Below are 114,710 nucleotides of genomic sequence, written 5' to 3'. Positions count from 1 at the left end.
GCTTTCGGAGCCTTAAGCTCCTTCTTCAGGTGAGTGGGAATTCCTCACCTGAAAGGGGGAGAAAAGAAAGTGTTTTACTCACAGATGCTGGCCTCTTTTAAGGACTGTTTAACTGTGTCCATTGCACTACTGAACCCTTTAAAATCACAGAACGAGTTTAACAAAAGCAGTCCAACAGTTACTATCCCACAGGAGGAATGCTGAGGACAGGAGGGAGATTGAATCTGTCCACTCCCCAAAGGCCTGGGGCTGCGCATGTCCAAGGGAGAGGGGAAGCTGCGCATGTGCGGTGGGGACCTCTCCCCCCCCCCCCACCGCGAACATTCTAACGTGCTGACCAATGGGAACTCTGGAGGACCGGAAGTTCTCTGCTCCTCCAGCCAATCAGAGCTCCCCCATGGTCTGAATGCGGAAGTTGCACAATGAGCTTGTTCAGCTGCTCATTCCTGCCCAGCGAAGCTGCTTCTCTCTCTCTGAATGGAGATTGAGCTTCAGACAGACTCAACCTTCCTCCTGTCGGCACCATCTGTGAGAGTGTGGGTCAGTGGCGCAATGGATAACGCGTCTGACTACGGATCAGAAGATTCCAGGTTCGACTCCTGGCTGGCTCGATGTCAATTTGAAAAATAGTTTGTGAGCTCCTTTTGACCTAAAAGAGGCCAACATCTGTGAGTAAAACACTTTCTTTTCTCCCCTTTTGCGTTTCTTTTGCATTCTGGGGGAAATTGGGGACTTGTTGAATTTTTAACTTCCAGGTCACCACTCGCTGCCGAAATAAAAATCCTCCTCACATTCTTCATGTATCTGTAACCAGGTAATACAGTGCATTACACACAGCATCAGTCTGCTCATTTATGGCCAAATGTAAAACTTTAACGTGGCTGTCAGCTTGAAGATTAATCATGGATCATTTGCACTTCCACAACCCCCTGAGGCAGCGGCTTCCAGGTAATGACCTTTCTGCACCAAAATAAAATTCTTCCCCACATCCTTCTCCTTCTCCCAATCCAGTTATCCAGTCCCACATATGGCACAGATTTTAATTTCTAGCACGTAGGCCGGACGTTACACGTAGGTTTTCAGATCTCTGTGTCCAATATAGAAAGTGGTCAGCATGGATCCGTTAATCAGCCTGAATCAGCACCTTCAATAGACTTGGGAGGTTGTATACTCAGGAGAGCAGAGTGAGAATTGAGGGAGAGTGTGTGGGATGGAGATTGACAGCTTTTGGGGAATGAGAGAGGAAAGAATGTTCCATAGAAACTAGAATTGTCTGTTCTGAATTTCTATCTTGTACTGACAGTGATGTCTGTTGTAAATTCCTTTCATAGATATCAGGAGGTGAGAACTTACAGACAGAAATTTCAAACTAAACATCACATTAAGATTTGACAGAGTCATTCGATTTATTGGGACCTGAATATCATTGACCTTTGAATATAGAAAAGCAATGTTTGTCTGATCTGTTTGCTTCAGGAGATTTTAAACATCAGTGTGACTGGAACACACCCGAGTGAGAGTGTTCCAGTCCACTGATAGTGGGAAGAGCTTTTGCACCGTTTACAGTGAAGAGAGATCGTACACGTGTTCTGTGTGGACAAGGATTCAACTGATCATCAAACCTGGAGAGTCACAAGGACACCCGCATCATGGAGAAACTGTGGAAATGTGACGATTGTGGACAAGGATTCATGTTGCCCTGTGATTTGGAAATTCATCAACGCAGTCACACTCGGGAGAGACCCTTCACTTGCTCAGTCTGTGGGAAGGGATACATTAAGTTCTCCCACCTGCTGAGTCACAATCTCACTCACACCAATGAGAGACCCTTTAAATGCTCTGACTGTGGGAGCGGATTCAAAAGCTCTGGAGAACTGGGGTCCCACCAGCGCATTCACACTGAGGAGAGACCGTTCAGCTGCTCTCACTGCACAATGAAATTTAAATGGTCATCCACACTGCGGAGACATCAGCGGGTTCACACCGGGGAGAGACCGTTCAGCTGCTCCATGTGTGGGAAGGGATTCTCTCGGTCCTCCGAACTGCGGGCACACCAACGGATTCACACTGGGGAGAGACCGTTCACCTGCAATGTGTGTGGGAAGGGATTCTTTCGGTCATCCGCCCTGCTGACACACAAAGTCACTCACACCAATGAGAGACCCTTTAAATGCTCTGACTGTGAGAGTTGCTTCAAAAGTCCTCGGGATCTGATGTCCCACCAGCGCATTCACACTGAGGACAGACCGTTCAGCTGCTCTCTCTGCACAATGAGATTTAGATCATCATCAAACCTGCGGAACCACCAGCGAGTTCACTCCGGGGAGAGACCATTCACTTGCTCTGACTGTGGGAAGGGATTCACACAGTTATCCGCCCTGCTGACACACCAGCGAGTTCACACCGGAGAGAGGCCTTTCACCTGCTCTGTGTGTGGGAAGGGATTCACTAATTTACCCAACCTGCTGAGTCATAAAGTCACTCACACCAGTGAGAGGCCCTTTAAATGCTCGGACTGTGGGAGCGAATTCAAAATTTCTGGGGAACTGGTGTCCCACCAGCGCATTCACACTGAGGACAGACCGTTCAGCTGCTCTCTCTGCACAAAGAGGTTTAAGAGGTCATCCACACTGCAGAGACACCAGCGAGTTCACACCAGGGAGAGACCATTCATCTGCTCTGTGTGTGGGAAGGGATTCAGTCAGTCATTCACCCTGCTGACACACCAGCGTCTTCACACCGAGGAGAGACCATTTACCTGCACCGAGTGTGGGAAGGGATTCACTCAGTCATCCACCCTGCTGACTCACCAGCAAGTTCACAGCGGGGAGAGACCGTTCACCTGCTCCGAGTGTGGGAACAGATTCACTCGGTTATCCAGCCTGCAGAGACACAAAGTCACTCACTCCCAGGAAAGACCCTTTAAATGCTCCGACTGTGGGAGTGGCTTCAAAATTTCTGAGCATCTGATAGATCACCAGCGCATTCACACTGGGGAGAGACCGTTCAGCTGCTCTCACTGCACAAAGAGGTTTGGAAGGGCATGCACACTGAGGAGACACCAGCGGGTTCACACTGGGAGAGACCATTCACCTGCTCTGTGTGTGCGGAAGGATTCTCTCGATACCCCAGCTGCTGATGCACAATGTCCCTCACACCCAGGAGAGATCCTTTAACTGCTCTGACTGTGGGAGTGGTTTCAAAAGCTCTCAGGAACTGATGATCCACCAGTCCATTCACAGCTGCTGTGTGTGGGAAGAAATTCACCAGTTCATCCCTCCTGCTGAGACACCAGCGAGTTCACAAGTGATGACAGGGGTTGGGTTCTGCTGTTATTGCTGCTGTTAATCACATCCAGGACTGAACCATGTTCATTCTGACAGTTGGTGAAGTGGGAGGGTCGGAGGGTTTCTTTCTGCTGGACTGGCCGCTCTCACAATTTTGCTTCCAGTGGGTTGATGCTCTCTGAGCCTGGGAGAGCACATTTCCACTGAAATGACCCACACAAACCGACGAAGAACATTTATTTTATCCTGGATAGTAAATAATGTTTTTCCTCCCACTACAAGTAGATCTACAGTAAGTACATTTGTCTCTGTTCCATTGAGTCTACAGCACAGGGCCGGGCCAGTCGGCTCAATTGGTCTGTGTCAGTATTTATGCTCCACATGAACCTCCACCCACCCCTCTTCATCTCCCCCCATCAGCATATCCTTCTATTCCTTTCTCCCTCATGTGTGTATCTAGCTTCCCCTTCAATGTATTCATGCTGTTCACCTCAACCACTCACTTGCTGGGTAAAGAGGTTTCTCACTGAACTCCCTATTGGATTATTGAACCCCTTTATGATCGTATCAGGTCACCCTTCAGTCTTCTCTTTTCTCGAGAAAAGCAGCCCCAGCCTTTCCTGAAGGTTAAATGCTCTCAGTTCTGGGATTATTCTTGTGAATCTTTGTTGCTCCTTCTCCAGTGCCTCTATTTCCTTTTTCTAAATGGAGATCACAAATGTTGACAGTGCTCCCAGTGTAGCCGAACCTGGTTCTAAACAAGTTGAACAGAACCTCCCTGCTATTCAATTCTATCCCTCTAGAATGGAACCCTATACATGGGCCCCACACTTTAGGAAAGATGTGAAGTCCTTAGAGAGGGTGCAGAGGAGATTTACGAGAATGACTCCAGGGATGAGGGACTTCAGTGAGTTGGAGGGAGTGGAACAGCTGAAATTTCTCTCTTTAGATCAGACAGGCATTAGGATTGGGAATGGGGCCATTCAGCCCATTGAGTCCATGCTGGCTCTCTGTAGATCAAACTGTTGCCCTGTTCTCTCTCCGTGTCCCTGCGGATTTATTTCCCTGAAGTTCCCATCCAATTTCCTTTTGGAAACATTCCATTATCTCTGCTCGTAAGAAGTGAGTCCCAGATATTTACCACTTCAAATGCAAACGAGGAGCAGAGAGCACAAAAGGAGGCCGTGTGACCCATTGTGCCCCTGCTGCCTCTTCAAACATTCTCAGCAACAAGGTCAAGGAAGGCATGTTAAATTCTAACATGTGACTGGAGCTTTATTTTAAAAATGAATGTTGGATTCACCTGCATGCTTGTGGAAGATGCATTGCTGGCAGGAATTGTCTGAACTAAGAATTTCTTCTATTAATTTGATCAGTTGGAGGACATTATATTCTGTCAAATCTGGCTCAAGAGTAAGGTTGATTGCTCAGTTCAAGTAAGAAGGAAAGCTATTGGCTTGCAGCAAGTGTCTTTTCAAACCAGTATATCTTGTATTAACCTTATTCAGTTGTGGGACATGGACGTCGCTGGCTGGCCAACATTTATTGCTCATCCCTAGATGCCCTTGTTCAGAGGGCAGTTGAGAGTCAACCACATTGTATGAACCAAATGTGTTCATTAAATATTACTGTATTTAGAACAAAGAACAAAGAAAATTACAGCACAGGAACAGGCCCTTCGGCCCTCCAAGCCTGCACCGACCATGCTGCCTGACTTAACGAAAACCCCCTACCCTTCCGGGGACCATATCCCTCTATTCCCATCCTATTCATGTATTTGTCACGATGCCCCTTAAAAGTCACTACCGTATCGCTTCCACTACCTCCCCCAGCAACGCGTTCCAGGCACCCACTACTCTGTGTAAAAAATCTGCCTTGTACATCTCCTTTAAACCTTGCGCCTCGCACCTTAAACCTGTGCCCCCCAGTAATTGACTCTTCCACCCTGGGAAAAGGCTTCTGACTATCCACTCTGTCCATGCCTCTCATAATCTTGTAGACTTCTATCAGGCCGCCCCTCAATCTCCGTCGCTCCAGTGAGAACAAACCAAGTTTCTCCAACCTCTCCTCATAGCTAATGCCCTCCATACCAGGCAACATCCTGGTAAATCTTTTCTGTACCCTCTCCAAAGCCTCCACCTCTTTCTGGTAGCGTGGCGACCAGAATTGAACACTATGTTTCAAGTGCGGCCTAACTAAGGTTCTATAAAGCTGCAACATGACTTGCCAATTTTTAAACTCAGTGCACTGGCCGATAAAGGCAAGCATGCTGTATGCCTTCTTGACGACCTTCTCCACCTGCATTGCCACCTTCAGTGACCTGTGTACCTGTACACCCAGATCCCTTTGCCTATCAATACTCATAAGGGTTCTGCCATTTACTGTATATTTCCTATCTGTATGAGACCTTCCAAAATGCATTACCTCACATTTGTCTGGATTAAACTCCATCTGCCATCTCTCCGCCCAAGTCTCCAACCGATCTATATCCTGCTGTATCCTCTGCTGGTCCTCATCGCTATCCGCAAATCCTCCAACCTTTGTGTCGCCCGCAAACTTACTAATCAAACCAGTTACATTTTCCTCCAAATCATTTGTGCATATTACAAACAGCAAAGATCCCAGCACTGATCCCTGGGGAATGCCACTTGTCACAGCCCTCCATTCAGAAATGCATTCTTCCACTGATACCCTCTGTCTTCTTTGACCGAGCCAGTTTTGTATCCACCTTGCCAGCTCACCTCTGATCCCATGCGACTTCACCTTGTGCATCAGTCTGCCATGAAGGACCTTGTCAAAGGCCTTACTGAAGTCCATGTAGCCAACATCCACTGCCCTACCCTCATCAATCATCTTCGTCACTTCCTCGAAAAACTCGACCAAGTTCGTGAGACACGACCTCCCCTTCACAAAACCATGTTGCCTCTCACTAATACGTCCACTTATTTCCAAGTGGGAATAAATCCTGTCTCGAAGAATCCTCTCCAATAATTTCCCTATTACTGATGTAAGGCTCACCGGCCGGTAATTACCTGGATTATTCTTGCTACCCTTCTTAAACAAAGGAACAACATTGGCTATTCTCCAATCCTCTGGGACCTCCCCTGTCGCCAGTAAGGATACAAATATTTCTCTCAAGGCCCCAGCAATTTCCTCCCTTGCCTCTCTCAGTATTCTGGGGTATATCCCATCAGGCCCTCGGGACTTGTCTACCTTAATGTTTCTCACGAACCCCAATACCTCCTCCTTTTTGATCTCAACATGACTCAAACTATCTGCACATCCTTTCTCAGACTCATCATCCACCAAGTCCTTTTCTTTGGTGAATACTGACGCAAAGTACTCATTTAATACCTCGCCCATTTCCTCTGGCTCCGCGCATAGATTCCCTCCCTTGTCCTTGAGTGGGCCAACCCTCTCCCTGGCTACCCTCTTGCTCTTTATATATGTATAAAAAGCCTTGGGATTTTCCTTAATCCTGCTGGCCAATGCTTTTTCGTGACCCCTTTTAGCCCGCCTTACTCCTTGCTTAAGTTTCTTTCTACTTTCCTTGTATTCCACACTTGCTTCATGTGTTCCCAGCCTCCTAGCTTTGACAAATGTTTCGTTTTTCTCTTTGACGAGGCTCACAATATCTCTCATTATCCAAGGTTCCCAAAACTTGCCATACTTATCCTTCACCCTTACAGGAATGTGCTGGTCCTGAATCCCTATCAACTTACACTTGAAAGCCTCCCACACGCCAGATGTTGATTTGCCCTCAAACATCTGCCCCATCTGGTAGCTATTTATTAGCTACCAGTCATGAACAGATGAGAAATTAATGAGCCTTAATTGAGTTATAGTTAATCAATGAATCAGTCGTTATAGTAAAAGATTGAGTTTTATTTGCTGTAAGAGTTTAATTGCTGTGTATGTAAAGAATGTGCAATGAGGATAAATGTCCTGGCGAGAGAGATCTTCAAGCTCTGATTAGCCTCAACATTTGAAACTGTGTGAATAAGGGATTGTATAGAATCAGCTAAAGGGATAGTATGAACCAGTTCTATTGTATTCCTGTCTAAGATAATAAGAGGTGGTGGTGTTAGTAATTGAGGATCCAGTTAAATTAATCTAGTGGTCAAATTGACCAATTGTCATGATACAACAGGCCCAACTCTGACGTGAAGTAATCGTCACTTTGTGGATAAAAGTAGAGGTTCTGAACGTCTTCCTTGCGAGCCAAATACTGAAAACTCCCGAGGCTGAGTTCCAAGGAAATTACTGTCAGAGAAGGAACCAGACTCCCAAGGCTGAATTCCACAAGAATTCCTGTCAAAGAAGGAGCCAGAGAGGGTTACGTTTCTACGGACTGATCACCCGCATGAAGTTGTAAAAATCAATGTCTTAAAGTTTATTTATTAGTCTCTCTATTAGTGCGACGCTCATGGCAGTTTCCCAACTGGGGCGCAGGCCCCGTTATTCTCAGCTAATATTAGCTCTCAACTCCATCGCCTGGCTGTCATTGACACGAGCAATAGAGACAGAAAGGTGCCCAGGCTCAAATGGGAAGTTGAAATGTGTGCCTTTAAATGAACTGTTAGGATCTCTGATGATCAACAATTTAAAAAAAAATTCTAAACCCAGTGAGTAAATTAAAGAATGACATGACAAAACTTCAAGTTTATGGCGTTTACTCCAACAAACTGGAAGCAACAATGATTAAACACTTTTTTATAGGGAACATCGCCCTTAAACTGCAAAATTAAACTTTGCCCTTTTACTCTTAACACCATTAAATATCCACTCAATGGATATATTTTACCCTGCCTTGGAATGTTGACACTCTTTCTCCAAAAACCAGCCCAAAGTGATTCTTTACTCCTCAACAGTTTATTTCCATTGTTTTCCTTTTCCAGTCGGGCAACCTTTAATCCCAGAACTGTCCTTCACAGTGATGGTTCTCCTGGACATTTTCCCACGAACACAAGCAAGGCGAATCTTCCAGCCTTGGTTCAGAATTCTCAGAAATCTGTGACCAACATTCGACATCGGAGCAGAAATCGGCCATTTGGCCCTTTGAGTTTCCTCCACCGTTTATTTACATCATGGCTGATCTTTTTGTGTTGCGTTCTCGTGCTATACCCGATACTTTTGATGCCCTTATCCAACAAGAATTAGTATAAAGGCAAAATTCTGCTGTTGTTGGAATCTGAAACAAAAACAGAAAATGCTGGACAATCTCAGCAAGTCTGACAGCATCTGCAGAGAGAGAATAGAGGCAACATTTTGAGTCAGGATTACTCTTTGTCAGAGGTGAAGACAAGGAAAATCGGACAAAATTGGGAAGCAATCTATTAAACCTCCTCTGAACCACTTTCAATGCATTTGTATCATTTCTTAAATAGGAGACAAAGCTGCACCGAATGTTCAAGATGCAGTCTCAGCAACGCCCTGCATAACTGAAGCAGAACATCTTTACTCCGAGGTTCACTTTCTCTCGTAATAAAGGATAACATTCCATTTGTAAGAACTTTGATTTATTTGAACTAAGATTTATGGGGGTTCTCTTGTTTACAATAACATCCCTAATCGTAAATCACACCAGGTTCCAGTGTCTTGACCATATGGTAAGAAAGAACACATTAAATGGTGAATTCAGAAAGTTTATTTATCATTAAAAATGTAACAAGTCAGAAAGATAAAAACGGAGTGTCGATTAACAGTTAATAGAGAAAGTTTAACATTAACAATTGAACAGACTTCTCTCCATCCCTCTCAGACCAGGACATGAAGTGACCGCTCCAAAAACATGGATAACTTGTAAAACCAACAGCTCTCAACACCTCTCTGTAAACATCTCTCCCTCCACCTCTCTCTACCAAATTGCCTTCTCAAGACCACTTTTTTATACTTTAAAAATGCCGAAAGCCCATCTTAGCCAATTCCCATAAATCTTCAATTATAAACTAAAATAGACATGAGTTTTCAGATGATTTGAAAAGAAATGAACTGTCTGCTGAAAGGGTTAACTTTTCTACAGAACCTAAAGGGATGGGGAGTGAGCAGCAAACACTTGGCCCTCAATAATACCACTTTACACAAGTATAAAAATCAAAACAAACTCGATTGTAAACTTCATCTCTTAATTTTTTTGTTATATTCCAGAACCTAATTATTTTCATTTGATCAGTTTTTGTTAGGGATGGACAACTTCTGTTCTTTATAAACTGATTCACTCATTTTGTTTATTCTACATGGGCTCGGAGAATCAGAACCCAGACTTTATCATCCTTATCCTTTTTCTCCCTTTGCCACCACTCCCTCTGTTTTGCGGGAGGGTCGTGGGGATTCCAATCAGAACTAATCATTTTATCAGAAAAGTTAAATACTGCGGATGCTGGAATCTGAAACAACAACAGAAAATGCTGGAAAAGCTCAGCAGGTCTGGCAGCATCTGTGGAGACAGAGTGGAGCCAATGTTTCAAGTATGGATGACCCTTCATAAGAGCTGTTATGAAATGTCTTCCAGACTTGAAACGTTGGCTGTATTCTCCAATAATTTTATCGATAAGTTTCTTGTTCTTAGTTTCCAAACAGCAGGTAAGAGACCTGTCCAGTCCTCACTCAAGCTCTGATTTTTCACTGGCCATGCTTGGGTCAGTTTATAACCATTAGAATCTACTCTGAGGTCTGCTTTTCAGTCCAGTGCTACTTGGAGTATACCGTCACTTCACTGACTATCGGGTCACATGTCCCTCACAGTTCTTATCACAAATTTGGGATAAAATAATTTAAACAATGCCTGAGAACGCTTTTTAACTTCTTAACCAACTACCTACCACTGTTTGTTGATTGGTCAGACCCCCTTTTTACAGATTCGGGAATCTCAGCCGCTGAACACCAGCCGGTCCTGGAATAAGTTTAATTCTAACCCATTCTGAGTAAATATTCTCACCAGGTCCTCTGTCGGGGCCCTGCTAAGCAGCTTTAATGGTCCGTGATTGCAGAAACTGAGCAGTCACAGGAATGTGGTCAAGATAGTCCAGTCCCACAATGCCTCACATTCAATCTGCAGTCCTTCAATTATAACAGAATATGTGGCTGTATGTAGCTGCCTCGGCCACAATCAGCGCCAACACTGCCTTCCTGAACTGCTACAATGCCTGAGGTATAAGTACACCCACAGTGCTGTTAGGGAGGGATTTCCAGCTACACATTCCATACTTCCTCTAGACTGTAGGTGGATACCAGATTGATATATTCCATTCACCCACACCCAAGGTGAGTTATTCCAATTTCTTTATTGTCCAGGACAATATATTCACAATATCTTTCAAACAGAAATTAAAGAATATTTTGATGCAGTGCATGGTACTGACCTGGAACTCGCTGCCTATGAGGGTGGAGGAAGTGGAGACAGTAAACAATTACAAAGGAAATTGGATGGGCTTCTGGGGGCGTTTCAAACAGAAATGCTGACTAAATATCTCTGAACTTCCTAACACCCTGTCACTCTGTGATCCTTGTGAAATTTGAAACCAGGTATTCGCAACAAGACTCAAAGAGCATCAGCCCACTGGAGGCAAAGTTGTGAGACCGGCCAGTCCAGCAGAAAGAAACCCTCCGACCCTCCCCATTGACCAACTGTGAGAATGAACAGAATGCAGTCCTGGTGTAATTGAGAGCAGAAACAATAACAGCAGAATCCAACCCCTGTGAACTTGTTGGTGCCTCAGCAGCTGGGATGAAATTCTGAACCCTTTTTATACGCTGAGCAGGTGGACGGTTTCTCCCCAGTGTAACCTCACTGATGTCTCAGCAGGTGGGACAACTGAGTGAATTCCTTCCCACACTGAGAGCAGGTGAATGGCCTCTCCCCATGTGAACTCGCTGGTGTCTCTGCAGGTTTGATGAACGAGCGAAACCCTTCCCACACTGAGAGCAGGTAAACGGCCTCTCCCCAGTGTGAATGCGCTGATGTGTCTGCAGGACGGATGACTGAGCGAAACCCTTCCCACACTGAGAGCAGGTAAACGGCCTCTCCCCAGCGTGAATGCGCTGATGTGTCTGCAGGTGGGATAACTGAGTGAATCCCTTTCCACACTGAGAGCAGGTGAACGGCCTCTCCCCAGTGTGAATTCGCTGGTGTCTCTGCAAAGTGGATGACATGGTGAATCCCTTTCCACACTGAGAGCAGGTGTACGGCCTCTCCCCAGTATGAACGCGCTGATGTGTCTGCAGGTCGGATAACCGAGTGAATCCCTTTCCACACTGAGAGCAGGTGAATGGCCTCTCCCCAGTGTGAATTCGCTGGTGTGTCCACAGGTTGGATAACTGGTTGAACCCCTTCCCACATTGAGAGCAGGTGAATGGCCTCTCCCCAGTGTGAATTCGCTGGTGTCTCTGCAAAGTGGATGACACAGTGAATCCCTTTCCACACTGAGAGCAGGTGAACGGTCTCTCTCCAGTGTGAACTCGCTTGTGTGTCTGCAGGTGGGGGAACCGAATGAATCCCTCCCCACACTCAAAGCAGATGAATGGCCTCTCCCCAGTGTGGTTGCGCCGATGAGCATCCAGCAGAGAGGGGTATCTGTATCTCTTTCCACAGTCTGCACATTTCCATGGTTTCTCCATGGTGCAGGTGTCCTTGCCTCTCCCTTGGGTGGCCAATCAGTTGAAGCCTTGTCCACACACAGAACACGGGTACAGTCTCTCCCCGCTGTGAATGGTGTGATATTTATTCAGGCTGTGTAACTGGTTAAAGCTCTTCAGTCAGTGCACTGGAACACTCTCACTTGAATGTGGAAGTGTGTTGATGCTTTTCCAGTCACATTAATGTTTGAAATCTTTTCAAATCTTCCAGATTCAATGGCCGATGATATTCAGGTCCCAAGGAATATGACTCTGCCAGATCTAGATGTGACGTTTGAGATTTTAGCCTGTGATTCCTCTTTCAATATCCTGCAAAACAAGTTGACACAAGTCATCAGTGTCAGTACAGGATAGAAATTCAGAACAGACAATTCCAGTTTCTATGGAACATTCTTTCTCTCTCAATCCCCAAAAGCTGTGAATCTCCATCCCACACACTCTCCCTCCATTCTCACTCTGCTGTATCTAATATTTACCCTTCCAATTCTCCTGAAGGTGCTGATTGACAGATCCATGCTCACTCCTTCCTGTCCTTAACACAGAGAGCTGAAAATCTCCACGCAGGCTGCCAAACAGGTACATGTCTATCTGACCGGCCGAACAATGTGTGGAATATACCGACTGGATTCACTTCCTTACCATTCAGTTGCTGCAAGTCCCCAATTTCCTCCAGAATGAGAAAAGAAATGGAAAGGAGGAAACATTGATTTCCTCCCAGATGTTGTACAGAGGCGGAAGTTTCAATCATTGGCCAACTTCCGCATTGTGATGGCACAATATAACCGAGCCTGAATTAGCCAATAGGAATAAGTCTGTTCCCATGTGACGTCCTGTGGTTCCAGTGCGCAGGCCCGGGCGCGCGTCCACGGGAGCCCCGCCCCCACCCATTGTTCCCCTCCCTCTGCACCTCCTCGAGCCAAGGTTTCCAGGCAACCGGCTGGCGGCTCCGGCCAGAGCGAGAAGCCGCGCGGTGATCTCCCCCTCCCCCCTCTCTCTACGGCGGCTGCTCCAAAAAGAGATCGAGAGCGACCGCTGGCGGCAGCCGCACTGCGCCTGCTCCGGACAGCTCGGCTCAGCAGCACTCTCTGCGCCTGCTCCGGACAGCTCGGCTCAGCAGCGCTCTCTGCGGCTGCTCCGGACAGCTCGGCTCAGCAGCGCTCTCTGCGGCTGCTCCGGACAGCTCGGCTCAGCAGCGCTCTCTGCGGCTGCTCCGGACAGCTCGGCTCAGCAGCACTCTCTGCGCCTGCTCCGGACAGCTCGGCTCAGCAGCGCTCTCTGCGCCTGCTCCGGACAGCTCGGCTCAGCAGCGCTCTCTGCGCCTGCTCCGGACAGCTCGGCTCAGCAGCGCTCTCTGCGCCTGCTCCGGACAGCTCGGCTCAGCAGCGCTCTCTGCGCCTGCGTGCTGGGCTGCCAGCTGAGGGAGTGGGGGAGGGGACTTTGCAAAATCTCTTCCCATCATTTTCTTCCAAGTCCCGCAGTTTGATTTGAAACAGAACAGCTTCTGTTTGTAGCTTCACCACAGACTCCAACTTCACACACAGACTCGAACTTCACACACAGACTCGAACTTCACACACAGACTCCAACTTCACACACAGACTCCAACTTCACACACAGACTCCAACTTCACACACAGACTCAAACTTCACCACAGACTCAAACTTCACACACAGACTCAAACTTCACCACAGACTCAAACTTCACCACAGACTCAAACTTCACCAGACTCAAACTTCACCACAGAATCAAACTTCACCACAGACTCAAACTTCACCACAGACTCAAACTTCACACACAGACTCAAACTTCACACACAGACTCAAACTTCACCACAGACTCAAACTTCACACACAGACTCAAACTTCACCACAGACTCAAACTTCACCACAGACTCCAACTTCACACACAGACTCAAACTTCACACACAGACTCAAACTTCACCACAGACTCAAACTTCACCACAGACTCCAACTTCACCACAGACTCAAACTTCACACACAGACTCAAACTTCACACACAGACTCCAACTTCCTCCTCTGGACAACATCTGTGAGGAAAACACTTTCTTTCTCCCCCTGGGAAATACAGAGACAGAGAAATTCTCTGGAACTGGAATTAGAGCCAAATATACTGAGGGGGAAATGTTTGTGATTTTGTGGAACCTGTTTTTATTGTCCGAGCTTTTTAAAGTGTAATTTATCCTGTCTATTCAAATACTGTTTCTTAATGCATGATTCAGTGATGTTAATTTTAGATTAATTTTTAAAGTAAAATTTTTTTTTAAATGAAACATTGTCTTTTAGTTTATTCCATTGGGATTTGTGGGAATTTGTTTATTATAAGGTGACCATGAGGATCGTAACAACATTGATATGTCTGGTGTTGTTATATGGTGCATACGATGTGGAGATGTCGGTGTTGGACTGAGGTGGGCACAGTAAGAAGTCTCACAACACCTGGTTAAAGTCCAACGGGTTTATTTGGAATCACGAGCTTTCAGAGCGCTGCTCCTTCTCACCTGATGAAGGGGCAGCGTTGTGAAAGCTTGTGATTCCAAATAAACCTGTTGGACTTTAACCTGGTGTTGTGAGACTTCTTACTATATGGTGCATATTAGGTATATTATTTATGGATTTGTATTACAGTTGATGTTGTTTAATTCCAGAATAGTATTGTAACTACTCTGTATATTTTCCAGTCAAAGAGTCAGCAGAGCACAAGATAAATCAATTCAGCAGCTTGAGTCCGTGCCCAGTCTCTGTCGGGGAATCCACTCAGTGCCATTTTTCCTCCATATCCCTGTTCCCCAGTACGTTTAATTCCTTCAAGTGCCCGACAAATTTTATTTTGAAATCACTGGTCGTCTCCACTTCCACCACTCTCATCGTCAGTGAGTTCCAGAACATGATTGCTTGCTCCCTAAGTCAAGTTCTTCCGCATCCATCTGTCATAGAATCATAGAAACCCTACAGTACAGAAAGAGGCCATTCGGCCCATCGAGTCTGCACCGACCACAATCCCACCCAGGCTCTACCCCCATATCCCTACATATTTTACCCACTAATCCCTCTAATCTATGCATCCCAGGACACTAAGGGGCAATTTTAACATGGCCAATCAACCTAACCCGCACATCTTTGGACTTTAATCTCTAATCTCTAATCATGTATCTCTAATCATGTAATAGAGTTCTGAATATTGCTTACATTTTTAGTCCACTAAATATGCAAATTTTTTATATGCTTAGACACAAGCCTGTGTGAAGATTTCGGGAATATGTGTCCTGTACATGAAACAGTCAGCACGGATCTGTCGATTAGGATGAATCAGCACCCTCAGGACAATGTCTATTTCAGGTCCAGCAAAGTGAGAATGGAGGGATGAAGGTTTACAAATTTTCAAGAATGAGAGGAAAGAATGTTCCACAGAAACTAGAATTGTCTGTTCTGAGTTTTTATCCTGGACTGACAGCAATGATTTTTGTGAATTTCTTTCACAGGCTATTAGAAGGGGAGAATTTACAGACACAAATCTCAACAAACATGACGTTAGGATCTGACAGAGTCACCCAATTATTCAGGATCTGAATACCATCGGCATTTGAAACTAGAATGGGAAATGTTTGTCTGTCCCTTCAAACTGTTTAAACATCAGTGTGACTGGAAAATCACTGAGACACATTCACTCGAGTGAGAGTATTCCAGTGAACTGACTGTGGAAAGAGCTTTAACCAGTTACACAGCCTGGAAAAGATTGAAGGATTCACAGTGAGGAGAGGGACCATGTACGTGTTATCTGTGGGGTCAAACCTTCATCTGAACCTGGAGATGTACAAAGACACTCAGACCATGGAAATGTAGGGACTGTGGGAAGGGATTCAATTGTCCCTCGAAGCTGGAAACCCTTCGATGCAGCCACACTGTGGAGACACCGTTCACCTGCTCTGAGTTTGGAAGGGGATTTCGTGATTCATCCACCCTGAGGAATCACCAGCGACTTCACATCAGGGAGAGGCCATTCACCTGCTCTGAGTGTGGGAAGAAATTCAGCGATTCGTCTGCCCTGCTGACACACCAGCGGGTTCACAATGGGAAGAGACCATTCACCTGTTGTGTGTGTGGAAAGGGATTCACTCAGTCATCTACCCTGCAGAACCACCAGCGATTTCACACGGGTGAGGGACTGTTCCCCTGCTCAGAGCGTGGGAAGGGATTCACTCACTCATCGCTCCCGCTGACAAACCAACGCATTCACACTGGGCCGAGGCCATTCATCTGCTCCGAGTGTGGGAAGGGATTCACTCAATTATCTAGTCTGCTGAGACCCAAACGATTACATACTGGGGAAAGGCCATTCATCTGATGTGTGTGTGGGAAGTGACTCAGTGAATCATCCAGTCTGCTGGAATACTGAGGCTCCTCCCCCAATAAGGAACCTGTTCAATGCTCTGACTGTGGGAGCTGCTTTAAAACCTGAGCCTACCTGAGGGTCGACCAGCGCATTCACACTGAGGAGACCCCGTTCAGGCGCTCTCACTGTGCAAAGAGGTTTAGAACATCATCTGACCTACTGAAACATCAGGGAATTCACATTGAGGAGAGACCCTGATAATTCCCACTCACTTTCAGCGATTTCTCATGAAACCTACCAGGTTGGAAGCTTCTGCCTGAAATTTTATTTTCCCTCAGTTTCCAAACTGAGACCATTCACCTGCTCAGTGTGTGGGAAAGGATTCACTTGTTCATCCAAGCTGCTGAGACACCATGGCAGTCACACCTATTAGTGTTCTTTCGGATGCTCTGACTGTGGCTGTTAATTATATCAATAGAGGTTAAGTTTATTCAGATGGAGGGCACTGATTAGATAGTTATAATGAGCAGGTACAAAGTGGGACTCACTAATATAACTTGGAGTCAGAGTTGAACCTGTAATGTTTGATTCTGTGAACAAATCTAGACCAAATAAAGATTGACTCCGCCCCAAGGCTGTCAGGATTATAACATGGTAACAGAAAATGCTTGTCTTATGGTGAAGGTTGGAAACTAAAAGAAAGTATATTTCAGACGGAAGCTGACAATCCCAGCAGCTTTTGTGAGAAATGACTGAAAGGCAGTGGGAATTGTCAGGGTCTGATTACCTGCTGATGCTCTCGGAGTCTGAACCATACAACCAGTGGAAGAATGAATTGGCGATGTGGACACGGGTTACATCCAGATCAAGGAGGAAACAAGATCTGGCCTTGGCATTGTCACTTCCTAACACAAGGAAAATCAGCAACAAAGCATTTTCTGATCAGCCAAACTGCAAGTTGATACCTGCACTGGCACGGATGATTCATGTAAAGAATTCACTTCAGGTGGTTGGAGGGTAGAATCCCTGTCAATTGGTCTACGGGAGAAATCCCAAATTCCCCTCTGTGCCGGGCGATCGCCCTCCTGCCCCTGGACTCTTGATATCACACTTTTAAAACCTCCCATTTGCCAGTCATTCCTTTCCCTTCAAACAAACTCACCGAATCGACATCTGCTCGATCCTGCCTAATGCCCACAAAAGTGGCCCTGCTCCAGTTTAGGGCCTTGACCTGTGGACCTGTCCTATTTTTTTCCAGAACTATTTTGAAACTATTGGTGCTCCCAATAGTGCTCCCTGACTGACACTTCAGTCACTTGCTCCACCTCGTTTCTTAACTGTCTAATAGAAAGTGAGTCCAGGAATTGATGATGAAAAATAAGGGGCTGGGAGATGAATTGAACAAGTATTTTGCCTCGGTCTTCACAATAGAGGATACAGTTAAAACTCAGAAACAGCTGGAAATCAGAAAACAGAAGTGTGGGATGAACTCTGAAAAAGCACAATTCCCAGGGAAGTGGTCCTCAGCAAACTGTTGGAGCTGTGGGCTGATGGGTCCTCGGGTCCTGCTGGGCTTCATTCTCGGGTCCTGCTGGGCTCCATTCTCGGGTCCTGCTGGGCTTCATTCTCGGGTCCTGCTGGGCTTCATTCTCGGGTCCTGCTGGGCTTCATTCTCGGGTCCTGCTGGGCTTCATTCTCGGGTCCTGCTGGGCTCCATTCTCGGGTCCTGCTGGGCTTCATTCTCGGGTCTTAACAGAGGGAGATAGTTGGTGTTGTTCAATTTTCTTAACCGTCCGTCGCCATTACCCGCACTGCGCATGCTTCAGGTCCCGCCCCTCATTCACTCCGATTGGTTGGAGGACCAGCCGCTCCCGCTCGGTCATCCAGCCCCGCCCCCTCTTCCTATTGGCCCGGAGCTGCCGTCAATCAGTCCCGGGGCATTGTGATGTGGAGCATGCGCAGTGTCATTGCTGTCCTTGGCGCTTGTTTGTCCCGGAGAAGCGGAGTCAGCGTTAGGCGGTGGCTGGGAGGATTTGGAAACACTTTGTGGATCCGCAAACCCTTCAGAATCATTGTCAGCTCCCTGGTTTGCAGCTGCGGGGCTTCTCCCTCCCTCCCTCCCGGGAACAGGCCCAGGTTAACGGCCCCATCCTGGCTCAGCCACTGGAGGATGGTTCACATCAGAGGATGGGGGAGGGGGACAATAAATAAGAGGTTACACTTTGGCCTCAAATCAATGAGGACTCTGATCTCTGGGAAGGAAGGAAACCCTGGGAGGTGGGCGGGGAGGATTCACAAACACCCGCTGGAGGTCCCAACACCCCCAATAAGAAGCTGCAGCTCCCTGCAGTGACCAGGAGAGAAAATAATTGATTTTATTTTCACTCTGTACAAAAGAGAATTGAACCCAGCCAGAATAGAGGGTGGGAGAAAAGATTTGTGAAGATATTTCACACTGGGTTTGCCAGGCTGACCAACTCTCTGAGAAAATGAAAGGACATCCTTCATGAGTCTGTCGAAGCAGGTGAGCAGTATTGTGTGCGGTGCTGCTGGAACTGCGAGGGTGGACAGGGGCTGGTTGGCAGCCAGAACAGTTGGAAGAGGGTGCTGCACAGATCCATCTTATGGGTGAAACAGCGCCCATACGCCATGCAGCCTGGCACACTGGAGTCATGGGACAATCCATTGAAATATGAGCTGGTTGGTCAGTGTGGGAGTTGGTTGCAGGACAGGGAGGAGGGAAAGTGTTCAGGATGAGGATTTACTGCTGCACAGGAACAAGTGAGGAAACGATGTTCCACAGAACATAGTTTCAAATTCCAGCATCCGCAGTAATTTGCTTTGATTCCAAATAAACTTATTGGACTTTAACCTGGTGTTCTGAGACTTCTTACTGTGCAAACTCCACAGAGACAGTCACCCACCGCTGGAATCGAACCCAGACTCAGTGAGGCAGCAGTGCTAACCGCTGTGCCACAGTGAAGGGAGTTTGCCGCAAATTTCGGGTGATAACAATGGACTGGATGTTGCTCAGAATGTGGAGCACTGCAGCAAAGTACAGAGAGACAGAGCAGCAGACTGGACTGAGAAATGGAGTCTGCAGACTGGAACTGGCAGCATGAGGAGAGGTTATTTAGTCTAACACTCACAGCAATCTACAACCCACCCCCATTACCGAGACAGTGAGACAGAGATTACAAACACTCACCAACACAGCTCCAGTGAAACGTCCCAGGAAAAAGGGGGAATCTGTGGCAGTTCCTGTCCTGAAATAGCCCCAGGACTGTCACTCAAACCCCCAACCCGGCCCAGTTCACAGCTCAGCCTCTCAGCTTGCAGCTTCCTGCACCTTGAGCCAACCCTGCCCAGGGGTGGGAGGGATGTGGAACCACAGAGTGGGGGGAGGGGTGACCTCCTGCTGTGTCCCAAATAGTTTCTCCTTCCCCTCCCCCTTGGCGCTCTCAGCTCTCAATGTGGATGTGTTGATGGACATTGCAGAGCCTCACTGAGCTGCGCCTGTCCCTTATCCTGGGTCAACCCCTCCCCCTGGGTTCAGTGTGTTCAGTTCGCTGCTTCTTTCCCTGCTGAACCTTCAGTTAATCAAAAACAGAAAGTGCTGGAAAACCTCAGCAGTCTGATCGCATCTGTGATCATCCAGACTGGAAGCATTAACTCCATTCTCTCTCCACAGATGCTGTCAGACCTGCTTTGATTTTCCAGCATTTTCTGTTTAAGATTCCAGCATCCGCAGTATTTTTGCTTTTATCTTCATTTAAACAAACATTCTTTGATGGCCTTTACCCTCCGTGCTCCTTTCCAGAGCTTCCCACCTTCTGCTATTGTCCCTGACTCCCACATTATCTGTCATTCCTTCCCTTTATCCCGCTCACATCCCGCTCGAAACTCAGGCTCAGAGTTTTAGCGCCATCTCCCCCTCCCCCAGCCTCCACATCCCAACACCCGGAATCTCTAACCCAGCGGTTCCAGTTTGTCTGGTTTGAGTTCAGATTTGCCGCAGCACCGACAGGGTTTCACTTCAAACCAGCCGGAACTGACTGCTCACAAATCCCTAAATGTTTCTCCAGCAGCCCGGGCTTGTTAATGTTGTTTAAAGTCAGCGCCCAAATGCAGTTACTCTCCTCAGTTTAAAAAACTTCTCCGTTTAATCCAAAGTATTATTCGCACCAGACATAAACACAAAATTGTGAACGTTACCCACCGCCCCCCCCCCCGCCCCCAACTCCCCCCTCCCCCCCGCCCCCCGCAACGAGACCCGAGCTGGGGTGTCCTGAGTAAGAGACATCTGTTTCGGGTGTGACAATTCTTACACATTCTCTGGTTGACATAAAACGGAAAACGCTGGAAATTGCCCCCATTACCGAGACAGTGAGACAGAGATTACAAACACTCTTTTTTTAAATTTCAAAAATATACTTTATTCACAAAAAAAAACTCTCCAATAAAACATTGCAAAATGACAGATCCAAAAGTCATAAACAGTGCAAAAAAGAATCATTTTTACAGTACAATACAGTGCTTATTTACAAAAACATTACATTTCGTTACATTTCATTTCTTAAAACTATGTACATACGTCAGAGTTTACTGTGTGCCGTTATTTTTCAGGTTGGCACACAGTTACGCAGGCCGAGGGTATTCTGCAGTTACCCGGCCCTCGGTCTGCCTCGGTTGAGATGCTTTACACGGTGGCCTTTCCCCATTGTGCCTTGGCGGCGGCTGCCCCAAGCTTGAGCGCGTCCCTGAGCACGTAGTCCTGGACCTTGGAATGTGCCAGTCTGCAACACTCGGTCGAGGACAATTCTTTCAGCTGGAAGATCAGCAAGTTTCGGGCGGACCAAAGTGCGTCCTTCACCGAGTTGATGACCCTCCAGCAGCAGTTGATATTTGTCTCGGTGTGCGTCCCCGGAAACAGTCCGTAGAGCACAGAGTCCTGCGTCACCGAGCTGCCCGGGACGAACCGCGACAAATACCACTGCACCTCACTCCAGACCTTCTTTGCAAAGGCACATTCCACAAGGAGGTGTGCGACCGTCTCATCAGCCCCGCAGCCACTTCGAGGGCAGCGTGCGGTGAGGTTGAGACCCCGGGCGTGCATAAAGGATCTGACGGGGAGTGCCCTTCTCACCACCAGCCAAGCCAGGTCTTGGTGCTTGTTTGTGAGTTCTGGTGATGAGGCATTCTGCCAAATGACATTGACAGTCCGCTCAGGGAACCATCCGACAGGATCTGCCGTCTCCTTTTCTCTCAGGGCCTCAAGGACATTACGTGCTGACCACTGCTTGATAGCCATGTGGTCAAAGGTGTGTTTCCGGAAGAATTTCTCCACGAAGGACAGGTGCTGCGGTACGGTCCAACTACTTGGAGCGTTCCGCGGCAATGTGGCCAGACCCATCCTCCGCAACACTTGGGACAGGTAGAACCTCAAAAAATAGTGGCACTTGCTGTTACTGTACCGAGGATCTACACACAGCTTGATGCAGCCGCACACAAAGGTGGCCATCAGGATGAGGGCGGCGTTGGGAACGCTTTTCCCTCCGTTCTCTGGAGATTTGTGCATCGCCTCCCTGCGGACACGATCCATCTTTGATCTCCAGATGAACTTGAAGATGGCCCGGGTCACTGCTGCTGCGCAGGACTTGGGGAGAGGCCACACCTGCGCCACGTACAACAACACGGACAGAACCTCGCATCGGATCACAAGATTCTTCCCAGTGATGGAGAGGGAGCGTTGCTCCCACGATCCCAATTTTTGTCTGGCTTTGGCGATGCGCTCCTCCCAGTTTTTGGCGCATGCCCCTGCCGCTCCGAACCATATCCCCAGCACCTTGAGGTAGTCTGCCCTAATGGTGAAGGGGATAAAGGATGTGTCAGGCCAGTTCCCAAAGAACATGGCCTCACTCTTACCCTGGTTGACTTTGGCCCCCGAGGCCAGCTCGAACTGCTCACAGACTCGAAGAAGCCTGCGAACAGACGAGGGGTCCGAGCAGAAAACAGCCACGTCATCCATGTAGAGGGAGGCTTTGACTTGCGTCCCTCCGCTGCCTGGGATTGTAACCCCTTTGATGCCTGGGTCGCTTCTGAGGGCCTCGGCAAAGGGTTCAATGCAACACACAAAAAGGACGGAGGAGAGAGGGCAGCCCTGCCTGACTCCAGACCTGATTTGAAACGTATCTGATTCCCACCCATTGATTGAAACTGCGCTACTGATGTCTGTGTAGAGCAGTTGGATCCAATTGCAGATTCCCTCCCCAAAGCCCATTTTGGAGAGCACATCCATCATGTAGCTGTGCGATATTCTGTCAAACGCCTTCTCCTGGTCTAGACTGATGAGGCAGGTGTCCACCTGCCTGTCCTGCACGTAGGCGATCGTATCCCTGAGTAGCGCGAGGCTATCAGAGATCTTCCTGCCGGGTACAGCACAGGTTTGATCAGGATGGATCACTGACCCCAGAGCAGACTTGACCCGGTTGGCGATGACCTTGGCCAGAATCTTGTAATCCACATTCAATAGTGAAATAGGTCTCCAATTTCTAATTTCTTCCCTTTCCCCCTTCTGCTTGTAGATGAGGGTAATGATGCCTTTCCTCATGGATTCTGACATGCTGCCTTCCAGAAGCATACTCTCGTATACTTCCAGGAGGTCCGGGCCCGTCAAGTCCCACAACGCCGAGTAAAACTCAGCCGGTAAGCCGTCGCTACCGGGAGTTTTACCCTTCTGAAGGGACTCGACGGCCTTTGTCAGCTCATCCAGAGCTACCGGTCTGTCCAGGCTCTCCCGCTCGCCGTCGTCCATGACTTGCGTGATGGACGACAGGAAAGACTGGGAGGCCGTGCTGTCTGTTGGCTTCAGGTCATACAGTCCGGCATAGAAGGATTTGCAGATCCTCAGAATGTCAGACTGCGATGACCCTACAGAGCCATCTTCTTCCTTCAGGCTTGTGATCACAGAGGATTCTCTGTGCACCTTCTGGAAGAAGAAGCGCGAGCACGTTTCGTCCTGCTCCACGGAGCGGACCCTGGACCGGAAGATAACCTTGGAGGCCTCCGAGGCAAAGAGCGAGGCTTGCTGGCTCTTCACCTCCCGGAGGTCCTCCTTGACATCCACCCCCATCGACTGCAGTTGGAGTAGCTCCTGCATGCTTTTCTGGAGTCGGGACATTTCCCCCCGTCTCTCCCTGGCCTTCTGAACCCCTTTTCGGATGAAGAACCTCTTGATGTTGCCCTTGATGGTTTCCCACCAGAGCGATGGAGACTCAAAGAAGGGTTTCACGGTTCTCCAACCGTGGTAAACCCTCTTGAGTTCCTCGAGGTTCTCTGGGGTCAACAGTTCGACATTAAGCTTCCAGGACCCCCTGCCCACTTTCTGGTTTTCCTCCAGCTGACAGTCTGCCAGCAGGAGGCAGTGGTCAGAGAAGAACACCGGCTTGACGTCGGTGGACCTGACCGTGAGCGCGCGGGATGCAAACATGAAGTCGATCCTGGAGCGGACAGACCCGTCTGGCCGCGACCACGTGTATCTACGCTGCCCTCCGTCTGCTGGTTTGCTGAAGACGTCGAGCAGCTTGGCATCTTTGACTGTTTCCAGCAGGGCTCTGGATGTAGCGTCCAGTTTACTCTCGGCCCTGTTGGACCGGCCGGCCTTGTCAATGATGCAGTTAAAGTCCCCACCCAGTATGATTGGCCTGGAGGTGGTGAGTAGCAGTGGCAGCTGTTCGAAGAGTGCCAGCCGCTCGGTCTTGACGGCAGGGGCATACACATTGATCAGCCTGAGAGGGCAGTTTTTGTACGTGACATCTGCTACGAGGAGGCGTCCTCCCACCACGTCCTTAACTTCGGAGACGGTGAAGTTGCCCCCCCCGCAGCAGAATGCCTAGGCCGGATGAACGGCAGTCGTTCCCACCTGACCAGATGGACGGTCCGTGGGACCACACACTCGACCAGCGCCTGTAGTTGCTGAGGTGTGGTATTCCACACTCCTGCAGGAACAGCAGGTCGGCCTTGACCTTGGCCAGGTAGGACAAGCTGGCCGCACATCTCAGGCTGTCTTTAACACTGCAAACATTTAAGGATGCAAACTTTAAAGACATTTTAATGTTTAAGAGGTTTGTCAGTTCTTACGTGTCCTTCAGTCAGCCTCCTCCAGGTGCTGCATTCCTGTGGCGCTGACGAAATTCTGCAGGGCTGCAGGGCTGAGGTAGCAGTCCGACCCTGCGTCAGGGCCCCGACCACGACTGGGTGACATGGTCGGTGTCGTGTAGCCCTCGGTTGGTGCTGGGCTTGCGGCCTGGTCTCCGCCTTGGGCGTTGTCGGTGTCCTCGTTCCTGCTGTCCGGGGCTTCGGGGGCCTCGGCCGCACTGCTGCATCCGTCGGCTGGATGGTCCCCGGCTGCTTTGTGGTCGTTGGTCCGAGTCCATTGTGGTTCCCGTGCCGCTTTCCTAATGCGCCGTTTGAGGCTTTGTCGGTTGCCCGCTTTCTTTTCCTCGTCTGAGGAGACGTCGCCCCTGGAGACCCTGGCTGCGCAGGATTTCCTTTTCTGGGTTCTTTTCTTTTTCTTTACCACCTGCCAGGGGCCCTCGGGATCTCCGTTCTCCTGCTCCATGTCCTCTGCGCCCTCTGCTGGTGGTGGTGTGGATGTGTCATCGTCCTGCTGCACTCGGGGGTCCACCTTTGCTTCAGAAGCTTTCTCCGTGCCAGGATCTTTTGCGGTGGGCTTCTTGTTCCCTGAGGCGGCAGGAGCACTCGCCTTCCTCGCTCCGCCTCCGGTGATCTGGGCGTACGTGACCTTCCGCTTGGGGCAGACTCTGTAAACATGGCCAGTCTCCCCACACAGGTTGCAACATTTGCTGTCTTTGCACTCGTCGGTCGAGTGCCCCTCCTTCAGGCAGTTTCTGCATACCGTGACGGTGCAGCTCGCGGCAAAATGGCCGGTTTTGCCACAGTTGCGGCACAGTCGTGGCTGGCCCCTGTAGTACAGGAAGCCTCGATTCCCTCCGATGGTAAAATTGGAGGGCGGGTGCAGAAGGCCTCCCTTGGGGTCAGTCTTCAGGGTGACTCTCACTTGCCTATTACAGGTCCATATTCCATACTGGTCCATGACGTCCACGCTCTCTCCCTTCACCTCCATGTACCTGGAGAGGAACGTCAGCACATCAGCCGCAGGGACGAAGTGGTTATACATATGAAATGTGATAACCCGGTTCCGCTGGGACGGCATGGTGAACAGGGGCTCCGCCGTCAGGATAGAGAGGGGCCCCTCTTTGCCTTTCTCCTTCACCGCTGTCAGGAGCTTGAGGCATCCTGACATCCACGTGCGGCGGCTTGCTGTACTCAGCCACACCGTAGACGTCTGCTGCTTGGAATCCGCAGCACTCGAACAATACCTTCTTCACGAGGTAATCGCGGCCCACAGGCGAGCCTCCTCCCGAAGCCTTCACCCGGATGGTGTTGGGCTGCCTTTGGCCTGTAGCTTTCAGAGCAGCTGCAGCCATAGCTCGATAACACTGAGTCTTGCTGTACCGGCGTTAGGTCCAAGCCAGAGGCTTGAAACCAGCATAAAGATCCACCAGTAGCAGCAGAGCTCAAGTGTTGTAGACGGTCGTCTGCCGGTCGTCTGACGCCTGCTTCTTCAATCCACAATCCCCATCGAAACTCGATAGCTCCTTGCGAAATCCGAGCCCTTGGCACTTGATCTTAGCCAAAAGGCCGAGCAGCATGTGCATTCAATTTTGATTTGATTTATTGTCAAATGTATTGGGATCCACTGAAAAGTATTGTTTCTTGCACGCTATACAGACAAAGCATACCTTTCATGGAGTACATGGGGAGAAGGAAAGGATAGGGTGCAGGTACAGGTAGGGTGAAGAGAAAGATCAGCTTAATATATGATAGGACCATTCAAACATGACAGTAAGGAAGAAGTTGTTCTTGAGTCGTTTGGTACATGTTTTCAGACTTTTGCATAAATTTACTGAGAAGGTGGTGGTGAGCTGCCTTCCTTCAGTCCATGTGTTATAGGTACACCCATAGTGCTGTTAGGGAGGGAATTACAGGATTTTGATCCAGTGACAATGAAGGAACGGTGATGTATTTCCAAGTTAGGAAGGTGTGTGGCTAGGAGGGGAATTTCCAGCAGGTGGTGTTCCCATGTGTCTGCTGTCCTTGTCCTTCTAGATGATGGTGGTTGTGTGTGTGGGAAGAGATTGACTCAGTCTTTTATCAGCTTTGTTTGTGGGAATACATTTGTTGACAACGGATCCACTGCTTTTCGGTATTTTCCTAATCCACCACAATCCAGTTGCGTCCTCATAACTTCACGGTTACTTCTGTTAGGATTTAAGACTCCTGTTTCAGATTGAGTAACATTGTTTTCAAACTTAGTGTAAAATTCTATTATAAATTTATTATATATTTCGCTCTCAGCCAACCTCACTAAAAACAGATCACCTCTGATCAGCATCACATTTCTGTCTGCGCATCGAGGTACCCTGAGGTTGTGAAAGGCACTATATAAATGAAAATTCTTCCAACTGCAGCCCAGTTGCTGTGGTTATCAGCAACAGCATCAAGACTCCCCTGTTTTATAATGAACAAGGTTCACCCCCGAATCTGATTAACAGCAGTAATAGCTGCAGAATCAGAACAGTGCAGTTGCTTGTGAACCCGCTGGTGTCTCACAAGGTTGGATGATTGAGTGAATCCCTTCCCACACACTGAGCAGCTGAATGGCCTCTCCCCGGTGTGAACTTGCTGGTGTCGCAGCAGGATTGATGATTCAGCAAATCCCTTTCCACACACACAGCAGGGGAATGGTCTCTCCCCGGTGTGAACTCGCTTGTGTCTCAGCAGGGCCGATGACTCAGTGAATCTCTTTCCACACACCCAGCAGGTGAACGGTCTCTCTCCAGTGTGAACTCGCTGGTGTGTCAGCAGGTGGGATGACTGAGTGAATCCCTTTCCGCACTGGGAGCAGGTGAAAGGTTTCTCCCCGGTGTGAACCTGCTGGTGTCGCAACATGTTTGAAAATCGAGTGAATCGCTTTTCACACAAGGGGCAGGTGAATGGACTCATTCCAGTGTGACTGCATTGATGAATTTCCTGATCAGAGGGATAACAGAATCCCTTCCCGGTATCCCCACATTGTCCACATGGACTCTCCCCAGTGTGACCAAATCGATTAGTTTCCTGATCAGACGGATAATGGAATACATTCCCAGTATTCCCACATTGTCCACATGGACTCTCCCTGTTTTGGTTACACTTGTGCCTTCCCATATCAGTCGATTGGTTGAATCCAGATCCACATGTGGAACACGTGTACAGTTTGTCTTCGCTGTGACTGCTGCTCTCCCCTTCCATGATGCCAATGATATTCAGTCCTGATGAATCGAGCGACTCGGTGAGATTGATGTGATGTCTGGTCTGAGCTTCCTGTTCATTTAACTATTTATATTAGTAATTACTGTAAAGAAAAAAGGACCATTTCAGGGTGGACAGTTTTATAACTTTACATTATTTTTATTCTCCTGAATCCCACTCTCCCTCCTCTTTGTTGAAATGAGCCTCTCTCACAATACTTCTGTCCTGCTCAAATGACAACAGCACAGAGGGACAGTGTCCCTTTAAATATGCAGATCACCTGCCAGCACCACACATGCTCAGTTGGCTCAGGCCAATGGGACCAGCACAGTGCCTCCACAGTGGGCTGCTGGGTAAGGAGCCACAGCAGATGAGCTGGGGTGGGGTGGGGTGGGGTCAGGTGACGTTACGGGGATTGAAATATCTGGTATTAGTGATGGTGTGGATATGTGGTCAGAAACTCATCTTGGGGTCAAATCTGACATGGAGATTGTGAAGAGTGTGATTCAGCTTCAGACAGCTCCCAGGGAGAGGGATGGACTCGGTAGTTAGGGAACAGAATTTGTAGTGGTGACTGAAGACAATGACTTTGGTCTTCCCAATTTTTAATTGGAGGAAATTTCTGTTCATCCAGTACTGAATGTGGGATAAGCAGTTTGATAATTTAGTAACAGTGGAGGAATGGAGAGGGATGGGTAGAGCTGGGTGTTGTCAGTGTAGATGGGAAAACTAACACGGTGCTTTTGGATGATGTCATTCAGTGGCAGCATGTGGATGCGAAATAGGAGGGGCCAAGGATAGATCCTTGGGGCTCACCGAGTTCAGGGGGTTTGGAGAGGAAAGGGAGATTGGAGATGGGGCAATAGTTGGCAAAGACTGGGATTGAGTGTTTTTTTCAGGGTGGGTGATTTCAGAGGATTCAAAAGTGAGGGGGACAGTACCAGGGAAAAGAGAGAACCATTAACAATATCACCAAATGTGGGGAAGTTGGATGATCAGCAATTTAGTGAGAATAGGGTCGATGGAGCACGGGGTGGGTCTCATGGACAAGATAAACATGGAGCGGGCACGAGGGGAGATAGGAGAGAAACTGGAGAAAGATGTCTGTTCTGGGCTTGGTCAAGAGGGAACTTTAGACATGGTTTGTCCCAGTAGGCGAGTGGAAGGGAGGGATACAGCAGCAGCAGCTGATCGAATTATCTCAATCTTAGTAACAAAGAAGCTTCATGAACTCCTCACACTTGTTGAGGTGAGAATAGAGGAGATGGGCGAGAAAGAGACCTTCAGAAGGAACTAACTAATGTTTGAGGTGTTAAAGATTCAACATAATGTGCGAACACAATGTTGACTTATTTAACTTTAATCCAGAGTATTAGCCCATGTAACTGGGTTGAAGTTTACCAACTAAGCTTTGACAAAGGGTCATCTGGACTTCATAGAAATCATAGAAACCCTACAGTGCAGAAGGAGGCCATTCGGCCCATCGAGTCTGCACCGACCACTATCCCACCCAGGCCCTATCCCCACATATTTTACCTGCTAATCCCTCTAACCTACACATCCCAGGACTCTCAGGGGCAATTTTTTAACCTGGCCAATCAACCTAACCCGCACATCTTTGGACTGTGGGAGGAAACCGGAGCACCCGGAGGAAACCCACGCAGACACGAGGAGAATGTGCAAACTCCACACAGAAAGTGACCCGAGCCGGGAATCGAACCCAGGACCCTGGAGCTGTGAAGCAGCAGTGCTAACCACTGTGCTACCGTGCCGCCCGTGACTTGAAACGTCAGCTCTTTTCTCTCTTTAAAGATGCTGCCAGACCTGCTGAGATTTTCCAGCATTTTCTCTTTTGGTTTGAAGTTTACCAACATGAACAGAAACAGACCCCAATGAACATGGATCAGTCCTGATCTTATTAACAGTAAAATCTAATCACCTTAGTTACCTATGAACTCGCTGGTGTGTCAGCAGAGGGGATGACTGAGTGAATCCCTTCCCACACTGGGAGCAGGTGAATGGTTTCTCCCCAGTGTGAACCCGCTGATGTACAGTGAGGTCAGATGATGTCTTGAACCCAGCGTCACAGTGAGAGCACCTGAATGGTTTCTCGTCAGTGTGAACACGTTGATGGCGCATCAGTTCCCCAGAACTTTTAAAGCACTTCTCACAGTCTGGACATTTAAAAGGTCTCTCCTCAGTGTGAACTCGTTGATGGTGGAGCAGTTATCGGGAACTTTTGTAGCACTTCCTGCAGTCTGGACATTGAAATGGTCTCTTCTCATTGTGAACACTCTGGTGGTTCAGCAGAGTGGATAATTGAGTGAATCCCTTTCCACACTCAGAACAGGTGAAAGGTCTCTCCCCAGTGTGAATTCGCTGGTGTGTCCGCAGGTTAGATGACCAACTGAACCCATTCCCACACACAGAGCAGGTGAATGGCCTCTCCCCGGTGTGACTACACTGGTGTTCAATGAGTTGAGATGATTGTTTGAACCCAGTCCCACAGTGAGAGCATCTGAATGGCCTCTCATCACTGTGAGCACGTTGATTGAGTATCAGGTCCCGGGAACCTTTATACCACTTCCCAGTCTGGACATTTAAATGGTCTCTCGTCAGTGTGAACTCGCTGGTGCGCCATCAAGTCAGATGACCGAGCGAATCCTTTCTCACACTCTGAGCAAGTGAATGGTCTCTTCCCAGTGTGAACTCGCTGGTGTCTCAGCAGGTTGCCTGACTGAGCGAATCCCTTCCCACAGTTGGAACAATTGAAAGGTCTCTCTCCAGTGTGAACTCGCTGGTGTTGCAGCAGGCTGGATGAGCGAGAGAATCCTTCCCACACTTGGAGCAAATGAATGACCTCTCCCCGGTGTGTCTGGGCTGATGAGTTTCCAGTTCACATAGAGATCTGAATCCCTCCCCACATTCCCATCGTTTCTCAACACTGTGAACGACACTTTATCCTTCTATTTTCACGATTCACAAATATTCAGGTTACGATAAATTAGGTGACTTCATTTGAATCTGATGGGATGTTTGGTTTGAGTTTTCTGACTGCAAATCCTCCCCTTCTGATACCCCGTGGAATTGATCTCAGACAGTAAAATGGGAGCGAGAGAGAACTCACAAAAACAGGTTGTGAAATTGTGAATGAATTTGGTGTTATATGGGGCTGACAGGAGGGAAAGGTGACCATGAAAGCTGTTGGATCTTTTGTGAAAAGTGATCAGGTTCAATCAGCTCCTTCAGGGAAGGGAGCCTGCCACTCCGTCTGAGTCTACACATAGATCTGCACGAACACAAGCAATAGGAGCAGGAGTAGACCATTTGGCCTGTTGAGCCGGCTCCAGCCATTCAACATGATCATGGCTGGTGTTGGTCTTCAATTCCACTTTCCCGCCAGCTCCCCATATCTTTCAGCTCCACCTCCACCGCCCCCCCCTCTCCCCACCCCGCCCCACCCAAGAAACCAAAAATCTCTCCATCCCATCCTTAAACTTAACCAACGATGGAACATCTACCACCCTGGGCTAGAGAATTCAATGCGACAAGAGAGACAGAAAGAGTAAGAATGAGAGAAGTGGGTGGGAGAGACATGGGCAATGGAGAGGCATTTTATAGACCTAGAACAGAGCCACAATTTGATAGAATCTCCGAAACCCTCAACCTCCACCACCTGGATGGACCAGGGCAGCAGGAGTATGTGGACACCATCACCTGCAAGCTCCCCTCTGAGCCACGCACCATCCAAATTCGTCTGACATTAGACCATAAGACCATAAGACATAGGAGCGGAAGTAAGGCCATTCGGCCCATTGAGTCCACTCCACCATTCAATCATGGTTGATTTCAACTCCATTTACCCGCTCTCTCCCCATAGCCCTTAATTCCTCGAGAAGAGTGAACCCATTGCACTCAGTTCCTCGCCAGCAACTCTGTCCCTGTCCCTGCCAAATGAATGAGACTGAACCAGACTTTTTTTTTTAAAGGTTATGTGCTTACTCGTATCAAAGCTTGTTCGGCCATCACCGTAGAGCTTACCAGTCTACAAACACTTCCTTTTAAGAAGCACCAAATTTTTAAATTTCTCATTCCTGTTTACCTACATAGTTGCAATCATCCAAATTTATGTAATATTTCTCAGCCACACAGGCTCTTAAGGATTTCCGATTTTAATCACTCTCCCAGTAATGACCTTTTTCATTTGTCCAAGTCACAAGCTCTGGAATTTCCTCCTTAAGCCGCTCTGATTCTCTACCTCACTCTCCTTCGTTAAGACTACTCAAAACTGATGGCACAGTGGTTAGCACTGCTGTCTCATAGCACCAGGGACTCGGGTTCAATTCCAGCCTCTGTGCAGAGTTTGCACATTTCCCCGATGTCTGCATGAGTTTCCTCCGGGTGCCCCAGTTTCCTCTCTCACTCCAAAGATGTGCAGGTTGGGATGAATGGCTATGCTGCATTGCCCCTTCATGTCAGCAGGGTAAATACGTGGGGTTACAGGAATAGGGTCTGGGTAGGATTGTTGTTGATGCAGTCTCGATGGGCCCAATGGTTTGCACGACAGGGATTCTGTGATCTCGTCATTTGGCTCAGTGTCAATTGTTATTTTGTAACATTTCTCCGAATTGCCTTAAAACTTTTATTTTGTTGAAGACACAACATAAATAGAAATGATTGTCACTGCCCTGGCCATTTATCATTGTTCTGCCTCAATAATAAGAAACTGGAAGTGGAAGCGTGAAGCAGGTTGATTTCTCGTGGAAAAAATAATCAAAATTATTGCCCCCAACAAAGATGGCGGTTGCGCATGCGCTCTACCTGGTACCCGAATAAAACTGGCGGCTGCGCATGCGCTCTATCTACTGCGAGCCCGGATAAGGATGGCGGCCGCTAACCCAGCTCTGTGAGAAAAGCGGCCCCCTCTCCAGGGCGGGGGAACGGTCCCCGGGAACCGGTGGGTTATTCTTTCTCATTTGCAATCTATATAACATGCTTACGAAGCGTATCCAGTCACTGACCTGATCCATCGCTCCCGCCATTCCCTCCTGGACCGATTGCAGATCGGAAAAAAAATCTTCCCCATTGCCCTTAATCACACTGCGCATGCCTCACTCAGCCTCGCCTCTCATTCATTCCGATTGGTCCTCCAGCCCCGTCCCCTCCTTCTATTGGTTGGAGCTGCTGTCAATCAGTCCCCGGGCATTGTGAGGTGTCGGGTGAGAGGTCAGTGCCGGGGGGATTACAATGAACATTCTCCACTCTCACTATCCACCGCTTCCGTTTTCTCCCCACAAGCCACCTCCAATAAAGAGAGCAGGGGGGACACACACTGACCGAGTGGCAATGTCACTGCATTAGTAATCCAGAGAGACAGCACAATGTTCTGGGGACAGGGCTTCAAATCCATTCAATTAATACAATCTGCAATTTAAAGTTAGATTCAGTGATGGTAATCATAGGATCCCTGCAGTACAGAAGACTATTCGGCCCATTGAATCTGCACCGACCTCAATCCCACCCAGGCCCTATTCCCGTAACCCCACACATTTACCCTGCTAATCCCCCCTGACACTAGGGTCAATTTAGCATAGCCAATCAACCTAACCTGCATACCTTTGGACTGGGAGGAAACTGGAGTACCCGGAGGAAACCCATGCAAACATGGGGAGAAAATGCAAACTCCACACAGACAGTGATCCAAGCCGGGAATTGAACCCGGGTCCCTGATGCTGTGAGGCAAACCCATTGTAAACCCCTGGTGACTGAGGCTCCTCTGAGAAAATCTCCACACACACAGTTCTGGACGCAAGGTTAGAGTCATAGAGGTTTACGGCATGGAAACAGGCCCTTCGGCCCAACTTGTCCATGCCGCCCTTTTTGTTTAAACCCCTAAACTACTCCCAATCGCTTGCATTTGGTCCATATCCCTCTATACCTATCTTACCCATGTAACTGTTAACGTTAACGTCTGTTATTCTGTCTGGCCAGTCAGAGTGATTCAGATTCATGTTTGTCACAAGTAATGAATGAAATTATGCTCAATTTGTTATTTTTGTTAAAATTGTTTTTTTTTTGTTAAATTTGTTAAAAGGATCTCGAAAGAATGATCCAAAACTTAATTTGGATTTCCAGGGAGGAGGGAGAGTGTGTGGGATGGGGATATACAGATTTGAATTGTCTGTTGAGAATTTATATCCTGGACTGACATTGGTTACATTTGTAAATTCCATTGACAACATATTAGAAGCTGAGGATTTGTGGAGAAGATATTCAATTTAGGATCAATTCAGGACCAAATGAATTTGGGGGAATGAAAGTGGAAAATATTCCACCAAATGAGAACTGTCTGTTCAGAATTTCTATCTTGTACTGACAGTGATGACTTTTCAAACTCCTTTATCAGGTTATTAGAAGCAGAGGATTTGGAGGTGGGAAACGCAAACCAAACATCGCATCAATATCTGATACTCAATGAATCGGAGTGTGAGTATTATTGCCCTTTGAATATGGAGGGAAGATTGTTTTAACAGTTGCATAGTGTATAAAACATTGCAATTGAAGCAGAGAGAATCCGTACACGTGTACTGTGTACGAGGCTTGAGCTGATCATCCAACCTGGAGAGAAATAAGGACACCAGCATCACGGAGAAACTGTGTAAATGTGGAGATTGCGGAAAGGGATTCAAATACCCATCCTTGCTGGAAATTCAGTCACACTGGAGAGAAGCTGTTCACTTGTTCCGTATGTGGGAAGGGATTCACTCAGTCATCTGAGCTTCTGATACATCAGAGAGTTCATACTGGAGGAAAGCCATTCACCTGTTCTGTTTGTGGGAGGGGATTCATTCAGTTACCCCAGCTGCTGACACACCAGCGAGTTCACACTGGGGAGAGGCCATTCACCTGCTCTGTGTGTGAGAAGAGATTCACTAATTCATCAAACATTCTGACACACCAGCGAGTTCACACTGGTGAGAGACCATTCATTTGTTCCATGTGTGAGAAAGGATTCAAAACTTCATCAAACCTTCTGACACACCAGCGAGTTGACACCCGGGAGAGGCCATTCACCTGTTCGGTGTGTGAGAGGGGATTCAGTCAGCTAGCCCACCTGATGACACACCAGCAAGTTCACAAGTGACTAAAGGGTTTGGATTCCACTGATGTTGCTGGTGTTCATCATACCCAGGACTGAACCATGTTCATTCTGACAATTCAGGTTTGTTTCTCTGATGTTACCAACTATAGTACTGGCTGGAGTTTAATATTCTAGTTAATTGGCTGATTATGTTCTTGGACCTGCAGTCTCCCTTTAAGAATATGTGCCTGTGATCATTCCCCTGAATTCAGAGACTGAACTTGTGGCAATGTCACTGCGTTAGTAATCCAGAGAGACAGCACAATGTTCTGGGAACAGGGCTTCAAATCCATTCAATTCATACAAGCTGCAATTTAAAGTTAGTCCCAGTGGTGGTGACCAAGGCTCATCTGAAAATATCTCCACACACCCAGCTCTGAACACAAGATTCAGATCCATGTTTTTCACAAGGCATGAATGAAATTATGTTCTGTTTGTTATTTTTGTTAAAATTGGTTATTCTTTTGTTAAATTTGTTAAAAATTTGGGAGCTTTTGGAACACTGCTCCTTCATCAGGTGAACACACTCACCTAATGAAGGAGCAGTGCTCTGAAAGCTCGTGATACCAAATAAACCTGTTGGACTTTAACCTGGTGTTGTGAGACTTTGTACTTCTCCCTTATATACTCTACGAATGGTATGTTTTGTCTGTATAGGTTGCCAGAAACATTACTTTTCACATGTCACAATAAATCAAATCAATGTGTCATCATCCTGGGCTCGGAACCAGGAGGAGGGAATGTTGTGACTTTCTCTGAATTGTTACAGCACAGAAAGAGGCCATTTGGCCCATTGTGTCTGTGCTGGCTCTCAGAATAAGCAATTCACTGAGAGCTATTCCCCTGCCTTTTCCGTCTAACCCGGTTCATTCATCCCCTTCCGATAACCAAATTCAGAGTTTGTATCCTGGACTGACAGTGATGGATTTTGGAAACTCCTTTTCTAAGGGGTTAAAAGGGGAGGATTAACACACAGCAAACTCAAACCAAGAGAAATGTTTGTTCTGAATGTCATCCTGTCCTTACATTGACAGCTTTTCTAAACACTTTTTTCCGCAGGGAATTACAATCGGGAAACACTCGTCAATATCTGACATTCACTCGATTCATCAGGAGCTGAATATCATCAACCTCTGAATGTGGAAGGAGAAACGTTTGTCTGTTCTGTTTGTGGGAAAAGAATTTCAAACATCAGTGTGACTAGAAAAGCACCGAGACACACACATACCTGAGTGAGAGTGTTCCAGTGAACTGACTGTGGAAAGAGCTTGAACCAGTTACAAAGCCTGAAAAATCATCACACCATTCACAGCGAGGAGAAACTGTACACGTGTTCTGTGTGTGGACAAAGCTTCAACTGATCGTGCAACCTGGAGAGACACAAGGACACCAGCACCATGGAGAAACCATGGAAATGTGGGGACTGTGGGAAGGGATTCAGTTGTCCTTCCCATCTGGAGGCTCATCGACGCAGTCACACCGGGGAACGGCCATTCACCTGCTCTGTGTGTGGGAAAGGATTTACTCGGTTATCCTGTCTTCAGACACACCATCTTGTTCATTCTGATAACAAACCTTTCACTTGCTCTGACTGTGAGAAGAGCTTTAAAAGGAAACCGGATTTGCTGACTCACCAACGCATTCACACTGGGCAGAGACCGTTCACCTGCTCTCAGTGTGGGAAGGGATTCTCTCAGTCATCCAACCTGCAGACACACCAGCAAGTTCACACTGGGGAGAGACCATTCACCTGCTCCGAGTGTGGGAAGGGATTCATTCACTCATCAATTCTGCTAAAACACCAGCGAGTTCACACGCGGGAGAGACTGTTCACCTGCTCTGTGTGTGGGAAGGGATTTATTCAGTCATCCCACCTACTGAGACACAAACGAGTTCACACAGGGGAGAGGCCATTCACCTGCTCCCAGTGTGGGAAGAGATTCACTAATTCATCCCACCTACTGAGACACCAGCGGGTTCACAAGTGACAGCAGGGATTGGATTCTGCTGCTATTGCTGCTGTTAATCACATCCTGGACTGAACCATGTTCATTCTAACTTGTGGAGTTTGTTTCTGATGATAATCCCAAGAACTGGGATGGAGTTTAATATTCTGAATACATGTGAAATAAATCAGCTCAGTGTCAAACACCCTTTTGTTAAGTATTTGTTTTCTCCAGGATAAGAGGGGGCTAATTGAAATCCTGTTCTCGACTGTTCCATTTCTGGTCTTTTCTCATTTAAAAAAAGATTTATATTTCTGTCGAGCCTTTCATGACATCAGGTTGTCCCAAAGCTTTTTCAGCCAATGAATTTCTTTTGAAGTTCAGACGATGTTGAAAATGCAGCAGCTCATGTGCACAGCAAGATCCCATGAACAATACTCCAGATAATGTCATAGAAACCCTACAGTGCAGAATGAGGCCATTTGGCCCATCGAGTGTGCACCGACAACAATCCGCCCCCCAGGCCCTATTGTCACAATCCCACATATTTACCCCGCTATTCCCTCTAACCTACACATCCCGGGACACTATGGGCAACTTAGCATAGCCAATGCACATAACGCGCACATCTTTGGACTGTGGGAGGAAACCGGAGCACCCGGAGGAAACCCACGCAGACACGGGGTGAATGTGCAAACTCCACACAGACAGTGACCCAAACCAGGAATTGGACCCAGGTCGCTGGAGCTGTGAGGCAGCAGTGCTAACCACTGTGCGCTCGTGTATTTGAGTGATGTTGATTGAGGAATAAAGATTGACCAAGACTCTGGGGGGAAATCCCCAGCTCTTTGAAATAGCATCAATGGATCTCTTGCACCTGTCTGTTCAGTCTCACCTCAAACACGGGACCTCTGACAGTGCGGGGCTCCCTCAGTACTGCAATGGAGTGTCAGTTCGGAATTTCTGTTCAATTGTCTGGATCTGGATTTGAACCTGCAACCTCCTGACTCAGATATGAGAAAGCAACCACTGAGCCAAGACCTCATTACTTGGATTATTTCAGTTCTTAGCCCTCTGGTTACTCTCATGAACCCACTTCCCATCCCTTCCAAAGAGTCTCTCTTAGCCTTGGTATCCCTCCGAGGTATCGATAACACAGGCATGTACTTCCCTTCGGAGTGTTTGATGGGACAGTATGAACACAAATCCACAGGGACAGTGGGAGTCCCATTCAATGCTTAGCACTGCTGCCTCACAGCGCCAGGGACCTCGGTTCGATTCCCAGCTTAGGTCCCGTGTCTGCATAGGTTTCCTCTGGGTGCTCTGGTTTCCTCCCACAGTCAGAAAGGCATGCTGGTTAGGTGCAATGGACATGCTAAATTCTCCCTCATGTTTACCTGAACAGGCGCCGGGATATGGCGACTAGGGGATTTTCACAGTAACTTTATTAGAGTGGCAATGTGAGCCTACTTGTGACACCAATAAATAAACTTTAATTTAATTGTTGCCTGCTCAATATTTCATTCCTGGCTCTGAGACTTTTGTTGATGATTTGAATTTGATGTCCTTTAGTTCCTGACTCACCGACTGGGGGAACTAGTTTTTCCTCATTTACCTGATGAAATTTTAAACCTCTTCCTCAGATATTCAATCAGATTTTGTTCCAATTAAAAGAGCCTCAGTTTCTCTAATCTTTCCTGATAACTAAAGCCTCTGTTCCCTGTGACCATCTCAGTGAATCTCTTCTGCATCCTCATGATTTTGAATACTTCTATCAAACCTCCTCTTAGCCTTCTTTTCTCCAAGTGCAAGAGTCGCAGCTTCTCCAATCTATCTTCATATCTGAAGTTTCTCACCCCTGGAATCATTCTTCTCAACCCCATTTTCCAGCATTTGTTGTTTTTTATTCCCATTTGGAAAGAATTGCTACAAGAACAGAGGACGCCGGAAAAACTCAGCGGGTCGACCAGCATCTATTAGGAGAGAAAACAGAGCTAACATTTCAGGTCCTTTTGACTTTTCGTCACAATTGAAGAATTGCTGCCTGATTTCACTCCTGAATGTCTGAGCTCAAATCTTTCACACAATGCACCCTTGTTCTTGATTCCCTCACCAGAGGAAATAGTTTCTCTCTATCTACCTAATCGATACATCAGTTCACTTTAATCGAGATCGGCACAAATTTCCCTTTTACATTCCAGAACCAGCAGCTTTTCAGAAATGGTTTATAACAAAAAATTCACAATTTCCTGTCTATCCCATAAATTACAGCTGTTTCCTTTTCTTTAACACAGGAGGTGGATTGATTATTGTTGAATCTGTACATGTAAAGCCAGGTGAAATAATGTACCAACTGATGCAAGTACAGCTTCTTCCCTGCTGCCATCAGACCTTTGAATGGACCTACCATATATTAAGCTGATGCTTCTCACACCCTCGCTATAACTGTAACATTACATTCGGCACCCTCTCCTTTCCTTCTCCCCCATGTACTCTATGAATGGTATGCTTTGTTTGTATAGCATGCAAGAAATAATGTTTGTCACTGTATCCCAATATATATAAATAATTTCTCAAATCAGAGAATTGTAGCAATGATTAACCAGGGAGAATTGAGGTCACAGAGGATAAGACAAACTTTGAAAGATTGAATATCATACGAGGAGAGAGATATGGGAAAGAATCATTGATGACATGAAAATACAAGCTGGACTGCAGTGAATGAACCTGAGTGAAGTGGTTCTGATCATATTGAGGGTTTGTTGGAATGTTCACTGTCTCTGTTCAAACACGATGTGGAGATGCCGGCGTTGGACTGGGGGTAAACACAGTAAGAAGTCTCACAACACCAGGTTAAAGTCCAACAGGTTAATTTGGTAGCACAAGCCACCAGCTATCGGAGCGCTGCCCCTTCATCAGGTAAGTGGGAGTTCTGTTCACAAACAGGGCATATAAAGACACAAACTCAATTTACAAAATAATGATTGGAATGCGAGTCTTTACAGGTAATCAAGTCTTAAAGGTACAGACAATGTGAGTGGAGAGAGGGTTAAGCACAGGTTAAAGAGGTGTGTATTGTCTCCAGACAGGACAGTTAGTGGGATTTTGCAAGTCCAGACAAGTCGTGGGGGTTACAGATAGTGTGACATGAACCCAAGATCCCGGTTGAAGCCGTCCTCATGTGTGCGGAACTTGGCAATCAGTCTCTGCTCAGCGACTCTGCGTTGTTGTGTCGTGAAGGCCGCCTTGGAGAATGATTACCAAGCGTTGGAGAACGCTTGGTAAGTTTTGCTCCCTGGTTAATCCAGCCCATTGTTATCACCCAAAAATTGCAGCAAACTCCCTTCACTGTGGCACAGTGGTTCGCACTGCTGCCTCACTGCGCCAGGGTTCGATTCCAGCCGTGGGTGTGTGACTGTGTGGAGTTTGCACAGTATGAACTCTCACAATATCAGGTTAAAGTCAAATAAGTTTATTTGAAATCAATGCAAATTACTGCGGATGCTGGAATCTGAAACCAAAAGAGAAAATACTGGAAAATCTCAGCAGGTCTGGCAGCACCTGTAAGGAGAGAAAAGAGCTGACATTTTGAGTCCAGATGAACCTTTTTCAAAGCTACTCCTTCATCAGTGCTCCGAAAGCTCGTGGTTCCAAATAAACCTGTTGGTCTTTAACCTTGTATTTTGAGGCTTCTTACTGTGCTTACCCCAGTTCAGTGCTGGCATCTCCACCTCATGTGTGGAGTTTGCACATTCTCCCTCTGTCTGTGTGCATTTCCTCCAGGTGCTCCGGTTTCCTCTCACTGCCCAAAGACGTGCAGGTTAGGTGGATTGACCGTGCTAAATTTGTCCCTTGGTTTCCCAAGATATGTCTGGTCTAATTTGATTTATTGTCGCATGTTCTGGGATACAGTGAAAATTGTTACTTCTTGCGTGTTATAGAGAAAACAACATAAATTGATAATGTACATGGGGAAAGGAAATGAGTCGGGTCTCTTTTCCTTTCCCCCGTGTACTTTATCAAGTTATGTTTTTTTCTGTATATATTGTTGCAGTTACAGGCAGGGTGAAGAAAAAGGTCAGCAGGGGGATTAGCAGAATGGGGTTACAGGGATAGGGGTACGCCTGAGAAAGAGGCTCTGTCACAGGGTCAGTACACACTGGGTCAAATAGCCTCCTCCTGCACTGTAAGGATTCTATGATTAGTGAATAACATAAGAATTAGGAGCAGGAATAGGCCATCTGGCCCCTCGAGCCATGATTGATCATGGCTGATCTTTTTGTGGACTCAGCTCCATTTACCCGCCCGCTCACCATAACCCTTAATTCCTTTACTGTTCAAAAATCTATCTATCCTTGCCTTAAAAACATTCAGTGAGGTAGCCTCAACTGCTTCACAGGGCAGGGAATTCCACAGATTCACAACCCTTTGTGTGAAGAAGTTCCTCCTCAACTCAGTCCTAAATCTGCTTCCCCTTATTTTGAGGCTATGCCCCCTAGTTCTAGTTTCACCCACCAGTGGAAACAACCTCCCTGCTCCTTTCTTTATTGGACAAAGCTAATTTATTTGATTTTTATTCAGAATGTTAAACCGTATAACTGGCTGGAGTTCATTAACATCAGCAAAAAACAAACACAATGAACACTTTACAATCATGGATAGGATTAACAGCAGATTCCAATCACTGTGGTTACTTGTGAATTCTCCCCTCATTCTTCTGAAATCCAATGAGTATAGCCCCAGTCTACTCAGTCTCTCCTCATAAGCCAACCTTCTCAACTCCGGAATCAACCTAGTGAATCTCCTCTGCACCCCCTCCAGTGTCAGTATATCCTTTCTCAAGTAAGGATATCCTTTCTCAAGTAAGGTGAACAACTTTTGAATAGATGGGTTTCTGGGGCACAGAGCATTGTGGGAATTGTGACCGCCATTAGTCTGTGCCTGACTCTGAATATTTCATTGTAGACTGAGGGCAAGTCAGCAACCTGAGCCCTTAATTCTGTTTGTCACTCCACAGAGGCTGAATATCTCCAGTATTATTCTCTTTGTCCCAGATGCAGTGTCTACAGAGTTTTGTTTCTGTTTTATTGCTTTATAAGTTTGAGTTTAGAAACACAGTTCAGAGCCGGTTTGAATCAGGCTACGTGTTGGACGCAGAAATCAGTCCCTGGCCTCCTGTGTGAGCTTTTGTTTTATTGTTGCTTCAGTTTGAACTCTATTTATAACCTGTCTCTGGGTTCTCTTTCAATCCCCTTTTTTCTGTTTTAAATCAGTTTCACAGGGACTAGAAGGAGACGATTTGCAGTCCAGGACTGACAGTAAATATCATACCAGGATCTGCCAAAGTTGCCCAATTTGTCATAACTGAGTATCAGTGGACTTTGAACATGGAAGGAAAAAGCACTATTCACAGTGGAGAGAAAGTGTACATGGATTCTGGGTGTGGACAAGGCTTCAGCCGATCATCTGGTCTGGCAAAACATAAGTGTGGTCATTCCATGAAAAAACTGCAGAAATGTGTGGAATGTGGGAAGAAATTCAATTCCCCATCCCAGCTGGAAATGCATCGGCGCAGTCACACTGGGGAGAGACCGTTCACCTGCTCTGAGTGTGGGAAGGGATTCACTCAGTCATCCCACCTACTTACTCATCAGCGGGTTCACACTGGGGAGAGGCCATTCATCTGCTCTGAGTGCGGGAAGGAATTCACTCAGTCATCCAGCCTGGTGTCACACCAATGTGTTCACACTGACGAGAGACCTTTTAAATGCTCAGATTGTGGGAAATGCTTTAAAAGTTCTAATGAACTGATGTCCCATCAACGTGTTCACACTGATGAGAGACCGTTCAGATGCTCTCACTGTGGGATTGGGTTCAGGCGATCAGAAGACCTAATTCTACACCAGCGCACCCACACTGGGGAAAGGCCATTCATCTGCTCTGAATGTGGGAAGGGATTCATTCATTCACCCAACCTGCTTAGACACCAAAGAATTCACAAGTAACCACAGTGATTGGAATCTGCTGTTAATCCTATCCATGATTGTAAGGTGTTCATTGTGTTTGTTTTTTGTTGATGTTAATGAACTCCAGCCAGTTATACGGTTTAATATTCTGAATAAAAATCAAATAAATTAGCTTTGTGTTTAATACTGTGTTAGATCTTTTCAATATCATCAACACAACTGAATTTCTTTTGAAGTGTTCTCTCTTTTTCCCTCCTCCATCTTCACCTCCCCACAAGTGCTCATGGTGGAGAAACTCATGATCTTCTTTGTCACTAAGTTTGAGACAATCCAATCAGCTGCCTCTGCTGCTTCCCTCCCTTCCCCTAACCCACTGGACCCAAACCTCCTCGAACGCTCCCCTTTGAACTCTGAACTCATCTTTCTGCAGTTTCACTCCCGCCTCCCCCCGTGTCATTTTAGAGCTCATCTTGTCCATGAGACCCACTACCTGATCCCTCAATCCTATTCCACTGATCTATTGTAAGAAGTCTCACAACGCCATGTTAAAGTCCAACAGGTTTATTTGGAATCCTGAGCTTTTGGAGCACTGCTCCTTCATCAGGTGAATGGAGAGGTAGGTTCACAAACATGGCATATATTGACAGAGACACAATTGCAAGATAATGGTTGGAATGCGAGTGACCTGATGGAGTAGCACTCCGAAAGCTTGTGATTCCAAATAAACCTGTTGGACTTTAACCTGGCGTTGTGACTTTTTACTGTGCCCAACCCAGTCCAATGCTGGCATCTCCACATCATTGAACTACTGACATAACTTCTTCATATCAGCTGATATTGTTAATATCTCCCTTTCTCCTTCAAATCCGATGTCACCATCCACTTCTCAAACTAATCCATGACACATACCCTTTTAAACTACCATCCCATCTCCCTTTCCTCTCTAAAGTCCTTGAATGTTTTACCTTCCACATATGGTAATTTGTTTTACCTTTCTGACCTTGTATAGGAAAGTTTATTTTTATTCAGAATCTGTGGAATCTTGTGCCTTTATTCACTTGTTACGTATCTTGAATTTCCAACTTTATCTATTTTATACAAACTTACTCAGATCTAAAAGCAGTTTATTGGGGGAACAGAACAGAAGGTGGGTCTCCTGGACAAGAAGAGCTGTAAGAAGTTTAACAACACCAGGTTAAAGTCCAACAGGTTTATTTGGTAGCAAAAGCCACACAAGCTTTCGGAGCTGCAAGCCCCTTCTTCAGGTGAGTGGGAATTCTGTTCACAAACAGAGCTTATAAAGACACAAACTCAATTTACATGAATAATGGTTGGAATGCGAATACTTACAACTAATCAAGTCTTTAAGAAACAAAACAACGTTTTGATTTAAAGACTTGATTAGTTGTAAGTATTCGCATTCCAACCATTATTCATGTAAATTGAGTCTGTGTCTTTATAAGCTCTGTTTGTGAACAGAATTCCCACTCACCTGAAGAAGGGGCTTGGAGCTCCGAAAGCATGTGTGGCTTTTGCTACCAAATAAACCTACATAGAGAACATAGAACATAGAACATTACAGCGCAGAACAGGCCCTTCGGCCCACGATGTTGCACCGACCAGTTAAAAAAAAAACTGTGACCCTCCAACCTAAACCAATTTCTTTTCGTCCATGAACCTATCTACGGATCTCTTAAATGCCCCCAAACTAGGCGCATTTACTACTGATGCTGGCAGGGCATTCCAATCCCTCACCACCCTCTGGGTAAAGAACCTACCCCTGACATCGGTTCTATAACTACCCCCCCTCAATTTAAAGCCATGCCCCCTCGTGCTGGATTTCTCCATCAGAGGAAAAAGGCTATCACTATCCACCCTATCTAAACCTCTAATCATCTTATATGTTTCAATAAGATCCCCTCTTAGCCGCCGCCTTTCCAGCGAAAACAATCCCAAATCCCTCAGCCTCTCCTCATAGGATCTCCCCTCCATACCAGGCAACATCCTGGTAAACCTCCTCTGCACCCTCTCCAAAGCCTCCACATCCTTCCTGTAATGTGGGGACCAGAACTGCACACAGTACTCCAAGTGCGGCCGCACCAGAGTTGTGTACAGTTGCAACATAACGCTACGACTCCTAAATTCAATCCCCCTACCAATAAACGCCAAGACACCATATGCCTTCTTAACAACCTTATCTACTTGATTCCCAACTTTCAGGGATCTATGCACACATACACCTAGATCCCTCTGCTCCTCCACACTATTCAAAGTCCTCCCGTTAGCCCTATACTCAACACATCTGTTATTCCTACCAAAGTGAATTACCTCACACTTCTCCGCATTAAACTCCATCCGCCACCTCTCGGCCCAACTTTGCAACCTGTCTAAGTCTTCCTGCAAACTACGACACCCTTCCTCACTGTCTACCACACCACCGACTTTGGTGTCATCAGCAAATTTGCTAATCCACCCAACTATACCCTCATCCAGATCATTAATAAATATTACAAACAGCAGTGGCCCCAAAACAGATCCCTGAGGTACACCACTTGTAACCGCACTCCATGATGAATATTTACTATCAACCACCACCCTCTGTTTCCTATCCGCTAGCCAATTCCTGATCCAATTTCCTAGATCACCCCCAATCCCATACATCTGCATTTTCTGCAGAAGCCTACCATGGTGAACCTTATCAAACGCCTTACTAAAATCCATATATACCACGTCCACTGCCTTGCCCCCATCCACCTCCTTGGTCACTTTCTCAAAAAACTCAATAAGGTTAGTAAGGCACGACCTACCTGCCACAAAACCATGCTGACTATCACCTATCAATTCATTACTCTCCAAATAACTATAAATCCTATCCCTTATAATTTTTTCCAACATCTTGCCGACAACAGAAGTGAGACTCACCGGTCTATAATTCCCGGGGAAGTCTCTGTTCCCCTTCTTAAACAATGGGACAACATTCGCTAACCTCCAATCTTCTGGTACTATACCAGAGGCCAACGACGACCTGAAGATCAGAGCCAGAGGCTCTGCAATCACTTCTCTTGCCTCCCAGAGAATCCTTGGATAAATCCCATCCGGACCAGGGGATTTATCTATTTTCAGACCCTCCAGAATATCCTGCACATCCTCCTTATCAACTGTAATACTGTCTATTCTACTCCCTTGCAACCCAGTGTCCTCCTCAGCTATATTCATGTCCCCTTGCGTGAACACCGAAGAGAAATATTGGTTCAATGCTTCACCAATCTCCTCCGGTTCCACACATAACTTCCCTCTGCCATCTATAACTGGCCCTAAACTTGCCCTAACCAACCTTCTGTTCTTGACATACCTATAGAACGCCTTAGGATTCTCTTTAACCCTATCCGCCAAAGTCTTCTCATGTCCCCTTTTAGCCCTTCTAAGCTCGCTCTTCAACTCCCTCTTAGCCAATCTAAAGCTTTCTAGTGCACTACCCGAGTGCTCACGTCTCATCCGAACATAAGCCTCCTTTTTCTTTTTAACCTGTTGGACTTTAACCTGGTGTTGTTAAACTTCTTACTGTGTTTACCCCAGTCCAACGCCGGCATCTCCACATCAAGAAGAGCTGCTCAGAGGAAATGGAGAGTGTTACAATCCCAGCTAATGTTCCTACTGGACACGACAGTCCCAAAATGAAACCCTGGCTCAATTGATCGTAACTTTTGCCGTTTTGCTTTAGAAATGTGGATGAACAGAGTCACTGGATGGACAATTAGCTTTTAACAAAAACAACTTTTAAACATGAAAAGATTGACAGTAACACAAGGTTCCTTCATTCCACACATCTCCCGCTGCAGTGAACAATGAGAAGTCTCACAACACCAGGTTAAAGTCGAACAGGTTTATTTGGTAGCAAAAGCCACTAGCTTTCGGAGCGCTGCCCCTTCGTCAGGTGAGTGGGAGTTCTGATCACAAACGGCATATAAAGACACAAACTCAATTTACAAAATAATGGTTGGAATGTGAGTCTTTACAGGTAATCAAGTCTTAAAGGTACAGACAATGTGAGTGGAGAGAGCGTTAAGCACAGGTTAAAGAGGTGTGTATTGTCTCCAGACAGGACAGTTAGTGAGATTTTGCAAGCCCAGGCAAGTCGTGGGGGTTTCAGGTAGTGTGACATGAACCCATGTAAGCGTTCTGCAAGGCGGCCTTCACGACACACGACAACGCAGAGTCGCTGAGCAGAGACTGATAGCCAAGTTCCGCACACATGAGGACGGCCTCAACCGGGATCTTGGGTTCATGTCACACTATCTGTAATCCCCACGACTTGCCTGGGCTTGCAAAATCTCACGAACTATCCTGGCTGGAGACAATACACATCTCTTTAACCTGTGCTTAACCCTCTCTCCACTCACATTGTCTGTACCTTTAAGACTTGATTACCTGTAAAGACTCGCATTCCAACCATTAATTTGTAAATTGAGTTTGTGTCTTTATATGCCCTGTTTATGAATAGAACTCCCACTCACCTGACGAAGTGCTCCGAAAGCTAGTGGCTTTTGCTCCCAGATAAACCTGTTGGACCTTAACCTGGTGTTGTGAGACTTCTTACTGTGTTTACCCCAGTCCAACGCCAGCATCTCCACATCGTGAACACACAATCACAGCGAGAGAGCTCCGTCTAGTGGCGACGTGAGGTAAATGGCATCTGCCTGGGAAATCACAGAATCCAATAAGAAGTCTCACAACACCAGGTTAAAGTCCAATAGGTTTATTTGGTAGCACAAGCCACAAGCTTTCGGTAGCTTTTTTGTGCTACCAAATAAACCTGTTGGACTTTAACCTGGTGTTGTGAGACTTCTTACTGTGTTTACCCCAGTCCAACGCCGGCATCTCCACATAATCACTGAATCCTCAGGCGACTGAAGGATCTTATTCAAACATAGAAACGTTGGAGGATTGTGCTGCTGTATTTTTCTTGTTCCTATTATTTTTATGCTAATACAGACAAACCTATTCAGAGAATTGAAACCAACCTCAGAACAGCAAGAGGCGAACTCGCAGACAAACACATGAGGACGGCCTCAACCGGGATATTGGGTTCATGTCACGCTATTTGTAATCCCCACAACCTGCCTGGACCTGCAGAGTCTCACTGGCTGTCCTGTCTGGAGACAATACACATCTCTTTAGCCTGTCTTGATGCTCTCTCCACTCACATTGTTTGTATCTTAAAGACTTGATTCGTTGTAAGTATTCGCATTCCAACCATTGTTCATGTAAATTGAGTCTGTGTCTTTATAAGCTCTGTTTGTGAACAGAATTCCCACTCACCTGAAGAAGGGGCTTGGGGCTCCGAAAGCTTGTGTGGCTTTTGCTACCAAATAAACCTGTTTGACTTTAACCTGGTGTTGTTAAACTTCTTACTGTATAAATATATCCCCATAGCTCCCGGTGGGAGTGGAATTGATGATTTGTCTGCTGTCTGTAAACTGCCTGAACAAATATTAAATTGTAAAGATTATAAAGTTTGAATTGTAATATCTAATGGTGTAAAGTATCTGGGAGCAGAGTGGATGTGATAAAGGCTGGAATACACACTGGGGCCATGAGGGAGAAACTGCTGTGCAGAGAGAATGGTTCTGGTTGTAGGGAGGGATGGATGGGGGTGAATGTGAGAAGCTGAAGTTTATATTTGAAGAGGTTCCCAGAATCTCTGAGCAGCTGAACTGCAGAAGCCTTTGGGCAGAGACTGTGCTGCTGCCCCTCCAGTCCAGCAGGGCCCACGGTAACCCTCTCGGCTGCTGCTCCCCATGGTCTCTTGGCCGCTGTTCTTTGGTGGGACATCTGGGGCCCATAGAGAGATGGGACCGACCACCATATTGCCATGACATTTGCACGAGCCCCAGCAGGAACAGGCGACATGTTGGCACAGTGGTTAGCACTGCTGCCTCACAGTGTCAGGGACATGGGTTTGATTCCCGGCTTGGGTCATTGTGTTGAATTTGCACTTTCTCCCCGTGTCTGCGTGGGTTTCCTCCGGGGCGCTCCGGTTTTCTCCCACAGTCCAAAGATGTGCAGGTTAGATGGATTGGCCATGATGAATTGACCCTTAGTGTCAGGGGGACTAGCGAGGGTAAATGTAAGGTGTTATGGGGATAGGGCGGGTGGGATTGTGGTCGGTGCAGACTCCATGAGCCGAACGGCCTTCTTCTGCACTGTCGGGTTCTGTGATTGCCCCCAATAAAGATGGTGGCCGGCAAGCCCGGCCCGATACCGAGAGAACAACCAAATCTATCGGACTCCAAATGCGGGACCGTTAGATTTTTACTTGAACTTTGCGACTTGAATCTGGTGTTAATGAAACCTGCCCACGTACAGGCTCTGTTCCCCATCCACACTCGGTGTTTTATTTCACCTGTTGTGAAAGCGACAAGACCTCCTCACGCTTCCATCCGCAATGCACATGCTCCCAGAACAGCCGGACAGTGCGCCTGCACGTTCCCGCAGGAAATGCTGGGTAATTGTATGTCCCTTTGTGAACACAGATTGGAGCCACAGGGACAAGACCAGCAATTCACACACTGGTCATCTCTGCCATGTCCCTGGTTATGGGTGGCACAGTGGTTGGCACTGCTGCCTCACAGCACCAGTAACCCGGGTTCAGTTCCAGCCTCGGACTACTGTCCGTACAGAGTATGAATGTTCTCCCCATGTCTGTGTGGGTTTCCTCCAGGTGCTCTGGTTTCCTCCAACAGTCTAAAGATTTGCAAGTTAGGTGGATTGGCCATGGGAACTTGCCTCATTAGTGTCAGGAGGTAAATACATGAGGTTATGGGGATCGGGTGTCGGTGTAGGCCGGATGAACCAAATGGCCTCCTTCTGTAGTGATTCTATGAGTCAAATTTAGTGCTCTGAACGTTGCTATAATTAAAAAGCAATATATTTTGCCAACAGAAACCACTACCTTCGATTAATACTTTGGTACATTGTGAAACAACCCAACGTAACATGTAAAACACCTGGCTCAGTATGAGCCATGCCTTTGAAAACCTGCTGTTATATAACCTGAATAGTAATTGTTTGTGTATTGTTTCACACACATTTAATCCATTTCATTGTATTATGTCAGGGTGACAAACCTTTGTGGATGTAACTGGTGGTGCCAAACCTTAGGGAGGACATGAAGGCTTAGGGAAGACATGGAGAGGGAATTGATGAAATTTAGTGGAATGATTTAGGGTTGATGGATCACAGGTCTATAGATAGACTGGAGAAGCTGCTGTTGTTCTCCTTGTAACAAAGATGCCGAAGAGGAGGTTTGATCAATGGGTTGGAGAGGGCCTGACTGCGAAGATGAGCCCTCAAGGTACTTTGGGAGAGAAACTGGAGAAAGATGTGAGTTCAGGGCTCAGACGAGGAGGAAGTTTACAGGACTTGTGGCTCAATGGCTAGTGGAAAGGAGGGAATCTCGAACCATAGAATTCATAGGGTGCCATTCAGCCCGTCAAATATGTACCAACTCTTCAAAAGAGCATCCCACCCAGGCACTCACTTGTACCCAATCCCCATAACTCCGTGCAGTTTCCAATTGTCAATCCACCAACCTGCAAATCTTTGGGAGCAATTTCGCATGGCCAATCCACATAACCTTATCGGATTGTCTCAATCTTACTGACAAATAAGCTCCATGAGCTCCTCACACTTGTTGGAGGTGAGGATGGAGGAGACAGCGGAGATGGTCCTTCAAAGGAACTAACTTGTGTTTGCGATATTAAAAAGATTCAACACACAGAGTTTGACACAACGCTGATTTATTTTATCTCTATCCAGCATATTAACACCTCTAACTGGCCTGTAGCATATTACCACCAGCAGAAAACAGATCCCAAGGAACATGGTGTCTGGATGTGACTAACAGCAAAATCCAACTCCTGGAGTCACTTGTGAACTTGGTAGTGTCTCAGTAGGTTGGATGACTGAGTGAATTCCTTCCCACACATGATGCAAGTGGAGGGTCTCTCCCCAGTGTGAACTCGCTGGTTTGAAATGAGGTGGGATGTTCCCAGAAATTTTATGGCACTTCCTGTAGTCTGTGCATTTATTTTTTTCCTCACTGTGAACTCGCTGGTGTGTCAGCAGACTGGATGACTGAGTGAACCCCTTCCCACATTCAGTGCAGATGAATGGCCTCTCCCCAGTGTGAATCCTCTGGTGTTTAGAGAGTTGAGATGATTGCTTGAACCCAGTCCCGCAGTAAGAGCACCTGAACGGTCTCTCATCAGTGTGAACACGTTGATGGAGCATCAGTTCCCCAGAACTTTTATAGCATTTCCCACAGTCTGTACATTTAAAAGGTCTCTCTTCAGTGTGAACTAGCTGGTGTCTTAGCAAGGTTGATGACTGCGTGAATCCCTTACCACATTTAATGCAAATGAACGGTCTCTCCCCAGTGTGAATCCGCTGGTGTTCAGTGAGGCCTGATGATTTCCTGAACCCAGTCCCACAGTGAGAGCACCTGAATGGTCTCTCATCAGTGTGAACACGTTGATGGTGCATCAGTTCCCCAGAACTTTTATAGCATTTCCCACAGTCTGGACATTTAAAAGGTCTCTCATCAGTGTGAACACGTTGATGGGACATCAGTTCCCCAGAACCTTTATAGCACTTCCCACAGTCCAGGCACTTAAAAGGTTTCTCCTCAGTATGGACACGTTGGTGACGCATTAGTTCCCCAGAACTTTTATAGCACTTTACACAATCTGAGCATTTAAAAGGTCTCCCGTCAGTGTGAACACGTTGATGGGACATCAGATCGCCAAAACCTTTACAGCACTTCCCACAGTTTGAGCATTTAAAAGGTCTCTCGTCAGTGTGAACTCGCTGGTGTCTCAGCAGGTGGGATGACTGGGTGAATCCTTTCCTACACACAGAGCATGTGAATGGTCTCTCTCCGGTGTGACTGCGTCGATGAGTTTCCAGGTCAGATGGGTGATTGAATCCCTTCTCACAGTCTCCACATTTCCACGGTTTCTCCCTGTCGTGACTGCATTTATGTTTTAACAGGCCGGATGATTGGCTGAAGCCTTGTCCACACACAGAACATGTGTACAGTTTCTCCCCACTGTGAACAGTGCTTTTTCTTTCCATATTCAAAATTCTATGCTAGTCAGGTTGAGATGAAGTGGGAGAGGACATCAGATCCTAATGTGATCTTTGGTTTAAGTTTCTTGACCACAATCCTCCCCTTCTAATTTTAAATTTTGAGCAATATCTACAAGGGAATGGCAGGGCTGGTACGATGGCACAGTGGTTAGCACTGCTGCCTCACAGGGCCAGGGACGCAGGTTCAATTCCAGCCTCACGTCACTGTATGTGTGGAGTTTGCACATTCTCCCCGTGTCTGCGTGGGTTTCCTGTGGGTTCTCCGATTTCCTCCCACAGTCCGAAGATGTGCGGGTTAGCTGGATTGGCCATGCTAAATTGACCCTAGTGACAGGGGATTAGCAGGGTAAATATGTGGGGGTATGGGGATAGGGTCTGGGGTGAGATTGTGGTCGGTGCAAGCTCAATGGGCTGAATGGCCTCCTTCTGCACTGTAGGATTCTATGATTCTGGGAAGAAAGTTTACACAGTGAGTGGTTATGACATAGAGCTCAATGTTCACACTCAAAGATGATAATATCAAGCGACAATGTATGATTTTTATGTGATACTTGTTTCAAATCTTCTGCAAATCTTCTTCGAAGCTCCTGTGAAAGTTTTGCAAAAGTCAACAGTATTAGTCAAGGATAGAAATGAAGAGACAAACATTTCTCTTGTTTTAGTTTGCCGAATCCATCGGAAAATGGGGATGAGGAGCATATCAGCCATGATTGAATGGCGGAGCGGACTCGATGGGCCGAATGGCCTAATTCTGCTCCTATATCTTATGAACTCATGCTCCCTCCAGCACGGTGGCAGTTGTCATTGTCAGCAGCCCCACAATTCGAGGATGACGTTGACTCAGGGTTGTGAGTTTCTGCCAACTGAGTCGCATATCTTTGGACACATGGCACAAGAAGTCCCATGCGGTAGTGGGATCTGGAAAACAGGATTTATTTCCCTTTCTTTCCTTCTCTGCCACCGCTCTGCCTCATCAATAAGACATTGGGACTCAGAGGGTTGATGCAGTTTGATGGACAAGTTGTCTCCATTCTGAACAATGGGGAACAAGCTCCTCCCACTCATTGACAACATTGCCCCCTACAAACATGGCGGCCGTGCCTCCCTGTGACTGCACATTGCCCCCAATAAAGTGGACGGCCGTTAACACAAGCCGATCACGAGGAGCTGTTCTCGCTCTCGATGTGAATGGAAACAGATTGGGTTTGTTTTGGGGTTTGGCGGTGACACAATTTGTTTAAGAAGCCTCTCCACCTCCGGCCCGATCTCTCGCTCCCTCCATTCCGCCATCATCCGTCTTACCAATTCTGCAGCTGAAAATTAATCCGCTCTCCATCGCCATTACCCTCAGTGCGCATGCTTCAGTCACAGCCCGGCCCCGCCCCTCATTCACTCCGATTGGTTGGAGGACCCGCCGCTCCCGCTCGGTCCTCCAGCCCCGCCCCTCTTTCGATTGGTCCGGAGCTGCTGTCAATCAGTGCCCGGGCATTGTGATGTGGAGCATGCGCAGTGTCATTGCTGTCCTTGGCGCTTGTTTGTCCCGGAGAAGCGGAGTCAGCGTTAGGCGGTGGCTGGGAGGATTTGGAAACACTTTGTGGATCCGCAAACCCTTCAGAATCATTGTCAGCTCCCTGGTTTGCAGCTGCGGGGCTTCTCCCTCCCTCCCTCCCGGGAACAGGCCCAGGTTAACGGCCCCATCCTGGCTCAGCCACTGGAGGATGGTTCACATCAGAGGATGGGGGAGGGGGACAATAAATAACAGGTTACACTTTGGCCTCAAATCAATGAGGACTCTGATCTCTGGGAAGGAAGGAAACCCTGGGAGGTGGGCGGGGAGGATTCACAAACACCCGCTGGAGGCCCCAACACCCCCAATAAGACCCATTGGTTTTATTGTCAGTCTGCAGACAGGAGCTGGAGAACTGAACCCAGACAGAGGAGAGGGAGGGAGAAAACTGGGAGTGGAGGAAAGAGATGGTGAGATGGGTTTGGATTTCAGCCCAGGGAAGAGGGAGAGTGTGGGACAGGGATTTACAGATTTGGGGGAACGAGAGAGGAAGAAATGTTCCAGAAAAACAAGAATTGTCTGTTCAGAATTTCTATCTGGATTGACAGTGATGACTTTTGTAAATTCCTTTAAAGGTGAGGTGAGGAAACATCACATCAAAATCAGACAGTCTCGATTCATTAGGACCTGAATATCCTCAGACTTTGAACGTGGAAGGAGAAATGTTTGTCTGTTCTGCCTGGAGGAGAAGATTTCAAACATCAGTGTGACTGGAAAAGCCAAGACATACACACACGCACCCAAGTGAGAGTGTTCCAGTGAACTAACTGTGGAAAGAGCTTTAACCAGTTACGAAGCCTGAAAAAACATCACACCATTCACAGCGAGGAGAAACTATACGCGTGTTCTGTGTGTGGACGAGGCTTCAACTGATCATCCAACCTGGAGAGACACAAGGATGCCAGCACCATGGAGAAACCATGGAAATGTGGGGACTGTGGGAAAGGATTCAGTTACCCTTCCCTGCTGGAAAACCATTGGCGCAGTCACACTGGGGAGAGACCGTTCACCTGTTCTGTCTGTGGGGAGGGATTCATTCAGTCATCTGGCCTTTGGTCTCACCAGAGAATTCACACTGAGGAAAAGCCATTCATCTGCATCCCCTGTGGGAAGAGGTTCAGGCATTCTTCAGCACTCACTGTGCACCAACGCACTCACACCGGGGAGAGACCATTCATCTGCTCCGTGTGTGGGAAGGGATTCACTCAGTCATTCCACCTGCTGTCACTCCAGCGAGTTCATACTGGGGAGAGGCCATTCACCTGCTCCGACTGTGGAAAGGGATCCCATAGAACCATAGAAACCCTACAGTGCAGAAAGAGGCCATTTGGCCCATCGAGTCTGCACCGACCACAATCCCACCCAGGCCCTACCCCCATATCCCTACATATTTACCCACTAATCCCTCTAACCAACGCATCTCAGGACACTAAGGGCAATTTTAGCATAGCCAATCAACCTAACCTGCACATCTTTGGGCTGTGGGAGGAAACCGGAGCACCCGGAGGAAACTCACGCAGACACGAGGAGAATGTGCAAACTCCACACAGACAGTGACCCAAGCCGGGAATCAAACCCAGGTCCCTGGAGCTGTGAAGCAGCAGTGCGAACCACTACCGCTACCATGCCACCGTGATTCACGAGGTCATCGCACTTGCTGTCAGATCAGCGAGTTCACATTGAGGACAAACCAATCAGCTGCACTGACTGTGGACGGAGTTTCAGACAGGCATCCTCCCTCATTGCACACCAGCGAATTCACACTGGGGAGAGACCGTTTACTTGCTTTGTGTGTGGAAAGGGATTCACAGTTTTACCCACCCTGCTGAGACACCAGAAAATTCACACTGAAGAGAAGCCATTCAGCTGCACTGACTGTGGAAAGAATTTCAGGCAGTCATCCAACCTCACTGCTCACCGACGCACTCACACTGCAGAAAGACCATTCACATGCTCCGTGTGTGGGAAGGGATTGAATCGGTCATCCAAACTCTCTGCTCACCAGTGAGTTCACACAGTGGAGAGGCCATTCACTTGCTCCGTGTGTGGGAAGGGATTCACTCAGTCACAATGACTCCTGAGACATCAGCAAGTTCATAAGTGACTGCATGTGTTGGATTCTGCTGTTGCTGCTGTTCAGTATTGATAGTCTGACAATATTTTATTGCTGCTGATGTTAACAAACCCTGTAACTAGCTGGAATTTAATATTCTGGAGATGTCACCGATTTTCAGGGTTGCAATGTCACTTTTTAAAAGCACCACCAGTGATCTTCCCTCTTAACTGAAGAACTCTCAGCAGGAACCTGTTTGGAATAAAATTATGAACTTTTGCTTCAATTCTAAATTGATTCTTGGTTCAAAATCTACAATTCAGTATCTGAAAGATCCATCTGTAGGGTTCAAAGTATTTCTTTTCAATGCTTTTGTTGGGATTTTCTCGAGAGCTCCTCTTTGATTTTAAGGGCTATTTTTTGGTTTCCAGGGGACCCTTTTCCATTCTCAGTAACTCCTTCATTTAGTGATGTAGTCACATAGTAACATTACCTTCTGTGTGTGTGTTGAATATCTTTTGAGTTTGCTTCTTTAGATAAGATAGCACAAATACCGAAGACTGTGTGTATATTAAATCTTTTCAATTATAATCTATAAATAAGATTTTTTTGTTAATTTATTTTTAAAATAAATGAGATTTTGGAAATCGACTAGAGGACTATTTGACACAAGGTAACTGAATCGGGGCAGACTGTTTATTGGATCAGACCCTGGAGCAGGAAAAAACTCACCCGATTCTCATCTTCATTGTGTGTGGATTTACATTAATAACCCATCAATAACCTCACTACACCAGCTGAGATCAGCTCTGACCGGGGATTCTGTATGTTGTCTGTGAGCGGTAAACTGCAAATAAAAGCAGTTTACAATATGAACCTGGATGAATGTATCTCAATTTCTATGTGATGACCCAAGTGATTGGTAGGTGAGTTCCGAATACCTAGTTACTCAAATTCCTGAGCTGTACACCCCTCCTACTGAGATATATAAAAATAATGTTCAGCAAAATGGGGAAAGCTCTGCGTTGTCAATGGTTGGACCATTCCTTTTGAGGTTCACATTGATATGAAACTAGTTTTATAGCAGGAAGACACAACTCCTCCACACATCACAGACTGTCTGCTGGGTCAGCGAACCTCCTTTCTCAAAATACGTGGCAAAGCTGTTCCTCCAATTTGAGACTTTGTCTCTGCAGATGTAGTAACATCAGGAGAGACAGAATCTGTGATTGGAGGAGATGGTCCTCACAGTTTCTGTCTCTCCCATGTACAGGGTGATTTTTCTTCCAGTAGTTCCACCCATGACAGAATTTCCACGGCCCTTTTGAGGGTGAATTCACCCTCCACAGCCATGTATTTTGAATCCTGGTTCTGAAATATTCTCACTCTGGGCTTAAGGCTTCCTGGCATAATACACAGATTTAGATCTTACCACCGAACACCAATTCATATCCTCATCTGAGTCCCAGATTTAAATGTGGTTGTCCAAACCAGAAACCACATATAATTTGACTCTTTTTAAACCTGATTCACCACACCCTGCCACACTAACTACAAGAGATTGTGTTTGGAACCAGTTGTTCCATTGAAGTCTGTGTTGTTCTCAATGATGACAGTTTTAACCTTCTCCATAACCTGTCCGAACCCTTCTGCCCTCCAGGGGGCTCTGTTTTTCTGATGGTGACATTCCCTGTTTACCCAGTCAGCCCTTGAATTGTTTGTGAATCCAGTCACATGTCGGTTAGACTGGATCAGGGCGGCAGATTTCCTTCCTTAAAGGGCATTAGAGAACCAGATGTGTTTTTACAATAATTGATTCATGTTGCATCAATATTTTTACTGAAACGTGGTGGGATTCAAACCCAGGTCCCAAAATCATTATAATAAAAACAGAAAATACTGGATAAACTCAGCAGGCCTGTTTCATTCAGAATTCCAGCATTTGCAGGATTTTGCTTTATCCCAAAATCATTACCCTGGATTATCCTCCAGCTCTAATTCCAGTTCCAGAATCCCACAACTCTCTGTATTTCCCAGAAGGGGGTGGGGGGAGGGGGGAGGCGGGGGGGGGGGGGGGGTGGAGAAAGTGTTTTTCTCATAAATGTTGGCCAGAGGAGGAAGTTTGGGTCTGTGTGTGAAGCTAAAAACAAAAGCTGAGCTGTTTCAACTTAAACTGCAGGACTTGGAGGAAAATATTGGAATCTATCATTAAGGAAGTGATAACAATACAATTAGAAAATTAGAACATGATTGGACAAAGTCAACATTGGTTTATGAAAGAATTTGACAAATCTAGTAGAATTTGTTGAGGATGTAACTAACAGGTTCGATAAAGGGGAACCAGAGAATATTGCATTGATTGAATTTCTAAAAACCATTTGATAAGGTGCCATACACAAGGTTGTTGCACAGGATAAGGGCTCAGGTCACTGGGGGTGAAATATTAGCATTGGTAAAGGAGTTGTTAAAGGACAAAGAGAAGGGATTGATGTGTCCTTTTCAGGTCGGCAGTAAGAAGCAGGACAGGAGTTTATTAACAATCCATATTCATGACTTATTTCAAGAGACCAAGTCCAATGTGTTGAAGTTTCCCGATGGGAGACTGTCTCAGGACAAACAACATCAAGGTGGTCAATACAAATGACACACGGACCCCGTAAAATATATCCTCACAAACCTCTGCACTGCGGACCATCTCCCTGGGGAAAACATTGTGGTGACCGGCACATGTGGAGGCAGAACTGAAATTTGGTTCAGTTTAAAGGACCATCATCACCAAACTCTCAACATCCGAGTTATCGAGAGGAAGATCAGAAGTGGAGCGGTGGCAGAGCAAGACCAGAGGTGGAGCGGAGTCGCAGAGCTCCCCCCATCCCCCTTGGGCATTAACAGCAACATCATGAACTGCCAGTTCTGTGGATGTCCGTGTCGATCCCACATCGGACTCTCCTGTCAGGAGATGATCCACAGAAAACAACATTCTCCCTGTTCTCTGGATGGGGTAACTATACTCTGTCTATTATTGCAGTGCTATTAATACAATCAGTAAAAGACAATCTTTTGTTGGGAGTTTGATTAGCTGGTGTCTGAAACCACAAGATTCAATATTTAGAGTCAACAAGATGAACAAGGAAACACATCAGGGCCCAAACTCCAGCTGGATATTCACAGGAGAAAGTCTTATCTCACTCATCGAGTGGACAGAACAGAGAAAGATCCCAACTGTAAGAAATCCTCCAATCATTTATGAATATCTTTCAAATGCTGACAGGTTGCAACTCCCAGTTTCCATTATACTGAATCAATGGAAGGTGAGAGAGCGGTTATCCTGGAACTACTAAAAACACTAGCGAGATCAGAGCTAGAGTACTCAGCACCATTCTAGTTAGGGGGTGGTTAGCCAGAGAGTGTGGCTCAGAAGGTCCTAGTTCCTTAACAGAGATGTCAAGAACTAAGGGGCAGAGAGGTAAAGAAATTGGCAGAAGGATTAGAAAAACGTGGAGATGTTTTCACCCAGAGGGTGGTGGGGAATCAAACTGACTCTCTGAAAGGGTGGTGGAGACAGAAATGTTCATATGCAAGAGGTATTCAGGTATGGACTTGACATGCTGTGTCCTATAGGGCCATCAACCTACACCTGGAAAGTGGGACGAAACTGGACAGCTCATTTTCACCTGGCACAGGCATGATGGGCTGAATGGCATCCTGTGCTGTAAATTTCTCAGATTCTGTGATGATAAGTGACCCTCATGATTTTACCCAAGCCAGATCTCAGCCCAGTCATTTACTCCAAGTATTGATGTGATGGTTCAGTCACATTGTGCAAACGAGCTGCTGTGATACAGTAATAACTAGGGGATTTTCACAGTAACTTCACTGCATTGTTAATGTTAGCCTACTTGTGACTAATAAACTCTAACTTAACTTGTATTTATAGGAACAGAAGTAGGTAAATTTCAGCCCTCAGAGCCTGCTCCGCGATTCAATCAGATCATGGCTGATCTCTCCCTGGTCTCAAATCGATCCCCCCACTTGTTCCCCATATCTTTCATCCCTTTTTGTGTCAGAAATATATCTATCTCCTTCTTGAAACCATTCACCGATTCAGACTCCACCATGCTGTGGGGCAGCGAGTTCCACAAATTTACCACTCTTGGAAAACTTCCCCCTTACATCTCTTTTAAACTTTCCCCCTCTCACTTTCAACTGTGGATCTTTCATCGTGTGAGGTGAATGATAATCAGTACACTACAGACACACGTCACGGTCAGCATCTCAAAGGGACTGCAGAGTATTTCAAACTGTGTCGTCATGCTGTAGTTCGTGACCTTGATTTGCAGAGATAGAATTCGGACTGGATATTTTGGAATGTTGGAGAGACATTGATCTAACAATAGAATCGTGAAATAACAGCTCATGAGGAGACACATCATGTCTGTGTTAGCTTATTTTCAAACAGTTATACAATTAGTCCTAATATTTCATAAAAACGTACATTATTTCTCCTTTCAAACGATTGTTCAATTCTCTTTCTGAAAAATCTGAGTTAACAAACAACAACATCGGAAGAGTTGCAGAAGCCTCTGCAGTATTCATGGACATTTTAAAAATTAACAAAGTTTCCTTGAATCAATAGAGTCAGGTGGGAATTCTCATACAGTTTTGGAAATAAAACTATTTGCAGTAATGCAGTTGATTTCGTACCTTTTCAAGGATCATAGAATTCTACAGTGCAGAAGAAGGCCATTCAGCCCATCGAGTCTGGACCAACCACAATCCCACCCACGCCCTATCTCCATAATCCCATGCATTAACCCTAGCTAGACCCCCTGACAATTTTTAGTATGGCCAATCCACTTAACCCGCATATCTTTGAAGTGTGGGAGCAAACCAGAGCACCCAGATGAAACCCACGCAGACATGGGGAGAATGTGCAAACTCCACACAGACAGTGACCCAAGCTGGGAATAGAACCCAGGTCCCAGGCGCTGTGAGACAGCAGTGCTAACCACTTTGCTGTCCCTAAATGTTGGTCTTGGAAATAGGGCAGTGCTGACCCAGTCAGTTCTGGAATGTAAGTGGTCAGTTATCCTATTTACAGTAGCACAGCCACACCAGAAAGAGACCATTCAGATATGTTATGTGTGTAAATGGATTTATTCAGTTTCCCCTCTGTTAACATATTTAAAAGTTCAAAGGATTTGATCAACTATGAGTTCATTCTTATTGTCAAGTCCGTGTGTGTGTGTGTGTGTGTGTGGAGAGGGGGTGGATGGTAAATCAATCAGTTCGTTACACCAGCTGACATGCCAAGGAGTTCATCTTCAGGTGTGGACGTTTGTTCCGCTATTAATTAAACTCAGGACAGAGCTGTGGTGCCTGTTGACATTAGCTGCTGTATTAGTTATTTTCATTTTATACCTTGGTGCTTTGGCTTCAGTTGTAATTGAATCACAAAACATATTTTTTTTAATGCAATAACATACTTCAATGGTGGCTATCTTACCCAGCATTCACAGTGAATCAGAATATGATCTATCCTGACAGCAAACGTTGCGCATGCGTACTGTAGATCCAAAGTGCATGCGCAGTGGATGTTGCTGCCGCAGTAGCAGCAAGGCGGTTATATCGGCTCCGGGTTTCCAGGGAAACGGCTTATTCTGGAGGGTAATGGAGGCGGCGGGGTGGATGGGGAAGCTTCATAAGCATCCAGTGGAGACAGGAGAACCCGAATAATAACTGCTCAGTGCCGCGTTCCTACCATTCGGGGCCGCGACCGCAGATGCCTGAGTTGGAGGCCCCGAGTTAATGGAGGCCATCTTTCTCGGGGCGATGGGCAATAGTGCGCATGCGCGGTGCTCCCTGTCAGCAGGAGGAGAGAATGTTGTGAATTTCTCTCCTGGACTGACAGGGATGGACTTTGGAAACTCCTTTTACAGGGAGTTAGAAGGGGAGGATTTACACACAGAAAACTCAACCCAAGAGAAATGTTTCTCACTTAATTTCTATTCTTGACTGACAGTGATGATCTTTTTTACAGGAAATTTGATGACAAAATTTAAAGGGAAGCTCAAACGAGACATCAGATCACAACCTGACAGAGTCACTCCATTCATCAGAACCAGATTGTAAGTGTGTCTGTAGAAAAAGATTCAAACATCTGTGTGACTGGAAATAGGGAACGATAATGTCATGGAAGGATTTGCAAAAAAAAAATGCAATGTTTTAAATTGAGTTGTTTAACCAGGAGCCTGTGTGGGTCAGTGTTTTAAAGTTTATTTATTAGTGTCACAAGTAGACTTACATTCAGACTGCGATGAAGGTACTGTGAAAATCCCCTCATTGTTGCTTCCAGTTTGTTGGAATAAACGCCAGAAACTTGAAGTTTTGTCGTGTGATTCTTTAATTTACTCACTGGGCTTAGAATTCTTTTTTTTTAATTGTTGATCGTTACAGAGATCCTAACAGTTCATTTAAAGCCCCGAGTTTTGATTTCCCATTTGAGCCTGGGACACCTTTCTGTCTCTCTGTTGCTCGTGTCAATGACAGCCAGGTGACGGAGCTGAGGGCTGAATTTAGCTGAGAATAACGGGGCCTGTGCCCCAGTTGGGAAACTGCCCTGGGCGTGGCACTAATAGAGAGACAGGAAGGTGCTGGAGGACTGACTAGGAAATGGGCCTCCAACCAATTGTTATATCAGTCACTCAGAGCTAAAGAGAAACCTGTCTCTTTAAATACACATACAGGGAAGAGGCTGCACTGAAATCTGTCCCTTCTAACCTGCACAAAAGCCGGAGGCTGAGATTGACAGGCTGCAGGAGGAGTCCATTCAGCCCATCGTGCCCCTGCTATCTCTTTGAAAGGACTGTCTGATTCATCCTACCACTCTGATCTGTCCCCACAGCCCTGCAAATTCTTCCCTTTCAAGTCTTTACCCTTTGGAAAGATTCTATTTAATCTGTTTTCAGGCAGATCAGAACAACTCACTGTGTCAAAAAATAAAATAAAATCTCATCTCCCCCTCTGGCCCCTTTGCCAATTACCTTAGAGGGACTCACTTTCTGTTAAAGAGCCTGCCAACCCCTCTCACCCACTTTCCCGAAAGTGCATCAATCTCAGCAGGAAAAGTCCAGAAAAATCAAACACCTTTACTGATGAAAGTTTATTAATGAAACAGAACTTGGTTAAAAACAAACAGAAAATGACTTGAGGATCAAAGACAACCAGAGTAAAAGGATGTTCACAACGTTCTAGACCCAAATGGTTTCTCTTTAATTCATCTGTAGCCTGTTCCCTGCCCTCTTTGTGGTAAAGGCAGAATTCTCTGGATAGTAAATTTTAAAAGAAGTTTATTGAATGAAAAAGTTTTACTGAACAACTTTAAGATATTGACTTTTACAACTTTGTGTGGGTGATTGGTCCATAGAAGCGTAACCCTCTCTGGCTCCTTTCACAGGAATTATTGTGGAACTCGGGAGTCTGGCTCCTTCTCTGACAGTAATTTCCTTAGAACTCAGCCTCGGGAGTTTTCAGTATTTGGCTCGCAAGGAAGACCTTCAGAACCTCTACTTTTATCCACAAAGTGACCATTACCTCACGTCAGAGTTGGGCCTGTTGAATCATGACAATTGGTCAATTTGATCACAAGATTAATTTAACTGGATCCTCAATTACTGACACCACCTTCTCTTATTATCTTAGACAGGAATACAATAGAACTGGTTCATACTATCCCTTTATCTGATTCTATACAATCCCTTATTCTCACAGTTTCAAATGTTGAGGCTAATCAGAGCTTGAAGGTCTCTCTCGCCAGTACATTTATCCTCATTGCACATTCTTTACATACACAGCAATTAAACTCTTACAGCAAATAAAACTCAATCTTTTATTAGAACTACTGATTCATTATTCATTGATTAACTATAACCCAATTAAGGCTCATGACTTTCTCATCTGTTAATGACTGGTAGCTAATAAATAGCTACCAGATGGGGCAGATGTTTGAGGGCAAATCAACATCTGGCATGTGGGAGGCTTTCAAGTGTAAGCTGATAGGGATTCAGGACTGGCACATTCCTGTAAGGATGAAGGATAAGTATGGCAAGTTTTGGGAACCTTGGATAACGAGAGATATTGTGAGCCTCGTCAAAGAGAAAAACGAAACATTTGTCAAAGCTAGGAGGCTGGGAACACACAAAGCAAGTGTGGAATACAAGGAAAGTAGAAAGAAACTTCAGCAAGGAGTAAGGAGGGCTAAAAGGGGTCACGAAAAAGCATTGGCCAGCAGGATTAAGGAAAATCCCAAGGCTTTTTATACATATATAAAGAGCAAGAGGGTAGCCAGGGTGAGGGTTGGCCCACTCAAGGACAAGGGAGGGAATCTATGCGCGGAGCCAGAGGAAATGAGTGAGGTATTAAATGAGTACTTTGCGTCAGTATTCACCAAAGAGAAGGACTTGGTGGATGATGAGTCTGGGAAAGGATGTGTAGATAGTTTGAGTCATGTTGAGATCAAAAAGGAGGAGGTATTGGGGTTCTTGAGAAACATTAAGGTAGACAAGTCCCCAGGGCCTGATGGGATATACCCCAGAATACTGAGAGAGGCAAGTGAAGAAATTGCTGGGGTCTTGAGAGAAATCTTTCTATCCTTACTGGCGACAGGGGAGGCCCCAGAGGATTGGAGAATAGCCAATGTTGTTTCTTTGTTTAAGAAGGGGAGCAAGAATAATCCAGGTAATTACAGGCCGGTGAGCCATACATCAGCAATAGGGAAATTATTGGAGAGGATTCTTCGAGACAGGATTTATTCCCACTTGGAAATAAGTGGATGTATTCGTGAAAGGCAACATGGTTTTGTGAAGGGGAGGTCGTGTCTCACAAACTTGGTCGAGTTTTTGGGGAAGTGACGAAGATGATTGATGAGGGTAGGGCAGTGGATGTTGTCTACATGGACTTCAGTCAGGCCTTTGACAAGGTCCCTCATGGTAGACTGGTGCAGAAGAAGTCGCATGGGATCAGAGTTGAGCTGGCAAGGTGGATACAAAACTGACTCGGTCAAAGAAGACAGAGGGTGGTGCGTTTCTGAATGGAGGGCTGTGACAAGTGGCATTCCTCAGGGATCAGTGCTGGGACCTTTGCTGTTTATAATACATATAAATGATTTGGAGGAAAATGTAACTGGTTTGATTAGTAAGTTTGCAGACGACACAAAGGTTGGTGGATTTGGGGATAGCGATGAGGACCATCAGAGGATACAGCAGGATATAGATCAGTTGGAGACTTGGGTGGAGAAATGGCAGATGGAGTTTAATCCGGACAAATGTGAGGTAATGCATTTTGGAAGGTCTAATACAGATAGGAAATATACAGTAAATGGCAGAATGCTTAAGAGTATTGATAGACAAAGGGATCTGGGTGTACAAGTACACAGGTCACTGAAAGTTGCAATGCAGGTGGAGAAGGAGTCAAGAAGGCATACGGCATGCTTGCCTTCATCGGCCGGGGCATTGAGTTTAATAATTGGCAAGTCATGTTGCAGCGTTATAGAAGCTTAGTTAGGCCACACTTGGAATCGAGTGTTCAATTCTGGTCGCCACACTATCAGAAGGATGTGGAGGCTTTGGAGAGGGTACAGAAAAGATTTACCAGGATGTTGCCTGGTATGGAGGGCATTAGCTATGAGGAGAGGTTGGAGAAACTTTGTTTGTTCTCACTGGAACAACGGAGGTTGAGCGGCGACCTGATAGAAGTCTACAAGATTATGAGGGACATGGACAGAGTGGATAGTCAGAAGCCTTTTCCCAGGGTGGAAGAGTCAATTACTTGGGGGAACAGGTTTAAGGTGCGAAGGGCAACGTTTAAAGGAGATGTATGAGGCAGATTTTTTACAGAGAGTAGTGGGTGCCTGGGACTCGTTGCCGGGAGAGGTAGTGGAAGCGGATACAGTAGTGACTTTTAAGGGGCGTCTTGACAAATACATGAAGAGGATGGGAATAGAGGCATATGGTCCCTGGAAGGGTAGGGGGTTTTAATTTCATCCGGCAGTGCGGTCGGTGCAGGCTTGGAGGGCCAAAGGGCCTGTCCCTGTGCTGTAACTTTCTTTGTTCTAAATAAAGTAATATTTAATGAACACATTTGGTTCGTACAATGTGGTTGACTCTCAACTGCCCTCTGAACAAGGGCATCTAGGGATGGGCAATAAATGTTGGCCAGCCAGCGACGCCCATGACCCACAACTGAATAAGGTTAATACAAGATATACTGGTTCGAAAAGACACTTGCTGCAAGCCAATAACTTTCCTTCTTACACGAACTGAGCAATCAACCTTATTCTTGAGCCAGATGTGACAGAATATAATGCCCTCCAACTGATCAAATTCATAGAAGAAATTCTTAGTTCAGACAATTCCTGCTGGCTATTCAGCTTCCACAAGCATGTAGGTGAATCCAACATTAATTTTAAAAATAAAGCTCCAGTCACATGTTAGAATTTAACATGTCTTCCTTGACCTTGTTGCTGAGAATGTTTGAAGAGGCAGCAGGGGCACAATGGGTCACACGGCCTCCTTTTGTGCTCTCTGCTCCTCGTTTGCATTTGAAGTGGTAAATATCTGGGACTACTTCCCACGAGCGGCTGAAGCAGAGAAAATGGAATGTTTCCAAAAGGAAACTGGATGGGAACTTCAGGGAAATAAATCCGCAGGGACACGGAGAGAGAACAGGGCAACAGTTTGATCTAAAGAGAGCCAGCATGGACTCAATGGGCTGATTGGCCCCATTCCCAATCCTAATGCCTGTCTGATCTAAAGAGAGAAATTTCAGCTGTTCCAGTCTCTCGAACTCACTGAAGTCCCTCATCCCTGGAGTCATTCTCGTAAATCTCCTCTGCACCCTCTCTAAGGACTTCACATCTTTCCTAAAGTGTAGGGCCCATATACAGGGTTCCATTCTCGAGGAATAGAATTGAACAGGTTCTGTTCAACTTGTTTAGAATCAGGGTTCGGCTACACTGGGAGCACTGTCAACATTTGTGATCTCCATTTAGAAAAAGGAAATAGAGGCACTGGAGAAGCGGCAACAAAGATTCACAAGAATAATCCCAGAACTGAGAGCATTTAACCCTCAGGAAAGACTGGGGCGGCTTTTCTCTAGAAAAGAGAAGACTGAAGGGTGACCTGATGGAAGTCTTTAAGGTTATGAAAGGGTTCAATAATCCAACAGGGAGTTCAGTGAGAAACCTCTTTACCAGCGAGTGGTGAGAATGTGGAACTCACTATCACAGCGAGTGGTTGAGGTGAACATCATGAATGCATTGAAGGAGAAGCTAGATACATACATGAGGAAGAAAGGAATAGAAGGATATACTGATGGGGGGAGATGAAGAGGGGTGGGTGGAGGCTCATGTGGAGCATAAATACTGACACAGACCAATTGGGCCGACTGGCCTGGCCCTGTGCTGTAGACTCAATGGAACAGAGACAAATGTACTTACTGTAGATCTACCTGTAGTGGTAGGAAAAACATTATTTACTCTCCAGGATAAAATAAATGTTCTTCGTCGGTTTGTGTGGGTCATTTCAGTGGAAATGTGCTCTCCCAGGCTCAAAGAGCATCAACCCACTGGAAGCAGAATTGTGAGACCGGCCAGTCCAGCAGAAAGAAACCCTCCGACCCTCCACTTCACCTACTGTCAGAATGAACATGGTTCAGTCCTGGATGTGATTAACAGCAGCAATAACAGCAGAATCCAACCCCAGTCATCACTTGTGAACTCGCTGGTGTCTCAGCAGGAGGGATGAACTGGTGAATTTCTTCCCACACACAGCAGCTGTGAATGGACTGGTGGATCATCAGTTCCTGAGAGCTTTTGAAACCATTCCCACAGTCAGAGCATTTAAAGGGTCTCTCCTGGGTGTGAGGGACATTGTGCATCAGCAGCTGGGGTATCGAGAGAATCCTTCCGCACACACAGAGCAGGTGAATGGTCTCTCCCAGTGTGAACTCGCTGGTGTCTCCTCAGTGTGCATGTCCTTCCAAACCTCTTTGTGCAGTGAGAGCAGCTGAACGGTCTCTCCCCAGTGTGAATGCGCTGGTGGTCCATCAGATGCTGAGCAATTTTGAAGCCACTCCCACAGTCAGAGCATTTAAAGGGTCTTTCCTGGGAGTGAGTGACTTTGTGTCTGTGCAGGGTGGATAACCGAGTGAATCTGTTCCCACACTCGGAGCAGGTGAACGGTCTCTCCCCGCTGTGAACTTGCTGGTGAGTCAGCAGGGTGGATGACTGAGTGAATCCCTTCCCACACTCGGTGCAGGTAAATGGTCTCTCCTCAGTGTGAAGACGCTGGTGTGTCAGCAGGGTGAATGACTGACTGAATCCCTTCCCACACAGAGCAGATGAACGGTCTCTCCCTGGTGTGAACTCGCTGGTGTCTCTGCAGTGTGGATGACCTCTTAAACCTCTTTGTGCAGAGAGAGCAGCTGAACGGTCTGTCCTCAGTGTGAATGCGCTGGTGGGACACCAGTTCCCCAGAAATTTTGAATTCACTCCCACAGTCCGAGCATTTAAAGGGCCTCTCACTGGTGTGAGTGACTTTGTGACTCAGCAGGTTGGGTAAATTAGTGAATCCCTTCCCACACACCGAGCAGGTGAATGGCCTCTCTCCGGTGTGAACTCGCTGGTGTGTCAGCAGGGCGGATAACTGCGTGAATCCCTTCCCACAGTCAGAGCAAGTGAATGGTCTCTCCCCGGAGTGAACTCGCTGGTGGTTCCGCAGGTTTGATGATGATCTAAATCTCTTTGTGCAGTGAGAGCAGCTGAACGGTCTGTCCTCAGTGTGAATGCGCTGGTGGGACATCAGATCCTGAGAACTTTTGAAGCAACTCTCACAGTCAGAGCATTTGAAGGGTCTCTCATTGGTGTGAGTGACTTTGTGCGTCAGCAGGGCGGATGACCGAAAGAATCCCTTCCCACACACATTGCAGGTGAACGGTCTCTCCCCAGTGTGAATTTGTTGGTGTGCCCGCAGTTCGGAGGACCGAGAGAATCCCTTCCCACACATGGAGCAGCTGAACGGTCTCTCCCCGGTGTGAACTCGCTGATGTCTCCGCAGTGTGGATGACCATTTAAATTTCATTGTGCAGAGAGAGCAGCTGAACAGTCTCTCCTCACTGTGAGTGCGCTGGTGGGACACCAGTTCTCCAGAGCTTTTGAATCCGCTCCCACAGTCAGAGCATTTAAAGGGTCTCTCATTGGTGTGAGTGAGATTGTGACTCAGCAGGTGGGAGAACTTAATGTATCCCTTCCCACACACTGAGCAAGTGAAGGGTCTCTCCCGAGTGTGACTGCGTTGATGAATTTCCAAATCACAGGGCAACATGAATCCTTGTCCACAATCGTCACATTTCCACAGTTTCTCCATGATGCGGGTGTCCTTGTGACTCTCCAGGTTTGATGATCAGTTGAATCCTTGTCCACACAGAACACGTGTACGATCTCTCTTCACTGTAAATGGTGCAATGTTGTTTCAGCCTGTGTAACCGGTTAAAGCTCTTCCCACTATCAGTGGACTGGAACACTCTCACTCGGGTGTGTTCCAGTCACACTGATGTTTAAAATCTCCTCAAGCAAACAGATCAAACAAACATTGCTTTTCTAGATTCAAAGGTCGATGATATTCAGGTCCCGATAAATCGAATGACTCTGTCAAATCTTCATGTGGTGTTTAGTTTGAAATTTCTGTCTATAAATCCTCATCTCCTGATATCTATGAAAGGAATTTACAACAGACATCACTGTCAGTACAGGATAGAAATTCAGAACAGACAATTCTAGTTTCTATGGAACATTCTTTCCTCTCTCATTCCCCAAAAGCTGTCAATCTCCATCCCACACACTCTCCCTCATTTCTCACTCTGCTCTCCTGAGTATACAACCTCCCAAGTCTATTGAAGGTGCTGATTCAGGCTGATTAATGGATCCATGCTGACCACTTCCTGTACTGGACACAGAGATCTGAAAACCTACGTGTAACGTCCGGCCTACGTGCTAGAAATTAAAATCTGTGCCATATGTGGGACTGGATAACTGGATTGGGAGAAGGAGAAGGATGTGGGGAAGAATTTTACTTTGGTGCAGAAAGGTCATTACCTGGAAGCCGCTGCCTCAGGGGGTTGTGGAAGTGCAAATGATCCATGATTAATCTTCAAGCTGACAGCCACGTTAAAGTTTTACATTTGGCCATAAATGCTGTGTGTAATACACTGTATTATCTGGTTACAGATACATGAAGAATGTGAGGAGGATTTCTGTTTAGACAGCGAGTGGTGACCTGGAAGTTAAAAATTCAACAAGTCCCCAATTTCCCCCAGAATGCAAAAGAAACACAAAAGCGGAGCAAAGAAAGTGTTTTACTCACAGATGTTGGCCTCTTTTAGGTCAAAAGGAGCTCACAAACTATTTTTCAAATTGACATCGAGCCAGCCAGGAGTTGAACCTGGAATCTTCTGATCCGTAGTCAGACGCGTTATCCATTGCGCCACTGACCCACACTCTCACAGATGTTGGAGAGCCAGGAGGAAGTTTGAGTCTGTCTGAAGCTCAATCTTCGTTCAGAGAGAGAGCAGCAGCAGCTTTGCTGGGCAGGAATGAGCAGCTGAACAAGCTCATTGTCCACTTCCGCATTCAGACAATCATAGAATCATAGAAACCCTACAGTGCAGAAGGAGGCCATTTGGCCCATCGAGTCTGCACCGACCACAATCCCACCCAGGCCCTACCCCCACACATTTTACCCACTAATCCCTCTAACCTACACATCTCAGGACTCTAAGGGGCAATTTTTAACCTGGCCAATCAACCTAACCCGCACATCTTTGGACTGTGGGAGGAAACTGGAGCACCCGGAGGAAACCCACGCAGACACGAGGAGAATGTGCAAACTCCACACAGACAGTGACCCGAGCCGGGAATCGAACCCAGGACCCTGGAGCTGTGAAGCAGCAGTGCTAACCACTGTGCTACCGTGCCGCCCATATGGGGGAGCTCTGATTGGCTGGAGGACCAGAGTCCTTCCGGTCCTCCAGAGTTCCCATTGGTCAACATCTCAGGGGTGGGCACTCCACCGCACATGCGCAGCTTCCTCTCTCCCTTGGACATGCGCAGCCCCGGGGCATGGGGGAGTGGACAGATTCAATCTTCCTCCTGTCTCCAACAGTGTTGTGTGTGTGTAGCAGCACTGAATTTGCTGCTGCAAATCATCAACATTTCTTTGCATGTGAAAGCACTGGTTGAAAGAACTGAGCAGTTTTCTCTCCCTTGAGTATTGGTGGTTCAGTGGTAGAATTCTCGCCTGTCCCGCGGGAGGCCTGGGTTCGTATTCCTGGCCAATGCAAAGCCTTAAAAGAGGCCAACATCTGTGAGTGAAACACTTTCTTTTCCTCCCCTTTCCATTTCTTTTCTCATTCTGGGGGAAATTGGGAACTTGCAGCAACTGAAGGGAAAGGAAGTGAATCCAGTCGGTATGTTCCACACATTGTTAGCCCAGTAATTTCGACAAATATCTGTCTGGCAGCCTGCAGGGAGATTTTCAGCTCCCTGTATCCAGGAGAGGAAGCAGTGAGCATGGATCTGTCAATCAGCCTCAATCAGCACCTTCAGGAGAATTGGGAGGGTGAATATTAGATACAGCAGAGTGAGAATGGAGGGAGAGTGTGTGGAATGGAGATTTACAGCTTTTCGGGAATGAGAGAGGAAAGAATGTTCCATAGAAACTAGAATTGTCTGTTCTGAATTTCTATCCTGCACTGACATTGATGAATTTTCCAAACTCGTTTACAGGATATGAGAAGGTGAGGATTGACAGACAGAGGATTGAAACAAACGTCACATCAGCATCTGACACCCTCACTCAATTCATCGGACCTGAATATTATCGGCCTTTGAATCTGGAAGGAGAAATGTTTCTCTGTTCTGTCTGCGAAAACAGGTCTTTAATATCAATGTGACTGGAAAAGCACCAAGGCACAGATACACCCGAGTGAGAGTGTTCCAGTGAACTGAGTGTGGAAAGAGCTTTAACCAGTTACACAGCCTGAAAATACATCGCAGCATTCACAGCAGGGAGAGACTGTACCCGTGTTCTGTGTGAGATTTAACTGATTGTTTAACCTGGAGAGTCACAAGGACACCAGCACCATGGAGAAACCGTGGAAATGTGGGGACTGTGGGAAGAGATACAGAGCCCCCTGTAAACTGGAAATTCATCGACGCAGTCACACCGGGGAGAGGCCATTCATCTGCTCTGTGTGTGGGAAAGGATTTACGCAGTTATCTAACCTGTCAAAACACAAAGTCACTCACAGCCAGGAGAGACCCTTTAAATGCTCTGACTGTGGGAGTGGTTTCAAAAGCTCTCGGGAACTGATTATCCACCAGCGCATTCACACTGGGGAGAGACCGTTCAGCTGCTCTCACTGCGCAAAGAAATTTAGAGCATCATCCCACCTGCGGATACACCAGCGAGTTCACACTGGGGAGAGACCGTTCACCTGCTCTGTGTGTGGGAAGGGATTCACTCAGTCATCCAGCCTGCAGAACCACAATCTCACTCACACCAATGAGAGACCGTTTAAATGCTCTGACTGTGGGCGTGATTTCAAAAGCTCTCGGGAACTGATGCTTCACCAGCGCACTCACACTGGGGAGAGACCGTTCAGCTGCTCTCACTGCTCAAAGAGATTTAGAACATCATCCCACCTGCGGATACACCAGCGAGTTCACACTGGGGAGAGACCATTCACTTGCTGTGTGTGTGGGAAGGGATTCACTCAGTCATCCAGCCTGCGGGCACACCAGCAAGTTCACAAGTGATGACAGGTTGGATTCTGCTGTTATTCCTGCCATTAATCACATCCAGGACTGAACCATGTTTATTCTTATAGTTGGTGAAGTGGAAGGGTAGGAGAGATTCTTTCTGCTGGACTGGCCGATCGCACGACTTTGCTTCCAGTGGGCTAATGCTCTTTGAGCCTGGGAGAGCACATTGCCACTGAAATGATCCACAAAAGCTGATGAAGGACATTTATTTTATCCTGGATAGTAAATAGTGTTTTTCCCCCCACTACAGGTAGATCTGAAATAAATACAGAAAGGACTGGAAAAACGCAGCAGGTCTGGCAGCATCTCTGGAGAGAGAAACAGAGTTAACATTTCACACTACTGGATTGGGAATCAATCTAGTAAATCTCCTCTGAACTGCTTCCATGGTATTTATAAAATGGGGCAGCACAGTGGTTAGCACTGCTGCATCATAACACCAGGGACCCAGGTTCAATTCCAGCCTGGGTCACTGTCTGTGTGGAGTTTGCACGTTCTCCCCATGTCTGTGTGGGTTTCATCCGGGTGCTCCGGTTTCCTCCCACAGTCCAAAGATGTGCGGGTTAGGTGGATTGGCCATGATAAATTGACCCTTGTGTGAGGGGGATTAGCAGGGTAAATGTGTGGGGTTATGGGAATAGGGCCTGGGTGGGATGCTGTTTGGTACAGACTCAATAGGCAGAACGGCCTCTGTCTGTACTGCAGGGATCCTACGATCCTTTGTTTAATTGGAGACAAAACTGCACCCGGTGTTCAAGATGCAGTCTCAGCAACGCCCTGTATAACTGAAGCAGAATATCTACTTCTATGTTCAATTTCTCTCAGAATAAAGGATAGCATTCCATTTGTGAGAATGGTGATTTATTTGAACTAAGACTTATGAGGTTCTCTTGTTTACAATAACTCCATAACTGTAAATCACACCAGGTTCCAGTGACTTAACCATGTGGCTCGAAAGAATACTTTAAATGGTGAATTCAGGAAGTTTATTAACCATTAAAAACGTAACAAGTCAGAAAGATAAAAAAGGAAAGTATCGATTAACAGTAAAAGGAGAAAGCTCAGCTTTAACAATTGAATGTATGAACTTATGAAATGTTATGGGGAGAAGCAGGAACTAGGGATGAGGAGCATATCAGCCATGATCGAATGATTCGATGGGCCGAATGGCCTAATTCTGCTCCAAGATCTTATGAACAGATTTCTCTCTATCCTTTTCAGACCAGGACATGAAGTGATGGCTCCGAAAACATGGATAACTTGTAAAATCAACAGCTCCCAACACCTCTCTGTAGGGCACAGTGGTTTGCACTGCTGCCTCACAGCGCCAGGGACCTGGGTTCGACTCCCGGCTTGGGTCACAGTATGCACATTCTCCCCGTGTCTGCGTGGGTTTCCTTCGGGTGCTCCGGTTTCCTCCCACAGTCCGAAAGACATGCTGGTTTTCAGAGTAACTTCAATGCAGTGTTAATGTAAGCCGACTTGTGACACTAATAAATGAAGTTCCTGGGAAAATCCCCCAGTCACCGCACTCTGGCATCTGTTCGGGTACACTGAGGGAGAATTTAGCATGGTCAATGCACCTAACCAGCACATCTTTCGGACTGTGGGAGGAAACCAGAGCACCCGGAAGAAAACCAGGCAGACACGGGAACAACGTGCAAACTCCACAGAGTCACCCAAGCCGGGAATCAAACCCAGGTCCCTGGCACTGTGAGGCAGCAGAGCTAACCAGTGTGCCACCAGGCCATCCTAACAAGTCTTGTTATCTGTTTTTTCTATTCTGTTGGCTTCAGAAGGGAACATTTTATAATTCTCACAGCATTTTAACCATTCTTTATATCTTTATAATTCTAAACGTTATAAACTTTTGTGTTCAAATTTACATTTCCAGCCTAACATCTGTATTAATGAATCATTTATTCTTTAATTGTCTCTCAATTCAGGCTGTCCATTTAACTAATCTCCTGCTTTACAATTGTGGGAACTTCAGTCACAAATAAGGTAGTCAAATGCATTGTTAAAAGCAGGATGTTCTTTATATAAATAAATAACAAAGTTTAAAAATCATTGGCAAACAAAAGGAAACAGGAGCATTGGAACCAGCCTGGACTTGCAGACTGAAACCCCGCCCAAAGCCTGCACGTGCTCAGAAGGGAGAGAGGTTGAGAAGATCACTCTGTAACACTTCTCCTCCCCTTAAATTTCAATCCCCCATCAGGACAGAAATACAACAAAGTAATGTCTTTAACAATACGGAAGTCTGTCAGGAGCTTTGTGGTTGCATTGCGACCTGTACAATACCACTGGTAAATCTTGTAATGGTGTTTCTGGAATGGGAGGTGAAGAGGTAGTTTGAGAATCTGTACATGAACATTCCTCTTCCACTCCCACAGCAGAGTCAACTGGCAAAGCTGGAACCATTTCCTGGTGAACATCCACAGCAGCATGACCCTCTGCCATGTTCTCAGTAATGGTTGCTGACTCTGAAACTGTTCCTGACTCGGGGTCACACCGCAAGCGAATATGGTCTTGGTGTCTGTGAACAACTCTTCCGTTTTACAGTCTCACCACCCAAGACCACTTTGGTTTAAAATTATTCCCGGTAACCACCTTTAGTTACTCCCAAAGTTTCTGATGTAAACCTGATCACCCGGTTTGAACTGCCTCTCTTTGGCGTGGTAGTCGTGTCCCTCCTTCTGCTTCTCTTGTCTCCTGCTCACTTTTGCTCTGAGATCTGGATGAAGCAGATCCAGATGAGACTTCAACCTTCTACCGAAAAATTCCACAGGAGAGTGTCCGGTTGTGGATTGTGGTGTGATGCGAAACTGGAACAAAAATCTTGAGAGCTTGTTCTTAAAGTATCGCCTGCCATTCTCTTCAATCCCTCCTTCAGAGTTTGAACAGCTCTTTCTGCTCGCCCATTTGTACAGTAAGAAGTTTAACAACACCAGGTTAAAGTCCAACAGGTTTATTTGTTAGCAAATGCCACGAGCGAACAAATGCATTTGCGAAGAAATAAACCTGTTGGACTTTAACCTGGTGTTGTTAAAACTCTTACTGTGTTTACCCCAGTCCGACGCCGGCATCTCCACATCATGCAGACCATTTGTAGCCAGATGAAACGGTGCAGTACGCACACAGCGTAGACCATTCCTTTACAGGAATTCCTGAAACACCTCACTTATTAACAGTGTCATTATCTGAAACAAGCCAATCTGGTAACCCAGGGCTTGTGAAAATTTGACAGAGCTTCTCTATTGTCACAGGAGCTGGAATATTACTCATGATCTGTGCTTCCAACCATTTTGAATGCACATTTACAACGACCAAACACATGTGATTCATGAAAGGCCCCCTCAAAGGCCACATTTAGAACATAGAACATAGAACATTACAGCGCAGAACAGGCCCTTCGGCCCACGATGTTGCACCGACCAGTTAAAAAAAAAACTGTGACCCTCCAACCTAAACCAATTTCTTTTCGTCCATGAACCTATCTACGGATCTCTTAAACGCCCCCAAACTAGGCGCATTTACAACTGATGCTGGCAGGGCATTCCAATCCCTCACCACCCTCTGGGTAAAGAACCTACCCCTGACATCGGTTCTATAACTACCCCCCCTCAATTAAAGCCATGCCCCCTCGTGCTGGATTTCTCCATCAGAGGAAAAAGGCTATCACTATCCACCCTATCTAAACCTCTAATCATCTTATATGTTTCAATAAGATCCCCTCTTAGCCGCCGCCTTTCCAGCGAAAACAATCCCAAATCCCTCAGCCTCTCCTCATAGGATCTCCCCTCCATACCAGGCAACATCCTGGTAAACCTCCTCTGCACCCTCTCCAAAGCCTCCACATCCTTCCTGTAATGTGGGGACCAGAACTGCACACAGTACTCCAAGTGCGGCCGCACCAGAGTTGTGTACAGTTGCAACATAACGCTACGACTCCTAAATTCAATCCCCCTACCAATAAACGCCAAGACACCATATGCCTTCTTAACAACCTTATCTACTTGATTCCCAACTTTCAGGGATCTATGCACACATACACCTAGATCCCTCTGCTCCTCCACACTATTCAAAGTCCTCCCGTTAGCCCTATACTCAACACATTTATTCTGGACCACGGCCGATCAGGCCACTCCCAAGGATGAAGTGGTAATGTACCCAGTGTGTTGTGCCTGATTCAATCGACAAACAGTTTATTGAGTTATGCCAGCGGGGAGAAGCCACAGGGGCTGACCATGTGCAACTCCACCCAACAAAGAATATCATCAATTCTTATCCAGTTACTCAGCCCATCCCAGCTGGACACAATCCAATCAGAATGGTGATAGACTACATACATTATAGGTTCAATAAAATTAGTATCTGGGCATTATGGGGCTTTGTGATCATCTCATGGACAGGTGCCCCCATCATGATGCTTTCCAGACCCCCCATTGGGGGGGGTCTTTCTTGGGCTTTCTTTGTCCATAGACTCCCTTAGTTAGAAATGGGATGGATTAAAAGTTCTCATGGACGTCAGCACCCTTCCTTTGTTTTAGTCTAATGACCACATGGTCTGGGAACATTTCTATTTAATACTCTCTCTTTTTAAACTCTTTTCTTCAGTATCCAATTCCAGAATTTTCCTTTTCTTTGTGTTACTTGCGTCAGGAATAAATCTTTGGACCTGACAGGAAGTTTAACCCAGGATTGGTCAGAATCATTTCACATGTGTCAAATTTTAAATAACCATTACAAATTAAAACTCTCATTCTCACATGGGTGAATTGTATCCGGATTAAAATTCCCACATGTTTAGTAAAATATCCTGGAATCCTGTCTCTGGCCAGTAAATATGGCTCCAGGTTCATAACTTCTGAACAAAAAAAGTTTTATTGATCACACTTCCTTTTTTAAAAATCTGTTTGATTTAAATCACAGACAGAAAATCTCAAAGCTTGAAGCGTTCAATCCACAAATATCATCCATACACAAACAGAGAAACTTAACATGTGCTTTACAACAACAATAACCAAAATTAATTACTTAAGCGTTCTTGTGATTCTGTTTTTAAACTTCCAAAAATGCCTTTAATTAAAGACTCAAGGTAAGGTTAATTCCCCAGAAAGATAAACCTTAACAAATGTAGCCCAAAACAATAATAAAACACATCTACAAACATCCACATAAAACAAACAAAACACACAGATTCTCACAGCTCGTAAATTTCAAACAATGAATCCTCAGCATTCTCTCTCGCAGCTATAGCTTCTTAAAGCGACAGAGCACTACAAGCTCACAACTCCTTGATTAAAATAAGATCCAAGATCCTTCATTATAACTTAACCATTTTTAAGCCAACTTACAAGGACTGATTTTAGAGGCAACATCTTTGTTGATTTAAAATCCCAAACACGTTACACCCAAACACCGGCAAAATCTTTGTTCTTTATCTGGGGATAAAATTCTCAGTTATTCCAAATTCCTCCAGGCTATGCTTAATATTTCCCCATTTAACTTATTCCCAGAAATCCTCAATTATAAACTAAAATAGACACGAGTTTCCGGGCAGTCACAGGAATATGGTCAAGATAGTCCAGTCCTACAATGCTTCACATTCAATCTGCAGTCATAGAAACCCTACAGTACAGAAAGAGGCCATTCGGCCCTTCGAGTCTGCACCGACCACAATCTCACCCAGGCCCTACCCCCATATCCCTCCATATTTTACCCGCTAATCCCTCTAATCTATGCATCCCAGGACACTAAGGGGCAATTTTAGCATAGCCAATCAACCTAACCCACACATCTTTGGACTGTGGGAGGAAACCGACGCAGACACGGGGAGAATGTGCCAACTCCACACAGACAGTGACCCAAGCCAGGAATCGAACCCAGGTCCCTGGAGCTGTGAAGCAGCAGTGCTAACCACTGTGCTACCGTGCCGCCCCTTCAATTATAACAGAATATGTGGCTGTATGTAGCTGCCTTGGCCATGGTCAACCCCAACCCTTCTTGAACTGCTGCAATGCCTGAGGTATACGTCCACCCACAGTGCTGTTAGGAAGGGACTTCCAGCTGCATATTCCAGACTTTCACTAGACTGCAGGTGGATATCAGATTGATATATTCCATTCAACCACTCCCAAGGTGAGTTATTCCAATTCCTTTATTGTCCAGGACAATATATTCACAATATCTTTAAAACAGAAATTAATCATTCCCATTTGATTTCAGACAGTAACATATTCTGTTAGTTTGTTCTTTATTGTCGATGTCAGGCTGGGGTTGTTCCCCTTGGAGCAAAGGAGGTTGAGGGGAGATTTGATAGAGGTGGACAAGATTCTGACAGGTTTAGATAAGGTGGACAAAGAAAAGCTGTTCCCATTAGCTGAAGGGACAAGGGCAAGGGGAGACACAGATTTCTTATTTTGGGTCAGAGGTGCAAGGGGGGCAGTGGGGGGTTGAGATGTTAGGAAGAATATTCTGATGCAGCGAATGGTAATGACCTGGAACTCGCTGCCTACGAGGGAGGAGGAAGTGGAGAGAATAAACAATTAAAAAGGAAATTGGATGGGCATTTGGGATGTTCCAAACAGAACGAAGAACAAAGAAAATTACAGCACAGAAACAAGCCCTTTGGCCTTCCAAGCCTGTAGCAACCATGCTGCCCGTCTGAACTAAAACCCCCTACCTTTCCGGGGACCATATCCCTCTATTCCTATGCTATTCATATATTTGTCAAGACACATCTGAAAAGTCACTATCTTATCTGCTTCCACTACCTTCCCCAGCAACGGGTTCCTGGCACCCACTACCCTCTGTGTAAAAAAACCTGCCTTGTACATCTCCTTTAAACCTTGCCCCTCGCACCTTAAACCCATGCCCCGAGTAATTGACTCTTCCACCCTGGGAAAAAGCTTCTGATTATCCACTCTGTCCATGCCCCTCATAATCTTGTAGACTTCTATTAGGTCGCCCCCCTCAACCTCCGTCGTTCCAGTGAGAACAAACCAAGTTTCTCCAACCTCTCCTCATAGCTAATGCCCTCCACACCAGGCAACATCCTAATAAATATTTTCCGTACCCTCTCCAAAGCCTCCACATTCTTCTGGTAGTGTGGTGACCAGAATTGATTCCAAGTGCGGTCCAACAAAGGTTCAATAAAGCTGCAACATGACTTGCCAATTTTTAAACTCAATGCCCCGGCCGATGAAGGCAAGCATGCCGTATGCCTTCTTGATTATCTTCTCCACCTGCATTGCCACTTTCAATGACCTGTGTACCTGTACACCCAGATCCCTCTGCCTATGAATACTCTTAAGGGTTCTGCCATTTACTGTATATTTCCCATCTGTATTAGACCTTCCAAAATGCATTACCTCACATTTGTCCGGATTAAACTTCATCTGCCATCTCTCCGCCCAAGTCTCCAACTGATCTATATCCTGCTGTATCCTCTGCCGGTCCCCATCGCTATCCGCAATTCCACCAACCTTTGTGTCGTCCACAAACTTACCAATCAAATCAGTTACATTTTCCTCCAAATCATTTATATATATTACAAACAGCAAAAGTCCCAGCACTGATCCCTGAGGAATGTCACTTGTCACAGCCCTCCATTCAGAAATGTACCTTTGCACTGCCAACCTCTGTTTTCTTCTGACTAAATATCTCTAAACTTCCTAACACCCTGTCACTCTGTGATCCTTGTGACATTTGAAACCAGGTATTCGCAAAAAGACTCAAAGAGCATCAGCCCACTGGAGGCTGAGACCAGCCAGTCCAGCACAAAGAAACCCTCTGACCCTTCCCATTGATCAACTGTGAGAATGAACAAAATGCAGTCCTGGAGGCAACTGAGAGCAGAAACAATAACAGCAGAATCCAACCCCTGGAATCACTCGTGAACTTGCTGGTGTCTCAGCAGGTGGGTTAACCGAGTGAATCCCTTCCCACACTGAGAGCAGGTGAATGGCCTCTCCCCAGTGTGAACTCTCTGGTGCGTCTGCAGGTTGGATAACTGAGTGAATCCTTTTCCACACTGAGAGCAGATGAATGGTTTCTCCCCAGTGTGAGCTCGCTGGTGTCTCAGCAGCTGGGATGAAACGCTGAAACCCTTCCCACAGTGAGAGCAGGTGAAGGGCCTCTCCCCAGTGTGAACTCGCTGGTGTGTCCGCAGGTGGGTTGACCGACTGAATCCCTTCCCACACTGAGAGCAGGTGAATGGTTTCTCCCCAGTGTGAACTCGCTGGTGTGTCTGCAGGTTGGATAACTGAGTGAATCCCTTCCCACACTGAGAGCAAATGAACGGCTTCTCCCCTGTGTGAACTCGCTGGTGTCTCTGCAGGTCGGATGACACAGTGAATCCCTTCCCACACTGAGAGCAGGTGAATGGTTTCTCCCCAGTGTGAATTCGCTGGTGTGTCCGCAGTTCGAATAATTGAGTGAATCCCTTCCTACACTGAGAACAGGTGAACGGCCTCTCTCCAGTGTGAACTCGCTGGTGTCTCTGCAAGTCTGATAACTGAATGAATCCCTTCCCACATTGAGAGCAGGTGAATGGTTTCTCCCCAGTGTGAACTCGCTGGTGTATCTGCAGGTCGGATAATCGAGTGAATCCCTTCCCACACTGAGAGCAGGTGAACAGCCTCTCCCCTGTGTGAACCCGTTCGTGTGTCCGCAGGTTGGATGACTGAGTGAATCCCTTCCCACACTGAGAGCAGGTGAATGGCCTCTCCCCAGTGTGAACTCGTTGGTGTGCCCGAAAGCTGGATAACTGATTAAACCCCTTCTCACACTGAGAGCAGATGAACGGCCTCTCCCCAGTGTGACTGCGCCGATGAGCTTCCAGCTCTGATGGGGTTCTGTATCCCTTCCCACAGTCCACACATTTCCATGGTTTCTCCATGGTGCAGGTGTCCTTACCTCTGTCTTGGGTGGACAATGAGTTGAAACTTCGTCCACACACAGAACAAGATTACAGTCTCTCCCCGCTGTGAATGGTGTGATATTTATTCAGACTGTGTAACTGGTTAAAGCTCTTTAGTCAGTGCACTGGAACACACTCACTCGAGTGTGGCAGTGTGTTGATGCTTTTTCACTCACACTGACATTTCAAATCTTTTCAAATCGACAGACTGAACAATCATTTCTCCTTCTGGATTCAAAGTCCGATGATATTGAGGTCCCAAGGAATATGACTCTGTCACGTCGAGGCGTGACGTTTGAGATTTCAGCCTGTGATTCCTCTTTCAATATCCTGTAAAATGAGTTTCCAAAAGTCATCAGTGTAAGTACAGGATAGAAATTCAGAACAGACCATTTCCACGGAACATTCTTTCCTCATTCCCCAAAAGCTGTAAATCTCCATCCCACACACTCTCCCCCCATTCTCAGCAGATCTGGCAGCATCTGTATGGATAGAAAAGAACTGATGTTTCAGAGCTTTGACAAAGGGTCATCTAGACAAGAAACATCAGCTCTTTTCTCTCCTTACAGATGCTGCCAGACCTGCTGAGATTTTCCAGCATTTTCTCTCTTGGCTTCAGATTCCAGCATCCGCAGTAATTTGCTTTTATAAGGCTGCAGATACCTCCTCCCAAGTAACATGTGTGCGCCCAAGACATCACCACTTGTTTCCCTTATTTCTTTAGCACCCATGGTGCTCTCCGCAGTAAACACAGAGGGGAAGTATTCATTAAAAATCTCACCCATCTCCTGTGGCTCCACACACAGATGGCCATACTGATTTTTAAGGGGATCTATTCTCTCTCTGGCCACCCTTTTACTCTTAATATAGCCGCCATAGAACCTCTTGGAATTTTCTTTAATCTTACCTGCCAGATCCATATCATACCCTCTTTTTGTCCTCCTGATTTCACTCTTCAGTATTTTCTTACACTTTTTATAGTCAGAGTGATTCACTTGTCCCCGATTGCCTAAACCCAATGTATGCTTCCTTCTTTTACCTGACCAGAGCCTCAATGTCCCTTGTCTGCCAGAGATCCCTAAATTTACCATGCTTTCCCTTCATCTTAACAGGAATATACTGCCCCTGGATTCTTGATATCACATTTTTAAAACGTCCCATTTGCCAGTCATTCCTTTCCCTTCAAACAAATTCACCTAATCGACATCTGCTCGATCCTGCCTAATGCCCACAAAAGTGGCCCTGCTCCAGTTTAGGGCCTTGACCTGTGGACCTGTCCTATCTTTTTCCAGAACTATTTTGAAACTATTGGTGCTCCCAACAGTGCTCCCTGACTCACACTTCAGTCACTTGCTCGACCTCATTTCTTAACTGTCTAATAGAAAGTGAGCCCAGGAATTGATAATGAAAAATGAGGAGCTGGGAGATGAATTGAACAAGTATTTTGCCTCGGTGTTCACAATAGAGGATACAGTTAAAACTCAGAAACAGCTGGAAATCAGAATAGTAATTAATTAATAATAATGAATAATAAAATACAGTGTAGAAGGAGGCCATTCAGCCCATCGATCCTGCACCGACAACAATCCCATCCAGGCCCTATCCACATATTTACCTGTTAATCCCCCTGATACCAAGTGACAATTTATCATGGCCAATCCGTCTAACCGGCACATCTTTGGACTGTGGAAGGAAACCGAAACACCCGGAGGAAACCCACACAGACACGGGGAGAATGTAGAAACTCTGCACAGACAGTGACCCGAGGCTGGAATTGAACCCGGGTCCCTGGCGCTGTTAGGCAGCTGCACTAACCACTGTGCCACCGGGTCACATGTCAGTGCCATCGCCCGACTCCAGCCCAGTCTCAGCTCATCTGGAACCCTCACCCATTCCATTGTGACCTCACACCCTCACCCATTCCATTGTGACATCACACCCTCACCCATTCCATTGTGACGTCACACTCTCACCCATTCCATTGTGACGTCACACCCTCACCCATTCCATTGTGACCTCACAGTCTCACCCATTCCATTATGACCTCACACTCTGACCCATTCCATTGTGACGTCACACCCTCACACATTCCATTGTGACGTCACACTATCACCCATTCCATTGTGACGTCACACCCACACCCATTCCATTGTGACGTCAGGGCTTCCCTCTCCGATCACAATCCCTGCCGGCCTCCCACATGCAGCCTCAATGGCGGCAGTCAGCCCGGGTCTAACACTACAAGCTGCCGCTCCATTTGGTACAAAGGGGGGGACCGGGAAGTTCATTTCCTGGGTTTAGGTTTGAACAACATGTTTACAAAGTCTCTCCACCCACCCGCCACATTTATCATTCCCCGCGCGCCGCCCTCTACCTCGTATTGATCTCGCTTCCAGGTTAAAACCTTCCGTCCGTCGCCATGACCCGCACTGCGCATGCTTCAGGTCCCGCCCCTCATTCACTCCGATTGGTTGGAGGACCAGCCGCTCCCGCTCGGTCCTCCAGTCCCGCCCCCTCTTCCTATTGGTCCGGAGCTGCCGTCAATCAGTCCCCGGGCATTGTGATGTGGAGCATGCGCAGTGTCATTGCTGTCCTTGGCGCTTGTTTGTCCCGGAGAAGCGGAGTCAGCGTTAGGCGGTGGCTGGGAGGATTTGGAAACACTTTGTGGATCCGCAAACCCTTCAGAATCATTGTCAGCTCCCTGGTTTGCAGCTGCGGGGCTTCTCCCTCCCGGGAACAGGCCCAGGTTAACGGCCCCATCCTGGCTCAGCCACTGGAGGATGGTTCACATCAGAGGATGGGGGAGGGGGACAATAAATAAGAGGTTACACTTTGGCCTCAAATCAATGAGGACTCTGATCTCTGGGAAGGAAGGAAACCCTGGGAGGTGGGCGGGGAGGATTCACAAACACCCGCTGGAGGCTCCAAAACCCCCAGTAAAAAGCTACAGCTCCCGGGTTTGCAGCTTTTTCCCGGGAGGGAGTTGGGGAAGTTTTGTGGAGACAATTCCCGGCTGGTTCAGTTAGTGGTTCCTGGAGCTCAGAAACCCTGAGTTAGAATCCTGAACCCCACACTGGGTGGTTGTTTTATTAAATGCTTTTTATTTATTAATCATTAAAATATTAATTTGTTTTGAAAAATCATTTTATAGCATTTGTGAAAATACCCATTAAAATAGCAATTCTCCCAAAGTATTTCATAGAATCCCTACAGTGCTGAAGGAGGTTATTCGGCCCATCGAGTCTGCACCGACAACAATCCACCGATGCCCTATTCCCATTACCCCACATATGTAACCTGCTAATCCCTCTAATTTACTCATCCCAGGACACTAAGGGGCAATTTAGCATAGCCAATGCACCTAACTGGCATATCTTTGGACGATGGGAGGTAACCAGAGCATCAGGAGAAAACCCACGCAGACATGGGGAGAATGGGCAGACTCCACATGGACAGTGACCCAAGTTGGGAATCGAACCCAGGTCCCTGGAGCTGTGAGACAGCAATGCTAACCACTGTGCCGCCTACATTGCTGATGAGAATTTTAATTTCCTGACTTGGGAATTAATTCTTGAGAATAGTCATTCTGAAAATGACCATTAAAATGTGTTTAATTTACCCCACAATGCCAGATTTCCGTTTGCATTTCAAAATTGAATTGAGAATGTCTGAGAGCAAATGGTAAAATGAGATTTGAGACACCAGCTGCAATTATTTTCTGTGACTGATGATACCTTTGTGCCTGTGCAGGAGGTAATTCCCCTGGTGTTGTGGCACAAATAAAATGGAGCTTTTCCAAGGAACAGCCCCATGTTAATGGTCACCGTGGTGTTTCATTGGTGAGCAGAGCACATGTGCCCATTGTGGTAACAACTGAGTCAGTGGGGCTGCACGTCCCCTGACTTGGAAGGAAAATAATTGACTTCTTGATTGTACTCTCAATCTGCACATGGTCTGGAGGACTGAATCCAGCTGAAGGGAGAGGGAGCTGAGCTCAGAGTGGAGATGGGGAATGAGTTTGATTTTAGCTCAAGGACAAGAGAGAGTGTGTGGGATGTGGATTACAGCTCAAGATAAATGAGACAGAGAAATGTTTCGTGGAAACTGAAATTGTCAGTTCTGAAGCAGTTTTTTAAAACTCTTTGTGCAGGGAACTAGAAGAGGAAGATTCACAGACAGGAAACTCAAACTAAACTTCACATCAAAGTCTAACAGAGTCATTCGATTCATCATGACCTAAATATGATTGCTTTTGACAGTCGAGGGATAAATCGTTCCCTGTTTTGTCAGTGGAAGAAAATTTCAAAATTCAATGTGATAGAAAAAGAACTGAGACACACACACACACACACACAAGTGAGAGTGCTCCAGTGAACTGACTGTGGATAGAGCTTTAACCAGTTACACAGCCTGAAAAACATCACACCATGGTCTGTATGTGGATGAGGCTTCAACTAATCATCCAACCTGGAGAGACAGAAGGACGCCAGCACCATGGACAAACTGTGGAAATGTGAGGATTGTGGTAAAGGATTCAATTATCCATCCCGGTTGGAAACCCATCGACACGGTCACATTGGGGCTGGGAAAATGGAGAAACCATGGAAATGTGATGATTGTGATAAAGGATTCAATTATCCGTACTTGCTGGAAAACCATAGACACAGTCACACTGGAGAGAGGCCATCCATCTGTTCTGTGTGTGGGAAAGGATTCACCATCTCATCCCACCTGCTGTTACACCAGCGAATTCACACTGAGGAGAGGCCGTTCAGCTGCTCCACTTGTGGAAAGGGGTTCTCATGTTCATCCCACCTCAGTGCACATCAGCGAGTTCACTGGGGAGAGATTGTTCACCTGCTCCTTGTGTGGGAAGGATTTTGCTGGGCCATCCAGTCTTTGGTCACACCAGCGAATTCACACAGGATATATATAATATATCTCAATGATTTGGAGGAAAATGTAACTGGATTGATTAGTAAGTTTGCAGACGACACAAAGGTTGGTGGATTTGCGGATAGCGATGAGGACCATCAGAGGATACAGCAGGATATAGACCAGTTGGAGACTTGGGTGGAGAGATGGCAGATGGAGTTCAATCCGGACACATGTGAGGTAATGCATTTTGGAAGGTCTAATACAGATAGGAAATATACAGTAAATGGCAGAACCTTTAACAATATTGATAGGCAAAGGGATCTGGGTGTACAGGTACACAGATTACTGAAAGTGGCAATGCAGGTGGAGAAGGTCGTCAAGAAGGCATACGGCATGCTTGCCTTCATAGGCTGGGGCATTGAGTTTAAATATTGGCAAGTCATATCGCAGCTTTATAGAACCTTAGTTAGGCTGCACTTGGAATATCGTGTTCAATTCTGGTCGCCACACTACCAAAAGGATGTGGAGGCTTTGGAGAGGGTCCAGAAAAGATTTACCAGGACGTTGCCTGGTATGGAGGGCATTAGCTATGAGGAGAGGTTGGAGAAACTTGGTTTGTTCTCACTTGAGCGATGGAGGTTGAGGGGAGACCTGATAGAAGTCTACAAGATTATGAGAGGCATGGACAGAGTGGATAGTCAGAAGCTTTTTCCCAAGGTGGAAGAGTCAATTACTAGGGGGAATAGGTTTAAGGTGCGAGGGGCAAAGTTTAAAAGAGATATACGAGGCAGATTTTTTACACAGAGAGTGGTGGGTGCCTGGAATTCATTGCCGGGGGAGGTAGTGGAAGCAGATACGGTATTGACTTTTAAGCGGCGTCTTGACAAGTACATGAATGAGATGGGAATAGAGGGATATGGTCCCTGGAAGGGTCGTGGGTTTTAGTTAAGTCGGGCAGTATGGTTGGTGCAGGCTTGGAGGGCCGAAGGGCCTGTTCCTGTGCTGCAATTTTCTTTGTTCTTAGTACACAGGCCAATTTAACTTTCTAGGGGTGAGTGTGTCTGAGAGGTATGCAACTGGAAAACATTTTCCATTCACCTCCTGCATTGCTGCAGTATAAATAGATGTTGTTCTCACTCTGCCAGCAGGGCTGTGGGATTAATTGGACAGATCTTAAAGACAGCCCGACTGGGCAGGATGAGCCAAGTGGTTTCCATCTGTGATGTATCATTCCATAAAACACAATATTTAGCATCAGGAGAAAGAAAGTGAAAGAAACCAGTCTCTGTGGGATTTCCCCAACCAGTATGAGCACCTTCAGGAGAGAAGAGAGAGAGAGGGAAACCAGTGGGAAAAGTTTTTAAAACTCGGGGTATTCCCACAGGAGAGCACTGGTTTAAATCAATTTTAGAAATAGAGAATGGCAGCGCACAAATTCCGAGGAATGCATTTTTAAAAATTAATTGATCTTAATTGCACAAGATAATTTTCTATTATTGTCTTTGATTGACAATGACGTCTTTAATTCCCAGGTGCCCCTGCGGGTGTGAAAGTGTCCTATTCATTCCACAGGAGCCTATTGCGCAGGCGCGGTGCTATATCTGGAGCGTGCGCAGTGTCACTTTGCCCGGAGCCCTATGAATGCGGGAGATGCTTTTTTCAGCAGGTGAGTCTGTGGGGCTGCGGGAGAAATGGAGCCGGGAGTCGGGGGAGGGAGGGAGCTATGGCTTCACAAACATCCGCTGTAGGCCGCACGGCCCGAATAAGACCCTGCAGGTCCCGGGTTTACAGCTCCCAGGCTTTTATCCCGGGAACAGGCCCCGGTTATCGGCCGCCATCTTGTTTCAGCGGGGAAGGAGAGCGCATGCGCTGCTGTCGGTGGCGGGTCACAATGGGCGTGGTTTCAGGGGCTGGTTCAGAACCTCTGTCTTCAGAGGGACAATAGAATCATAGAAACCCTACAGCACAGAAAGAGGCCATTCGGCCCATCGAGTCTGCACCGACCACAATCCCACCTAGGCATCCCAGGACACTAAGGGACAATTTTTTTAGCATGGCCAATCGACCTAACCTGCACATCTTTGGACTGTGGGAGGAAACCGGAGCACCCGGAGGAAACCCTCGCAGAGAGGGGTGGGTCAGGATGGCGACCTCCTTGTGAACCTGGTCCTGGGCCTGGCAAAGCGTGCCATTTATAGGTCCAGGCAGCGGGCAATCGAGGGGGCCGTCCATCCTGACTGTCTGCCCCTCTACTGTGGCTACGTTCGCGGCCAGGTGTCCCTGGAGAGGGAACATGCGATGTCCATGGGTGCGGTTGACGCCTTCCGCCCCCGTTGGGCACTGCAGGGGTTGGGATGTGTTATCGATCCTAATAATCACATTATGATTTGATGTTTTTAAGTTTCCTTTGTACTTTGATTTTTGTTTGGGCTCCCCCTCCTTTTGGGGAGCTGCCCCTTTTACTTTGTCCTGATTTAACTTGAGTTTGTTTATTTGGTTTGACCTTACAAAAGGCCAACATCTGTGATTAAAACACTTTTTCTTTTCTCCCCCTTTCCATTTCTTTTCTCATTCTGGGGGAAATTGGGGACTTGCAGCAACTGAAGGGAAAGGAAGTGAATCCAGTTGGTATGTTCCACATATTGTTAGTCCAGTCAGATAGACATATATCTGTCTGGCAGCCTGCATGGAGATTTCCAGCTCTCTCTGTCCAGGACAGGAAGCAGTGAGCATGGATCTATCAATCAGCCTCAATCAGCACCTGCAGGAGAATTGGGAGGGTGAATATTAGATACATCAGAGTGAGAATGGAGGGACAGTGTGTGGGATGGAGATTCACAGCTCTTCGGGAATGAGAGAGGAAAGAATGTTCCATGGAAACTAGAATTGTCTGTTCTGAATTTCTATCCTGTACTGACAGTGATAACCTTTGTAAACTCCTTTTACAGGACATCAGAAGTTGAGGATTTTACAGACAGAAATCTCAAACCAAACATCACATCAACATCTGACAGAGTCACTCAGTTCATCGGGACCTGAATATCTTGGGTCTTTGAATGCAGAAGGAGAAATGTTTCTCTGTTCTGTTGGCTTTAGCAGTCTTTAAACATCAGTGTGACTGGAACAGAACTGACACACACACACACACACACACACACACACACACACACAATCAACTGAGATTTTCCCATGCATTGACTGTGGAAAGAGCCTCCCAGTTACACAGCCTGAAACAATATTGCACCATCACAGCAGGGCACTATAATCTTGTTCTGTGTGAGACTTCAACTGATGGTCAAACCTGGAGCAACACAAGGACACCTGCAACATGGAGAAACCGTGGAAATGTGGGGACTGTGGGAAGGGTTGCAAAACCCCCTCTGAGCTGCAAATTCATCGACGTGTTCACACCGGAGAGAAGCCGCACACCTGTTCTGTGTGTGGGAAGAGATTCACTCGGTTATATCATCTGCAGCGACATCGGCTGGTTCACACTGGAGAAAGAGCATTCATCTGCTTTGAGTGTGGGAACGGATTCGCTCATTTACCCGATCTGCAGAGACATCAGCGTGTTCACACTGGAGAGAGACCATTCATCTGCTTGGTGTGTGGAAAAGGATTTATGCAGTTATCCAATCTGTCAAAACACAAAGTCACTCACAGCAATGAGAAACCCTTTAAATGCTCTGACTGTGGAAGTGGTTTCAAAAGCTCTCGGGAACTGACGATCCACCAGCGGATTCACACTGGGGAGAGACCGTTCAGCTGCTCTCACTGCACAAAGACATTTAGAACGTTATCCCACCTGCGGGAGCACCAGCGAATTCACACCAGGGAGAGACCGTTCACCTGCTCTGTGTGTGGGAAGGGATTCACTCATTCATCCAGCCTGCTGAGTCACAATCTCACTCATACCCAGGAGAGACCCTTTAAATGCTCTGACTGTGGCAGTGGTTTCAAAAGTTCTCGGGATCTGGTTATCCACCAGCGCATTCACACTGAGGTGAGACCGTTCAGTTGCTCTCACTGCACAAAGAGATTTAGAACATCATCCAACCTTCAGGAACACCAGCGAGTTCACACTGGGGAGAGACCGTTCACCTGCTGTTTGTGTGGGAAGGGATTCACTCAGTCATCCAGCCTGCGGAGACACCAACGAGTTCACAAGTGATGACAGGGGTTGGATTCTGCTGTTATTGCTGCTGTTAATCACATCCAGGACTGAACCATGTTCATTCTGACAGTTGGTGAAGTGGGAGGGTCGGAGGGTTTCTTTCTGCTGGACTGGCCGGTCTCACAACTTTGCTTCCAGTGGGTTGATGCTCTTTGAACCTGGGAGAGCACATTTCCACTGAAATGATCTACAAAAGCTGATGAAGGACATTTATTTATCCTGAATAGTAAATAGTGTTTTTCCTACCACTACAGGTCGATCTGAAATAAATACAGACAGGACTGCAAAAATGCAACATTTATGGAGAGAGAAACAGTGTTAATATTTCACACTACTGGATTGGGAATCAATCTGGTAAATCTCCTCTGAACTGTTTCCATGGTATTTATAAAATGGGACAGCACAGTGGTTAGCACTGCTGCCTCACAACGCCAGGGACCCAGGTTCAATTCCAGCCCGGGTCACTGTCTGTTTGGAGTTTGCACATTCTCCCCGTGTCTGCGTGGGTTTCCTCCGGGTGCGCCGGTTTCCTCCCATAGTCCAAAGATGTGTGGGTTAGGTTGATTTGGCCGTGCTAAATTGACCTTTAGTGTCAGGCGGACTGGCTGGACTAAATGCATGTGGTTATGGGAATAGGGCCTGGATGGGATGGTGTTTGGTACAGACTCGATGGACAGAACGGCCTCTGTCTGTACTGTAGGGATTCTACAATCCTTTGTTTAATAGGAGACAAAAACTGCAGCCACAATTCAAGATGCAGTTTCAGCAACGCCCTGTATAACTGAAGCATAACGTCTTTACTTCAATGTTTAATTTCTCTCAGAATAAAGGATTGCATTCCATATGTAAGAATTTTGATTTGTTCGAACTAAGATTTATGGGTTCACTTGTTTACAACAACCTCCCTAATCATAACTCACCCAGGTTCCAGTGACTCGACCATATGGCAAGAAAGAACACTTTAAATGGTGAATTCAGAAAGTTTATTCACCATTAAAAATGTAACAAGTCAGAAAGATAAAAAAGCAAAGTATCGATCAACAGTAAAGGAGAAAGCTTAACTTTAACTTCTCTCCATCCATCTCAGACCAGGACATGAAGTGGTGGCTCTGAAAACACGGATAACTTGTAAAATCAACAGCTCCCAACACCTCTCTGTAGGACACAGTGGTTAGCACTGCTGCCTCACAGTCTTCAGCATTCACGGGCATTCAGCCTTGGATCTTCAGGTAAGCGTTCTCCAAGGCCGCCTTCACGACACACGACAGCGCAGAGTCGCTGAGCAGAAACTGATAGCCAAGTTCCGCACACATGAGGACGACCTAAACCAGGATGTTGGATTTATGTCACATTATCAGTAACCCCCATAGCTTGCCCCCTGGTCTTGTAGAATCTCACCAGCTGTTCTGTCTGGAGACAATACACATCTCTTTAACCTGTGTTGAATGCTCCCTCCACCCACATTGTCTGTACCTTTAAGACCTGGCTGGCTGTAGAGATTTGCATTCTAATCAGTATTCTGTAATTTGATTTCTGTGTCTGTTTGCACTGTTTGAGAACAGATATTCACTCCATCTGACGAAGGAGCTGTGCTACCAAATAAACCTGTTGGACTTTAACCTGGTGTTATGAGACTTCTCACTGTGCCTCACAGTGCCAGAGACCCGGGTTTGAGTTCCGCCTTGGGTCACTGTCTGTGCAGAGTCTGCACATTCTCCCCCTGTCTGTGTGGGTTTTCTCCCAAAGTCCAAAGGACTTGCTGGCTCGGTACATTGAGCACGCTAAATTCTCCCTCAGTTTACCCGAACAGGCACCAGTGTGGCGACTAGGGGATTTTCAGAGTAACTTCATTGCAGTGTGAATGTAAGCCGATGTGTGACACTAATAAATAAACTTAAAAACACCTTGAACTTTTAAAAACTTTTGCCAAATTGGTTTCTTGAATCCCCTTTTTTATACTTTCAAAATGTAGAAAGCCCAGCTCAGCCAATTGTTGGGAATTAGCCAATTGGTCTATAACTTGTCAAGAATGAAACTGGTTTGGTTTTTAGCGAGTTGCACATTGTCTGAATTTTAAGACCATTCTTTCTCTCAAACGATATCTCTTAACTTGGGGGAGCCTGAGTGTTGACCAATGATTGGTTAACATCAGTCATTCAATGTTGAGACATCTTGAACAGGAGCTGATTCATTCCCTCCACTCAAAGTTAACAATGTTTTAAAGTTTATTTATTAGTGTCACAAGTAGGCTGACATTAACACTGCAATGAAGTTACTGGGAAAATCCCCCTCGTCGCAACACTCCGACATCTGTTCGGGTACACTGAGGGAGAATTTAGCATAGCCAATCCACCTAACCCGCACGTCTTTTGGACGATGGGAAGAAACTGGAGCACCCGGAGGAAACCCATGCAGACATTGGGAGAAGTTGCAGACTCTGCACAGTCACCCAAGCCGGGAATCGAACCCAGGTCCCTGGCGCTGTGAGGCAGCAGTGTGAACCACTGTGGCACCTTGTCGCCCCAACACATCTTGTTACCTGTTTTTTTCTGTTCTGTTGGCCTCCAAAGGGAACATCTTATAATCCCCACAACATTTTAACCATTCTTTATATGTTTATAATTCTAAACGTTATAAACTTTTGTGTTCAAATTTACATTTCCAGCCTAACATCTGTATTAATGAATCATTTATTCTTTAATTGTCTCTCAATTCAGGCTGTCCATTTAACTAATCTCCTGCTTTACAATTGTGGGAACTTCAGTCCACAAATAAGGTAGTCAAATGCATTGTTAAAAGCAGGATGTTCTTCATATAAATAAATAACAAAGTTTAAAAATCATTGGCAAACAAAAGGAAACAGGAGCATTGGAACCAGCCTGGACTTGCAGACTGAAAGCCCGCCCAAAGCCCGCACGTGCTCAGAAGGGAGAGAGGTTGAGAAGAACACTCTGTAACACTTCTTCTCCCCTTAAATTTCAATCCCCCATCAGGACAGAAATACAACAAAGTAATGTCTTTAACAGTACGGAAGTCTGTCAGGAGCTTTGTGGTTGCATTGCGACCTGTACAATACCACTGGTAAATCTTGTCATGGTGTTTCTGGAATGGGAGGTGAAGAGGTAGTTTGAGAATCTGTACATGAACATTCCTCTTCCACTCCCACAGCAGAGTCAACTGGCAAAGCTGGAACCATTTCCTGGTGAACATCCACAGCAGCATGACCCTCTGCCATGTTCTCAGTAACAGTTGTTGACTCTGAAACTTCCTGACTCGGGGTCACACCGCAAGCGAATATGGTCTTGGCGGCTATGCTTAAAATTTCCACATTTAACTGTTACCCATAAATCCTCAATCATAAAGCAAAATAGACATATGTTTCCGGGCGATTTAAAAACAAATGAACTGTCTGCTGAAAGGGTGAACTTTTCTACAGAACCTAAAGGGGTGGGGAGTGAGCAGAAAAAACTTGGCCCACAATTACATCACTTTACATAATTTAAAAAATCTCTAACAACAAAACAATCTTAATTTTAAACTTCATCTATTATTCTTTTTGTTTTCTTCCTCAACCGAATAATTTTAATTTGATCAGTTTTTGTTTGGGGTGGGTCACTTCTGTTCTTTATAAACTGATTCACTCGTTTTGTTAGTTCTACATGAGAATCAGAACCCAGACTTTATCATCCTTATCCTTTTTCTCCTTTTACCACCACTCCCTCTGTTTTGCGGGAGGGTCGTGGGGATTCCAATCAGAACTAATCATTTTATCATCAAAGTGAAATACTGCGGATTCTGGAATCTGAAACAAAAACAGAAAATGCTGGAAAGTCTCAGCAGGTCTGACAGCATCTGTGGAGAGAGAATAGAGCCAATGTTTCGAGTATGGATGACCTTTCATAAGAGCTCTTCTGAAGTGTAATCCAGACGCAAAATGTTGGCTCTATTCTCTTATCATTGTATCGATAAGTTTCTTGTTCTTAGTTTCCAAATGGCAGGTAAGAGACCTGTCCGGTCCCCACTCGAGCTCTGGTTTTTCGCTGGCCATGCTTGGGTAGGATTATAACCATTAGAATCTACTCTCAGAGGTCCGCTTTTCAATCCAGTGCTACTTGGAGTATACTGTCACTTCACCAACTATCAGGTCACAAATATATGATAAAATAATTTAAATAATGCCTGAGAACGCTTTGAACCAACTACCTATCATCGTTTGTTGATTGGTTAGACCCCCTTTTTACAGATTCGGGTATCTCAGCCGCTGAACACCAGCCGGTCCTGGAATAAGTTTAATTCTAACTCATTCTGAGTAAATATTCTCACCAGGTCCTCTGTTGGGGCCCTGCTAAGCAGCTTTAATGGTCCGTGATTGCAGAAACTGAGCAGTCACAGGAATGTGGTCAAGATAGTTGTGGTGAACCATCGTTTGTTCCCACTAGATAGTACTGAGCCAGGGTCTGGCCAGTACTACAAGTATGTATATATGTTGCTGTTGGGGTTAGGGATGGGTTGTTCTACTTGTTGCTGTTGGGGTTAGGGTTGGGCTGTTACACCTTGTATTATAGTTATTGTGGTACATCCCAGTCGGGCTCCGCCTCCTGGGAGAGGTATAAAGGTCTCTGCTCTGTCTGGGACCCCTCAGTCTGGGATCGTGTATATAATTAGTAGCTTCATTGTTACAGCAAATAAAAGCCTTTATTTCCTGAGCATCTCAAGCCTCGTGTGTGATAACGCGCATCAATTTTATTTGCTGTAAATAAACTCTCGTCGAAAAAAAACCCGATATAGAGAGTATGGAGCAGATACTGAAGCCTGAACGCCTTACACTGGATTCACGTGCGGCGGGCGCCTCTAACACCTTCGACCACTGGTTGAAATGTTTTGAGGACTACCTGGCAGCCTCCGCAGCGGTCACCACAGATGATGACAGACTCCGGGTCCTCCATGCGAGGGTAAGCGACACCGTCTACCTTGCGATCCGTGCGGCCACCGACTACACAAAGGCCCTCGAGCTTCTTCAGAAGCGTTATATTAAACCGCCCAACGAAATGCACGCTCGTTACCTCTTAGCCACTCGACGACGGCAGTCCGGCGAAACGACGGAAGAATACGCGAACGAGCTCCTACAGCTAGCCAGCGGCTGTAACTGCAAAGCAGTGTCGGCGGATCAGAATATGAACGACCTCGCTCGAGATGCGTTTGTGGCGGGAGTCGGATCATCTTACATCCAACTCAGACTACTGGAGAAAGGTAATCTTGACCTCACCCAGGCAATAGAACTAGCGGATATGTTGGAGACGGCCTCCAAAAGCCTAGTATTGTATCCTGAAGACCACGTGGAGACAACGTGGCAGTAGCAGTCGCTGATCCCTCCTCGTCCCTCGGGTTCAAAAAGCTGCGTGATGGCGTGCTCACACTCGGGCCAGACGACGGCAGCAGCTCCGGGCGGCCCGCGGTGTTACTTCTGTGGGGGAGCGAAGCATACTCGGCAATGGTGTCCCGCTAGAGCTGTGTTGTGCTCCGCCTGCGGTAAGAAGGGGCACTATTCGAAAGTGTGCCGATCTAAATCTGCTTCTCGGAACAGCAGTGCGGCCTGCGATTCCTCAGAGCCCGGTTCTTCGTCGTCGGCATCGTCGAGGGTTTCGTCCACGTGCGAGGCCAGGACGACGCCATTACGGTCGACGGAGTCGGAGAGGTGTGACCACCAGGGGTCGCTGAGTTTGGCGCCATCACCCACGTGCGACCTATGGGAGCGGCCATGTTGGTCGGCACCGACCGCGAACGACCAGCAGTGGTCATCCTCGTCAATCTCAGCCGCCTGCAGTGGCGCTCATGAACCAACGGTGGCGTCGATCATCCCGGACCAGGCCAAGCCTCATAGACTTGACAAGTCTATGATGGACATTCAGCTTGCCTGAGTCCAGAGGATGGTCGCCACTGCAGGGCGTGTCGGAACTCCATGGATTACCATCACCTCGGGGTCAACCGGCCCGTGAGACTGTGGAGGAACAGTTGGACATCGCCTTGGGGAGAACGTCACCGCGAGTGCCGACTCCGGTGTCATCGCCGGTATTGAGGAGGTCACAACGACGGTGCGGTCCCCCTGACCGTCTGAACTTATAGACTGATGACAAATTATTCTGTTTTTTGTACCCCGCCGGCCTTTGTCTTCAAAGGAGGGGTGAATATGGTGAACCATCGTTGGTTCCCACTAGATAGTACTGAGCCAGGGTCTGGCCAGTACTACAAATATGTATATATGTTGCTGTTGGGTTAGGGATGGGTTGTTCTACTTGTTGCTGTTGGGGTTAGGGTTGGGCTGTTACACCTTGTATTATAGTTATTGTGGTACATCCCAGTCAGGCTCCGCCTCCTGGGAGAGGTGTAAAGGTCTCTGCTCTGTCTGGGACCCCTCAGTCTGGGATCGTGTATATAATTAGTAGCTTCATTGTTACAGCAAATAAAAGCCTTTATTTCCTGAGCATCTCAAGCCTCGTGTGTGATAACGCGCATCAATAGTCCAGCCTCACATTCAATCTGCTGTCCTTCAATCATAACAGAATATGTGGCTGTCTGTAGCTGCCTCGGCCATGGTCAACCCCAACACTGCCTTCCTGAACTGTTACAATGCCTGAGGTGTAAGTACACCCACAGTGCTGTTAGGGAGGGATTTCCAGCTACACATTCCAGACATTCACTGGACTGTAGGTGGACACCAGATTGATATATTCCATTCAACCCACACCCAAGGTGAGTTATTGCAATTTCTTTATTGGCCAGGACAATATATTTACAATATCTTTAAAACAGAAATTAAACATTCCTATTTGATTTCTGCTGTGAATGGTGATGACCTGGAACTCGCTGCCTATGAGGGTGGAGGAACTGGAGACAATAAACAATTACAAAGGAAATTGGATGAGCATTGGGGGCTTTCAAACAGAAATGCTGACTAAATATCTCTTAACTACCGAGCACCAGCCACTGGAGGCAAAGTTGTGAGACCGGCCAGTCCAGCAGAAAGAAACCCTCCGACCCTCCCCATTGACCAACTGTGAGAATGAACAAAATGTAGTCCTGGATGTAATTGAGAGCAGAAACAATAACAGCAGAATCCAACCCCTGGAATCACTCGTGAACTTGTTGGTGTCTCAGCAGGTGGGATGAAACTTTGAATCCCTTCCCACACTGAGAGCAGGTGAACGGCCTCTCCCCAGTGTGAACTCGCTGGTGTGTCCCCAGGTTGGATAACCGAGTGAATGCCTTCCCACACTGAGAGCAGGTGAACGGCCTCTCCCCAGTGTGAACTCGCTGGTGTATCTGCAGACTGGATGAGGCAGTAAATCCCTTCCCACACTGAGGGCTGGTGAATGGTCTCTCTCCAGTGTGAACTCGCTGGTGTGTCTGAAGGCTGGAAGAGTTGGAGATTCCTTTCTCACACTGAGGGCAGGTGAACGGCCTCTCTCCGGTGTGAACTCGCTGGTGTTTCTGCAGGGTGGATAATTGAGTGAATGGGCACTCCCCAGTGTGAACTCGCTGGTGTCTCTGCTGGTTGGATAACTGACAATCTCTTTCCACACACGCAGCAGGTGAATGGCTTCTTCCCAGTGTGAACTCGCTGGTGTTTCTGCAGGCTGGATGACTGAGTGAATCCCTTCCCACACACAGAGCAGGTGAATGGCCTCTCCCCAGTGTGAACTAGTTGGTGTGTCTGCAGTTCAGATGACTGAGTGAATCCCTTTCCACACACACAGCAGCTGAAGGGCCTCTCCCCAGTGTGACTGCGCCGATGGATTTCCAGCCGAGATGGGCACATGTATCCCTTCCCACAGTCCCCACATTTCCACGGTTTCTCCATGGTTCGGGGCCTTGTGACTCTGTAGTTTAAACAATCAGTTAAATCTCACACAGACCATGGGTACAATCTCTCCCCGCTGTGAATGCTGCGATGTATTTTCAAGCTGTGTTACTGGTTAAAGCTCTTTCCACACTCAGTGCACTGGAGCACTCTTACTCAGGTGTGAGTGTGTCTTGGTGCTTTTCCAGTCACACAGATACTTAAAATCTTCAGAAGCTGACAGAACAGAGAAACATTTCCCCTTCTAGATTCAAAGGTCAGTGATATTGAGGTCCCGATGAATTGAGTGATTCTGTCAGATGTTGATGTGATGTTTGGTTTGAGATTTCTGTCTGTAAATTCTCACCTTCTAATATCCTGTAAAAGGAGTTTACAAAAGTCATCAGTGTCAGCACAGGATAGAAATTCCGAACAGACAAATCAAGTTTCTAAGGAACATTCTTTTCTCTCTCATTCCCCAAATGCTGTAAATCTCCACCCCACACATTCTCCCTCCATTCTCACTCTGCTGTATCTAATATTCACCCTCCCAATTCTCCTGAAGGCGCTGATTGGCAGATCCATGCTCACTGCTTCCTGTCCTGGACACATAGAGCTGGAAATCTCCATGCAGGCTGCCAGACAGATCTATGTATATATGACTGGACCAAAAATGTATGGATTATATAGACTGAACTCACTTCCTTTCCCTTCAGTGGCTAAGGGTGGACAAGTCACCAGGACCCAATGAACTGCACGCTAGCTTTTTAATGGAGGTTGCTGAAGAGATAGTGGAGAATTTTGTTGAAATTTTTCGCAACTTGCTAGATTCCGGGAGAGTATCAGAAGATTGGCAATCAGCCAATGTGACTCCCTTGGTCAAAAAGGGAGAAAGGCAGAAGGCAGGGAACTATAGGCCAGTTAATTTAATATCTATTATTGGCAAGACGCTGGAGTCAATAATCAAAGAGCAAATAGCTAATCATTGAGGAAAGCTGAATGTAATCAAACCTCGTCAACATGGTTCTATGAAAGATAAATTATGTTTGACAAATTTGCTTGATTTGTTTGAGGATATAAGAAGATATAAGTAGATCGAGAGAAATCTGTACTTGTCGTTTATTTTAAAAGGGCTCCACGGCAGCACAGTGGTTAGCACTGCTGCCTCACAATGCCAGGGACCCGGGTTCAATCCCGGCCTTGGGTGACAATCTGTGTGGAGTATGCGCATTCTCTCCATGTCTGTGTGGATTTCTGAGTTCTCCAGGTTCTTCCCACAGTCCAAAGATGTGCGGGTTAGATTGATTGGCCGTGCTAAATTGCCCCTTTGTGTCCCAATAGATGTAGATTAGGTGGATTAGTGGGGTAAAAATGTAGGGCTACAGGGATAGGGCCTGGGAAAGATAAGTCGAGTGTTGGGGAAGATGCAATAAAGTCACCCCTCTGTCTTCTAAACCTGGCAAATGGAGTTTAAAGTGGGGAAGTGTGAGGTCATGTATTTCAATAGGAGGAATCAACAGGGAGATTGTCTAAATGGAAAGAGGCTGCCGGTGAGTGAAGTACAGAGGGATCTTGGTGTTCTTGTGCATGAATCACAAAAAGCTAGCAGGCAGGTCCCACATGAGGTAAGAAGGAAAATGGCATTTTGGCTTTTATTGCAAAGGGGTTGGAGTTTAAAAACAGGGAGGTTTTGTTGCAACTGTACAGTGTGTTGGTAATGCCTCACCTGGAATAGTGCATACAGTTTTGATCCCCTTATCTAAACAAGGATATATTAATATTGGACATAGTCCAAAGGAAATTCACCAGACTAATTCCTGGGATAGGAGGGTTGTCCTATCACGAGGGAGTAAATTGTCAAGGTCTGTGTTCCTTGAAGTTTTGAAGACAAAGGAGTGATTGAAACATATAAGATCCTGAGAGGGCTTGACAGGGTAGATGGTGAGATATTTTCACGAGTGGGAGAGTCTCAAACAAAATAAAGGGTCAGTCATTTAAAACGGAGGTGTGCAGAAATTTCTTCTCACAGAGGATGATGAAGCTCTGGAATTCTCTGCCCCAAAGGGTAGTGGAGGTTGGATCGTTAGAAGTATTTAAAGTGGAGGTGGATAAATATTTGATAGATCGGGGAATAGAGGGCTATGGGGAAATGGCACAGGAAAGGAGTTGAAACCTGCATAAATCAGCCATGATCGGATTGAATGGCGGGACAGGCTTCAAGGGCCTGGTGGCCACTCCTGCTTCTATTTCTCGTGATCAGTTGCTGCAAGTCAACAATTTCTCCCAGAATGAGAAAATAAATGGAAAGGCTGAGAACAGAAAGTGTTTTACTCACAGATGTTGACGACAGGAGGAAGTTTGAGCCTGTCTGAAGCTCAATCTTCATTCAGAGAGAGAGCAGCAGCCGCTTTGCTGAACAGGAATGAACAGCTGAACAAGCTCATTGTCCACTTCCGCATTCAGACAATGGGGAAGCTCTGATTGGCTGGAGGACGCGAGTACTTCCGGTCCTCCAGAGTTCCCATTGGTCAATCCCCCGCAGACAGACATTGAAGGGCGGAGCCCCACGTGGGGGTGGGCGGCACTTTGCCCTCCAGCCGCGCTGAGCTGTTGTTCAATGGGAAAGGCTGGAAGACCCGGACAGACAATGGTCAGTGCGCCGGCTTTGTCCCGGGCCCCACCCCACACCCGTACATTCCCCCAGAACCCGCACATGCGCACATCTGATTCACTTCCGCTCACCAGCTCCGGCCAATGGGAAGACTTGGAGGACCGGAAGGACCCTGGTCCTCCAGCCAATCAGAGCGCGGGCTTTGTGTGAATGAAGATTGAGCTTCAGACAGACTCAAACTTCCTCCTGTTGCAACCTAAAAGAGGCCAACATCTGTGAGTAAAACACTTTCTTTTCTCTTTCTGGGGGAAATTGGAGACTTGCAACAACTGAAGGGAAAGGAAGTGAATCCAGGGAGAGTGCAGACTCAGGAAAGGTTGGCCCAGGACTCTCTCTCTCTTAAAGAAATTTAAGAGAAACATAGAAGATAGGAGCAGGAGGCCATTTGGCCCTTCGAGCCTGCTCTGCCATTCATTAAGATCATGGATGATCATCCAACTCAATAGTCTAATCCTGCTTTCTCCCCATAACCTTTGATCCCATTCACCCCAAGTGCTATATCTAGCTGCTTTTGAATACATTCAATGTTTTGGCATCAATTTCTTCCTGCGGTCATGAATTCCAGAGGCTCACCACTCTTTGGGTGAAGCAATGTATCCTCACCTCCGTCCTAAATGGTCTACCCTGAATCCTCAGACTGTGACCCTTGGTTCTGGACTCCCCCACCATCAGAAACATCCTCCCTGCATCTATCCTGTCTAGACCTGTTAGAATTTTATAAGTCTCTGTGAGATCCCCCCTCATTCATCTGAACTCCAATGAAAACAATCCTAACTTCGTCAGTCTCTCCTCATATATCAGTCCCGCGATTCCCTGAATCAGCCTGGTAAACATTCTTTGCTCCCTCAGTTTGACACATTTATTTGTCTGGCGAAAAGGATGGTCTCTTTCCTAATGTTCACAATTAAAGGGCATCTTTCCCCAGGGGATGGCTGACATTTAAGGGGACAGTAAATTGATACAGGACAGAGATATGCCTAGTGTTGTTATATGGTACAGATTAGATATATTATTTATGTTTCTGTAAAAAAGTGCATTTACTGTTATTTCTTGTCTTGTAACATAATGCTGTAGCTATCTTATACATTTCCAGTCATCGAGTCATTACAGCACAGAAGGAGTCCATTCGGTAACTCACGTCCATGCTGACATTCTGCATAACGTTCCAGTCCCATTCCCACTCTGTATCCCCATTCTCCTGAAAGTTTGTTTCCTTCAAGTGCCCATCCAGTTTCATTTTTAAATAGAATCCATAGACTTGTAATATGGAACTGTAGCTACGTTATATATTTCCAGACATTTCTTCCCTCAGAGGGTTGTAAGTCTTTTGGATTTGTCTTCCACAGGGACCAGTGGAGGCTGAGGATCATTGAATATATTCGAGGATGAGTTGGACTGATTTTTCACTGACGGGCATTAATGGTTATGGGGAACAGACAAGAAGATGGAGCAAAAGCTCAGATGTGGGGGGATTTCTTCACTCAAGGATGTGGTGAAGCTTTGGAATTCTCAACTGTTGAGGACAGTGGAGCCTCAGTCATCAAGTATTTTCAGGGGAGAGATTGATTGGTTTCTAGATATTGAAAGTATCAACGGATATGCGTTTAGTGTGGGGAGAATGATGCTGAGGTAGATAAACGAATTATCTCATTGAATGGTTTAAAAGGCTCGATGGGCCAAATGGCCGACTGCAGCTCCTATTTGTTATGGTCTCTGTGTCCAGGACAGGAAGCAGTGAGCATGGATCTGTCAATCAGCCTCAATCAGCACCTTCAGGAGAATTGGGAGGGTGAATATTAGATACAGCAGAGTGAGAATGGAGGGAGAGTGTGTGGGATGGAGATTGACAGCTTTTGGGGAATGAGAGAGGAAAGAATGTTCCATAGAAACTAGAATTGTCTGTTCTGAATTTCTATCCTGTACTGACACTGATGACTTTTGCAAACTCATTTTGCAGGATATTGAAAGAGGAGTCACAGACCGAAATCTCAGCCGTCACGTCTAGATCCGACAGAGTCATGTTCCTTGGGATCTGAATATCATTGGCCTTTGAATCTAGCAGGAGAAATAATTGTCTGATCTGTCGATTTGAATAGATTTCAAATGTATGTGTGACTGGAAAAGCAGCAACACACTGCCACACTCGAGTGAGAGTGTTCCAGTGCACTGACTAAAGGGCTTTAACCAGTTACACCGCCTGAATAAATATCACACCATTCACAGTGGGGAGAGACTATACTCATATTGTGTGTGGACGAGGCTTTAACTGATTGTCCAAACAAGACAGAGGCAAGGACACCTGTACCATGGAGAAACCATGGAAATGTGCAGACTGTGGGAAGAGTTACAGATCCCCATCTCTGCTGGATGCTCATCGGCGCAGCCACACTGGGGAGAGGCCATTCATCTGCTCTCAGTGTGGGAAGGGATTCACTCTGTCATCCAGCCTGCAGAGACACCGGCGAGTTCACAGTGGGGAGAGGCCGTTCACCTGCTCTCAGTGTGGGAAGGGATTCACTCGGTTATCTACTCTGCAGACACACCAGCGCATTCACACTGGGGAGAGGCCATTCATCTGCTATCAGTGTGGGGAGGGATTCACTCAGTCATCCAACCTGCAGAGACACCAACGAGGTCACACTGGGGAGAAGCCATTCATCTGCTCTGTGTGTGGGGAGGGATTTAGTGAGTCATCCAACCTGCGGAGGCACCAGCGAGTTCACACTGGGGAGAGGCCATTCACCTGCTCCCTGTGTGGGAAGGGATTCACTCAGTTATCCGATCTGCAGACACACCAGCGAATTCACACTGGAGAGAAACCATTCACCTGCTCTCAGTGTGGGAAGGGATTTGCTCGGTCATCCAGCTGGTGGAGACACCAGCGAGTTCACACTGGGGAGAGGCCATTTACCTGCTCTCAGTGTGGGAAGGGATTCAGAGTTTCATTCTTGCTGCTGAGACACCAACAAGTTCATGAGTGATTCCAGGGGTTGGATTCTGCTGTTATTGTTTCTGCTCTCAATTACATCCAGGACTGCATTTTGTTCATTCTCACAGTTGGTCAATGGGGAGGGTCGGAGGGTTTCTTTCTGCTGGACTGGCCGGTCTCACAACTTTGCCTCCAGTGGGCTGATGCTCTTTGAGTCTTGTTGCGAATACCTGGTTTCAAATTTCACAAGGATCACAGAGTGACAGGGTGTGAGGAAGTTCAGAGATATTTAGACAGCATTTCTGTTTGAAACCCCCCAAATGCCCATCTCATTTCCTTTGTAATTGTTTATTGTCTCCACTTCCTCCACCCTCGTAGGCAGCGAGTTCCAGGTCATTACCATTCACTGCATCAAAATATTCTTCCTCACATCCCCCCCTGCATCTCTGACCCAAACCTTCAATCTGTGTCCCCCTCGTCCTTGTCCCATCAGCTGATGGGAACAGCTTTTCTTTGTCCACCTTATCTAAACCTGTCAGAATCTTGTCCACCTCTATCAAATCTCCCCTCAACCTCCTTTGCTCCAAGGGAAACAACCCCAGCCTGACATTGACAATAAAGAACAAACTAACAGAATATGTTAATCCCTGAAATCAAATGGGAATGTTTAATTTCTGTTTTAAAGATATTGTGAACATATTGTCCTGGACAATAAAGGAATTGGAATAACTCACCTTGGGTGTGGTTGAATGGAATATATCAATCTGATATCCACCTACAGTTTAGTGAAACTCTGGAATTGTAGCTGGAAATCCCTCCCTAACAGCACTGTGGGTGTACGTACACCTCAGGCATTGCAGCAGTTCAAGAAGGCACCCTTGGGGTTGGGGTTGACCATGGCCGAGGCAGCTACATACAGCCACATATTCTGTTATAATTGAAGGACTGCAGATTGAATGTGAGGCATTATGGGACTGGACTATCTTGACCACATTCCTGTGACTGCTCAGTTTCTGCAATCACGGACCATTAAAGCTGCTCAGCAGGGCCCCTCTTATCAGCACACAGGCAGCTGCACTGAGTAACCGACTGCTAACGGAATAGGCTGGGATGTGGTGGAGATCAGAAAGTCCTGAGTATAGTGAGTCATTGTGATGTCACAAGGTCAGTTGTTATAAGGTGTCTGGTCCACATGATGAGATGGTCCAGAGCTGTCCATGAGCTGATCACACAGCCACATGATGCCTAATTGTTAGCTTGATTGGATATGTCTCTAATCGATTCATATTGTGATTAGTTTGGAACCAGCCAGAATGGGCTGCAATAAATGGATAAGAATGTGTGATTTTCTATGTTCAGGGTAGAGGTTGCATGGTGAGACCAGCGACTTGCTCCCCGCCCGCTGTAAAATAAAGACCATTTTGATGATTGGAACAGACCTGGGTGTCGAGCAATTTGTCTTCAATCATTCTTCACTAACGCGGCCAAGTTTTATACCATAAGATATATGAGCAGAATTAGGCCATTTGGCCCATCAGGACTGTTCACCATTCAATCATGGCTGATAAGTATCTGAACCCCATTCTCCCACCTTTTCCCTGTAACCTTTGATCCCCTTACCAATCAAGAACTATCTATCTCCGTCTTAAATCCAGTCAATGACCTGGCCTCCAGAGCCATCTGTGGCAATGAATTCCATCGATTCACCACCCTCTGGCTGAAGAAATTCTTCCTCATCTTGGTCCTAAAGGGTTGTCCCTTTATTCTGAGGCTGTGCCCTCAGATCCCAGTCTTTCTTACTAATGGAAACATCTTCCCCATGTCTGCTCTGTCCAGGTCTTGCAGTATTCTGTGAGTATTCATATTGTTGGTTCATTGTTTTTCAGGGGTGGGCAATGAATGTGTTCAATATATACTGACATATATTTTCTTTTAATCTATTCTGGGAGAATGTTTAAAACTTCTGGTTTATTCTACAAGCAGTGCTATTTCGCGGAAGAATGCTTCTCAGGGGACCACCAGCAGGATAATTACTCATTTCAGCCATGCAGTTGTTTATCTCAATGGACTTGTGTATGTTAAAAGGAGGTGCCCTGGGGTTTTGCTAAAAGGATTGGAATGTGGGTTTAGGAATGCTGGGTCTTGTGATGATGGGGTTAATGGGAGGAGTGAGGCGAGGTTTGGAGTTTAGCTGGAGTTCTGGTTGAAGACGCGAACTTCTGGAAGCTGCTCTGAAACTCCCTTTCTCTCTGAAAGCTCCTAGATTTTCGGCATGTATTGTAGCCAGTATTATGGTAGCATAATGGACAGTGAAGAAGGTTTCTAGGATTGCAATGGGATCTTGATCAAATGGGCCAGTGGGCTGATGAATGGCAGATGGAGTTTAATTTAGATAAATGTGAGGTGATCAAACCAGGGCAGGGCTTACTCAGTTAACGGTAGGGCATTGGGGAGAGTTATGGAACAAAGAGATCTAGAGGTACAGGTTCATAGCTCCTTGAAAGTGGAGTCACAGGTGGACAGGGTGGTGAAGAAGGTATTCAGAATGCTTGGTTTCATTGGTCAGAACATTAAGTCCAGGAGTTGGGACATCTTACTGAAGTTGTAGAAGACATTGGGTAAGACCACACTTTGAATGCTGTGTACAGTTCAGATCAACCTATTATAGATAGGATATTATTAAACTAGAAAGAGTGCAGAAAAGATTTACTAGGATGCTACCAGGACTTGGTAGTTTGAGTTATAAGGAGAGGTTGGATAGACTGGGACTTTTTTCTCTGGGGCGTAGGAGGCTGAGCAGTGATCTTATGGAAGTCTATAAAATAATGAGGGGCATGGATCAGCTAGACAGTCAACATCTTTTCCCAAAGGCAGGGGAGTCTAAAACTAGAGGGCATAGGTTTAAGGTGGGAGGGGAGATAAAAAGGGTCCAGAGGGGCAATTTTTTCACACAGAGGGTGCTGAGTGTCTGGAACAAGCTGCCAGAGGTAGTAGTAGAGGCGGGCACAATGTTGTCTTTCAAAAAACGTTGTAGACAGTTACATGCGTAAGATGGGTATAGAGAGATATGGGCCAAACGTGGGAAATTAGGACTAGCTTGGTGGTTAAAAAAATAAGGGCGCCATGGACAGGTTGAGCAGAAGACACTGTTTCCATGCTGTAAACCTCGAAGACTGTATGATCTGTGCTTGTTAACTGTATTTAAAGTGGGATTTGAACCTCTGAATGGATGTTGCTAAGTTAGAAATTAAATTGTTTCCTTTCGTTTTAAGTATTGTTCAGCTGTTAATTATTTACGTTAGTGTTGTATTTAAACAGTTGTGAATAAAGTTTATTTTAGTATTAAAAAATCCCTATTTTCTCATCACTCCTGGAGCAAAATCTCCTCTCCTCACATTTTTCCCAAAGAGATAAATGTTGGTGTCTCGTCTGGCTTCCTAATATAACTTGGAGTTCCGGCCTGGTATCCTAACAATGGTTACAGACTGACCAAGGCTGGGAACTAAATATTGCAGAGTATTTGACACTTTGAAAAGATAGGAAGCTGAAAAAAGGAGGTGGGGTAGCTCTGTTAATGAAGGATGATATTAGTACAGTCGTGAGAGATGTCCTTAGCTTGAAATAGCAACACGAAGGATCAGACTGGGTAGAGATGAGAAATAGCACAGGAAAGAGGTGGGAGTGGTCCCTCAGCCTCCTCACAGTAGTTACCAGTCGGACAGGGTGTACAGGACACTGATGCAGACTCCCTCAGAATACGCGGCGTGCAATGGTTAACATGGCCTGAAGAGTAAGAAAACATTTTGAAATGATCAAGGCACTGACACAGACCTCCATAGACAAACGGACTTTAAGACAATGAAGATGGACCAAAGCTTAAAGGAATTTTGGATTGGGACAATTGAAGGCTCGGGAGAAATAATACTTCATAACATTTATCCACAAGGTGGATCCAGGTGAATGGAGAGCTGGAGAATCTTTTATGTCCACACAATCTACTGCATTGATTAAATGTACTGACTATAACTCAGAGTGGATCCCTCTCTCCGGGAATCTTGTTTGTGGGGTGTCGGGAGAAAGGGAGGAATGTTGTCCGCCCACACCCTGTAGGGAGGGGGATGTAACACCACACTAAACTGTACGCTGGAAATTTCCAGTGCCCACCATGAACCCACGCAGGTGGCATCCCATGGAGAAGGGGAACACAGTGTGACCACCCAGGAGCCTCAATACCAGTACGGTAACACCCACTGCCCAACTCCAGGTTCTGCTTCCACCCACCAGATCCCCCAACGACAATCAGACTTTTGGTAATAATCCACATCCGGCCTCCTCACAGGGAGCGGGTAGAGGGGGGATTCCTAACCAGCTAATAAGATTTTCAGACAGAATAGTAATAAAGAGTTAAATAAGACCATAAGATATAGGAGCAGAAATAGGCCGTTTGCCCCATCGAGTCTGCTCCACCATTCAATCATGGCTGATATGATTCTCATCCCCATTCTCCTACCTTCTCCCTGTAACCCTTGATCTCCTTATTGATCAAGAACCTATCTATCTCTGTCTTAAAGACACTCAATGACCCGGCCTCCACAGCCCTATGTGGCAATGAATTCCACAGATTCACCACTCTCTGACTGAAGAAATTCCTTCTCATCTTAGTTTTAAAGGAACGTCCCTTCACTCTGAGATTGTGCCCTCGAGTTCTAGTCGCTCCCACTCTTGGAAACATCCTCTCCACGTCCACTCAATCCAAGAAACTAGTTGATAGCTCACAGGGGAATAGACTATACCTATGTGTATGCAGTAAGAAGATTAAACAATTACAATTTGAAAACATATGCTGATATTTTGAAATGTATTTTGAAAATGTTCTAAGTATTGCTCACATCACCCAAAAGCAAAGATGCTGCAAAGGATGATGGTATGAGCTAAAAGTTCAGAGCCAAAGGCCTGGGATGCCTTTAGTTAGCAGAATTTATATCAGAAAGTTTCTTATGAGGGAACACACATTGAAACTTTATGAAAAGAGATATTCATTGTCTGGACATAGAATAGATATGTACCTGGACGCAGGAACACGTGTCTATTCAGTTTGGCAATGAGCTGGTGGGAACATTCACTTTGACCTCTATGATGAGCGGTTATAGTTACTTAGCAATAGGGATGAGTTCAGCCAAGATGGGTGTTAGTATCTGGCATTGAATGGATAACGAGATATCATTATGCTGACTGGCAGAATGTGGTTGGCTGGGGTACTTGATAGAGATTTATATTGATGTGTGTATACTAAATGTAATTGATTTTAAGCTAATATAAGGCAGGAATTATTGATAAGAAAATCTATTGATCTGTTTTTGATTGTACGTCAGAACCATCGGAGTGGTTTTTGCCGCTCTGGAGCTACTTAACCCTTTGTTGGTCTCCGGGCAGCTGCTTGTTTGTTTGTTTGTTTTAAAATAAATGTTACATCTTTATACAGAGATACCTGCCTTGTGAGTTTTACATTGTTTAAGTTAAAACATAATTGGCCATTTCAAATTACCCCGCGACAGAGCGGGTGAGGATAATCGATGATCCAAAGGGAAACTTACTGAGATGCTGCTTCCCAACAAGAAGTGGATCCTGAAACTGTCGGAACATCTACTGGAGTTGAGGAAAGAAACCTGCGCTGCAATGACTGTGATAATCCTGACAGCCTTAGGGTGGAGTCAATCTTTATTTGGTGTAGATTTATTCACGGAGTGAAACATTACAGGTGTATACCTCCTAACTCCAGGCACCGTCACTAACTGTCCCTTTATAGATCCAATCAATAACCTCCATGTAGTTCACCTTAATCGATACAATTAACACCCACAGTCAGAGCATCAAGAAAGGCTCCAATCAGTGTGACTGCTCTGGTGTCCCAGCAGCTCCAATGACCAAGTGAATCCCATCCACACATTAGCTTTTATTAACAGGGGGTTGGAGTTTAAGAGCCGTGGGGTTATGCCGCACGGACCTTGGTGAGACCACATTTGGAATATTGTGTGCAGTTCTGGTCAGCTCACTATAAGAAGGATGTGGAAGCGCTGGAAAGAGTGCAGAGGAAATTTACCAGGATGCTGCCTGGTTTGGAGGGTAGGTCTTATGAGGAAAGGTTGAGGGAGGTGGGGCTGTTCTCTCTGGAGCGGAAGAGGCTGAGGGGGAGACTTAATAGAGGTGTATAAAATGATGAAGGGGATAGATAGAGTGAACATTCAAAGACTATTTCCTCGGGTGGATGGAGCTATTACAAGGGGGCATAACTATAGGGTTCGTGGTGGGAGATACAGGAAGGATATCAGAGGTAGGTTCTTTACGCAGAGAGTGGTTGGGGTGTGGAATGGACTGCCTGCAGTGATAGTGGAGTCAGACACTTTAGGAACATTTAAGTGGTTATTAGATAGGCACATGGAGCACACCAGGATGATAGGGAGTGGGATAGCTTGATCTTGGTTTCGGATAAAGCTCGGCACAACATCGTGGGCCCAAAGGCCTGTTCTGTGCTGTACTGTTCTATATGTTCACACACAGGGTGGGTGAAAGGCCTCTCCCCAGTGTGAACTCGCCAATGGCTCAGTCGCTTGGATGATGTTCGAAACCTCCTTGTGCAGCGAGAGCAGCAGAACGGTCTCTCCCCAGTGTGAATGCACTGGTGGATCTTCAGGTCGGCAGAGTTTCTGAAGCAACTCCCACAATCAGAGCATTTAAATGTTTTCTCATTGGTGGGGAGTGCACTGGTGTCTCAGCAGATTGGATAACTGAGTGAATCCCTTCAGAGTAGGGGAATGGCCTCTCTCCTGTGTGAATGCGCTGGTGTATCAGCAGGGTTGATGAGTCATTGAGTCCCTTCCTACACTCAGAACAAGTGAACGGCCTCTCCCCAGTGTGAACTTGCTGGTATATCAGCAGAATGGAGGAATTACTGAATCTCGTCCCACACTCAAGAGCAGGTGAATGGCCTCTCCCCAGTGTGAACTCGCTGGTGTTGCTGCAGAGTGGATGAATCAATGAATCCCTTCCCACACACAGAGCAGATGGACGCCTCTTTCTGCTGTGCCTGGGTCGATGGGTTTCCAGTTCACAGGGGGCATGGAGTCCTTTCCTACAATCCCCACATTTCCACCATATCGTCAGGGTATGGACGGCCTTGTAACTCTCCAGGTTTGACGATTTGGTTCCCTGGATTTAGTTCTCCAACCTTCCCCTTTAAGGGAATATACCCTGACATTGCCCGCAATAGATTTTCCTTAAAGGTGGCCCATTGTTCAGCCATCAGCTTTTCTGCCAACATTTGATTCCAACTCACTCGACTCAGATCCATTCTTATCCCATCGAAGGTGAGGCTTTCCCTCGATTAATGATCCCCGTTCTGGATCGTTCCTTGTCCTTTTCCATGGCCAACCTGAACCTTATGATACAATGGTCACTCTCCCCTCAATGCTCTCCCACTGATATTTGATCCACTTGGGCCAACTCATTCCCCAGAACCAGGTCCAGCAGTGCCTGCCCTCTCATTGGAGCAGAAACACACTGCTGCAGAAAATTATCTTCAACACCTTCCAGAGACTCATGTCCCTCTTGTCCCTTTGCACTATTTGGTTTTGTAATTGGTCTGTTCAATGTTAGCTGGGCAATGATTGGGTTAAATCAGTCTCCATAGACTTTGTGATGTAAAAAAGTATAAGAAGGGACTCCCCGAGCACAGAGATTAGTCGAGGTTTTACATATTGCATTGACTGGTGCCATGGCATCTGGGGCAGAGCAGGGAGCATTTCCGTGGAGATGCTGCTTCTACCCAGAGTGTAATGGTAATGCTGCTGCACTTTGATACGACTGCTCAGACATTAGACTGTGTCAGCTCTTATTGATACTGAATAAAATCTAACCACTGTCACCAATAAGGGTTATCACTGGCAATCATTTCACAGTTTGGGAAAAGGGGAGAAAGGGCTAATTGACTCCCTGAACCCCATTTTCTAACATCGCTGTGTCAAAAATAAAGTCTCATCTCCCCCTCTGGCTCTTTTGCCAATTACCTTAGAGGAACTCACTTTCTGTTAAAGAGCCTGCCAATGAGCCCAGTCCCGGATGTGATTAACAGCAGCAATAACAGCAGAATTCAACCCCTGTGATCACTTGTGAACTCGTTGGTGTGTCTGCAGGTGGGATGACTGAGTGAACCCGTTCCCACATACGGTGCAGGTGAATGGCCTCTCCCCGGTATGAACTCGCTGGTGTCTCTGCAGATTGGGTAACTGAGTGAATCCCTTTCCACAGGCAGAGCAAGTGAATTGTTTCTCCCCAGTGTGAACTCGCTGGTGTACCCGCAGATAGGATGACATTCTAAATCTCTTTGAGCAGTGAGAGCAACTGAACGGTCTCTCCTCAGTGTGAATGCGCTGGTGGGACATCAGAACCTGAGAGCTTTTGAAGTCGCTCCCACATTCAGAGCATTTATAGGGTCTCTCATTGCTGTGAGTGACCCTGTGTCTGCGCATGCTGGATAACCAAGTGAATCCTTCCCCACACACAGGACAATTGAACGGCCTCTCCCCGGAATGTACTCGCTGGTGTATCCGCAGGCTGGATAAGTCAGTGAATCCCTTCCCACACACAGGACAGGTAAATGGTCTCTCCGCAGTGTGAATTTGCTGGTGTGTCTGCAGATGACATAACTGAGTAAATCCGGTGCCACAATCAGAACAGGTGAATGGTCTCTTCCCTGTGTGAATTCGTTGGTGTGTTTGCAGGTTGGATGAATCATAGAATCCCTTCCCACACACACAGCAGGTGAACGGTCTCTCCCCAGTGTGACTGCGTCGATGAATTTCCAGCTCAGATGGGAACCTGAATCCCTTCCCACAGTCCCCACATTTCCACGGTTTCTCTATGGTTCGGGTGTCCTTGTGACTCTCCAGGTTAAACAATCAGTTAAATCTCACACAGAACACGGGTACAGTCTCTCCCCACTGTGAATGCCGCAATGTTTTTTTCAGACTGTGTCACTGGTTAAAGCTCTTTCCACAGTCAGTGCACTGGAACACTCTCACTCAGGTGTGTGCGTGAGACTTGGTAAATTCCCAGTCACGCTGATGTTTAAAATCTCCAGAAGCAAAAAGAACAGAGAAATATTTCTCCTTCTAGGTACAAAGGCTGATGATGTTCAGGACATGATGAATTGAATGACTCTGTCAGATATTGATGTGACATTTGCTTTGAGATTACTGTCTGTAAATCCTCACCTTCTGATATTCTGTAAAAGGAATTTATTAAAGTCATCACTGTCAATACAAGATAGAAATTCAGAACAGACAATTCTACTTTCTGTGGAACATTCTTTCCTCCCTCATTTCCCAAAAGCTGTGAATCTCCACACACTCTCCCTCCATTCTCACTCTTGTTGTATCTAATATTCACCCTCCCAATTCTCCTGAAGGTGCTGATTGAGGCTGATTGACAGATCCATGCTCACTGCTTCCTGTCCCGGCCACAGAGAGCTGAAAATCTCCATGCTGGCTGCCAGACAGATAAATGTCTACATTACTGGAGTAAAAATGTGTGGAATGTACAGACTGAATTCACTTCCTTTCCCTTCAGTTACTGCAAGTCCCCAATGTTCCCCAGAATGAGAAAATAAATTGAAAGGGGGAGAAAATAAATTGAAAGGGGGAGAAAATAAAGTGTTTTACTCACAGATATTAGAGACAGCAGGAAGATTTTGTCTGACTGCATCTCCATGTTCATTCACAAAACGCCCGCGCTCTGATTGACTGGAGGACCAGAGTCCTTCCGGTCCTCCAACTCTTTCCATTGGTCAACACTTCAGCATGAAGGTCAGGAGGTGAGCTCTCTTTGCACATGCGCAGCTTCCCCTCTCCTCTGGACATGCGCAGTCCAATGTGGCCCGCCCGCGTGGTGGATAGAGTGGTTTCTCCATCGTGGGCGATTATGGGAGCTGCGGCCGCCATTGCTCATCCGGAGCCCAGTCTCTAAACTCCTGGGACTGTGATGGAAAGTGGGAGTGGGGGGCGCAGTGACCCCACCCTGACACAAAGTACATGTGGGGAGTCACTGGATTGGATTGGGATGTCCCCTTTACAAAACAGTTTGTTAACTTCAGGTGGAAAGATTTAGACACTTGGGTGATATTGGGGAAGGCAGCAGGTGAGTGTGAAACTGATCCCGAGAGTCAGCACCTTCAGGGGAGGAGAACTGGGGAAAAAGAAGGTGGAGGATAGTGTTACAATCAATCATAAGAACATAAGAACATAAGAAATAGGAGCAGGAGTAGGCCATCTAGCCCCTCGAGCCTGCCCCGCCATTCAATAAGGTCATGGCTGATCTGACGTGGATCAGTACCACTTACCCGCCTGATCCCCATAACCCTTAATTCCCTTACCGATCAGGAATCCATCCATCCGCGCTTTAAACATATTCAGCGAGGTAGCCTCCACCACCTCAGTGGGCAGAGAATCGTATCAATAGGCCTGCATGAGTTTCCTCCAGGTGCTCCAGTTTCCTCCCACAGTCTGAAAGACATGCTGATTAGGTGCATTGACCCGAACAGGCGCCGGATGGTGGCAATTAGGGGAATTTCACAGTAACTTCATTGCAGTGTTAATGTAAGCCTTACTTGTGACTTATAAATAAACTTTACTTTAGGAAGGAGGAAGTCTGTGGGGACAGAGATTTATAGTTTGAGATGAAGAAGGATTTTGTGTGACATGTATTTACCCCATTAATTCCCCCAACCCATACACTAAGAGGCAATTTGCCATGGCCAATCCACCTAACCTGCACATCTTGGGAGTGTGGGATGAAATTGGAGCACTCTGAGCAACCTCATGCAGACACAGGGAGAACGTGCAAACTCCACACAGAGAGCTGTGGCACAGTGGTTAGCACTGCTACCTCAGAGTGCC

General features: G+C 46.5%; 3 protein-coding genes, 1 long non-coding RNA gene and 2 other non-coding genes across 6 annotated transcripts; 2 read left to right on the top strand and 4 right to left on the bottom strand.

Annotated features, from left to right (window-relative positions):
• Window positions 1-538: 538 nt before the first annotated feature.
• Window positions 539-611, top strand: trnar-acg (transfer RNA arginine (anticodon ACG)). Its single transcript has one exon. It is a non-coding gene; the product is annotated as a tRNA-Arg (tRNA).
• Window positions 612-8,914: 8,303 nt separating this feature from the next.
• LOC144485533 (uncharacterized) lies at window positions 8,915-12,682 on the bottom strand. Its single transcript, XM_078203669.1, has 2 exons — window positions 12,561-12,682; window positions 8,915-12,230 (listed from the first exon to the last, which is right to left on the bottom strand). Exon 2 carries the CDS (start codon window positions 11,901-11,903, stop codon window positions 11,085-11,087), a length of 819 nt encoding a protein of 272 aa, XP_078059795.1. The 5' UTR covers window positions 11,904-12,230; window positions 12,561-12,682; the 3' UTR covers window positions 8,915-11,084.
• Window positions 12,683-32,567: 19,885 nt separating this feature from the next.
• LOC144485536 (uncharacterized) lies at window positions 32,568-39,369 on the top strand. The gene is made up of 3 exons (XR_013496173.1): window positions 32,568-32,604; window positions 34,054-34,133; window positions 39,317-39,369. It is a non-coding gene; the product is annotated as an uncharacterized LOC144485536 (long non-coding RNA).
• Window positions 39,370-50,599: 11,230 nt separating this feature from the next.
• On the bottom strand, window positions 50,600-51,835 carry LOC144485550 (uncharacterized). Its single transcript, XM_078203684.1, has one exon. It carries the CDS (start codon window positions 51,833-51,835, stop codon window positions 50,600-50,602), a length of 1,236 nt encoding a protein of 411 aa, XP_078059810.1.
• A 571-nt stretch (window positions 51,836-52,406) lies between these two features.
• LOC144485549 (uncharacterized) lies at window positions 52,407-112,199 on the bottom strand. Its single transcript, XM_078203683.1, has 11 exons — window positions 111,984-112,199; window positions 110,643-110,682; window positions 110,334-110,529; window positions 108,828-108,892; window positions 102,814-102,887; window positions 97,476-97,818; window positions 80,271-81,103; window positions 68,493-68,921; window positions 68,051-68,219; window positions 59,731-59,857; window positions 52,407-52,437 (listed from the first exon to the last, which is right to left on the bottom strand). Exons 1-11 carry the CDS (start codon window positions 112,197-112,199, stop codon window positions 52,407-52,409), a joined length of 2,523 nt encoding a protein of 840 aa, XP_078059809.1.
• trnar-acg (transfer RNA arginine (anticodon ACG)) lies at window positions 69,945-70,017 on the bottom strand. The gene has a single exon. It is a non-coding gene; the product is annotated as a tRNA-Arg (tRNA).
• Window positions 112,200-114,710: the final 2,511 nt, after the last annotated feature.

Source organism: Mustelus asterias, unplaced genomic scaffold (genome assembly GCF_964213995.1).
Source record: "Mustelus asterias unplaced genomic scaffold, sMusAst1.hap1.1 HAP1_SCAFFOLD_198, whole genome shotgun sequence".
In the NCBI taxonomy this organism is placed as follows: Eukaryota; Metazoa; Chordata; class Chondrichthyes; order Carcharhiniformes; family Triakidae; genus Mustelus; species Mustelus asterias.
Note: the sequence above shows the minus strand (reverse complement) of the source record. Positions and strands in the feature narration are given on the sequence as shown.

Excerpts from the sequence above, each read along its gene's own strand:
- LOC144485533 (XM_078203669.1), bottom strand. The coding sequence starts at position 11,903 with ATGGAGAAACCATGGAAATGTGCAGACTGTGGAAAGAGATACAGATAC.
- LOC144485550 (XM_078203684.1), bottom strand. The coding sequence starts at position 51,835 with ATGGAAAGAAAAAGCACTGTTCACAGTGGGGAGAAACTGTACACATGT.
- LOC144485549 (XM_078203683.1), bottom strand. The coding sequence starts at position 112,199 with ATGTCCCACCAGCGCATTCACACTGAGGAGAGACCGTTCAGTTGCTCT. Across the intron at positions 68,922-80,270 it reads GATTCACTCGGTTAACCCAC|AACCTGGAGAGTCACAAGGA; the intron begins CTGCTGAGACAC and ends AACTGATCATCA. Across the intron at positions 52,438-59,730 it reads TTTGAGATGCTGACCGTGAC|GAGCTTCGAAGAAGATTTGC; the intron begins GTGTGTCTGTAG and ends AAACTTTCACAG.